Source organism: Ipomoea nil, unplaced genomic scaffold (genome assembly GCF_001879475.1).
Source record: "Ipomoea nil cultivar Tokyo-kokei standard unplaced genomic scaffold, Asagao_1.1 scaffold0804, whole genome shotgun sequence".
NCBI classification, from domain to species: domain Eukaryota; kingdom Viridiplantae; phylum Streptophyta; class Magnoliopsida; order Solanales; family Convolvulaceae; genus Ipomoea; species Ipomoea nil.
The window spans coordinates 2,970,319-3,114,497 of NW_017617232.1; the positions used below are offsets into that span (position 1 = coordinate 2,970,319).

Sequence of the window (144,179 nt, forward strand, 5' to 3'; positions counted from 1 at the left end):
ACCAAAGACAAAGGACCTCCGGTGGAATTAACTCATTTGTACAAAGTAGAAGCTAGAGATTGGAGAGGTAGAGGCAAATTGTGGCTACCAACAACCAATATATATACGATACAAACATCAATTATATTAAATTAACACCAATATTAGAAACCACATTATATTTTTCTCTATAACACATAATCACTTACTTTGTATATATAGTATTTGCTATTTTTGTATTATTTTCCTGGGTACAATTTTATGTGGTGGGGGGGGGGGGGTGGGGGATGAGGGGTTTGAGTTGAAATATTAATTCACATAAATGGATTCAATATTTGATATTGCATATTTAGTATGATATCTTTAAAAGAGGCTAGTGATTATAATATAAATTAATGTCCAACTTATGTAGGCTTCTGAAAGAACTCTGCATTGTGTCCAACATGGTGCGAAGAAGGTCTAGATTGTGCAACTTCTGAGGAGATGTAACTTCCATCATGTCCGGCGCCTCGTGGGGAAGGTCCAGATTGCGCCACTTCTATAAAAGTGTAACCTTGAACATGTCTAGTGTTATGCGAATAAGAAGGTCCAGATGATGCCGCCTTTATGAGAGTGTAACTTTGATCGTCATGTCCAGGACCACGTGGAGAAGGCCCATATTGTGCCACATTTGTGAAAGTGTAACCTTGATCATGTCCCGAGCCACGTGGAGAAGGCCCCGATTGCGCCACCTTAGCAAAAGTGTAACCTTGACCATGCCCAAGACCGCGTGGAGAAGGCCCAGATGATTGTGCCACCTTTACAAAAGAGTACTTCCATTCATTATTACGATGAGTTAACGACCCATAACTACTTCCAAAATTCTTCAACAATGGCCTAACAGCCCTAGCTTCTGTGGTGTTAAGCACAATAATAGAGCTCAAGAAAAGATGGAGAAAAGCAACAATAGCTAAATATTGATGAGCACCAATAATTGCCTTATTCACCACCATACTTGAGCTAGATTGAATTGTTTGAGAAGATGTATATATTATTTATGGAAGTATATATAACCAAGCTTAGGGGTTGTGAAGTTGATGCAATGAAAGGGTGCATGCACACATGCATTTATATAGAGTTTAAGGACATATGGTGCATGCATCCTTAACAAGTTTGAGTTGAAGGAGAATTACATTTGACTTTAATTTGGGAGGTCAGATTCTAGTACACACTCCACAATTAGATAAAGTGGGAGGATTGAACAGGTGGATTCGTTAATATAAGTCAACTAAGTGATCACTTGATCGAGTTTGACAATTTCTTTAACCTTTTTTTGTTTTGTTAATTTTGCATGCTAATAACTCATGACGGTATAGCAAAAATATAATGCACATGTAACCAGCTTGATTGGCGTGAGTGATCGTGCACTCTCATATCTTAAGAAAGTTCGGAAGTTTGAAATCTCTCTCGTATGAAAAAACCTGATGGGGGCCATCCTGGTGCGAATGGAGATTAATCCGAGTATAGTACATGCTTAAAGTGCCTGACACCCAGGGACGGAGCTAGGAATTCCGTTGAGGGGGGCGAAGAAGCACGGATGAATCCAGAAATTTTTTCCAGTGAAGGCGAAACGTTAAAACAAAAGAAATAATTTGAAAAAAAAAATATCTAAGAAATATAGGTATAAATATTGTTGGATATGATGATTGTGTTGAAGCAAAAAAAAAAAACTGTGAAAACATATTCATAACAAGATTTAAACCCATGACCTTCATTATACCCAAACACATGCTTTGCCAACTAATATAACTCACTTCTTGTTAATATTCATTTATTTTTTATACTAATACTAAAACTTGTACTATATATACATATATACATACAAAGGTTATATATGGGGTGGGGGCAGCTGCCCCTCCTTTGGATCCGTCCTTGCTGACACCTAAGTGAAATATGATTTATGAGCTATTTAAATAGGATGAGGGTTTATCAAGTATAAATTTTGAAATAGTGATTAACTGAGCTATTTAAATAGGATGAGGGTTTATCAAGTATAAATTTTGAAATAGTGATTAACTGATTATAGACCTTTTCATCAATCAAAAAAGTATATTGTGTGGGGTCTTATATATTATGGTTGGCTATGCAGTCAGGTTATTGTTAGTCATTTTCCTCCACTTATTCATTCCTTTTGTGTTTAGTTTATTGGAGAAGTTCCAAGTTCCAAACAATATGGGACTTCCAAGTTCGATGTTTTTGACAAGCTAAGGTTGCTACAAGTCATTGTCATTAAGGATAGTTTCTTTTAAGTAACAGCTTTAGATTGCACCTGCCCGCACTTTAAACAATTGCCATTTTATCTTCCACGTACAACAACGCCGTCCCAAAAAATAAAATAAAATCAAGAGTAGTGATTGAGTAGATAGAGCATGATTCTTATAACAAAATATCACAAGTTTAATTTTTGTTAACACTATTTCGGTTGAGCTCATCTCATGGGGTATCCTAGTATAATGTACTATACACACATTCGGATAATGACGACAAACTTCATTCTTCACTCAAAAAAAAAGGGCTCATTAATTTTTTTGTTAAAAAAATTATAATAAATGTTACTATGATATTCAAGAAATTTTGAAGGACTCAATAGTTCAGGAGACAAGGACAAATGTCGGTGCGCATAAGGGAAAATCTCCACACTACCATTGTCGAGGTTCAAACCTTGGTATTTTCTCTCAAATACTGTCTATATATTGAACCAATAAGCTAAGTCTGTGCGGACAGTTTTGAGTTATACTTGATATAAGGGACTTTGGTACCAGTCCGAATGCATATTACAATTATATTTTCCTAACATTCTATATTCAGTGGAGGCGTTATTGGTTTTTTGTGTTTCAGTAGGTTGAGAAAGTATATGAACAGATACTACAATGTAATAGAGCCAGTAACTTTCAAAAAAAAATATTTTGGTGCACCGTGCAAGTAATATTATTATTTCTTAAAAGTATTGATTGACTTCTCATTATTGTTTGGCAAATCTCCGTTTCATGTGGCTTACAAGCTAAGTGCACTAGTTTTCTCCAGAATCTTGTAATTAAGATTACGTTAGGCCTGTAGCCCTGTAGTAGTGTGGCCATGGCCATCCAGATTGGCTCCTCAGCAAAACCTTTGAATATTTGTATCACAATATTTATTTGTCTCCATCTTCAAAAAGGTTCCTCATAAGGTTGTATATATCGCGCATGTTATAATCACAAACAAGAATGATATATATATATATAGTAACAATAATAATAAATGTAGCGATGAGCTTTTCTTAATTAGCCAAAGATCGATGTCATGAATTGAATCTAAAAGCATGTTGTGGGAAGCCATATATAATTTGCAATGAAGATTTGTGAGGTGTTTGCTTTAAGTATGAGATCGAAGTTTGAACTTATGGGTATAGATAGAAACAGTGTTTTGAAAATGAACCTACCTTGTCTCGAGGCCTAGTTCAGTAGTTAAAAGATTGAGTGTGCCTGTAATTAATGACCTATATATCAAATATCCGGGTTGGAATCTTTAATGAAGGAGGATCTCAACCTTGAGAAATAAATTTGTTATGATTTTATGGGGAATTTGGGGCAACAAGAATGCAAAAATATGGCAAGGAGCACTGTTCGGTCGACAAAGTGTGGTTACACAAGCTCTTAATTTTTATGAGAATTGGAAGACTGTATGATGACACTGTGCATGCGCCTCATGTTGTCCAACAACAAAGGGAAAAGTGGTTTGCCCCTAATTGTGTTCGCCTTAAGCTTAATACAGATGCCTCGCTTGATCAACAACAAAATGTAATGGGTTTAGGGTGGGTGCTTCGTGATGATAATGGAAATTTTTTGGGTGCGAAAGGGATGTGCATTATTTGATATTATGGAATTAAAGAAGCTGAAGCTGTTTGCATACGTGAAGCTAGCTTTGAGTTGGTTTAAAGATACTGGAACGGGGGATGTTGATATTGAAACAGACCCCAGTTAGTTTTTCATGCTTTAAAATCTTTACAGTGCGTTTGGTTGGAGGGATTTTAAATTCCCTTCCCACTTAATTTCCACCTAATTCCAAAGACCATTAAATTCCGTAGTTTGGTTGGAGGGAATTCCTCCATTTTCATGGAATTAAAATCTCATGTCCCCCTGGGATTTTAATTCATAGGAAAAAAAGATAGTGATGAGTCAAAATTATCCCTTCATTTTTTAACCTAAAATTAATGTCTAACAACAATAATGGACTTTTTTGACTTTATACTACTTATTCCCTTTCAATTCCCATGTATACCAAACATTGGAATTGAAATTCCCAGTAATTCTATTCCTGTCAACCAAACACTGGAATTTAAATTCCCACTTTATTCCCAGTAATTCAACTCCCATGGAATTACAATTCCTTTCCCACATAATTCCTCCCCTCCAACCAAACGCCCTGTTATAGTTTAATTCTGTTTTTGGTTTTATACTAGTATTTGCGCCCGTGCGATGCACGGAATGAATTTGTTGTAATATATTAAGAATATTTGGATTGATATATAATTATTTAAATTAGCACATCAAATATTATATAGTGCAATTGAAGGTATGGTTTGGTTCGTTTATATGTTTTAATGTTATTAATTGCTCAAATTAATAGTTAATATGTAGATGTACGCATGCGGTGCTGTAACTTTAGAGATTTTATTGATCATTGTTCAGTATTTTCATAAATTAGGCAAATGTGCTCGTTCTCTAGCAATTCAGTTATAAAAATTAATTGATATCCTAATTTATTTTTATGGAAAATATATTTCTTGTCTAGATATATAGCAATTTTGCCATTTAAAAAAAACATAATATCACAGATTGTATTTTACACACTATTGAAACCTCTTTGTAGACAAATTGGTAGTAACAACACAATCTTGTTCATCTTCGTCTAGAGCTAACACCTTTAGTCCAAAAGGATGGGTGACTCGGGTGAAAATATATAATGGTAGAATTTCAGTCAATTAGTGCTCCGTTTTATTTTCAGTCAATTAGTAATTTCAGATTCATTATCAGCCAATTATTCTTTTTTATTTTCAGTCAATTATAATATTAGATGCATTGATATTTTTTCCTAATTTTCTTTCCATTTTTAATTGATGATTAGAATATTTTTATTGAAATATTTTCGTTATATTTTTAATTTACCTTTACTATCGTTTAAAATATGCATTTACTATTGATGATGTAGAATATTATTATTGAAATATTTGCGTCTAATTTTTAATTTCTGTCCTATTTTTTAATTAAAATGCAATGGTCTATCAATTTCTTTTTTCATTTTAGTCATTTTTTATTCGCAGTCAATTATTAATATTCATTTCCTTTTATAATTTCAGTCAATAGTAATATCAGATTCATTTTTAGACAATTATTCTTTTTTATTTTCAATCAATTAGAATATCAGATGCTGTGATATTTTTACCTATCCGAACCATTTTTAGTCAATTATGGATCATTTTTTATTTTCAACCAATTATTAATATTCATTTCCTTTTCTAATTAACGTAATTTCTGTTTCTTTTTTCATTTTTAATTTTCAGTCAGTTATTAATATTCATTTATTTTTAAATTTACCTAATTTGTATTTTATTTTTTAATTGATGATGATGTAGAGAATTATTGCGAAATATTTCTTTTCATTTTTTAATTTACCTTTACTATTTACTATTGTTTGAGCGAAAAATCAAGTAAATAGAATTTTGTTTTTAATTATACTATAGATTTACCAGCAATCCAAACACTCCCTTAGTATTCCATCAAAAAAGGGATAAAGAAAAGTCACTTCATTAAGTAAATTAAAACTAAGTAAAGTAATCTAATCATGTTATATTTATTTGTAACTGTATATTAATTTCATTTTGAAATCATTGGATCACATATTTAAATTATTTATTTTTTCTTTAATTATTATAAACAAAAATGATATTGTACACATAATTAAGTTGATTTATTCCTAATTGTATTTCATATATATTATAATTCTAAATATATAAATACTAACTAAGAGAATTGTACTTAGAAATCAATAAAAAAAATGTAAATTCTTTTGTATGAATAAATTTAAACTCTAATCGGACGCATTTCCTTATATGATTGTATAATACATTCTATATACACATAATATTTATTAATATGTATATAGAAAAATTCTATAATATAATTTTATTAATTATAATTTATATTGATATAATTATAATTAAAAAATTATAATTAGAAATTTAAAAAGTAGCATTTAAATATTGTATGATTATTATAGTGCATAAGTGTATGTATATTTTAAGAAAAAAATATAAATATTCATGTTTCGTTAATTTTATACTTTCATTTCTTTATTTATATTTCATATTTTATTAATTATAATTTAATAAAATTGTCACAAATATTTCTAAGGAAGAAATCTAATATTTCTCAGTTTCAATAATTATATTAATTATAATTACCAAATATTGTGGCAATTACCATAATAATTTCAATAATTATATTAATTATAGTATTTGTTCTCCTCTAATATTTAAATACATTAACATAAAATTACTATAATAATTACACGAAAGGAGGAAAGAAAAATTATAAGAATAATTACCATTAATAAAAATTAGAAAATCATATTAAAAATTAATTATATATTAAGTTAAATATAATTTATTTTATGCCAATAATATTTATACTAATAATATTATACATTAAGTATATATATATATATATATATATATATATATATATATATATATATATATATATATATATATATATATATATATATATATATATATAAAAGCATAGTATGTGTATATACTTTAAGAAAATATTCATTATTGAAAAGAGGATATAATTTTACTGATTATTATTAGTATTAATTAATTAGTGAATTCCGTTTTCTTTTCTATTTTTCGTATATTAATGATTTTTTTTTATTTTTCAAATTTTTTTGTAATGGTATTCTTATTATGATATTTTTAACAACTTTTCGTTTCCTTTTTCATTTTCATTGAATTAAAAATCCTTTTTTTATTTTCCAATTTTACTGATTATTATTAGTATTAATCAGTAAATTCCATTTATTTTTCCATTTTTAGTGAATTAATGATCCTTTTTTATTTTCATATTTTACTGCTAACTTTTTTACTGATTATTATTAGTATTAATTAATCAGAGAGTTGACTGAATTCCGTTTCTTTTTCTATTTCTCGTGAATTAAGAATTTTTATTTTATTTTTCTAATTTTTGGCAGAATTTTTTTTTTTGACTGTTATCCTTATTATGACTACTTTTTTTTCACAACCTTCTATTTTTTTTCATTTTCATTGAATCAAGACTCCTTTTCTTATTTTCCTATTTTACTGATTATTATTAGTAATAATTAGTAAGTTCTATTTATATTTTCATTTTTAGTGAATTAAGAATCTTTTTTTATTTTTCTATTTTACTACAAATTTTTTTTACTGATTATTGTTAGAATTAATTAATTAATGAATTTCGTTTCCTTTTCAATTTTTTGTGAATTAAGATTCTTTTTTCCTATTTTACTACGAACTTTTTTACTAATTATTATTAATATTATTAATTGGTTTTTTTCCCCATTTTTTATTGTTTGGGCGGGAAAGTAATAAATGATGATTTTATTTTTAATAATAGTATAGAGTATAGATTTTTAGTGAATTAAGGTTTTTTTTCTATTTTCCTATTTTATTGCTAACCTTTTTACTGATTATTATTAATATTAATTAATCAGTGAATTCCGTTTCCTTTTCTATTTTTGATGAATTAAGAATTTTTTTTTTCTAATTTTTGGTAGGATTTTTTTACTATTATCCTTTTTTTTTCAATCTTCTGTTTTTTTTTTTTCATTTTCATTGAATTAAGGCTCCTTTTTTATTTTCTTATTTTACTGATTATTATTATTAGTAATAATCAGTAAATTCCGTTTATATTTTTAGTTTTTAGTGAATTAAGTTTTTTTTTAATTTTCCTATTTTACTACAAACCTTTTTTTTTTACTGATTATTGTTAGTATTAATTAATTAGTGAATTTCGTTTCCTTTTCTACTTTTTTTAAATTAAAGATCTTTTTTTTTTCTATTTTACTACTAACGTTTTTACTAATTATTATTAGTATTATTAATTATTAATTATTAATTGGTAATATAATTTATTTTTTTCCCTTTTTTATTGTTTGGGCCGGAAAGTAAGAAAGGAGAATTTTATTTTTCGTAATAGTATAGATTTATATTGATAGATTTATACTTTAAAAATTACATTTAGAAATTTAAAAAGTAGCATTTAAAATTTGTATGATACATACATAAGTGTGTGTATGTATGTATGTATGTATGTATTTAAAAACAATTTATAAATATTTATATTTTGTTAATTTTATAATTTCATTTCCTTAATTATATTTCATATTTTATTAATTATAATTTAGTAAAATTGCCAGAAATATTTATACGGAAGAAATCTTATATTTCTCAATTTCATTAATTATAATTACCAAATATTGTGGCAATTACCATAATAATTTCATTAATTATATTAATTATAATACTTGTTCTCTTTCAATATTTAAATACATTACCGTAGTAATTACACCAAAGAAGGAATGAAAAATTATTAGAATAATTACAAATGTTTTATTTATAGGTAGAAAATATGAGAATTATAAACTTGTATAATTTTTCAAAAAGGAAAGGTGTAATTATGTAATATTATCAATTACTAAATTTTAATTAATTTTCATTTTACATTTGCTTACCAAATAAGTTTATTACAAATGTTTGAGCGGGAAAATTTGTTAGGAGGATTTTTCTTTTATATATATATATATATATATATATATATATATATATATATATATATATATATATATATATATATATATATATATATATATATATATATATAGATTACACTAAAAATTATTCAATTCATATTACTATACAGTTATTATTATTCATATGGTAATTAATAGGTTGTTTTTATATTTGGTAATTAAGTCAATAATTAGACAAATTACTATACATATATTACTATTTTTAACCTAGTATACGTCTATACATATGCATATAATACTAATTAAACCATTTTATAATCGTTTATTAGGCCGTCCACAAAAAAAAAAAATCTACATATTAATAAAATTATTGTGCTATAATAATATTATGAAATAAGATATTAAATAATTAATTGTAATTAATCAAATAGTGATCCAGACTTCAGATTAGTGTATACATAAAATTGTATTACGCCATGTCACATTTTTTAATAGACTGTTTTTATATGTGGTAATTAAGGCAATAATTAAACAAACTACTATAAATATATTACTAATAAAGTGATTTTATTACCTTTTATTAGGTTATCCACAAAATCAAAAAATCTACATATCAATATACAAAATTATTGTAATATAATAATTTTAAGAAATAAGATATTAAAGAATTAATTGTAATTAATCAAATAATTATCCAGACTTCATTTTAGTGTATGCAGAAAATATTAATACACCATTTCACACTTTTTAATAAGCTGGTTTTATATATAATAGTTAAGTCAATAATTAGACGGTAAATTACTATACATATATTACCAATTAAGTCATTTTCTCACATTTTAATAAGTTGTCCACGAAATCAAAAATTTATATATTAATATCTGAAATGATTGTACTATAATAATATTAAGAAATAAGGTATTAAGGAATTAATTTTAAGTAATCAAATAATATAATTATCTAGACTCTATATTAGTGTCTACAATAATTATTATTACATCATTAGGCTCTGCAATTACCTTGTTTTAATTTCCTGTTCTCGCACTACTTTTTGCAACAAAATAGTAGGCAGCCTTCCTTCGAATTACATGCTAAAGCTTAAGCTACACAAAATACACCTAGTAATGTTATTTTGTCACAGTTAGGAACTTATAATGCATGTTGTGAAATTGATCAGACCAAAGACATGAATTGATCTACGTGCGTACATTTAATATTTCTCATGAATATTGAATGTTATTTCCTACATACAAAAAATCATCTTAAACTGAGAAATTGAAAATTAAACTTTTACAACTTTAATATATCGTCATTAATCTCCCTTCCAAGGCTAGATTCTGGTGCTTCCTTAGGGCTCTCATAGCATCTAAGTGACTATAAAAAATCACTTCTGCAATGCCCTGCCACAATTACACGTACATATTCATCACAAACCAATTGAACAACTTAGCTTCAAATAACTGTTGGTCTGCAAATCGTGTCATAGTTGAGTGTGGACGAATTCAAAGAACAAATATATGTAAACACACAACCAAATTATCTATGTGTATGAATAAATTTGAAATAAAAATTGAAAAAATACACGAGAGAGAACTTACGAAGATATCGTTGTTCGAAACTCCATCTCCCAAGTTGAATACATAACGCTTTGTCCAACGTTATTGAACAGATTCTCTCTTGTGTGCAGTTTGGGAACAATGACGGTGATCTGCCATTCTTGAAAAAAAAAAAAAAACTTAGAGAGAGATTCTTAAATCTCTGACGAGTAGTGCACTGGGAGGAAGCAAGTCCTATCATTTTATAGCAATAAAAAGTGACCATACATAAAATTAATACTCAGTATAAATTGATTATTATTGGAAAGAATATTTTTATTATTACGTTACTATAAATTGATTACCAATTAGTACATTTACAATATCATACATAATATTCATCATGTGCAATCCGTGTTATTACCATGCATAATATTCATGGTTAAAATTATTATTATTATTATATGTATTAAATTCAATATTCAATATTAAATACTAATTGTATATAATAGATGATATTATAAAAACTAGTATTTGCGCCCGTGCGATGCACGTAATAGATTTGTTGTAATATATTAAGAATATTTGGATTGATATATAATTATTTAAATTAGAACATCAAATATTATATAGTTCAATTGGATATACGGGTTGGATCATTCGAATTTAAGCAAATAATTGCTCAAATTAATAGCTAATGTGTAGATGTATGCATGTAGTGTTATAACTTTGGAGATTTTATTTATCATTGTTTAGTATTTTTTTTTTTATAAATTAGATAAATATGTTCGTTCTCTAGCAACTCAGTTATATGAATGAATTGTTATCTTAATTCATTTGTATGGAGGATATTTTTTTTGTCTATACATATAGCAATTTTGTCATTTAAAAAACATAATATCAACGATTTTATTTACACATTGTTGAAACCTCTTTGTAGACGATATTAGTAGTAGCAACACAATCTTGTACATCATCGTCTAGAGCTAACCCCTTCAATTGATCAGGATGGGTGACTCGGTGAAAATATATAATGGTATAATATTAGTCAATTAGCGATCCTTTTATATTTTGAATAAATTAGTAATATCATGTTCATTTTCAGCCAATTATTCTTTTTTTTTTTTAGTCAATTAGAATATCATATGGAGTGATATTTTTACCTAATTTGTGTTCCATTTTTAATTGATGATGTATAATATTATTATTGAAATATTTCTGTTCCATTTGTAATTTACCTTTACTATTTTTAAAAATGTGCATTTACTATTTATGATGTAGAATATTATTATTGAAATACTAGTATTTGCGCTCGTGCGATGCACGGAATAGATTTGTTGTAATATATTAAGAATATTTGGATCGATATATAATTATTTAAATTAGAACATCAAATATTATATAGTTCAATTGAATATACGGGTTGGATCATTTATGTGTTTTTATATTATCATTGTATGAATTTAAGCAAATAATTGCTCAAATTAATAGCTAATGTGTAGATGTATGCATGTAGTGTTATAACTTTGAAGATTTTTTTGCATCATTGTTTAGTATTTTTTTTTTTATAAATTATACAAATGTGTTCGTTTTCTAGCAACTCAGTTATATGAATGAATTGTTATCTTAATTCATTTGTATGGAGGATATTTTTTTTGTCTATACATATAGCAATTTTGTCATTTAAAAAATATAATATCAACGATTTTATTTACACATTGTTGAAACCTCTTTGTAGACAACATTGGTAGTAGCAACACAATCTTGTCCATCATCGTCTAGAGCTAACACCTTCAATTGATCAGGATGGGTGACTCGGTGAAAATATATAATGGTATAATATTAGTCAATTAGCGATCGTTTTATATTTTAAATAAATTAGTAATATCATACTCATTTTCAGTCAATTATTCTTTTGTATTTTTAGTCCATTAGAATATTACATGGAGTGATATTTTTACCTAATTTGTGTTCTATTTTTAATTGATGATGTATAATATTATTATTGAAATATTTCTGTTCCATTTGTAATTTACCTTTACTATTGTTTAAAATATGAATTTACTATTTATGATGTAGAATATTATTATTGAAATATTGGCGTTCAATTTTAGTTTCCCTTCCATTTTAATTAAAATGCAATGGTCTAACCATTTATTTTTTTCATATTAGTCAATTATGAATAATTTTTTATTTGCAGTCAATTATTAATATTCATTTCCTTTTAAATTTGCAATCCATTAGTAATATCATATTTATTTTCATCCAATTACTTCTCTTTTATTTTTAGTCAATTAATCAATTAGCGAACTAAAATATCAAATGCAATGATATTTTTATCAAATTTTCGTTTCATTTTTAATTGATGATTTAGAATATTATTATTGAAATATTTCCATTTCATTTTTAATTTTCGCTACATTTTTAATTTACCTTTACTATTGTTTAAAATATGTCTTTAGTATTGATGATGTAGAATATTATTATTGAAGTATTTCCTTTTTATTTTTAATTTACCTTTACTTAATAGTGTAGAATATTATTATTGAAATATTTCTATTCTATTGTTTAAAATTGTGTAAAATTTATGACATACTTATGATTTGATGTATTATACTGTGTAATATTATTGTGAAAAATTAAAATGTAATGATCTGACCATTTTTTTTCTATTTTAGTAAATTATGAATCTTTTCTTATTTTCAAACAATTGTTAATATTCATTTCCTTTTTCAATTAATCTAATGTTTGTTGCCAAGCACCTTGTGCTTAGATGGCATGTAGTGACCTCTCTTATGTGGGAAGTCATGAGGTCGAGCCTTAGTGAAGGTGTTGGTTGAGAATTGGTTCAATAAATCATAAATATTACCAATTGTTTGGTAGAAAATAATCATTATCAAATTAAAATTGATTAATTTGACAAATTATACTTAAGATAAATATTGCAGATTATTTACTTATATAAAACTTTTATTGAATTATTATTTTATAATGAGTGAAAAATTATATATATATATATATATATATATATATATATATATATATATATATATATATATATTATTTAATAAATTAGAAATTATAAAAATAAAAAATGATTAAATTGTGTAAAGTATATCAGGGAATATTACGGATTATTTGCTTAGAGGAATTACTTACTGAAAAAAATGTAGTGAATTATTTTATTAAAAGTAGAAAAAAATTGTGTATATAAATTAATAAATTAGTTGTATAAATTAAAAATGAAAAAACAGGAAATACATACTTAAAATTAGATTTCTAACTTATTTAATTTTCAGAATTTCAGAATAAATTTGTAATTGTATATAGTAAGGTAAGAATAATTCTTATGCAATATACAATTTGACAACTCAATTAATATTAAGATTTCGTGCAATGAACATGTATATCATCTTGTGTACTCATTTGAACGGTAATTTATTTTTATACAGTAATTATGCATAATAAATTAATATTATGCTAATTAATAACTAATAAAATTTATTATTAATTTGACCATTAAAATTAGTCCGGATGATAAAAAACACATATGAATTGGTTCAATAAATCATAAATATTACCAATTGTTTGGTTAGAAAATAATCATTATCAAATTAAAATTGATTAATTTGACAAATTATACTTAAGATAAATATTACAGATTATTTACTTATATAAAACTTTTATTGAATTATTATTTTATAATGAGTGAAAAATTATATATATATATATATATATATATATATATACCATATTGGTTATTGGTTATATACCATATTATGGATTTACGTCCATATGAGAATATGAAAAGAATAAATGTACAACCTAATTAATACTAGGTATTACATAATATCATACCTAATATTACTATATATAATACCATACGTAATTATTATTTTTAATACCATGCATACAATTACCATACATACTTGAATTGGTTATCAATATAGATTTCTTAAATTGGTTATAAATCATATTATAGTATTACGTCCATATGAAATAATATTAACATACATAAAATTACCATACATACTTGTTAATATTTAGATTTATTAAATTGGTTACAATTCATATTATGGTAAAATAATTCTTTTGCAATATACAATTTGGAAACTCAATGAATATTAAGATTCCGTGCAATGAACATATATTCCATCATGTGTACTCATTTGACCAAAAATATGAAGGTTGGTTCAATAAATCGTAAATATTACTAATTGTTTGGTTAGAGAATAATCTTTATCAATAAAAATTAAAATAATTAAATCTCTATCATATTCATATGCTGTTGCTTTAGGCTTTTGTCAAGGAGCACTACTCACGATCCTCAACACATTGCCATGGCTCTAAATCCTTGTGTTACTCCTATTGGTGCTGGAAGGACCGTCACATCAGGAAAAAAAATATTAATAGTCCAAACTCATTCAATGATGTCCCCTCTCATGCAAATGACCTGCAGATCTAGTTGCTCAGAGTCCACTAATAATCAAATGGTCAATTTTTTTTCTATCACTATGAATAGTGCATTACTTAATCTTGCCCAGAGTCCAATAATAAACAACTTTTAATGGATTGAGATAAGGTATTAGAGAAATACCTTTTAATGGGTTGAGCAAACTCGTCCAGATTAATGATGAAGAAGATCAGATGATACATATGATCAATATAATCATAGTTTATATAATATATGTAGATAGATTTTAAATTTCACCAATGGTATATATGATTTTCTATTCTTTATTAAAAAAAAAAAAGAGTTGAAAAATGATACAAAGATTTACCAAATTTGTAGGTGTAGTGCAACAGCTCTTCTGGATACGCAGAGAATATGGGTCTTGTTCCTCCTCTTCTTGAAGGTCCCTGTTCTCTGCACCATTGCTATGCAGTTGCAGAGAATATTCCCTTAGGTTCTTCGTAACTTGGTACTGTTTGTATTGAAGAGAATGTGATGTATATATAAGTGTTTAGATATGATTAGGGTAACATTTATGATTTTTTATTATATTACCAATTACCAATTACCAATTAAAATTAGAGTTACAATTTTACATTTGCTTACCAAAAAATTATATATAGATACTTAATTTATATTTGAAGAATATATTTACCTAATTTACTTTATATACAGTAATAAGTATGTCTACACATAAATGAATAATATATAATATATAATTTCAATATTTTGATAATTAATTAAATTAGAAAATTAGGATATTATATAAATGCCGCTAAGTTTTGGGGGAAAATTTATATGGTTTTTATATTATTATTATTATTATTATTATTATTATTATTATTATTATTTTATTATGCTTACATTATTTCATAAGATTTTTATTATATTTGAACAATAATATTTTCAATTATATTATAGAATATAATATAATACCATACATAATATTACCAATTATGTAATATAACAATTAATAGATTTATTTAATTTCCATTTGACATTTACTTACCAAATAAACTTTACTACAAAAGTTTTTGGGGGAAAATTTGTTAGGAGGATTTTACTGTTATCCTTATTATGACTTTTTTTTTTTCACACCCTTACGTTTCTTTTTTCAATTTTCATTGAATTAAGACTCTTTTTTTTTTTTACCAATTATTATTAGTCATAATCAGTAAATTCCGTTTATATTTTCATTTTTAGTGAATTAAGGATCTTTTTTTTTACTGATTATTGTTAGTTTTAATTAATTAGTGAATCCCGTTTCCTTTTCTATTTTTTGTGAATTAAGGATCTTTTTTTCTATTTTACTACTAACTTTTTTACTAATTATTATTAGTATCATTAACTGGTAATTTTTTTTTATTGTTTGGGCGGGTAAGTAAGAAATGGGGGTTTAGTTTTTAAGAATAATAATGAATTTTTGTGAGTTAAGGATCCTTTTTATAAAATTCTCTTTCAATATTTAAATACATTAGCATAGTAATTACACCAAAGAAGGAAAGAAAAATTATTAGAATAATAGTATTTTCACCCGTTCGATGCACAGAATGGATTTGTTGTAATATATTAAGAATATTTGGATCAATATATAATTATTTAAATTAGAACATCAAATATTATATAGTGCAATTGAACATATGGTTTGGATTATCTATGTGTTTTGATGTTATCATTGCTTAAATTTGAGCAAATAATTGCTCAAATTAATAGCTAATGAAATTAATATAGACGTTTGATTTTGGTAACGTTGAAACAGACGTTGTGACACAAATATTTATAACGCAGTTTCGGGCAAGCAGCCCTAATCTGCGAGGCACTTCTCAAATTGAGAATTTGCCTAAATCCACTAAAAGCTCAATATTTAAAGTACACTTTGTTTAGGGAACGGGGATTACACAATATGATTTCCTATCAAGCTATTGAGACCTAAACACTTGTACTACTTTTCAAGGGAATTTGGGTATCTTTCTCAATGACTCTCGTGCTCACGATTAGGTGCTGAAAGCGTGAGTTCTTGTGATTGAGAGTGTCTTCTTTTTAGGAGTTTAATAACCTTAGTCTGTGTATGAGTGGGTTTTTTAATCCTAATCACAGTTGGATTATGACATCCTATTATGGTTGGGATATGGTTTTTGCATTTACCACTTTGACAATTCATTTTAGGTCAACACTCTCCCCCTTTGTCAAACTTTTGCAAAAACCTTGATCCTCAGAGATACTTGATTCTTGGCTTGTCTCCCCCTTGATTTGATCTCACTCTTGATGTGTCATCTTCTTAGATTTAGTACCCATAGTCTAATATCTTCAAGTGATTAATTATGCCAGGGATATTTGTTTAGATTGCTACAACGTGGAGACTAGATAGAGACTAGTCAGACAATCTTGGTATTTCTAAGTCTTCGAAGGATGATCACAAAATGAACAACCTGGCTGTCTGGACACTTCAGAGACTATCAACAATGTTATTAGAAAAAAGGACATTTTTGGTTAGATTGGCTAAGTTTCAAAAGAAACATAGATCATTTATCAGTTGAGAAATTTGTAAAAAGCTTCATGATCAAGTTGTCTGCTCCAGAATAGAATATTTCCAGAGACTTCACAGTAATCAAATTCCTGAATCAGAGGTCAATTCATGATTCTCAATCCAAAAAGATTTCCAGTTCCAGAATCATTTCAAAAAGTTTTCCAGTTGCAAGAAAAGTTTCAGATGTAACAATTTTCAGTTCCAGTTCCAGAATCACTGTTCATAATTCACAATCCAAAAAGATTTCCAGTTCCAGAATCATTTCAAAAGGTTTTCCAGTTGCAGGAAAAGTTCCAGAAGTAACAACAGTTTCTGAGTCACAACAGTTTTCAGCTCCAGTTCCAGACAACAGTTTTCAGCTCCAGTTCCGGAATCATTTTTTATTGTTTCTCCCCCTTTTTTGCTTAAAAGTTTGAAGCTGCTAGGTAGATTCTTCACCTTCATCTGCAGCACTGCCACTATCTTCAGATTCTTCACCTTCATCTGCAGCACTGCCTTCATCATCTTCCTGATTAGGTTCCTCTTCAGCCTCCTGTCCATCTTGATTACTAGTACTGTTTTCCTCTTCTTCTTCATTACTTTCATTGCCAGTTGCTTCTTCATTTTGCTGACTATCTTCTTTGTCATTGTTTGCTTTCAAAACTGCCAACCACTGGAGTATTTCTGCCTTTTCTTCTTTGACTTCAATGTGTTTTCTCAACAGTTGTTTTTCTAAAATATCCAATTCCCTTAGTCTTTTCTCAAAGTATCTGATCAAAGTTTGCTGATTAGTTGGGTCATCTGCTGGCACCGAATTCTTGAGATCATTTTGATGTGCTCCTTTCTTTAGCTTTATTGTTGTGTTTAGGGTTTTGACTTGCACTTTTGGCCCTTGTGACTTTAGTCCTTGTTTGGTTAGGATAGAGTAGATCAGATTCGGTAAGATCAAGTTGGCTTTTGTTTCTCGGTTTTCTGCAAAGTGTGTGATCTGTGAATGGATAATAACTCCAACATCGATTTTGATTCCCTTTCCTATTTTGTACAACAATTCTGCTAGGCTCCATTTGACTGTTGTCTCATGTAGTGATGGCATCCAATTGACAAGAGCAATTTTTTGGAGTATGGCATACTTGCTCGTTAGGGAAGCAGCCTTGATTTTGTTTGTATCAAAACTTACATTTCCAGCAGTCAGTTCATGAGCAACCTGCTCATTTTGTAGTTGAATTTCTTGTTCTCCTGTGGATTTGAATTTTCCACGTAGATATACCATTCCAAACATTGGGTTTTTAGGGTTGATGGTGGCTTTGGTGAGATTGCCATAGAACTCCCTAATGACCTGTTCCTCATAAGGATAGATGTTTGTGACTGTCCCTAGTAGGTTGTTTTTGGCTAGGGTTTCAGAAATCTGGGCATAATTTTCTAGTTTGTCAAGTATGAGGATTTTTTGGTTGATGATGTTTTTATCCACAAATTTGTTCCAATCTTTGGTTTTTTCTTTAGACAAAAACTTTGGACTATAGGGTTTTGGTAGCTTTGTCAAGTCAGCATCACTAACTTCCTTTTGTTTCACTTTATCCTTTGCAGGCAATGTCTTTTTCTTAGAATTACTAACAACTACCTTTTGTTTTCCTTTTTCCTTAGCTGTCAATTTCTTTCTCTTCTTTTCTGAGCCTTCTTCTTCACATTCATTATCCTCTCTTATCTCATCAGGTATCCAGTCTTGTTCTTCTTCTACATTTTCCCCTTTTTGTTTCTTGGTAATTCTCTGTCTTGGGGGAGGTATGTTGGGGGTTCTTCGGGGAGGTCTAGCAGATATTGGGAAATCATTGGGCCGTTTTGCTCTGGGGTCTGCCCCTTCGTAGGGGTCTGCCCTCTTTCGTTTTCTCTGTTCTCTGTTGGACAGAGAGGGCGGAGGTGAGGGTTCTACAACCGGGTGTTCTTCTTCATCGTGAGTGGGAGTAACATTACTCTCCCTTAATTCATCCTCGATGGATGGAGGAATCGTGAGGTCTCCATATAAATCAACAGTAAGATTACCTGGTCTAGGGTTTTGGACTTCTTCGAATGGAACCTGTGAGATGGGAACTGGGTCCATGACGATGGTGGTGGTGTCCTCTTCTTCGATGCATACCGGGTTTGATGGGATTCCGGTGCCGGCGTGCTGTGAGGCGGTTCCTTTCCGAGGTATTTTTCCTTGCCTTTGATTTCTTGTTCTCACCATAGTCGCTTTGTTGTAGTGAGTAGGAGATAACTGTGAGGGTGATTGTGGATGAGAAGATGCAATCGGGTGACCTCAAATGTGATCTTGAGTTTTGGGGATTTAGAAGTGGGCCGGGTATGGACCTTTCGGATGTGGGCTGGATGAGAGTCTCATGGAGATGGCGGTGTGGATCATGCTTATAGGTATAGTAAAACCTTTTTTTTTTTTTGAATATATATATAAATGTAAATAAAGTTAAAGGTAAAATGACTTGTGTATTTGTTTATAAAGTACACAGTCCTAATTCTGCTCTCAGTTTTGCATATCTATTTCCATCAAGTGCCTTTGTGAGTATATCTGCAAGTTGGTTATCTGTGTTGATATGTGTGAGATTGATAATTTTGTTTTCAACGAGTTCTCTTATAAAATGGTGTCTGATGTCGATGTGTTTTGTTCGAGAGTGTTGTACTGGATTCTTGGAGATGTCTATTGCACTTTTGTTGTCACAGTGTATGGTCATGGTTGTTTGATGTATTCCATAATCTTCTAGCATCTGTTTCATCCAAAGTAATTGAGTGCAACAGCTCCCGGCTGCAATGTATTCTGCCTCTGCTGTTGATAATGATATAGAGCTTTGTTTTTTGCTTATCCAAGATACGAGATTTGTTCCTAGGAAGAAACAACCTCCTGAGGTGCTTTTTCTGTCATCTATGTTTCCTGCCCAATCGGCATCACAATAAGCTGATAAGTGATTGTTGGTGTCGAAGGAATACCATAACCCTAATTCGGTGGTTCCTTTAACATATTTAATGACTCTTTTCACTGCCTTTAAATGTTGTTCAGTAGGATTTGCTTGATATCTTGCACATATTCCTACCCCGAAGCTTAGATCTGGTCTACTTGCAGTCAGATACAGTAGTCCTCCTATCATACTGCGATACAAAGTTTGCTCTACTTGTTTTCCTTCTGTATCTTTTGAGATTTTTTCTGTTGTTGGAACATGTGTTCTGATAACTTTGCTTTCATTAAGTCCGAATCTTTTGACTAGATTTTTTGCATATTTGCTTTGTGATATAAAGATCCCATTGTCTTGTTGTTTGATTTGCAGTCCTAGAAAGTAGGTTAGTTCTCCAACCATGCTCATCTCAAATTCTCCTTCCATGTTAGTGATGAATTGGTTTTTGTGGACCTCAAGTGTTGAGCCAAATACTATGTCATCAACATAGATTTGGGCAATGACTATGTCTTGACCATAATGTTTGACGAATAGAGTTTTGTCCACGCTGCCTCTTGTGTAGCCCTTTTTGACTAGGAATTCAGTGAGACGTTCGTACCAAGCCCGTGGTGCTTGTTTTAGACCATATAGTGCTTTGTTTAGTTTAAAAACACTTTGTGGAAAGTGGGGGTCTTCAAATCCTTTTGGTTGAGCAACATAGACTTCTTCTTTTAGATATCCATTTAGGAAAGCCGTTTTCACATCCATTTGGTAGAGTTTTATCTTGAGTATGCAAGCTACTGCTATGAGTAGCCGAATTGATTCAATTCTGGCCACTGGGGCAAACGTTTCCTCAAAATCTGTTCCTTCAACTTGAGTGTATCCTTGTGCTACTAATCGGGCTTTGTTTCTTATAATGTTCCCTTGTTCATCTGTTTTGTTTCTGTAGATCCATTTTGTTCCTATGATATTGGCATTCTCTGGCTTAGTGACTAATTACCAGACGTTGTTTCTTTCAAACTGTTGTAATTCCTCGTGCATGGCTCCCACCCAAAATTCATCTTTTAATGCTTCCGTGATGTTTTTGGGTTCAATTTTTGAGGTGTAGCAGTAGTCATAGTCTCCTTCTTCCATTTTTTGATAGTCTCGTTTCTTTCCTCTAGTTCTGATTCCTTCATTTAGTCCTCCTATAATGTTTTCTATTGGATGATTTTTCTGTAATCTGGTCTCATCAGTGATGAGGATTTCTTCTTTTTCTTCAGGGTCTACAGCTTCTTCTTTCTCTAATGTTTCTGATTCAGATTTCTGGTTATGCGATGTTGGAACTGGTGTTTCAACAACAGTTGTCTCTTCATCATTTGTGGAGGGATCTTCTGTTGTGTCATTGACCACAACGTTGATAGATTCCATGACAGTGTCTGTCCTAAGGTTATATACTCGGTATGCCCTGCTGTTTGAGGAGTATCCTAGGAAGATCCCCTTATCTCCTTTGATGTCAAATTTTCCCAATGGTTCCCTATCTTTTAGAATATAGCACTTACTTCCAAACACATGTGTGTGTTTCAAATTTGGTGTTCTTCCTTTCCAGATTTGGTATGGTGTCATGTTGGTTTCTTTTCGAATGAATACTTGATTTATCAAGTAGCATGCTGTGTTAACTGCTTCTGCCCAGAATTTTGATGGAAGTCTTTTGTGATTTAGGAGAACTCTTGCCATTTCTTGGATAGTTCGATTTTTTCGTTCGACTACTCCATTTTGTTGGGGTGTTTTTGGTGCGGAGAATTCATGATGAATCCCATTTTCTGTGCAGTATTCCTTGAATTTTGAGTTCTCGAACTCCCTTCCATGATTACTTCTTAGACGAATGATTTTTCCTATTCTTCCGTCTTTTTCATTCTGAATTTTGATAATGAGGGTTTTGAATATTGCGAATGCTTCAGATTTTTCTTTAAGGAAATTCACCCATGTGAATCGTGAAAAATCATCAACTGTTACATAGACATATCTCTTTCCTCCTATGCTTTCAGTCTGAGTTGGTCCAAACAAGTCCATGTGAAGTAGTTCTAGGATTCTAGAAGTGCGTATTCCTGAGGTCTTCTTATGGGCTGTTCGGGTTATTTTGTTTTCAAGGCATGCATCACATTTTTTGTTTTCATCTATGTCGAGTGTTGGAACTCCTCGATAGACTCCCTTCTTTAAACCCCTTTTCATGTCATGAAAATTTATGTGACTCATCCGTTGGTGCCATAATTGTGTTTGATTGATGGTTGTCTGTAGGCAAGATAGATCACCGTCCCATGTGTAGCATTTATTTGTGGATTTCCTTCCGATCATAACACATTCATGATTTTGATTGAGAACATTGCAACTATCTTTTGAGAATTCCACTTTAAGTTCATCTTCACAAAGTTGACTTATACTAATCAGGTTGGCTTTTAACCCTAGTACTAAGAAGACTTTTGACAATTTTGGAAGTCCATGTACATTCAGGGTTCCATTTGCAACAATTTTTCCTTTTCCTCCATCTCCAAAGGTAACATATCCTTCATCTTTATAGTGTATGTTCTCTAGATTTTCTAGATTTCCAGTCATATGCCTGGAACATCCGCTGTCAAAATACCATATATCTTGCTCTTTGTTTGTTTTGGAGGTGTATGCAACATTTTGATCTTTTCTTACCCAGACTTTCTTGCTATTATTTCTGTTGTGTGGTGGCTATACTCTGTTGTTTTGTCTGTAGTAATGATCATTTTGTCTTTTGTAGCAATGTGCTTTGATGTGTCCTAGTTTGTGACAATAGTAGCACCTTATTCTTCTTCGATGTCGGAAGTGCTGTTGCGACACTTCCTGTATTTCAGGTTGGTTATTCTCACTGGTGTCCGTGCTTGGAGTCCTGGGTCTTTCGGTAAGCTCCTTAATTTCTTGTAGCAGTCTGGTTTCTCTGTTCTTGAGGTCTAGTAGTTCGTTCTGGGCTTCTTTGTACTGTTTCTCTATTCGTTCTTTTTCATTCTTTAAATAGTGATTATCTTCCATGAGTTCCAAATTTTTCTTGATGATTTGCTCCCATTTGGCATTTAGTTGAGTGTATGCCTCTAGTAACTCTTGCATGTCATCACTATTGTTGTCTTCATGACTGGCAGTGAAGGCTACGAAGTTCGTGTTGTTATCATCTTCTTCACTATCTGAGTCATCGCTCAGAGTTGTTATATATGTTTTATTTTTCCTTTTCAAGTATGTGGCACATTCTGATTGAATGTGTCCAAAGCCTTTGCATTCATAGCATTGTATTCCTTCAGTAATTGTATTATCTCTTCTCTTTGGGTTGGATGGTTTTTGATTTGTAGAATTTACTTGGTTGTTTGAGGAATTTTTATTCCTGGACTTGTTAAACTTCTTGAGAACTCGGTTAAAATTCTTTGTTAGTAGTGCAATTGACTGTTCCATGGTTTCTGAATCAGTTTCTGAGTTCTCTTCTTGTTTGGATTGTAATGCTATTCCTTTACCATTGTTTTTCTGACCTTGTAGCATTTCGAGTTCATAGGTTTGAAGATTTCCTATTAGATCACTTAGTTTGTATGTATTCAGATCTTTATGTTCTTGGATAGCGGTGACTTTCATTTGGAATCTTCCGGGTAGTGAGCGTAGTACCTTTTTGACGATCCTATGTTCGGGTATAGGTTCGCCTAGGTTGAATGCATCTCCGGATATACTTAAAACTCTGGCACTGAATTGGGTGATGCTTTCTTCCTCTCCCATTTTCAGGTTTTCAAATTCAGTTTGTATCATCTGAAGCTTAGATTGTCTTACAGTTGTGTTTCCCTCATGATGATCGCACAATATACTCCATGCAATTTTGGCTATGCGAGTTGATGCAATTAGTTTAAAGGTGTCTTCGCTCACTGCTCCATATATTGCATTCATAGCTTTTGAGTTGAAGTCATATTCAGTTTTCTCTTCTTCGCTCCAATCAATTCTAGGTTTTGCATTCCCTTTATCATCAACTGGAGTTTTCCATTCGTTTTCTATTGCATTCCAGACGCCTTCTCCTTGTGCTAGAATGTATATCTGCATTCGAGCTTTCCAGTAGGAGAAGTTTGTGCCGAGTAGAGCCGGTGGTCTATTGTTTGAAAGACCTTCTCTTGGGAATTCCATTTGGATCCTGCTAGTAACTTGAGCAGACCCGCTCTGATACCAATTGAAATTAATATAGACGTTTGATTTTGGTAACGTTGAAACAGACGTTGTGACACAAATATTTATAACGCAGTTTCGGGCAAGCAGCCCTAATCTGCGAGGCACTTCTCAAATTGAGAATTTGCCTAAATCCACTAAAAGCTCAATATTTAAAGTACACTTTGTTTAGGGAACGGGGATTACACAATATGATTTCCTATCAAGCTATTGAGACCTTCTCTTGGGAATTCCATTTGGATCCTGCTAGTAACTTGAGCAGACCCGCTCTGATACCAATTGAAATTAATATAGACGTTTGATTTTGGTAACGTTGAAACAGACGTTGTGACACAAATATTTATAACGCAGTTTCGGGCAAGCAGCCCTAATCTGCGAGGCACTTCTCAAATTGAGAATTTGCCTAAATCCACTAAAAGCTCAATATTTAAAGTACACTTTGTTTAGGGAACGGGGATTACACAATATGATTTCCTATCAAGCTATTGAGACCTAAACACTTGTACTACTTTTCAAGGGAATTTGGGTATCTTTCTCAATGACTCTCGTGCTCACGATTAGGTGCTGAAAGCGTGAGTTCTTGTGATTGAGAGTGTCTTCTTTTATAGGAGTTTAATAACCTTAGTCTGTGTATGAGTGGGTTTTTTAATCCTAATCACAGTTGGATTATGACATCCTATTATGGTTGGGATATGGTTTTTGCATTTACCACTTTGACAATTCATTTTAGGTCAACAGCTAATGTGTAGATGTACGCATGCGGTGCTGTAATTTTGGAGATTTTACTTATCATTGTTTAGTTTTTTTTATTTTTATTTTTTATATAAATTAGTCAAATGTGCTCATTCTCAAGCAACTCAGTTATAGGAATGAATTACTATCTTAATTCATTTGTATGGAAGATATATATTTTTTTGTCTAGATATATAGCAAATTTGTCATTTAAAAAAATATCAACGATTGTATGTACACATTATTGAAACATCTTTCGACATTGGTAGTAGCAACACAATCTTGTCCATCATCGTCTATAGCTAACACCTTCAGTCCATCATGATGGGTGACTCGAGTGAAAATATATAATTGTAGAATATTAGTCAATTAGGGATTCTTTTATATTTTAAGTAAGTTTGTAATATCATATTCATTTTCAGCCAATTATTCTTTTTTTATTTTTAATCAATTAGTCAATTAGAATATCATATGTAATGATATTTTTACCTAATTTTCGTTTGAGTTTTAATTGATTATGTATAATATTATTATTGAAATATTTCCGTTGCATTTTTAATTTAACTTTATTATTGTTTAAAATATGCCTTTATTATCTATGATGTAGAATATTATTGTTGAAATATTCCGTCAAATTTTAGTTTCCATCAATTTTTAATTAAAATGCAATGATCTAACCATTTATTTTTTTCATATTAGTTAATTATAGATCATTTTTTATTTGCAGTCAACTATTAATATTCATTTCATTTTATATTTTCAGTTAATTAGTAATATCATATTCATTTTCAGCCAATTATTCTTTTTTATTTTCAGTCAATTGGTCAATTAGAATATCAGATGTAGTGATATTTTACCCAATTTTCGTTCCATTTTTATTTGATGATGTAGAATATTATTATTAAAATATTTTTGTTTCATTTTTAATTTTCATTGCATTTTTAATTTAACTTTATTATTGATTAGAATATGTCTTTATTATTGATGATGTAGAATATTGTTATTTAAATATTTCCTTTTCATTTTTAATTTACGTTTACTTGATGATGTAAAATATTATTATTGAAATATTTCGGTTCCATTTTTAAAATTGTGAAAGATTTATGACATAATTATGGTTTGATGTACTATATTGTGTAATATTATTGTAAAAAACTAGTATTTGCACCCGTGCGATGCACGGAATTGATTTGTTGTAATATATTAAGAATATATGAATCGATATATATGCATTCAAAAAAAAAATATGAATCGATATATAATTATTTAAATTAGAACATCAAATATTATATAGTGCAATTAAATATATGGTTTGGATCGTTTATATATTTTGATGGTATCATTGCTTGAATTTGTGCAAATAATTGCTCAAATTAATAGCTAATGTCTAGATGTACGCATACGGTGCTATAACATTGAAGATTTTATTTATCATTGTTTAGAATTTTCATAAATTAGTAAAATGTGCTCGTTCTCTAACAACTCAGTTATAGAAATGAACTGGTATCCTTATTCATTTGTATGGAAGATATATTTTTTTGTCCAGATATATAACAATTTTTTCATTTAAAAAAAACTTAATATCACCGATTATATTTACACATTATTGAAACCTCTTTGTAGACGACATTGGTAGTGACAACACAATCCTATTCATCTTCGTCTAGAGCTAACACCTTCAATCCATCATGACGGATTACTTGGATTAAAATATATAATGGTAGAATATTACTCGATTAGTTATCTTTTTATATTTTCAATCAATTAGTGATATCGGATTCATTTTCAACCAATTATTCTTTTTTATTTTCAGTCAATTAATCAATTAGAATATCAAATGTAGTGATATTTTTACCTAATTTTCGTTCCATTTTTAATTGATGATGTAGAATTGTAGATATTATTATTAAAATATTTCCGTTTCATTTTTAATTCACCTTTACTATTGTTTAAAATATGCATTTACTATTGATAATGTAGAATATTATTATTGAAATATTTTTCTCCAATTTTTAATTTTCATTCCATTTTTAATTAAAATGCAATGATCTGGTCATTTTTTTAGTCAATTATGGAGCATTTTTTTTATTTGCAGTCAATTATTAATATTCATTTCCTTTTAAAATTTTCAGTCAATTAGTAATATTAGATTTATTTTCAGTCAATTTTTTTTCTTTTTATTTTCAGTCAATTAGTCAATTAGAATATAGATGTATTAATATTTTTACCTAATTTCCGTTACATTTAAATTTGATGATGTAGAATATTATTAATGAAATATTTTCGTTCTATTTTTAATTTACATTTACTATTTGTAAAAATATGCATTTACTCCTTCATGATGTGAAATATTATTATTGAAATATTTTCTTTCTATTTTTAATATTCATTTACTTCTAAACAAAAAGGAAACAAAAAAAAAAAAAAAAAAAAAAAACTTTGGACTTCTCACTCCTTGCCCACATTGATGGCAAGCAATTATGTTTGTAAACATTTTCAAGAGCTCATTTTTCCAAACATTCTCAATGTGAGATTAAAATGATCCCACATCATTCTTCTTAATTTTTTTTCTAATTTTAATTTTATTTTGTATATCGTTTTGTTTGGATGATTATAATGATGATGATGATGATTATTATTATTATTATTATTATTATTATTATTATTATTATTATTATTATTATTATTATTATTGTTATTGACAATTTTAAAAAATTGAGATTGAAAAATTCACCAAAATTTTAACAAATTCGTCATTTTAACAATTTATCTTTAATCAAAACACCAAAAATATTATTTAATAACTTAATAATTTGCTCTAAACTGTTAAAAACTAAAACAATACATACATTTTGAGTTAATCTTTCCCAACCCACTAATAATTAATAAATAATAAATAATGAATAAATAAACAAAAACTAAAATAAGAAGACAAATCTAAGGTTTCTTAAATAAGAACCTTTTAACTTCTCAATACTTGCGACATTGATGGACAAACAATTATGTTTGTACCTCTTATATAGAGGAGTTCAAGAGCTTATCTTTTCAATCATTTTCAATGTGGGATCAAAATAATCTCATATCATTTACAAAGGGACGGGCTCCCCTTTGTCTTTTTCTTTTTTTTTTTCTTCGTTAATTTTAATTTTATTTGGATTATTATTATTATTATTATTATTGTTGTTGTTGTTGTTGTTGTTGTTGTTGTTGTCGTCGTCGTCGTGTTGTTGTAATTTGATTATTTGGCAAATTCGACAAAATTTTAACAAATTCAAATGTTTAACATTTTATATTTAATCAAAACACCAAACATATTATTTAATAACTTAGCAATTTGCTCCAAATTGCTAAAAACTAAACCAATACATCTACATTTTGGGTTAATCTTTCCCAAACCCCCTAATAAATTTTTTTTAAAAAAAAAAAACTAAAATAAGAAGCCACTAAGATAAGGTTTATTAAATAAGAGTCTTTTGACTCGTTGGGCTTCAATAGGCGAACATATATTATATGTAACAGGTCAATCGAATAGTTATGATGTGGAACCGTGTCCACCTTGCAATTCTATGTTAATAATTACTGAATTATATGTTCATAATTATAAAGCTATATATTCATAATCTTTGAACTTCATATTCATAATTATTGAACTCTATATTCACAATTACAAAACTATATGTTCATAATTACTTAATTATATGTTCATAATTATAAAGTTATATATTCATAATTTTTGAACTTCATATTCACAATTATTGAATCTCTATATTTATAATTACATAACTATATGTTCATAATTATAGAACTATATATTCATAATTATGAACAATTTTGGAACCGTGTCTACCATGCAAGGTGGACATAGTTTCACATCATAATTTGTCGAGTCAATAGTACTCAAAAATAAAACATGAGCATTTGGACTTCTCAATACTTGCCCACATTGATGGTCAAACAATTATGTTTGTAAGAGGAGCTCAAGAACTCCTCTTTCCAAACATTTTCAATGTGGGATGAGGAGCTCAAGAACTCCTCTTTCCAAACATTTTCAATGTGGGATCAAAATGATCAAGCATTATTTACAAATGGAGCCCGTGGATCCCTTTTGTCTTCTTCTTATTATTTTTAATTTTAAATTTAATTTTATTTTGTATATTGTTTTGTTTGGATTATTATTATTATTATTATTATTACTATTACTATTATTATTATTATTATTATTATTTGTAATTTGATTATTGATAAATTTGCCAAAATTATAATAAATTCATCATTTTAACATTTTAACTTTAATCAAAATATCAAAATCAAAATATATTATATAATAACTCAATAATTTGCTCCAAACAGCTAAAAACTAATACAATACATACATTTTGGGTTAATCTTCCACAACCCCTACTAATAATAAATAAATAAAAACTAAAATAAGAAGACAAAGTTAAAGCTTCTTAAATAAGAACCTTTTGACTTCTCAATACTTAACCACATTGATGGGCAAGCAATTATGTTTATAAGAGTCTCATTGCTCCTCTTATATAGATGAACTCTCTCTTTTCAAACATTTTAAATGTGGGATCAAAATGATCCCACATCATTTACAAAGGGTGCCGGTGGCTCGCCTTTGTCTCTTCTTTTTTTTTTTTTGGTTAATTTTAATTTTATTTTGTATATAGTTTTTTTTTGGATTATTATTATTATTATTGTTGTTGTTGTTGTAATCTGATTATTTGGCAAATTCGTCAAAATTTTAATAAATTCGTCTGTTTAACATTTTATATTTAATCAAAACACCAAAAATATTATTTAATAACTTAGCAATTTGCTCCAAATTGCTAAAAACTAAAACAACTCATATACATTTTGGTTAATCTTTCTCAAACCCCCTAATAAATTTTAAAAAAAAAATAAAAAAAAAACTAAAATAAGAAGCCATTAAGATAAGGTTTCTTAAATAAGAGCCTTTTGACACGTTGGGTTTCAATAGGTTGAGAAAGTTTACAATAGGTTGAGAAAGTTTACATGTTACAGGGTCAATCGAATAGTTATGTTGTGGAACCGTGTCCACCTTGCAAGGTGGACACAGTTCTATGTTTATAATTACTAAACTATATGTTCATTATTATAAAGCTATATATTCATAATTTTTGAACTTCATATTCATAAGTACGTATTGAACTCTATATTTATAATTACAGAACTCTAAATTCATAGTTACTGAACTATATGTTCATAATTATAAAGATATATATGCATAATTTTTAACTTCATATTCACAATTATTGAATCTCTATATTCATGATTACATAACTATATGTTCATAATTATGTTCACAACACTATGTTCATAATTATAGAACTATATGTTCATAATTTTTTGAATTATATATTAATAATTATGAACAATTTTTGAACTGTGTCTACATTGCAAGGTGGACACATATCCACAGCATAATTTGTCAGGTTAATAGTACTAAAATAAAAATAAAAAAAAATAAAAAAAAAAAATCTTTGGACTTCTCAATACTTGCCCATATTGATGGGCAAGCAATTATATGTTTGTAAATGCCCCTCTTATATAGAGGAGTTTAAGAGCTCATCTTTCCAAACATTTTCAATGTGGAATCAAAATGATCCCACATCATTTACAAAGGGAAGCCACCTTTGTCTTCTTCATTTTTTTTTTTTAATTTTAAATTTATTTTGTATATAGTTTTGTTTTGATTATTAAATTTGTTGTTATTGTTATTGTTATTATTATTATTGTTATTGTTATTGTTATTGTTATTATTTTAATTTTATTTTTATTTTTTTATTATTACATTATTACATAGGATTTTTATTATACTTGAACAATAATATTATCAATTATATTATTATATTATAGAATATAATACCATACATAATGTTACCAATTATGCAATATTACCAATTAATAGATTTTTTTTTTAATTTCCATTAGACATTTACTTACCAAATAAGCTTTACTACAAAAGTTTGGGCGGGAAAATGAAATTGGATGATTTTGTTGTTTTTTTTTTTTTTTGAAAAGGGATGATTTTGTTTTTATATAATAATAATAATAATAATAATAATAATAATATATAATATATAATATATATAGATTACTTATTACCCTAATACTTAATTTATAATTCTGATTTTAAAATTCTTATTATTATTATTAACATTAACATTTGATTAGTTTTATAAAAAAAAATGTAAATTCTAAAATTTGTATGAATAAATTTAAACTCTAATCCGACGCATTTTCTTATATGATTGTATAATTCATTTTATATACACATAATATTTATTAAAATGAAAATAGGAAAATTCTATAATATAATTTCATTAATTATAATTTATATTGATAGATTTATAATTAAAAAAATTACATTTAAAAATTTAAAAAGTTGCATTTAAATTTTGCATGATTATTATAGTGCATAAGTGTATGTATGATTAGAAATATTCATGTTTTGTTAATTTAATAATTTCATTTCTTTAATTATATTTCATATTTTATTAATTATAATTTAACTAAATTGTCACAAATATTTCTAGGGAAGAAATCTTATATTTCTCAATTTCTTTAATTATATTAATTATAATTACCAAATATTGTGACAATTACCATAATAATTTCATTAATTATATTACTTATATTAATTATAATATTTGTAATAATCTCTTCCAAAATTTAAATACATTACCATAATAATCACACAAAATAATGAAAGAAAAATTATCAAAATAATTATCTTTAATAAAAATAAGGAAATTATATTAAAAATTAATTATATATTAAGATAAGTATAATTTTTTTCATGCCAATATATTATACATTAAGTATAAAAATAAAAATATATATGTATATAAATTACCATAATAATTACACCGAAAAAGGTAACAATATATAATTATTAGGTAATAATATTAATAATTAATTATTAAGGTAAGTATAACTTATTTTGTACTAATAATATTATCCATTATATATATATATATATATATATATATATATATATATATATATATATATATATATATATATATATATATATATATATATATATATATATATATATACTTTTAATTTTATATTGATAACCATAGTCTATGTATATACTTTAAGAAAATATTCATTATTAAAGATTAAAGATGAGATATAATTTAAAAAGTAAGTTATTTATTAGATTACCTAATATAATTGTCTTACTAATTGATTCAATGCTACTATGTATAATTCTTTTTTTTTTTGAAAGTTACTGGCTCTATTACATTGTAGTATCTGTTCATATATATACTTTCTCAACCTACTGAAACACAAACAACCAATAACGCCTCCACTGAGGCTTGAACTCATAATCTTCCAAATGGAAGTCCAACCCGGGTACCATTGGACCACCTACTATGTATAATTCATATATTTGAAAACTTTTTAAATCGAAATATCCATTAATTGCCTTAATAATTAAAATAATTATTAGTCAATCAATATTCAATAGTACTAAAAGTATTATTTGAATTTTTATACATAAGATATAATATTATTAAATCGAAATAATTAAAAATAATGTGTCCATATTAAAAAAAATTTTATAATAGTAATTTTTATTGCATAATAGAATTTGGCAATTATTAAACATTGTTTATGGTAATTATTGTATGACTTTTAATACTAAAATTATTAGGTAGAATTTTTATAATTAAGGTATAATATTCTTAAGGTAAAATATTGCTTATATATGGTTTACCCGTATTAACCATCACTATATTAAATTAATAAATAATTCTTTTAATATAATATATTATTAAATCTAAACATATGATTAATATTTATTCAATATTATTACGGAAGTATTACAATTATAAATTTTACTCCGTATTAAATTTTAAATGGCTTAGCATATCGAAGCAAACATGGTAAGTCAATAACATTATTTTACATTAGTAAAGTGATTTTATATCAAGGAATGTCAGATGAAGAATAAAATCAAAATAATACTCTATTGAAAAAAAAAAGCCACAGTACTTAATCATTTTTTTCCTAAAAAAAAAAAAAAAATTAAATGGCAAGAAAAACGTCTTGAAGGGAAAGACAAACTACTCTCTTATTACAAAAAATGTACACTTTAAAAACGGAGAAATTGAATCGAAACAAAGTCCAATGCTTTGATATATTGACAACTAAAAAATGCTTTTAATTTCATTTTGGTTTTATTGTATTCTTAGTATGGGTCCCTCTATAAGTCTATATATATTTACATATACACATAATTCGTCCCTCAATCACAAAACTTTATCATCTTGATGAGCAAGGAACTGTTTTGCTTCCCGATCAATCTTTCTAGATCTGTATCTTCTCCACCAAAAAAAAAAAAAAAAAAAAAAAAAAAGACAAAAAAAAATATATATCAACATTTTTTCTTATGAACCACTTTTGTTGTTTAAAAACTAAAAAATACAAAAAAAATAAAAACAAAACAAAACCCAAAAAGAAGAAAAAATAAAAGAAACTAAGATAATGAAAACCCCACCAGTGCAAATCACGTATCAACCTCAACTGTGGAAGATCACAGGATGATTAGAAGTCTATTGCTTCCCGATCAATCTTTCTAGATCCGTATCTTCTCTACAAAAATAGACAAAAAAAAAAAAGAAAAGAATATATCAACATTTTTTCTTACGAACCACTTTTGTTGTTTAAAAATCAGAAAATACAAAAGAATAAAAACAAAACAAAACCCAAAAAGAAGAAAAAATTAAAGAAACTAAGATAATGAAAACCTCACCAGTGCAAATCACGTATCAACCTCAACTGTGGAAGATCACAGGGTGATTAGCAAAAATCAATAAAATAATTAACCTTAGTTGGGGTTGTGTATGGTCATATAAGGTGTATTTATACACAATGGATGAGATCAAAAGGGTTTAGTATTGAAATTATAAAATTGTAAGAGATCTCAAGAAAGGTAAAATCTTTAATATTATTAAAATGCCATATTTGTCTAAATATTTGATATTACAAAAATGCCTCTAAGTTTTGGGGGGAAAACTTGGCTAGGAGAATTTTACTTTTATATATATATATATATATATATATATATATATATATATATATATATATATATATATATATATATATATATATATATATATATATATAGATTAAAATGTAATAATTTGACCATTTCCCTTTTTCATTTTAGTCAATTATGGATCATTTTTTATTTTTAGTCAATTATAAATATTTATTTCCTTTTTCAATTAACCTAATTTATGTTCCCAACAAAAAAAAAAACCTAATTTATGTTCCTTTTTTTCATTTTTAATTTTCAGTCAATTATTAATATTCAGTTATTTTTTCAGTTTACCCAATTTTCATTCCATTTTTAACGGATGATGTAGAATATTATTGTGAAATATTTATGTTCTTTTTTCCATTCTTTTTTTAAAATTTACCTTTACTATTTACTATTGTTTGGGTGGAAAATCAAGTAAATAGGATTTTGTTTTTAATTATAGTATAGATTGACTCATTTACGAATTGGTTCAATAAATCGTAAATATTACCAATTGTTTGGTCACAAAATAAGCTTTATCTAATTATATCTATATTAAATTTTATATATATATATATATATATATATATATATATATATATATATATATTATTTAATAAATTAGAAATTATAAAATAAAAAATGATTAAATTGTGTAAAGTATATCAGGGAATATTACGGATTATTTGCTTAGAGGAATTACTTACTGAAAAAAATGTAGTGAATTATTTTATTAAAAGTAGAAAAAAATTGTGTATATAAATTAATAAATTAGTTGTATAAATTAAAAATGAAAAAACAGGAAATACATACTTAAAATTAGATTTCTAACTTATTTAATTTTCAAAATTTCGGAATAAATTTGTAATTGTATATAGTAAGGTAAGAATAATTCTTATGCAATATACAATTTGACAACTCAATTAATATTAAGATTTCGTGCAATGAACATGTATATCATCTTGTGTACTCATTTGAACGGTAATTTATTTTTATACAGTAATTATGCATAATAAATTAATATTATGCTAATTAATAACTAATAAAATTTATTATTAATTTGACCATTAAAATTAGTCCAGATGATAAAAAACACATATGAATTGGTTCAATAAATCATAAATATTACCAATTGTTTGGTTAGAAAATAATCATTATCAAATTAAAATTGATTAATTTGACAAATTATACTTAAGCTAAATATTACAGATTATTTACTTATATAAAACTTTTATTGAATTATTATTTTATAATGAGTGAAAAATTATATATATATATATATATATATATATATATATATATATATATACCATATTGGTTATTGGTTATATACCATATTATGGATTTACGTCCATATGAGAATATGAAAAGAATAAATGTACAACCTAATTAATACTAGGTATTACATAATATCATACCTAATATTACTATATATAATACCATACGTAATTATTATTTTTAATACCATGCATACAATTACCATACATACTTGAATTGGTTTAAATCATATTATAGTATTACGTCCATATGAAATAATATTAACATACATAAAATTACCATACATACTTGTTAATATTTAGATTTATTAAATTGGTTACAATTCATATTATGGTAAAATAATTCTTTTGCAATATACAATTTGGAAACTCAATGAATATTAAGATTCCGTGCAATGAACATATATTCCATCATGTGTACTCATTTGACCAAAAATATGAAGGTTGGTTCAATAAATCGTAAATATTACTAATTGTTTGGTTAGAGAATAATCTTTATCAATAAAAATTAAAATAATTAAATCTCTATCATATTCATATGCTGTTGCTTTAGGCTTTTGTCAAGGAGCACTACTCACGATCCTCAACACATTGCCATGGCTCTAAATCCTTGTGTTACTCCTATTGGTGCTGGAAGGACCGTCACATCAGGAAAAAAAATATTAATAGTCCAAACTCATTCAATGATGTCCCCTCTCATGCAAATGACCTGCAGATCTAGTTGCTCAGAGTCCACTAATAATCAAATGGTCAATTTTTTTTTCTATCACTATGAATAGTGCATTACTTAATCTTGCCCAAAGTCCAATAATAAACAACTTTTAATGGATTGAGATAAGGTATTAGAGAAATACCTTTTAATGGGTTGAGCAAACTCGTCCAGATTAATGATGAAGAAGATCAGATGATATATATGATCAATATAATCATAGTTTATATAATATATGTAGATAGATTTTAAATTTCACCAATGGTATATATGATTTTCTATTCTTTATTAAAAAAAAAAGAGTTGAAAAATGATACAAAGATTTACCAAATGTGTAGGTGTAGTGCAACAGCTCTTCTGGATACGCAGACAATATGGGTCTTGTTCCTCCTCTTCTTGAAGGTCCCTGTTCTCTACATCATTGCTATGCAGTTGCAGAGAATATTCCCTTAGGTTCTTTGTAACTTTGTACTATTTGTATTGAAGAGAATGTGATGTATATATAGGTGTTTAGATATGATTAAGGGTAACATTTATGGTTTTTATTATATTACCAATTACCAATTACCAATTAAAATTAGAGTTATAATTTTACATTTGCTTACCAAAAAATTATATATAGATACTTAATTTATATTTGAAGATATATTTACCTAATTTACTTTATATACAGTAATAAGTATGTCTACACATAAATGAATAATATATAATATATAATTTCAATATTTTGATAATTAATTAAATTAGAAAATTAGGATATTATATAAATGCCGCTAAGTTTTGGGGGGAAATTTATATGGTTTTTATATTATTATTATTATTTTATTATGCTTACATTATTTCATAAGATTTTTATTATATTTGAACAATAATATTTTCAATTATATTATAGAATATAATATAATACCATACATAATATTACCAATTATGTAATATAACAATTAATAGATTTATTTAATTTCCATTTGACATTTACTTACCAAATAAACTTTACTACAAAAGTTTTTGGGGGAAAATTTGTTAGGAGGATTTTACTTTTATATATATAATATATAGACTAATAATATGTAAAATATTTTTTATTTATAAAATATTATAGACGTGTTCATAAGCCATATGTAAAGTATTTTGTATTCATAGTATGTAAAGTATTTTTTTTTATAATATTATAGACATGTGTTCATAAATTTGTGAACTTTGTATGAATTTGTAATTTGTGCATAACACAATAATTTGCCAGGTTTTTTTTTTTTTTTTTTTTTTTTTTCTTATTGAATAGATTGATCCTTTTCAAGTTCTTGGATGTGGTAGGTATTTATTGCATTTTTTCTTTATTTCGGTGAAATTAGTGATTTAATAAAATGTAAATTTAAACAAATTTGTAAAGATTTAGTTTGTATGGCTTTGAATAAATAGTGATATAAGCTAATAATTAGTGATATAGCAAATTGATTTGTATATCTACGTGATTTCTTTCTTTAATAAATTGCTTTCTTTAACTAATAATTAATTACTTTCTTTAATTAATTGAATTTGGATATTACACAAATGTCCCTAAGTTTTGTGGGGAAAACTTGCTAGGAGGATTTTACTTTTATATATATATATATATATATAGATATAGATAGATATAGATATAGATAGATATAGAATAGATATAGATTGGCGTTCAATTTTAGTTTCCCTTCCATTTTTACTTAAAATGCAATGATCTAACCATTTATTTTTTTTTTTCATATTAGTCAATTATGGATAATTTTTTATTTGCAGTCAATTATTAATATTCATTTCCTTTTATATTTTCAATCCATTAGTAATATCATATTCATTTTCATCCAATTATTTCTTTTTTTATTTTTAGTCAATTAATCAATTAGCGAACTAAAATATCAAATGCAATGATATTTTTACCCAATTTTCGTTTCATTTTTAATTGCTGATTTAGAATATTATTATTGAAATATTTCCATTTCATTTTTAATTTTCGCTACATTTTTAATTTACCTTTACTAATGTTTAAAATATGTCTTTAGTATTGATGATATAGAATATTATTATTGAAGTATTTCCTTTTATTTTTAATTTACCTTTACTTGATAGTGTAGAATATTATTATTGAAATATTTCCATTCTATTGTTTAAAATTGTGAAAAATTTATGACATACTTGTGATTTGATGTATTATACTGTGTAATATTATTGTGAAAAATTAAAATGCAATGATCTGACCATTTTTTTTCTATTTTAGTCAATTATGAATCTTCTCTTATTTTCAAACAATTATTAGTATTAATTTCTTTCAATTAACCTAATGTTTGTTGCTAATCACCTTGTGCTCATATGGCATGTAGTGACCTCTCTCATGTGGGAAGTCATGAGATTGAGCCTCATTGAAGGCATTGGTTGAGAAAATATGTTTGAATAGATACTTATTTATTTTTTCAATTTACCTAATTTTCATTCCATTTTTAATTGATAATATAGAATATTTTTTGTAAATAGAATTTTGTTTTTAATTATATTATAGTTTTTTTTTCTTTTTCTATTGTTTGGGTGTGAAAGTAAGGAAGAAGGATTTTGTTTTTAATAATGGTATAGATTGAGAATCTTTTTATATTTTCCTATTTAACTGATTATTATTAGTATTAATCAGTGAATTTCGATTCTTTTTCTATTTTTAGTGAATTAAGGATCATTTTATATATTTTTATTTTTAATGCTAACTTTTAATTTTATTGATTATTATTAGTATTAATTATTCAGTGAATTCCATTTCCTTTTCTATTTTTCGTAAATTATGAATCTGTTTTTTTTTTTCAAATTTTTTTTGTAGGATTTTTTTTACTGTTATTTTTATTATGACCCCTTTTTTTTTAAAATGCTTTCATTTTCATTGAATTAAGAATCATTTTTTATTTTCAATTTTACTGATTATTATTAGTATTAATCAGTAAATTTCATTTTTAGTGAAGTAAGGATTTTTTTTCTTCAAATTTTACTGTTAATTTTCTTACTGATTATTATTATTATTATTATTATTAATTAATTAATCAGTGAATTTCGTTTCCTTTTCTATTTCTCGTGAATTAAGAAACTTTTTTTTATTATTCTAATTTTTGGTAGAATTTTCTTTTTTTACTGTTTTCCTTATTATGACCCTCTTTTTTTTTTTTCACACCCTTCCGTTTCTTTTTTCCATTTTCATTGAATTAAGACTCATTTTTTATTTTCCTATTTTACCAATTATTATTAGTCATAATCAGTAAATTCCGTTTATATTTTCATTTTTAGTGAATTAATGATCTTTTTTTACTGATTATTGTTAGTTTTAATTAATTAGTGAATTCCGTTTCCTTTTCTATTTTTTGTGAATTAAGGATCTTTTTTTCTATTCTACTACTAATTTTTTGACTAATTATTATTAGTATTATTAATTGGTAATTTTTTTTTTTTATAGTTTGTGCGGGAAAGTAAGAAATGGGGGTTTTGTTTTTAAGAATAACTAGTATTTTCACCCGTGCGATGCACGGAATGGAATTGTTGTAATATATTAAGAATATTTAAATCGATATATAATTATTTAAGAGTTAATTTCACCAGAGGTCGTTTATCTTTCCTGACAATTCCAAATTTAATCCTAGACTATAGTTATTAATTATTACAATTTATTCTATGTTACAACTCTTACGTTAATATTCTTACTATTATTATTAACACTTAATTACTTTTAGATATTATTATTACCACTTATATTATTATTATTATTATTATATTATTATTATTATTATTAGTTTCTTTTCAAGTACTGTTAGTATATAATGGTCGTGAGGCACAATAATAATATAACCATAATTAAATATTCTTGTATTGTATTCTGGAGTTAATGCCATTTTTTGTCCTAGACTTATTGAGGCATTGACACTTTTCATCCTCCATAATAAAAATTGCCACTTAGTAGACACTGTTATTGGTCGTTGGACAATTTTGATCCTCCGTCAATGAAGCCGTTTGTTGACCGTGAATTAGAAGGGTTTTTCTGTCTTTTTATGTCTTATTCTTCTAATATTGTTTAGACCAGCGCTGTTGTGACTCCTGTGAGGCGAGATGGCGAGACTTGGCGGCTAAGTAGTAACCGTCGGTAGTGAGTAGCAGCGAGGTTCTTCTCCGGCGAGTTGTGGGTACGGTGGCGAGCATACGAGGCAGTAACTCCTTCCGGCGATGGACCAGTAAGGCAGATCTGGCGGTGCAGCAACAGATCCGGCGAGGTTGGGGCCTTCATCGGTGGTTTTTGGTTCCGGCGAAGCAGAGAAGGCAGCAGGTCGGCGAACCCTCCTATGGTAAATAGCAGTTGTAGTTGTAGATGGTGTGATGTAGAATTTGCACATGCAAGTCCTCCCTTCCATATTGACCACAAATATCCTTCCCATCTCTCTGTCTCTCTGACCACAACTACTTGGTGCACAACCTCAAAAACTCTGTTATTCTACCTGAAATTCATTGAAGTTTTAAGCTGAAAATGTGGAATCCGCCGCTCCCCAAAAATTGCATTGTCTGATGTGTTGGAGTGGTCGGTGTTGACTTCCTGGCTGCTGTAGCTTCATTCCCCAACCCGGATGATAAAATTCGGAACACCAGCTTTGAGGTTCAAGGAGGTGGTAACACTGGCAATGCTTTGATAAAACCCGGATGATAAAATTCGTCTTGGTCTTAATTCAAGGATCATATCTAAGGTTGCTGATGACTCGCATGACGAAAGAATACTTGATGAGCTTGAAAGGGATGGTGTTATCTTTTATGGTGGTGTCCAAAGGAGGAAACTCACCATTCACATATGTCATTGTTGACAACCAAAAAAAAAAAAAAAACTCGCACGTGCATTTTCACTCCAGGATATCCACCCATGATATCTGAGGGTCTACATACCCAAATCAAAATTGTCTTCAGCGCTTGGAGTAAATATTGTCTACTTAGATGGAAGGCTGCATGAGACTGCATTGATTGTAGTGCAAGAGGCAAAGAGTAGGGGCATACCTATTATAGTTGATGCAGAAAGGTTAAGGGAGGGGTTGGGTGATATTCCTGACTTTGCTAGTTATGTTGTATGCTCGACAAAATTTCCACACTCATGGACTAACGCCCTTTCTATTCCAATTGCACTTGTTTCCATTATCTTGAGATTGATGTCAAATGTAAAATTCGTGATTGTTAGTTGGGTGAAGATGGTTTCTTAATGTTAGAAAGGACTGAAGTGGATAACCTCAGTTTGAAGAAATGGATGTAGCAGTGACCAATGGATGGAGAAATACAAGGATTAGAACATAAAAAGACAGAAAAACCCTTATAATTCACGGTTAACAAACGGCGTCATTGACCGAGGATCAAAACTGTCCAACGATCAATAACAGTGGCTACTAAGTGGCAATTTTTATTATGGAGGATGAAAAGTGTTAATGCCCCAATAAGTCTAGGACCAAAAATGACATTAACTCTTATATTCCGTGAGTCACAATAATAATATAACAATAATTAAATATTGTTCAATGGCATTACCATCATAATTTTGTTTTTATATATAGTATAGATTGTATTACACTATTTTATAATATTAGAATAGAATTTTAACACAGAATTATTGTACGAATGGGAAAGTAGAAATCAATATATTTTATTAGGAAGAGAGATTTTTTAGAAATTGGGCAGGAAGTTAAAATTTCAGGATTTTGTTTTTATATATAGTATAGATTGTATTACACTATTTTATAATATTAGAATAGAATTTTAGCGCAGAATTATTGTACGAATGGGAAAGTAGAAATCAATATATTTTATTAGAAAGAGAGATTTTTTAGGAATTGGGCGGGAAGTTAAAATTTCAGGATTTTGTTTTTATATATAGTATAGATTTTATGTTATAACTCTTACGTTAATATTCTTACTATTATTATTAACACTTAATTACTTTTAGATATTATTATTACCACTTATATTATTATTATTATACTATTATTATTATTAGTTTCTTTTCAAGTACTGTTAGTATATAATGGTCGTGAGACACAATAATAATATAACCATAATTAAATATTCTTGTATTGTATTACGGAGTTAATGCCATTTGCACCTGTAAGTCCTCCCTTCCATATTGACCACAAATATCCTTCTCATCTCTATCTCTCTCTGACCACAACTACTTGGTGCACAACCTCAAAAACTCTGTTATTCTACCTGAAATTCATTGAAGTTTCAAGCTGAAAATGTGGAATCCGCCGCTCCCCAAAAATCGCATTGTCTGAGGTGTTGGAATGGCCGGTGTTGACTTCCTGGCTGTTGTAGCTTCATTCCCCAACCCGGATGATAAAATTCAGAGCACCAGTTTTGAGGTTCAAGGAGGTGGTAACACTAGCAATGCTTTGATAAAACCTGGATGATAAAATTCGTCTTGGTCTTAATCCAAGGATCATATCTAAGGTTGCTGATGACTCGCATGGAGAAAGAATACTTGATGAGCTTGAAAGGGATGGTGTCGATACATCTTTTATGGTGGTGTCCAAAGGAGGAAACCCACCATTCACATATGTCATTGTTGACAACCAAAAAAAAAAAAAAAAAAAAAAAAAACTCGCACGTGCATTTTCACTCCAGGATATCCACCCATGATATCTGAGGGTCTACATACCCAAATCAAAATTGTCTTCAGCGCTTGGAGTAAATATTGTCTACTTAGATGGAAGGCTGCATGAGACTGCTTTGATTGTAGTGCAGGAGGCAAAGAGTAGGGGCATACCTATTATAGTTGATGCAGAAATGTTAAGGGAGGGGTTGGGTGATATTCCTGACTTTGCTAGTTATGTTGTATGCTCGACAAAATTTCCACACTCATGGACTAACGCCCTTTCTATTCCAATTGCACTTGTTTCCATTATCTTGAGATTGATATCAAATGTAAAATTCGTGATTGTTAGTTGGGTGAAGATGGTTTCTTAATGTTAGAAAGGACTGAAGCGGATAACCTCAGTTTGAAGAAATGGATGTAGCAGTGACCAATGGATGGAGAAATACAAGGATTAGAACATAAAAAGACAGAAAAACCCTTATAATTCACGGTCAACAAACGGCGTCATTGACGGAGGATCAAAATTGTCCAACGATCAATAACAGTGGCTACTAAGTGGCAATTTTTATTATGGAGGATGAAAAGTGTTAATGCCCCAATAAGTCTAGGACCAAAAATGGCATTAACTCTTGTATTTCGAGAGTCACAATAATAATATAACAATAATTAAATATTGTTCAATTCTATATTCTTCTAGGATTTCTATTACCATAATTAATTATTCCCAAATTTACCATAATTAAATAATTTGACCAATTATAAAGAAAGATTATTAAACAATGCACGGGACAATTGTTTAATTAAAAATTTTAAAAATTTATTAATAAAACATAAGGTTCTCATAGTTTTTTCTTAGAAACTCTTTAATAAAGTATTTTTTTTTTTAGAAATTGGTGGGCCAAACCGCCTACGGCTGTTTGCGGTGGATAGATCTCGAAAAAATACGCGATTTCAAAAAACATTTGTCCAAAACGGACAACGGAGTCAAAAGTTATGCCTTGCCAAACTTTTTGACACTTTACAACTTAAAAAAAAAATAAAAAATTAAAGGCCGATTCAGCCGGCGAGGCGGCCGCTGAGGAGGCCGATTCCGGCCTTCCTCGCCGTGGTCAGCGACACGATTTTTGCAACACTGATATATAAAATAGATATAGTGTAATACAATTTCTATTGTAATCTATCAATCAATACTATATATAATAACAAAATCCTGAACTTTTAACTTCCCGCCCAATTCCTAAAAAATCTCTCTTCCTAATAAAATATATTGATTTCTACTTTCCCATTCGTACAATAATTCTGGGTTAAAATTCTATTCTAATATTATAAAATAGTGTAATACAATCTATATCTATATTATATATAAAAACAAAATCCTGAAATTTTAACTTCCCGCCCAATTCCTAAAAAATCTCTCTTCCTAATAAAATATATTGATTTCTACTTTCCCATTCGTACAATAATTCTGGTTAAAATTCTATTCTAATACTATAATTTAGGAATTGGGCGGGAAGTTAAAATATCAGGATTTTGTTTTTATATATAGTATAGATTGTATTACACTATTTTATAATATTAGAATATAATTTTAACCAGAATTATTGTAAGAATGAGAAAATAGAAATCAATATATTTTATTAGGAAGAGAGATTTTTTAGGAATTGGGCGGAAAGTTAAAATTTCAGGATTTTGTTTTTATATATAATATAGATTGTATTACACTATTTTATAATATTAGAATAGAATTTTAACGCAGAACTATTGTACGAATGAGAAAGTAGAAATCAATATATTTTATTAGGAAGAGAGATTTTTTAGGAATTGGGCGGGAAGTTAAAATTTCATAATTTTGTTTTTATATATAGTATAGATAGTATAGATTGTATTACACTATTTTATGATATTAGAATAGAATTTTAACGCAGAATTATTGTACGAATGGAAAAGTAGAAATCAATATATTTTATTAGGAAGAGAGATTTTTTAGGAATTGGGCGGGAAGTTAAAATTTTAGGATTTTGTTTTTTATATATAGTATAGATATAGAATTTTAGTGAATTAAGGATCCTTTTTATAGAATTCTCTTTCAATATTTAAATACATTAGCATAGTAATTGCACGAAAGAATGAAAGAAAAATTATTAGAATAATATAATTTTCACCCGTTCGATGCACGGAATGAATTTGTTGTAATATATTATGAATATTTGGATCAATATATAATTATTTAAATTAGAACATCAAATATTATATAGTGCAATTGAACATATGGTTTGGATTATTTATGTGTTTTGATGTTATCAATGCTTAAATTTGAGCAAATGATTGCTCAAATTAATAGCTAATGTGTAGATGTACGCATCGGTGCTGTAATTTTGGAGATTTTATTTATCATTGTTTAGTATTTTTTTTTTTATATAAATTCGGCAAATGTGCTCATTCTCAAGCAACTCAGTTATAGAAATGAATTACTATCTTAATTCTTTTGTATGGAAGATATATATATTTTTGTCTAGATATATAACAAATTTGTCATTTAAAAAAAATATCAACGATTGTATGTACACATTATTGAAACCTCTTTCGACATTGGTAATAGCAACACAATCTTGTCCATCATCGTCTATAGCTAACACCTTCAGTCCACCATGATGGGTGACTCGAGTGAAAATATATAATGGTAGAATATTAGTCAATTAGAGATTTTTTTTTATATTTTAAGTCAGTTAGTAATATCATATTCATTTTCAGCCATTTTTTTTTAATCAATTAGTCAATTAGAATATCATATGCAATGATATTTTTACCTAATTTTTGTTCAAGTTTTAATTGATTATATATAATATTATTATTGAAATATTTCCGTTGCATTTTTAATTTAACTTTATTGCATTTTCAATAATATTATTATTGAAATATTTCCATTGCAATGATATGTCTTTATTATCTATGATATAGAATATTATTATTGAAAATTTCCGTCCAATTTTAGTTTCCATCAATATTTAATTAAAATGCAATGATCTAACCATATTTTTTTTCATATTAGTTAATTATAGATCATTTTTTATTTGTAGTCAACTATTAATATTCATTTAATTTTATATTTTCAGTTAATTAGTAATATCATATTCATTTTCAACCAATTATTCTTTTTTACTTTCAGTCAATTAGACGATTAGAATATCAGATGTAGTGATATTTTACCCAATTTTCGTTCCATTTTTAATTGATGATGTAGAATATTATTATTGAAATATTTTCGTTTCATTTTTAATTTTTGTTGCATTTTTAATTTAACTTTATTATTGTTTAGAATATTCATTTATTATTGATGATGTAGAATACTATTAATTAAATATTTACTTTTCATTTTTAATTTACGTTTACTTGATGATGTAAATATTATTATTAAATTATTTCCGTTCTATTTTTAAAATTGTGAAAGATTTATGACATAATTATGATTTGATGTACTATATTGTGTAATATTATTGTGAAAAATTAAAATGTAATCATCTGACCATTTCCCTTTTCCATTTTAGTTAATTATGGATCATTTTTTTTAGTCAATTATAAATATTCATTTCCTTTTTAAATTAGCCTAATTTATGTTCCTTTTTTCATTTTTAATTTTCAGTCAATTATTAATATTCAGTTATTTTTTCAGTTTACCTAATTTCCATTCCATTTTTAACTGATGATGTAGAATATTATTGTGAAATATGTATGTTCTTTTTGTTTTTATTTTTTTTATAAAAAAATTACCTTTACTATTTACTATTGTTTGGGTGAGAAATCAAGTAAATAGGTTTTGTTATTAATTATTGTATAGATTGACTCATTTACGAATTGGTTCAATAAATCGTAAATATTACTAATTGTTTGGTCACAAAATAAGCTTTATCTAATTATATATATATATATATATATATATATATATATATATATATATATATATATATATATATATATATATATATATATATTATTTAATAAATTTGAAATTATAAAAATAAAAAATGATTAAACTGTGTAAAGTATATCAGTGAATATTACGGATTATTTGCTTAGAGGAATTGCTTACTGAAAAAACGTTAGTGAATTATTTTATTATAAGCAGCAAAAAATTGTGTATATAAATTAATAAATTAGTTGTATAAATTAAAAATGAAAAAACCAGAAATACATACTTAAAATTAGATTTCTAACTTATTTAATTTTCAGAATTTCGGAATAAATTTGTAATTGTAAATAGTGAGGTAAGAATAATTCTTATGCAATATACAATTTGACAACTCAATTAATATTAAGATTCCGTGCAATGAACATGTATATCATCTTGTGTACTCATTTGAACGGTAATTTATTTTTATACAATAATTACGCATAATAAATTAATATTATGCTAATTAATAACTAATAAAATTTATTATTAATTTGAGCATTAAAATTAGTCTGGATGAAAAAAAAATGGATTGGTTCAATAAATTGTAAATATTACCAATTGTTTGGTTAGAAAATGATCATTATCAAATTAAAATTGATTAATTTGACAAATTATACTTAAGATAAATATTACGAATTATTTACTTATATAATACTTTTATTTATTGGTTATTGGTTATTGGTTATTGGTTATTGAATTATTATTGTATATATATTGGTTATTGGTTATATACCATATTATGGATTTATGTCCATATGGGAATATGAAAAGAATAAATGTACAACCTAATTAATACTACGTATTACATAATATCATACCTAATATTACTATACATGATACCATATGTAATTATTATTTTTAATACCATGCATACGATTACCATACATACTTGAATTGTTATCAATATAGATTTCTTAAATTGGTTATAAATCATATTATGGTATTACGTCCATATGAAATAATATTAACATACATAAAATTACCATACATATTTGTTAATATTTAGATTTATTAAATTGGTTACAATTCATATTATGGTAAAATAATTCTTTTGCAATATACGATTTGGAAACTCAATTAATATTAAGATTCCGTGCAATGAACATATATTCCATCATGTGTACTCATTTGACCAAAAATATGAAGGTTGGTTCAATAAAGCGTAACTATTACTAATTGTTTTAGTTAGAGAATAATTTGTATCAAATAAAAAATAATTAAATCTCTATCATATTCATATATGATGTTGCTTTAGGTTTTTGTCAAGGAGCACTACTCATGATCCTTAACACACTGTCATGGCTCCAAATCTTTGTTTTACTCCTATTGATGCTAGAAGGACCGTCACATTAGGAAAAAAATATTAATAGTCCAAACTCATTCAATGATGTCCCCTCTCATGCAAATGACCTGCAGATCTAGTTGCTCAGAATCCACTAATAATCAGATGGTCGGTTTTTTTTTTTTTTTTTCTATCATTATGAATAGTGCATTATTTAATCCTGCCCAGAGTCCAATAATAAATAACTTTTAACGGATTGAGATAAGGTATTAAAGAAATACCTTTTAATGGGTTGAGCAAACTCGTCCAGATTGATGATGAAGAAGATGAAGTGAAATGTTTAACGAAATATATATATATATATGATCAATATAATCATAGTTTATATAATATATGTAGATAGATTTTAAATTTCACCAATGGTATGATTTTCTATTCTTTATAAAAAAAAAAAAAGAAGTTGGAAAAGGATACATAGATTTACCAAATGTGCAGGTGTAGTGCAACAACTCTTCTGGATATGGAAGCTTCGGCGGCCACACCTCACGCAAAGAATATGGGTCTTGTTCCTCCTCTTCTTGAAGGTCCCTGTTCTCTACACCATTGCTATGCAGTTGCAGAGAATATTCCCTTTCGTTCTTTGTAACTTGGTACTGTTTGTATTGAAGAGAATGTGATGTATATATAGGTGTTTAGATATGATTAAGGGTAAGAGTTACGGTTTTTATTATATTACCAATTACCAATTAAAATTAGGGTTACCATTTTACATTTGCTTACCAAAAAATTATATATAGATACTTAATTTATATTTGAAGAATATATTTACCTAATTTACTTTATATACAGTATTAAGTATGTCTACACGTAAATGAATAATATATAATATATAATTTCTATATTTTGATAATTAATTAAATTAAAAAATTAGGATATTATATAAATGCCCCTAAGTTTGGGGGGGGGGGGGAGAATTTATATGGTTTTTATTATATTATATTATTATTATTATTATTATTATTATTATTATTATTATTGTTGTTGTTGTTGTTATTATTATTATTATTATTATTATTGTTATTCTATTGTTATTGTTATTATTTTTATTTTATTTTATTATGATTACATTATTTCATAATATTTTTATTATACTTGAACAATAATATTTTCAATAATATTATAGAATATAATACCATACATAATATTACCAATTATGTAATATAACAATTAATAGATTTTATTTAATTTCCATTTGAAATTTACTTACCAAATAAGCTTTACTACAAAAGTTTTGGGGGGAAAATTTGTTAGGAGGATTTTACTTTTATATATATATATATATATATAGATATATAGATATATAGATATATAGATATATAGATATAGATATAGATATAGATGTCCCTAAATTTTGGGGGGAAAACTTGGCTAGGAGAATTTTAGTTTTATAATAATAATAATAATAATAATAATAATAATAATAATAATAATAATAATAATAATAATATAATATAATATATAATATATAATATATAATATATATATATATATATATATATATATATATATATATATATATATATATATATATATATATATATATATATATATATATATATATATATATATATATATATATATATATATATATATATATATATATATATATAGGGGTGATCACATGTGGTCATGTTGTTAGGTGTGGTCATATGGTCAATTATAGGCCATTAGATTAGATAGATCCAATGAATCATATTAATCAAGATTTTTCCAGTATTTTCTCGCACATGCTCCTACCCAGTGAACTGCAAGGGTAAACTCGTCATAAAACACCGGAATAAGGAAAATCACATTGTTGTGTGTTTTATTACACTATTGGTGCATGTTGTCAACACTGTTGGTGTATTCTGGAACCCGACCACTATAAATGACCACTGTAATTGCCATAACATGGAAATACACCATTGGTGTGTTTCACCGTGGTGTGTTTTATTACACTATTGGTGTATGTTGTCAACACTGTTGGTGTATTCTGGAACCCGCCCGCTATAAAATGGCCACTGTAATTACCATAACACCCCCACTTACCAAAACGCGCGAAAATTTTCAGAATTACCACTGCCGTTAGATTAAACTGATTCAACGACACAGATACGACCACACGACCACACCTAATGACATGACCACATATGAGCGCTTTTCTATATATATATATATATATATATATATATATATATATATATATATATATATATATATATATATATATATATATATATATATAGATATATATATATATATATATATAGATATATAGATATATATAGATATATAGATTTTATTTTATACTTGAACAATAATATTATCAATTATATTATAGAATATAATACCATATATAATATTACCAATTAATAGATTTTATTTAATTTCCATTTGACATTTACTTACCAAATAAATTTTACTACAAAAGTTTTGGGGGGAAATTTGTTAGGAGGATTTTACTTTTATATATATATAGATATAGATTACACGATATTAAAGAAGTTGCATCTATGATTAATGGTGTAAACTTCTGTTTCGTTAGGCGATCTACGAATCATGCTGCCCACATTGTTGCTCGGGAAGCCATTTCTACGTCAGGTTGCGGAGAATGGTTTCCTTCATTTCTTGTTGATTGTATTTCCTCCGATTTAATGAATTAGTTGTTTCATTTAAGGGTGCGTTTGGAAACCCGGAAAATGACTTCCGAAAAATGTTTTCTGGAAAATGAGTCATTTTCCAGAAAACATTTTCCTTTTTGGTGTTTGGCTACACAACAGAAAACTGTCTTTGTGTGTTTGGTTCATTTTTTAGAAAATGAGTAGGAAAATGAAAAGAATTGAATACTTCAAAATTTTAATTATTTGATACTTTTTGATAAAATTCTTTTGTGAATAGCATTCTTTTGATATATATGTATGTTTCTACAGAGTAATATATATATATATATATATATATATATATATATATATATATATATATATATATATATATATATATATATATATATATATATATATATATATATATATATATATATGATATTAACATTTTAAAATAGGTAATTTTTTAAAAAATTTTAAATACAAAAAAATTAATATTATTTGTAGACTTTACTTATTTTTTTGAATTTTGAATTGAAAAAAAAAAAAAGTCTGCGGATCGGCCCGCGGGGCTCGTCAACCCGCATGGGGTGGGCTTTGGTATGATGAACCTTAGCCTGCGAGTTTGGTTGGCCGACTCGCAAAGCCAGCAAAAAATAAGGCTAAAAAATTTTTGCATGTGCATCCCTTGGAAAATGACTTCCCCCCAAAAAAAGGAGAAGTCATTTTCCCCCAAAACATACCCATTTTCCTTTGACTAATACATCATTTTCCATTGACCTCATTTTCCCCCTCTTGCCAAACACTAAACTCGGAAAACATTTTTCGGGTTTTCAAACGCACCCTAAAAAAAAAATTTAAGCTGTTTACGCGCCCCCCGCTTCTGTGCGTCTAAGCGCATCACTGTCATTGGTTTTTAATTTTGTAGATTTTAGTGGGGCTCACAAAAAACTAATGCTTGTAGGGAGATCTCAAATTTCTCTCTCTCACATCATGCTTGGCTCCACAAAAAAACACTAATGGAGATACTCTTACCAACAAATACAATTAAAAGTGGAGTTCTACTCTCTCAAATTCTACTTTCAACTTTTACTCATTTTTACAAAATCTTGATGTTGACATTTTTATTGGGATAAGATACCTATCATCAATTGCTACATAGGGAGTAAAAATAGACAGTACATGTAATAAAACTCTTTTAAATTATACTTTCTAGTTCTCACTTCCCTTCTCCCGGTCTTTGATTTCTATAATTAAATCAATAAAATTCATAAATAATACTTATCATGCTTTAGATATTTACAAGTGATTATTATTTTGTATAGGAAGACTTAACTCAATTTATATTGTGCTCATGTTAATAATAGAAATAAATATGTCGTGACCACCTCACAAGTATTGTTATACATGTCTTATTTACTGCAACTATTACCCTCCAAGCCTCCTCTTTCAATTAACATCGATCTATTACCGCCCCTAGTGACCAATCATGCATGATTGTTACCGTCGATTGCATTATCGTCACTTTTTTTAACCCAACTTTATTACTATCCTTCTAGATTCCTAACTGAATCGATTAACCATAAATTAAAAAACTCAAATATCCAACCCGACTTTAATGGTCTTTGAAATAGATAAATCCCGAAGTCCCGAAACCAATCTTATATAATTTCTCACAGCAAGCATCAAGGTTCCCGTAACCTTAATATAGTTTGTATGAGATTAACTTAATGCAAACATACCTAACAAATTTTTGTCATTATTTTCAAGTTAAATAACATATGTATTTAGTTCCTTCCTTGTTTGTTTACATAAGTCACTCCAAACTACACCTTGTGTATGAGCGATAGTTATAAACCCTAAGTTATTTAGCTCATGTAAAAACACATTTGTAACGAACATAATCATGATTAAGAATAAACAAAATCACATAGATCGAGGAATATGTCAAATAGAAAAAAAAATGAATGAAAAAGCCAAAAAAAAAAAAAATTGTCCTTTACCTATAGTGACATTTTAATTTGTTCAACTTTAATCTTTATTAAAAAAATAAAGTAAAATATTTTGAACTAAGAATGAACCTCTTTTAAAATTGAGTAATAAAAGTCAAATAAATCAAAATTAATAAATCTAAGTAAAATATAGGAAAAAAATTTGTTAGACTATCTCCCTAAATTCACTGAATTGTCCAATTGAGTTACTTAACTAAAATAAATTTCAATGAGATACCCTAAATCAATAAATAATATACTTAGACCATAATTACATATTCAATTGTTATTATTTATGTGACATTGATTAAATTAACATGTGACAATACTCACGTGAACCTTAAGTGTATATATTATTTTTATTTTTAAATTTGTTAAACAATTATTAGTCGACATTCAATAGTTGGTGGTTATTTATTTAAAAGACAATCATTGGTTGTCAATCAACCAAAATCGTCATCGACTATTGTTTGATGATTATTTTATAATTTTTTTAAAAGCACAATGCCACGTATTAGCCTAATTGATATTGAGTCAATGATAACCTACATAATATGTAATGATGTTATAATCTAATTGTATTATTTTTACCGATGTAAGATATTTTATTGAATTCTTTTCAATTAGATGATCAAATTGCATTATTAGTTAAACTTATGACAACTTTAACGTTACTTCTTTGAAGGAGTTTCGCCTTAAAATAAGGCGAAAGAAACAGCGTTGCGAAGAAAAGTGAAGTATTGAAGTCCATGAAAAGTCTCACGCACCAATAATGGGTGGCATGTACGTCACTGCGTCTGTTCAGGTGTGTTAGTGGGTCACAGGTGATTCCCACTAATATTTACAATGTAATTGTAATTATAATTTTAAAAATAAATTATAAATTATATATTACAAATAAATTTATCTTTTGCTTGCAAATTTTTGTGATATGTGTTACTATTAAGTTTAATTGATATGTATTTCTATTAAATTTATAATTAACATTTAAATTATATATCTATTTTATTTAAATTTGAATTTTAAAATTATAGTTTTTTTTTTGAAAAAAAAACTATAGTTAAATAGAAATTATAATAAATGAGATAAATAATTATTGATGGGAAAAAGAATTGAAAATAAAGAATATATTGAGTGTTGGGTCTATAAAACTTTGAGAATAAAGAGGAACCATTATAGATCTCATGAATTTAGGGGTGTTTGGTTCACATATGAGAATTGAAATTGGAATGAGAATCAAATAATTGGTAATAGTAATAAGATTTGGTGAAAGTATTTTGCATGTTTAGTAATTAATGGCAGAGTGGGATTGAAATGATTACAAATATTGACATTTGGTTATTTATGACCTTATAATAGGAATAAATAAATAAATAAATAAATAAATGTCAAAGGCCGTGTGACATAGCTGTGGCACCTCAAATGAGATGTCTCAAGTTTGAATTCCAGTGTAGGGACATTGAGTCATAGGATATGATATTTGTAATTGGAGGAATAATCAAATTTCATAGTTGTGGCCAAGCACCTTGTGCTCAGATGATCTATAGTGACTTCTCCCATGTGGGAGGTCATGAGCTTGAGTATTAGAGGATGTATTATGATTTTAATTCTTCAAACACAATCTTAATGTCCAATTTTATCTGTCCTACTTACTGTTCATTGGTCAAACCAACTATTTATTCTTTATTTATTTTCTTTAATATTCTTACTTATTTTTAATTTATTATTATTATTATTATTATTATTATTATTATTATTATTATTATTATTATTATTATTATTATTTTGTGTTCAATAGTAATTTTAGTGTAGTTTCTAAATATATAAATTGTGTATATTAATACTAAACTTAATATTATGAAAAATTGAATTAAAAATAACTTTAATCAAATTTCGTTAATCGAATCAGACACATAAAATGAGACAGAGGAAACCTCGCTAGCCAAATTAGACACATAAAATGCAGGGAGAACTTTTTTTTTTTCTCCCCAAGTAAAAATGTGACCAAAATGGAATAAAGTCGAGTAGGAATCAGAAGAAGACCCTCGTGGCCTGGTGGGCCACTCTCATACTATAAGCAGGTGACTTTATCTCTATAGGCCGACGTATTGCCCAACCGCCTTTCCAGTGCAACATCTGTTTTGATGATCGCTCGCTCTCACGCACGCACGCAGATACACGCACCGATCATCTTCCTCATCGCCGATTTGCCGGCGTCGTAGTCGTCTCGATCGAGCTAGGGTTTCTCTACTCCCTATCTCTGAGCCGGTCATTTCTCGGCGAAATGGAGTCCCTGTGCTTCCGCAATGGCAACATCACAGACTTCATCAATAGTCGCTCTCTTGACGTCCACCATGTATGTTGGATTTTCAGTTTTCATCTCCTCTTTGGTTTTAGTGAGTTAGACCATTATTTTTGTTTTCTATTGCATTTGAAAATTCCCGTTTGTGTTTGAGTTGGTGAGCTTTTTTGGTCCTGAAACTGTGATCCTTCTGTTCACATTTGCGGCACTGTAGCGGACTTTATGACGCAAAAGTCTGTTAGCTTTTCTAAACTGCGAAACTCGGTAGAAATGTTATGTTCTTTCTTTGAATTTGGATGTTGCTATGTTATGAAGTAAATTACTCAGCAAAAGGAAGTAGTATGTTTGATTTAGCTTAAATGCGTAATTGAAGTTTGGTGTTGTTGATTGAATCCTTAATCTCTGTGCACGCGTTTACACAAACACAGATATTGGTAGTTAACGTATTTAATCTAAAAGCATAATTTGCCTGCAGAAGGATTATTGCTGAAGTTGTTTCATCCATTTATTTATTGATTTTGTTCTATCTGTCTGTTACTTTCTGAAGTCTTGAAATTCCTCTTGCAAACAGGACATTGATCACAGATTACAAATGCACTCATCTTTGGTACAAAGGCTTTCTTTAGAAAGAGAACTAGAGGTGAGTAGCCTAACAAGACCTCAACCTGTAACTGGTGTTAAATCAAATTATATGATTCACTTTTTTATAGTTCATAATAGACTTGCATAGGCTGTCTTGAACCAGACAAGGAAAAAATCTTTAGATTCCAATGTAGGTTGAGGAGTAAAATTTATATCCATACTCATGGGCTCGTGGCTATTCCGAGATGCATCTACCTTCACTGGAACTCTAGACTAGGGGGGGGAAACAGAATGGTATTTTGATATTCAGGTTAATAGCTAGGATTTTGAGATGATAAATGTAGTTGAATCCATGGATTTTCAACCTAGTTTTTCATTTTCTAGCTAAGTTTTTTACCCACTTCTTCATTCTGAAGTACCTATGGGTTGTCCAAAATTTCCATCGGACTGTCAGGCTTCTCCAGACTCCAGCAATGTTTGAATATACCTGTTCCATTAATTTTTCGGAGAACAGTTCTGTCAACTTTACTGGAAGAATGCTCAAAAAGAATAAAGATTATATACATGAATGTATTTTAAAAAAATGTTTATAACTGGTACATTTTGGAACACATTGGTTGGTTTCACTTCTTAGATGATGATGATAATAATAATGATACAAGTATTGGGTTTCTGATGATCAGATTCTTCATGTGGTGAATACAGTTATTTGGTTTCTGATTTATGCATTTTCCGGTTTTCCCCAAATTACCTTGTTGGAATATTTAGAGTCATTTTGTTTCAAGCTGCTGTTTGATATCTTTCAGGATCATCAGGGTTGTGTGAATACTATTGCTTGGAATTCAAGAGGGTCACTTCTGATATCTGGATCTGATGATATGAGAGTATGATTATTTACTTGAATATATTGCAGACTCATATATCTTCTGTTGACGTACACCCTATCCTCCTAAAGATAAAGAATAAACAGGGCCATGCTGTGAGAAATATGACTTTGTTGATACTAGGAATGTTTTGTCTGCAATATTCAATTGGCTTGAGGACTTTGATCATGCTAGAAGTTAGTCTACACTCTACAATAGCAGTCTTTTGAATGCACTATGTGCTTGGTTTAAAGCAATTTGCCAGTGAAAGAATAGGCATACTGTGAGATTGTTAAAAAACATAACTGCATTGCTTGTTACCTTCTTATGTGATTTGTGATTTGTTTTGATTCTTTAGATTATAACATTCTGTAGAGGAAGCCTTCACTTTCAGCCTTTAATATGGCTTTTGTGCCCCCCACCCCCCCCCCCCCCACCCCCCCACCCCGGCGCAAACACACCCAACGCAACAACATTTACGATTTAGGGTATAGGTTAAATGCCTCCCTTTTTCAACACAAAGACAAATTTAGAATTGAAGGATGAAGCTAGAATTTTCTTATCTAGTGCTTGTTTGGCTGGGTTGGACTGTTGGACTTTTCTAGAAAGATCTACTTTGACAAAAGCAGTCTGGTGGAAGAACAGGTCAAGTAACCATGAACAGTTGAAGGGATAATTTTAGAACCTGGAGGGATAATTTTTTAAGTCTGATACTCTGATATTCTCATTAACATTGCCTTTTCCAGAGAGCTTTTTGGAAAAGCCTCTATTTGAGGCTTCAGAGGGACAAGCATAAAGTCCTCTTATCTACTTTAAAGTTTTTGTTTGTTTGTTTGTTTTTTTTTTTTTGTTTGTTTGTTTGTTTGTTTTTTTTTTTTGTTTTTTTTGTTTTGTTTTTTTTTTTTTTGTTTTGTTTTGAAAATAATAATAATAATAATAAACAAAGCAGATAAGCCCCAAAATACTCCTTTAGCTTTTGGTTGAAGAAAATATAGCTCAGAACTTTCCGATTTATTTGGTTAAAGCATCAATGTTCCTCTGGTATTTTTCACTTTGAGTTTGCATGGAGAAGCACCTTACTGTTGCTAATGTTATTATCCAATCTGAGATGAGTAGTTTGATTGATAGCCCTTATGGAAATGTATTTAATTTTTAATTTGCATGGCTTCTATTCTTGTTTGTATGATACGATATGGTGCTTTCTCTTAGCTTTTGAATAAACTGCATTTAAAAATTTGTTATGTTAGCTGACTTCATCATTTGCCACAGATGAATATATGGAGCTATTCAAACTGCAAATTACTTCACTCCATTGAGACAGGCCACACTGCAAATATATTCTGCACAAAATTTGTTCCTGAAACTTCAGATGAACTAGTTGTTTCTGGAGCGGGAGATGCTGAAGTAATTTCTTGATGGGTCAATCATACATGCATAGCAGCACATGCAGATATGACTGTGCTGTCAATGTCCAGTAACTGGTTCTGTAAACTCACACTCTCCGATGCTTTCTATGACAGGTTCGCGTTTTTCATTTGTCTCATTTGAGCGGAAGAGGACGGGATGTGAATGTTGTCAGCCCATCAGCACTGTTTCAATGCCATACCAGGAGGGTCAAAAAATTAGCTGTAAGATCTTATTAGTTACTCCGAATTACAATTCCATTACCATCAGTAAAATCAACTGATGTTCATTTGTTTGCTATACGGTGCTTACTCTTTTTAGGTAGAAGTTGGAAATCCAAATGTGGTATGGAGTGCAAGTGAGGATGGAACTTTGAGGCAACATGATTTTCGAGAGCGTGCTTCTTGCCCCCCAGCTGGTTCTTCTCATCAAGAATGCCGCAATATTCTTGTACATTCTTCTAAACCATTTTCTCCTTTGGATTCTGTTTGGGGTGTTGCTGAAATGTTAAAGAATCCCATATCTGTTTAGTTTGAAAAATCTGAGAGTATTGATTTTCATGTTGCATGTGATGATTGCTCTTTAACAATGATTTGTGTGCATTTTTATTTGCTTACTTGGTAAAACATGTTCTTAAGTGCTTGCTTTAAATTAATTCCCTTTATTTAGCTGGCTTTTTCTGATCCATTGGACTGTGTTTGTTTGTTTCATTGTTAACGTGGAACCTTTGTTAAATTGTCAAACTAAGGGTATAGGTGGTGAGGTGTTGGTACCCATTTGTGGAAGTAAAATTACTGACTGATATGTATGATAGCATCTTTTGAGGTGGGAAAGCTTTCTTTACAAAGAGCATAAAAAAATGCTCCTTTTTTATTTTTATTGTTTTGGGATCTTCTTCTACCCTTTGATCCTTGTGATTGTGCACGTTATGTTTGACAAATTAATAATGAACCTGCCAATAGAAAGGGCCACCAGGATGTTTGGACTTTAATCCACTATATGTTCTCTTAAATCAGATATTTGTGATTGAACACTATATCTCATAATTTGATTTAATTTGATGTAAGCTTGACTTGCGCTGTGGAGCTAAGAAGTCATTGGCAGATCCTCCTAAGCAGTTTTTTTCTCTGAAGTCATGTGATATCAGCTCAACGAGGCCCCATTTGCTACTTGTTGGAGGGAGGTATGTTTCAGTAGTTTCTTTCCTAGAAAAATGCTATTTATTTGTGTCAACATTCTGCTAATTTTAAATTAATCCTTGCAGTGATGCTTTTGCTCGTTTGTATGATAGACGAATGCTGCCACCATTATCTTCTAGTCAGAAAAAGTTTCCACCACCTCCTTGTGTCAATTATTTCTGCCCAATGCATCTCTCTGACCATGTTAGTTTCAAACATTCCTGCCTGCATTATTTGCTCTTGACCTTGCGAATTATATTGGTAGCGACATACTTCAGATTTCATACCTTACCCTCTTCAATTTGAAGTTGTGATCTTTTAAGGCTTCTATATCCATGGTTGGCTATCTTGCATGTTCCCGAGACCTGAACCATAAAATTGCTTACTCCCGTCTATAGATCTCTCTTTGCTCTCTTCTCTGTACTTCTTTGAGCACATATTTATGGGAAACTCTTGCAAACTTATGTACACTATTCATATATAATAGTGAGCATGTTTATTCGCTTTTATTGAATATTTGTATGATCCAAAGCAGAAAATATACCTTGGAGCTTGTCCACACACACATGTATGTATGTATCTATAATTCTAAAAAGTGGAGCAACCAATTCAGATTCTTTTTGTTTCCATCTCTTCAGAATCGTTCCAGTTTGCATCTTACTCATGTTGCATTCAGTCCCAATGGTGAAGAAGTTTTACTTAGCTACAGTGGGGAGCACGTTTATTTGATGGATGTGATCCCTGGTATGTTGCTTGGTTTGGAAGAAATATTAATTGTCCTGCAATATAAGCTATCTACTTAATTCTTGTTTTGCCTGGCCTTTCTGTGAGCTGATCTACTCAAAATAGCTCTATTTTACTCTTTCAAAGTTATTTAGAACTTGGGTTGCATGCCCTTGATGCTCTTTTAATACATTTATTTACTTATGAGAAGAAACATTTATTTTCAAAAGACTCATGTTTGAAATGGTTAATAGTATTCTAACTGTTTGATACACCTCTTGGTTCATTTTCATGTATAATGTATGTATATGTCGGTGCAGCACATGGAAGTTCTATTTGCTATTCCTATGAAGATGCTGCTAAGCTTTTGAACTTCAATCCTACAAACAGTGGAGTGGAATTGCAATCATCAGTTACTGGGGACTCCTTAAATGGATCATTAACAAGGCAATCTGCTGCCAAGGTGACTAAATTTTGGAGTCAATTACAAATTTTGATGACTGAAATTATCACTATTGTATTGGCTTGCATCAAACTAATTTCACGCTGCTTTTTACAGCTTGATTCGTGCAGAAAGTTAATTCAAGCGGCAGAAAAAATATTGAAAGAAGAAACAAGTTTTTATTATGGCATTGAAGCTTGTAATGAAGTCTTAGAGGGTTATGGGGATGAGATTGGACCTAAGCTAATTTTTGAGTGTTTATGTATTCGAGCAGCCTTATTGCTCAAGGTTTCTGCAGAATGCTTCTATTTTCATGGTTTCTAATTAGCTATTTGTTTGTGGAAGCTATACCAAAACGTTTTTCTCTAATGCAGAGGAGGTGGAAAAATGATGCACATATGGCTATACGAGACTGTCATAGAGCTCGAAAGATTAATCCAACTTCGTTTAGAGCACTGCTGTTGATAGCTGAAGCTTTGTCCCAGGTAAATAAATAATTGCAGTGCATTTCATGCTTAACAAGTTTTGGAAAAATTTAATTATAGATCTAATGATTGTGTACGGCATATACCTAACAAATTTATAGACATTCATAGATGCATATTTACTCTCGCAGAAACCTTGTTTTTTGAGATCTTAATACATTGACACTCGAGTTTTTGGCTGCAGTTAGGTAAGTATGAAAAAGCTCTGGAGTTTGCTATTGGTGCTCAATCCTTGGTTCCATATGAGACTGAAGTTGTAGATATGGTGGACAATTTAAGAAAACATATTGCCGCAGGTTAGTGTTCATACTGTTGAAGTGTTGATATAACCGTGTTGAGATTTATATTCCTGGTTTCTCTGGTGAACTTCATCCTTAATACACTGGTTCTTTCTTTCCTCCCTTCTTCAGAGCCAATGGCTATTTGTACTGCTGAAATCTTTTTGTTATTTTCATGTTTACTGTCGATTGTTTTTTTTCCTTACCTCTTGATTCACCAAGGTCATAAACACAAATAGAATTTTTTTCTTGATTTTATTCGTTGTAGAATTTATGCATTGAATTTTATTTCATTTGTCTGACAGCACAAAAGCTCTTTTCTATTAAAATCCTCTATCAAGGATTTTAATTCTCTATGCTGGATTATTATCTCATGAATTGATCTCATTGTTGATGCTTGGTTTCTTGGATGAGCAGCTGAAGCAGAGAAAACTAAGAAGGAAAATGGAGAATCTAAATCTGAACATCCGCAAGGACGGCTTGTGTCATTAAGTGACATTCTCTACCGTTCAGATGCAAATAGTGATGCATCACAGGATGGTCCAAGATCTGATAGAGGAGATTCTGATGATGAGGAGCTAGAATTGGCTTTTGAGACATTATCTGGGGACGAAGGGCGTGAAATTGGGCCTAATGTTTTTCATGGAAGTTTAAATTTAAGAATCCATCGGAGAGGTGATACAAATTCAACAGGAAGAGTGAATGGCACTTGCGGGTCACCAACATCATCATGCCAAGATGAGAAAGCATCTTATAAGGTTTTGCTTCTGATTGTTTAGTAAAAATTATTTCTTTGTATATCTTGTGGGTCTTCTGTAATGATCCAGGTGCTATTCTTTCAAAGAAAATGATGCTGCTCTAAGGTTTTGATCATACTATTTATTATTATTATTATTATTATTATTATTATTATTATTATTATTATTATTATTATTTATTTTTATTTTTATTTTTAAATTTTCTTGGTCATCTTCTACACAACTTGTTATGCTGGGACCTTTGTGTAGGATAAATATGTTCAGTTTTCTCCATAGAGGAATAATCAACAGCAAAAATGATTCTTTGCAGTTACGAATTGATTTGTAAAAGAATGTTGAATGCTATGACAAGCTAAGAAGTATTGTATCATACACTAGATAATTGTTACCATCCACCCTTGATTTCTTCTATAGCTGTGTGTTGAGAACTTACTGTTTTGATAGTGTCTTAAACAGTTGTCAAATTTTCATACTCTCAACATGTTCGTGTTCATCTTGCAGCCTGAGATGGCAGTAGATATGAAAAGGAGATATGTCGGCCACTGTAATATAGGCACTGATATAAAGCAAGCGAGTTTCCTAGGCCAAAGAGGTACTCCTTTTCCTCTTTGCTATGTTGTGCTCTTCTTCTAGTGTAAGTTGAAGCTCTTCTCAATATGTTTTATGCAGGTCAGTATATTGCTAGTGGGAGTGATGATGGTAGATGGTTTATCTGGGAAAAGAAGACTGGTAGATTAATAAAAATGCTTCATGGGGATGAATCTGGTAGTTAATTTATTTTCTTAGTTCTCTGTTATGACTCTCTTTCAGAAAACCTAAAAATTAGTGATTTCTACTACCAATTCCCTGGTTGTCTAACTTAGCTTTTCACCCTTGCTTCAGTTGTAAATTGTATACAGTCCCATCCATATGACTGTGTTGTAGCTACAAGTGGGATTGATAATACCATAAAGGTGAGAGACTGATAGTCAAATATTTTGATTTACTTTATAAGATGCACTTGTTATAAGAGGAACTCACATACTTATTTATGCTTCCAGATTTGGACCCCAAGTGGAGCAGCAGGACCTGAGACTTCAAAGGTTCTAGATGCTATGGAAAACAATCAGCGCAGAATGAGTCGTACTCGCGAAGCAATTTTGTAAGACCTATGATCCCACTCTCTTCACTGGACTATAGTATGCTTAAAATGTTTTCCATGCTAACTTAAATAATAAATACAGCCTCTATCATATATTTCTCTTCACCATCTGTTCTTTAATTTTGTTTTTTTTTCATAATTGAAGTCATAATCTTTTGTTTTCACAAGACTAGAACTTTTATTTCAATGGTAGGAGAGTGGCATTTAAAAATGTATTTTTCCCTTTCTAGTTTGTATGCTTATACAACATCTTATTGCTTTGCTTTTATTCTTTGTAGCACGTGAAAAATTATATTAATGCGATATTGTGCAGGCCTCTGGAGTTTCTGGAACAGTTTAGGTTGCACGAATTTGCAGAAGGCAGTATGCATCCTTTTGAGTGCACACAGAGTTAATCCGATCCGACTTGGCCATGCAAGGTGAACAGCATAATGCCTAATCCCCCTTACCGCCAAACGCAACGCTTAGCATATGCAGATGTGTCTAGTCGTCCTGCTGAATACACACCATACTGGTGAAAACTCAAGCGAATGCTCGCATTTTGATAAGAATTCCAGATCATCAATGCTTACTGCAGCTAGTTGTGCATTTGTGAAATGATGAGAGGAGTGAATGTATAGAATGTAAAGTAGAATTGAGTTGGATTTTATTGTGGCTGCTGAATTTTGAGGTCCTCAACTAAGCTTGGGTAAAGCTAATTGTACTTTAAAAAAAAAATTCAAGCAATTAATTGCACATTTGCACTCCGTAGCTTATGTTTATTGTATAATTTCTCCAGCGTTCCTCTTCAAAAGGTATCATTTCTTTTTCTTAATTAGGTTTTCTAAACCACCAGTTCCTGATATTGAAAGAAAATTGTTCTTCTAAAAGTTATCTTTCAGAAAAAGAAAATTTCAAAATCATCTAGGAAAATTTTAGCGCATCGGATATCACGAGTCTAAATTAACGAAGCAAACTTTTTGTATAAAAAATATTCTTATTTTTATGTCCTTAAATGTATTGGTTTAGTATATGTGAAGTTTTACTTAAAAATTTATTTTTGGTGATAGGAATTAGGAAATGTATTTAATTTTTGTTTGATCTCTTTGTGTGCGAGTTAAGTGTTAAGTTTTGAAATTAAATCTCAATTTATTCATCTCATAAAGTTAAAAATATAAGTTATCAAAAAAAAATTATTTTTATTATCCTAGAACCAAAAAAAAAAAAAAAACAGTTTGTTTTTAGTGAAAAAATAAAAGAAATTTTAAATTCGGTAATTGAAAGAGAAAGGAAGAATTTACAAGATCTTTTATTTTAGTATTATTATTTTTGTCAGGAAAAACATTATTTGCAAAAAAAAAAAAAAATTATACAAATGTTTTTAAAAACTTTGTATTCATAGAATATTGGTAAATTAACAAATTTTGTTATAAATAATTAAATGAAGTTCTATATTTAAAAAATACAAACTTTTGTGTGTGTGTTTATTTATTTTTTATTTTTTTAGTACTACTAACTCTTGAACCCACAACTTCCCATATGAAAGAGAAATTTGATGCCACTGCCCACTGCTGGACCACAATATCGTTGGCAACTTGTGTGTATTTAAAAGTGATCAAATTAAAAGATAAATTAAGTCGTTGTCAAGTGTCAGTTTGTCACCCACGGATTGCCTGAAAACGTTATAATCATCCCCGCAACTCAATGCACATATTAAAAAGAAAAATGTCTTGTATTTCTTTTTTCATATATATATATATATATATATATATATATATATATATATATATATATATATATATACACATAATCATTTCCTTGCGTGGCGTTCCATTTGTTTGGCAAGTTGGCAGTATAATATGAGCCGATTATCTATCTGGAGTATTCCTAACATAGAATTAAATTCATGAATGAATATCTTCAACAATATTATCACACAAACTTATGTAGAATCGTCGCACGTGTGGCGGATTGTCAATACACAATATATAATGAGTAATTATGTATGTAAACCAATTTCTTACTTTCATATGATATTGCATATTTTGATTACTTAATAAAAAATGGGTGAGTAATGATTTTTATTCATTCATTCTTTCTTTTGTCCAATAAATTTCTATATATTTAGTGGGCGTTATACTCTATAGAATACATCTACAATTTCATATATAATACTGTTTGTTGAAAATATAATACTATATTTTGTAGATTTGTATTTTTTAATTATAAATTTTATTCTTTTCATTTTTTTTTTGACTCTAATAAAATTTGAATATGTAGTTAGAGTTTTACTCTTTAAAGTACACTTGGTTTATACTATTCTTTGGTTTAGAAAAAAATCTGCAAAGCCGGTACTCAAAGGTACGTTCTAAGTGAAGCTCGTCTTTTAACCTTACTCAATAAAGGATCACAATAAAATAAATCAATCTAGATTATTGAACAATTCCTATAACAACTATGGCTGTTAAAATTTATAAAAGAAAAAAGTTAACTTTTTTGTTTAGTTTTAGGTAATCAAAGGACACACGGTATATACCCACCCAACCCTAGGGGTATGCGTCGGATAGATTCGGACGGTTCAGTTATGTAATGTTGAAAACCATTCGGTTTATGATTAATTTATTTAATATCCATATTGTTGTTTTTCCAAGTTCGGGTGTGGTTGATTATATCAGTTTTCAAAGTAATTTCAAAAATAAAAATAACACTCAAATAATCGATGAATAATAACTTACAAAAGTAGAGTTTACAGATTTAAAGTGCAAAATACAATGTTAATTGCTAAAGTGCTAAAGCTAAACTGGTTAACTGCACTGATCAAACAACTTAATAAGTGGCAAAATTACAATTGAAAATTTAAGCAAATATGCTATACTTATATGCTATATCTATACAAAATACAAATTTTGCTCTTGAAAACACACCGACCAAATTTAAAAATTACTTTGAAAATTTATGTAACACAAATAAACCGTGGAATTGGATTGAAAGTAATAAAATATATAAGAGAGTTTTGAGAAAACATGCTTAATTGAGGTTGACATACTAATTGAAGTTCTCTGTTGAGACTAGAAGAAGAAGACACGCTATGATCGGGGAGAGATGTCAGAAATCAATTTTAAGTTAAAGGAATAAGGGTCAAATAGGTCACTCAACTGCGCACTCAATTGCAATTAGGCCATCGAACTAAAAAAGAATGCAATTGGGTCCCTAAACAACGCAAACTCATGCAATTCAATCCAAAAATGACCTGTTTACCTGGAGAGACGGTTACATAATTTTAAAATATTTTTTAAATAATTTTAAATAAAAAACATTTAAAAAAAAAAAAAACTACGTCGTCTTCGCCGGAGACGAAGAAGTCTTCTTCGTCTCCACCGACGAAGAGATCTTCGTCTCAGGCCGTCTCCATGGCCAGGGAGACGGCTGAAGACGAAGCCGCCACTTCGTCTCCGCCGGAGACGAAGTGGCAGGCAACTCTCACGCCGTCTCCCACCTTCGTCTCAGGCCATCTCCATGGTTAGGGGGACGGCCCAAGATGAAGCCACCCCTTCGTCTCCGGGGTTTTTTTTTTTTTTTTTTTTTTTTTTTTTTAAATTTTAATTTAAAAATATTTTATAAAATTCGGTAACCACCTTTCCAGGTAAACAAGTCAATTTGGATGGAATTGCATGCATTTGCATTGTTCAGGGACCCAATTGCATTCTTTTTGAGTTCGATGACCCAATTGCAATTTGGTGGGCAGTTGAGTGGCAAATTATGCTCTGCATCCGTATGCACCATGCATGGTGCATACGGATGCAAAAACGACGTCGTTTTAATAAAACGCGCGTCTCCCCTTAAAAAAAAAAATCAGGTTCGATTCCCAACAACAACATATAAACTAAAATTCCATAATCGATGAACTATAATTCCATAATCTAATCTATGAACTAAAAATTCCAGAATGAATGAACTAAAATTCCATAATCTATAAACTAAAATTTTAGAATCGATGAACTACAATTTCATAATTGATGAACTATAATTCCATAATCAATGAACTATAATTCCATAATCTATGAACTAAAATTCCAGAATGAATGAACAATATAATGTTGTTGCTGGGAATCGAACCTGAATTTTTTCTAAAGGGGAGACGAGCGTTTTTTTAATAAAACGACGTCGTTTTGGCATCCGTATGCACCATGCATGGTGCATACGGATGCACAGCATAACGATTGCAGTTGAGTGGTCTATTTGACCCTTATTCCTAAGTTAAAAAAAAAATAAAATAATAATAATAATAATAATTTTGTCTCAAGGTTATCTTTTTCTTCCTAAAAACCATGGAATTGAAATACAAGGGAGGCATGAGATTCTAATTCCATGAAAATGAAGGAATTGCAATTCCCTCCAACTAAACGAACGAATTTGCTTGCCTTCGAAATTATGTGGGAATTAAGTGAAAAATTGGAAAAAGGAGCTAAAAGCAAAGACATTACAATGAGAAAATGTACAAAAAGGTATCCAACTTTACTCAATCAAACAATTGACAAAAGGGAAAAAAAAAAAAAAAAAAAAAAAAAAAAGAGGAATGGAGGGGGGAGAGCACTGGCATGATACAACAACAATGTTTGCCCAACAAAATCTCTTGTTAACATTAAACTCAAGAAATCAAATGCAACATCAAACAGTTGGTCACTAGACAAGCTCAATATAAGCCATTGGTGCATTGTCCCCTCGCCGAGGAAGCGTTCTTATTATCCGGGTGTACCCTCCATTTCTGTCGCCGTACCTCTCTGGGACCTCGGCGAATAAAGCGTGCACGATTTGCTTCTCGTAGATGAAGCCGAGGGCTTGCCTTCGCTTGTGAAGACTGCCCTCCTTGGCCAATGTGATCATTTTGTCAACAAACTTTCTCATTGCCCTTGCTCTCGCTCTAGTCGTCTTGATGCGTCCATACTTGAGAAGCTGAGTTGTGAGGCCTCGCAAGAGCGCCTTTCGCTGGTCGGGGGGTCTATTCAGTTTAGGTACCCTCCTGCCGTGTCTCATGGCAAAGAATCGGCAACCATTGCCAATCTTGGTGAAAGTGTGCTCGAAACTTGTAGAATCTGCAAGACGAGAAGATATTAAGATGGCTAGTCTATAAAGTGGCAACTTAATCTCGAACTGATACACACACATCTATCACGAAATTGTCGAAGCACAAAATGTTCTAAAAACCACATTTTCTCTATGCGTTTCCGGGGAAAAACTAAAAGAGCCAGGTTTGGGCTAGAGCCATGTATTCCGCCCCTTCCAAAATTTACACCAAAACTAATGAACGATAGCAAATTTCTCCAAAAATATCAATGAACTACTAGTAAACTCAAACCCCGGAGGCTTGATAACAAGTTAAAGAATTTCCAAAAACACTTATGCGAGTGAATGAATATATCCTAGTTCCATTGTCATTTCACAAACAATTTCCAAAAACAAATCTATAAGTGAAGATTATAAGTGCTATTGGGGATATGGGGGGATGAGAATCATGAGATAATACATAGTACCCCCACTCAATAAGCATGAATGAAAATTTTACTATACATATTCTCAACCAAAGATTACAAGCCAGAAAAACTAGAGCATCTAATCCAATTGACAAGACAATTATTCAGAACCCACTCACAACAAGTTCAAATGAAAATATACAAATTAATGAAATAACTCCAACTAAAAGATTCATCACCTTAAGTTAATATAGAAAAATCCTAATCCACACAAATCTGGAAGTGTATAGCACTAAGAACTACTGACAATTTGCACTCTTATTAGTTCACTGTGCCTTTAAGAATCAATTAGCAATAGCCCTAGCCCGCACGGGCAGCTGAGTTGGCTCCTGGCGGTAGATTGTGGGCAAACATGATCTAGCCCTAAAGTCGTGTGTAGGAAATACATCCAATATGGTGGGCACCAGCACGGGTCCTCCCACCTAATGAGCAGACATATGTGGTGTCGTGGGGAATTTCACCTTTTGTGGGCAAGAATCAATTACCAATAAATGGAACTAGAATAAGTTTTCTAATACCCCCAAAAAGGGGAAGATTCATGAAGATTTAGGCCCTGTTTGGTAAAATAGTTAGCCTATCAGCCAATTTTGACTTATTTAACCACTATTAAGTGTTTGACTTGATTAAAAAATCAATATAAGTGTTTGGTTAATTAGCTTTTTGTAACTCTAAAATACTAAAATTCAAAAAGCGGTTCAAAACAACTTTTTTAATTAGCTTTTTAAAAAAAATAAATTATACCAAACAGCTATTCTATAAGCTAATTTATCAAACACATTTATACAATCAGCTAATATTATAAAATACCATCTAATTAACCCAATCACTAACCCCTATCAGCTAATATAGCCATTTACCAAAGGGTCTTAATACACCAAGAAATTACTTCCAATAAGTAAAAAAGGAACTCCAGAATTGGACAATAAGCTGAACTTAGTGGCCTCGGAAGAATAAAGATAGCATCTTCAAACAAAAAATGTGAGCTTTAGAGCCATTAAAACCAAGTAACAATACAGAAAGCAATGTATATCTTAACTAATTCCTGTATCTACAATTGGGGATAATGTACCTGGAGAAAAATGAGAGAGGAGCGAATGGAAAGGGGCAAGGCCCACGAAGGCGCGGACAGTTCCTGGTTGAGACTTGGGGCGGGAAAGCCTGAGTGGAGAGGAAGAAGACCTAGATGAGAAACGAAGGGAAGAGGTGGAAGAGGCGTGAATACAAGGAAGCGCTGATCTTAGCGGAGCCATATTCCATGCTGCGGAGGCTGAAGTGCTCGCACACGCCGCCATTTTCGATTGCTCTCTCTGTCTCTGGTTATGGACGTATGAATTGGCGTTGATAAGGAAGATTGAACCAGGCTTACTTGAACGGATAATTCGAAATTGGCCCCAAACTTGTGTACAAATTTCACTCACCTCCCTGATAATTTTTTTTTTTTTTTTTTTTTTTTTTTTTTTTGCAATCGTTATACCCTGCACTAGGGGTGTAAATGAGCCGAGCGGCTCGTGAGCGGTTCGCGAGCTGCTCGGTCAAAGCTCGGTTCGAACTCGGTCAAAATCGAGCTCGAGCCGAACTCGAGCGGCTCGTTTAGTAAACGAGCCGAGCTCGAGCTCAAATATTCTAGGCTCGTGGCTCGTCGAGCCGCTCACGAGCAATAATTAAATAATAATTAAATAAATAGATAAATATTATATATATATATATATATATATATATAAATTACTTAAAACTCGCAAAGTAGGAAAATCTTAAATCTTGAAGTTTGGACTTTTAAATTTTTAAAGTTTTTATTATTTATGTATGGATAAAATAATATTTACTATTAATTAAAATATGAATTCAAATATATCAAACTCGAGATTAAAATCGAGCCTGAACTCGAGCTCGAATTCTTGAGCTTGAACAATCGAGCTACTCGAGCCGAGCTCGAGCGGCTCGAAAAATTGCCGAGCCGAGCTCGAGCATCATTTTTTGAGCTCGATCGAGCTCGAGCTCGAGCCAACCCATGCTCGAGCTCGGCTCGGCTCGTTTACACCCCTACCCTGCACCGTGCCTCCCAAAACGACGTCATTTTGTTAAGTTGTGTGCCACGCACCTCCCAAAATGACGTCGTTTTGTTAAGTTGTGTGAGGAGTCGACGACGACGTCGTTTTGTTAATTGTGTGAGGAGTCGACGAGGCAGAGTGTATGTGTATTATGTTATACAATTATGTATATTCGAACACACAATTTTTTAACGGTTAAAAGTTTGTGTGGATTCTTACAATGTAGTATTTGTTCCTCATTAGAGGAACGAACCCACAACCTTCCATATGAAAATGCAACTTTGGTGCCATTAGATTACAAGGTCTTCGAACCTCCTTGATAACTTTTAAACTTAAAACTAATTATAATTTTTAAACTAGCAAGGAAAATATCTATATAATTTAGGAAAAAAACGTCATATAGACCATCGAACTATTAGTGTTTGTGTAATTGGACCATTGAACAAAAAATGTGTGCAATTAAACCATTTAACTCTATAAATTTGTGTATATATTTAAATATTACATTCAAGAGTTCTAAGTTTAAAGATAAAAGAACAAGATTTCAAAATTGGAAAAAGAAGAACTCAAGAAATAGGATTTTTGTAAAGAGGTTTAGAATATTTATATTTCATGTTTGTGAGCTCAAATATTTTTGAACATATCTTCAATACATTTTAGTGAGCACAATTCATTTTTTAGCTGTGTATAGTCATTGTTCTCCCTATCCTATATATACCTCATCTCCGATGGCAAAATAAGTAAAAATGTCATCATTATTATACTTTAAACACTTGGGTGTGTGAAAGACGGTTTATCTCAACACTAAGTGTAGCTATGAGTTATAGCAACAACCTTGGCAACAAAAGGGTGAATTTGTTGTACCCTATGCTATGAAGGGGTGAAGGTCGTAGAAGTGTCTTCGTGAATGATGGTGCCCAAGAGACCCATAGCACAAGGGGTTCGTGTCTTGTCTCACATAAGCTACAAAGGGTTGTAGAAGTGCTATCAACGTTGTGGTTAGTGCAACAGTTGTGATGCCCACCAATGTTTTAAAGTGGTCAGGAGAGTAAAGTTGTAAATCTTAAGGGAGGTGCCCTTAGGTAGTGAAGTAGGTTTGGCCGGAACACTCTAAAGATTGATGTACTTCGTTTCTTACTTTTTACATTCTATGTCTATTCAATTATGACAAAAACTTGTGTAAGATCGTCTCACAGATCTCAATATGTGAGACGGGTCAGAATTTTAATTAATGAGGTCAAAGATCCGACCCATTAATAATAATAGAAAAAAATTGACCCATTAATCAAAGATCTTATCCATCTCAGAGATTAAGACCCATGAGACGGTCTCACATAGGTATTAGCCTTCAATTATTTATTTACTTAAACACATGATTAAATGAAATTGGATTAATTGTGTAAGCCACATAGTACGAAGAAGAACACCATCCTTGCTTGTGAAATTGCTAGATATATTCTGTAATCTATGATTTGCTCATATGATTAATTAATTGTATGCTAGTTGAATTTCCATACTCGGTACCCATAATGCATCCTATTGTGTTGCTTGACTTGATTGTTTATAAATTTGATTAAGTGTTATCAATTACTTATACATAATTGATATTAAAAATCTTTTATTTGATCACTTAGAATTGTACCAAATATGATTTAAAAATATAACCACTTAGGATAAATTGGTATAATTTTTTTTTTTTTTTTTTTTTTATATAGCCTAAACTCCCCATATTAGGCTAAATCAAGACTAGTTTTCTACTTCATATATCTTAAGCTAGCTAGTTTCTCTCTATTGCTCTTCTTAAAATTGTCTATTTTGTTAGATACGCTCTCTTGATTTTGACTTTAACTCCTTTTAAACTCTTCTCTTATAGTCATCACCTCTTTTGCTCTTCAAATTGGCATGACATCTTTTTTTTTTTTTTTTTTTTTTTTTTTTTTTTTTCATGTCCAAATTTGCTCTTCAAATTGGCATGTCATCTTTTTTTTTTTTTTTTTCCTCTCTTAGAGTGGGGGATTGTTGAAAACAAATAATAAAATGACTATTTTTGTGGTCAAGTTCTTTATAATGAGATAAAAAAATTGATATATTGTACACTCAAAATAAATAATGGGTGACTAGAAAATTGATTCTCAAAGTAAACCCATTTGAGTTGGAAAATGGATGTGGGAAGACTTGTAAATTTTTTTTGTCCCACATTGAAAATGGAAGTAGGTTTGCACTAGTATATATATAGGGCTCTTTTAAAGGAGTTTGGATTGTATAACTTAGAGACTCTGAATATATTTTAGTATTTAACTAGCTTGGTTGGCGTGAGTGGCTGTGCACTCTTGCCCCTTAAGAGATATCGGGAGTTCAAACCTTCTCTATCGATGGAAATGGTCATGCACTTTTGTCTTCTGGCCCATGCTCTGACTGAAAAAAATATAATAAATAACAAAAATAGATAACAATAAATTAAGTTAATCATGATAACTCATTAATACCCTAATTTCATGACTCCCCTCGGAATAGTTCTTTCGCTTACAAGGTGAATATATAATTCCTATGAATATTATTTTCGAAAATAAAATAACTTACCAAACGACATAATAAATCTATTCTCGAGAATGCTTGATATAAGAGGATAGTGTTCATTTTAAAAACGTTTTATCTTAAAAATTCTCTAAAACTCATTTTGAAAATGTTTTTTTTTTTTACCATATTTTAATTAATTAATCACAAGTTTCAAAATTGTTTTATAATTAATAAAAAAAATAAGAAACACATATTCACTTTTTCAACCCATTTTTTTTTTTTTTTTAATCTTCTAACTTGATTTTTTTTACATAGGTCAAAAGTTCAATATATATCTATAAAGTGAAATTAAAACCTAAATATTTTAATTTTCATTTTACCTTTTATGTAGAATCGTCAAAACGGGTTTAGCTCGTCCCATAAGATTAAAAAGGTGGGATCAACTCTATTTTTTGAGTCGGTATTATATAAGACATTTTAACTCGCACCTGCTGCTTATTAAAAAGAGTTCTACTACATAGACTCTCAGATCTTACTCTTTAAATTTTACTCCTTGATATGACGGACACTGATAAACTACTTTTTTCATATGAGTCTCAATACAAGTGTCTACATCAAAATTTTGTATATGAAAATAAAAGTTTGGAGTAAAAAATAAGAGTAAATATAATATTTTCCTATTAAAAAACACAATTGAAAGAGATATAGCTGTCAATAGGCATGACCACGGTTCGGTTCGAACCGAACTGTGCACTATTGAACCGGAATCGAAATCGAACTGTTTGTAAGATTTCGATTAAAGTTTTTGTAATAAAGGAGCCGCCGGTTCCGGTTCTAAATTGAAAAAAAATTAAAAATCATAACTTTTTTTTATAAATTCGGTTACAACCGACGATTTTGGTTGGAACCGCCAATTCATCAATCGAAATCTTATTATAAGGTTCCAGCTTCAATTTGGCCATTTGCAGAATCCAAATTGGAACCGCAGTCATTCCTTTGTCAAATACTCAAAGGCCTAATAAAGTAATAAGTAATAACCCTAATTCCTAAATCCTAATTTCTAATTCCCAACTACAGTCCGCAACCATCAGCTTTCAAGCCCTTCACTCTCGTCTTCGAGTCTTCTCCGGTTCCCCCAGCCGACTAAGCCACTCGCCGTCGTCGCCGAGAGCCCGCGACGCAGTCACTCCGCCGGCGGCGCTTCCTCCTTTCTCAATCTGTATGTATATGCGTATGTATGTGTGTGTTGTGTTGTGTGTTTTTTTTTTCTCAGTTGTTGTTTTTCGATTTCTTCGTTTTGAAGTGTAGTTGATCGGTGGGTGGGGTTTGTAGGTGTGCGAATTGAAAGAGGGATTGATGTACTTGCTTGCGAATCTTAACTACATACAACACCATGATCACATTAGAACTTAAAGGTACGTTCTTTGTTTTCGTTCTCGATTAAGGTTTGGATTGTAATTCGGATTTGATCGTGTTTGAATTTTATACGAGCTGCATTTTTTCGAATAAAGTTCCGATTAGATAAATTAGTGTGTTCAATTGTGAATTTGGATTCTGTGGTATTAATTAGGACACTTTCTGCCATTCCTAATTCTAAAATAATTACACATAAAATTGACTTAAAAAAAAAAAAAACTAATTCAGGTTTTTTTTTTTTTTTTTTTTTTTTTTTTTTTTTTGACAGATAATTCAAGTGCTTAATCTTCGTAAAATAATTACTTATTTACTCTGTAAAAACCACCAGGCATCGAATCTGAATCACCTTTCTTCTCTGAAACTCTAGAGACACTGTCTCACCCATCGACGAATTGATGTTGGCCGTCCGGTACTTTTCCCGTCGCTCACCTTTACACTTCTACCCCTGCAAACCGACCCATCCATCCTTCTTCTCCGTCTTCTTTTCTGGTCACGCTCACACCAAAGCCTTAGAAAACCCCATTCTGTATAACTACCTGATTGACAACTTTAACTACCCCAAATCCAAAGCCCTGACAATTTGCACTCGCATGCCGTGGATCAAAACCCTTGAAAAGCCCGAATCCGTCGTACATTTCTTTAAATCCATAGGATTCTCCGATGCCCATATCCAATCCTTAATCCGCGATGTGCCTCAGCTCCTTTCTGCTGATATTGAGAAGACGCTGAAACCCAAAATCAAGCTGTTCCAGGACCTTGGTCTATCCGGGCCCGATATGGGTAATTTCATGTGCAAGAAAGCCCATTTGTTAACCCGTAGTTTGGACAACGTAATTAGGCCGTGCATTGCTGTTCTTAAGGATATACTTAGAAACGATGTAGACAATCATCATCTGTTTTTGGTTATGCAAAGGTGTCTTTGGATCGTCATGAGAAGCCCCGAGGTGAGGTTACTTCCTAATGTTGAATATTTGAAAAGTTGTGGGATTGTGGGGACTCAACTTGCAACTCTTTTGAGGAGGCAGCCTAGACTCTTTATCACGCCTTTACCCAAGCTCAAAGACCTGGTTTCCAAGGTTTTGGATATGGGGTTTTTGACTGATTCAAAAATGTTGGCTCACGGGCTTCATTCTTTTAGTTGTGTTAGTGGTGGGACTTTTAGGAAGAAATTGGGAATTTTTAGGAGTTATGGCTTCTCGGAGAATGAGTGTATGGGAATGATTAGGAGGTCCCCGACACTGCTGAGGACTTCGGAGGAGAAGTTGAAGCTTGGGATTGAGTTTTTCTTGAACACAATCGAAGCAGAGAAATCTGTGTTGTTATGTCGGCCTTCGCTGTTGATGTTCAGCATGGAGGAGCGGGTGCTTCCGAGATACCAAGTTTTGAATCTTGTAAACTCCAAAATGCTTTTGAAGAAGGAACTGAGTTTTGTCCAGGCCTTGTTTTTATCAGAGGCTGACTTTTTGGAAAAATATATTGCAAGGTTCCCTGAGATAGCCGAGGAATTGTTGATGGCTTACAAGGGCCATCTTCTAGTTTCAAATGGGTAATATAGATTTTTGCTCACCTATTCAAATTTGGGCATGTTTAACTTCAAAGTTGTGTTATAAATTTGTAAGGACTACTTTTAACATCAACTCTTATACTCGGCTGGAATTTCAGGTGTGGTGTACATCCTCCAGTAATCATTTGATGCGTCGTTTAATTGGCTTGGCTTACTTTATGGGGAAGAAACAGTCAAGATTTCAGGGGTATATGACTTTGTAGAGCATTTCACCTGGTAACTATCATCTTCTTAAGTAGTAGAGCTTAATTTATTCGAGCTTTCAGAAATGTGTGCTTGATACTGAGAGGTTTACAAACCTCCCTCTAAAGTATCAAGAAATTATCAAGACTAGAAGAAGTAACAATCCAATCTCCCTAAAATAATTACTGAATTTACTCATTCATTCATTATATTCTCCCCATTTTATTTTTACAGGGTTGTTCCTGCATTCTTCTTGGTGAAAAAGAACACGTCTAGACTTGCTAAGTGGGCTCAAATGACACCTTTGTCAGGCTCTGTGACTCCCCTCGAGGGAAGGTCATAGAATCGAACCCCAATGGTGGGGTTTTGACTCTTTGAGCTACAATAGATAACTTCTCTGTGCCTCTATGACTATACGGTGGATAGCATTATTTTCCTCCACACAAACAATAATAGAAACTGCAAATCCTCCAATTCTTGAAATAAAGAAGCTTGCAATATGATGTGGCAAGATTAAAAATATATATATATTTGTCATGTCTTGCAACTTGCAAGTATGGAAAGACTTGAAAATTGAAATGCTTGCAAACCTGACAATGTAAAGTACACATTCTTTCTCTTGATTTTTGACTTAAAATTAATTTAAATATTATTATTGTATTGTATTAAATTTCGAAAGTGAGGTAGAATTGTGTCAAACTACCTATAAGGTCTATGCATTATACATCGCAAGATTTTATTCAATTTAGTCTTTGTGCTCTAAAAGAATAGTATAATTGAAGACAATTATTAACACTGTTAACATTTTAATGTTAACCTTGATTAAGTGGCATTAATATCATCATTGTCACATCATATTATGATGTGTTATATCAAACTCATATTTTATTTTAAAAATAATTAATTTTATTTTATTTTAAAAACAATTAATTTAATTAAGCCAATGTATTAATAATTATTAATAAATAATTAATTGTAACTATATAGTGTGATGAAATATCTGTTACCATTCTAAATGGGTGGTTACAACTTACAAGATAGAACTTTGAAAATTTGAGAAAGTATAAAACAAATGTTACTTTGTAATTAGTATTTCAAAAAAAAAATTAGTATTTTTTTTGTCAGACCACGAGATGCCAGCAGTCCCTAACTGTAGGAGGCACCTTTAAGTTTGTACCATACTCAGATTAATCTCATTAAGGGGTAAAATGCTGGCCAGTTGATTGAACCCTTGACCTCGAATTACAATTAACTATGCTAAGTAATAAACTTGATATTATTGTATGAAATTTAATCAAATACCATAGTAAGATGGAACTTGTAGAGAATTTTATTTTTTAAAAATTTTGTTAGTGTTCAATTTGTTATATTTAAATAAACTAAGCTACATGTGTTTTAAAACAAAATTTAAGTTTGTTAATTATTAAAAATTTACAAATAAAATTAGATTGAATTTTAAAATTTTAGTTGTCATTATTAATTTTTTTGTTTCTATCCATATGAATCGATGTTTTAAAACTTTATGTTTATTTTAATTTATATGAACCCTTTACTTAAAATACAAATAAAAATTGTTACAACTCCCATCTTATTCTACTTAAATTACGGGGTAATATTTTCACAATGATGATAATGCAAGTTGATTACTTGTTGGGGTGGGAGTAATTCAGGTTATAACTAACATCCGAAATTCGAATCGTATTTTAAATTTTGAGTGAACCCTAATAGTTATTGGTTTGAATATTTTTAATTATGATATATCCGAAGAGTAAATACCCAAAATGGTCCCTCGACTATAGCTAAATTCACAAATTGATCCTCGACTTTCAATTTCAACCAATTAAGTCCTTAACTTTGTAATTTTAACACGATTTGATTCTCCGTTTATTTGACCGTTTGTTGACCATGATCTCTGAGGATATATATGTAATTTCATGGTCCATCGTCGGTTCTTTAAGGTTCCGGTTACATTTCCAGACCGCACTGTTACATTTGAATCCGCTGCCGAAAGCGATATGCCAAATCCTGTCGCCTTTCTTCATCCTCCCTTTGGATTCAATGTAGTTGAGTTCGTACCAGACCGAAGAAGACGACGTGTTTTCGAACCACAGTCTGCCAAGTCCACGTGCTCCGAAGAGAGTTGTAGGTTCTTCTGGAGATTGTCGATGACGGCGCGGCCACCGACGTTGATGCAGAAGTGTTCGAAGGCTTGTTTGAAGTCTGGAAAGTAGGGTTTCCATTTGGGATTGAAGATTTTCCGGTCAACGATGGACCATGAAATTACATATATATCCTCAAAGATCACGATCAACAAACGGTTAAATAGACGGAGGACTAAATCGTGTTAAAATTGTAAAGTTAAGGACTTAATTGGTTGAGAAATTAAAAATCGAGGATCAATTTGTGAATTTAACTATAGTCGAGGGACCATTTTGAGTTTTTACTCTATATCCGAATATAAGTTCGGTTCGGATATTAGGTGTTAAAATTTTATCTATATCCGACCCGAAATCGAAATAACCAAAATTTTATTATAAATATAATAATATAAATTATACATTTAATTTTAAATATATTTCGTTGTTAATAATATATTAATTTTCAAAAGTCTCTTAGTTAATTATTAGTATTTTGTCTTATTTTTAGTTTGATAGTATATGAAAAATATAAATACACAAATAATACAATCATAAAACACTCAAAATTGATAAAAATAAAATTTTGGTTATATCCAAACTAACCTCAAGTAAATTCGAAATAATTTCACTCAAACCGAGCATATCCAAATTAAATTTGGTTTAGATATTAGGTGTAAAAAATATCACCCAAAATTTTCAGATATCTAAAATAAAATTTAAGTATCACCTCGAACCGAACGAATGCTCACCCCTAACTATTTAATATAGTGGAATGAAATGCCAATAATTTCATGGGTGGTTAAGTGTTCAAAACTTGTTGGGAGTGTATGAGTTAATAGTTATTAATTAATCCTCTATAATATAGTTGGCATGACACCATATTATGATGATGTCAAAGTCACATCCACATCCCAATAAGCTTATACACTTTCACGTCAATAATAGATGTTACATCCCAATAAATTTGCATGTCACGATATATAATTTAATTTGAAATTATTGAAATAATTTAGAATTATAACAAATGAATAAAGTACTAGGTAGCAAATATATTTCATCAAAAGCTTCATCCTAATATCCCTAACTCCAAATTTTGGCACTTGAAAACAATTACAAAATATTTAGGGAGATTATGGAATTTCATATTACTATTGGCTAGGTTTTAAGATTAAGTTCTTACCATTAGTCCACTATGTCAAAAGTTATACCTCAAAGTGAAAGTGCAATTGTATTTCGTTTGCCGACCACCATCATATTTTTGAGAGACATGGTACTGGATTTAGCCCTTCACCGGCATCTGCCCAACAATCCCTCTAATCACGAATTGAATTGCTGGACTTGACCCTTTATTAGCTTCCACCCAACACTAAGTTATATTACCTTGATATATTTCATTAATACATTTTTTTTTTTGAGAAAGTGTACAATATTTGTTTGATTGTTTCAGTAATATATTATTGAAATATTTGGTTAATGGATATCTTTTATGCTAATTTAAGTATTTTGCTTTACTATGCCCAATCATTTAAGTTAGATCCTAAACCATTGTTCAATGTTCAATGATATACTCCAATCGGTACTTTGCTATTGCTTGAAAACACTTTTATTTAATGATTCATGATTTTTTTTTTTTCAATTTATTGACACACTATGCATCAAAAGATGTCTTAATAAATTGCTTCATGAGAAAATATTTCACTACATTTTAAAATCATATTTTATAACACAAGTACAATTATAAATAATAATAATAATTAAATAAATAACTAAATAATTTTTTTATTAAAAAAAAAAAAGCATGATGTGAAAGGCATTTTAACATTTTCAATGGATAATATATAACAAGAACCAAGTATAGAAATAGTATTCCCGAGCCCATATTACCTTGCTAATACGAAATACTTTGAGCCTAATATCCCCTTAGGAGTTCATTTGAAAATTCAAAAAATAACTTCTGAAAGTTTTTTTTTAAAAATTTTTTTTAGTGTTTGTTTGTTAAAAGAAAATAAAGTCAACAGAAAATATCTATTCTATTCAAAAGAAAAATGATGATCCACTTTTGTGAAAAATGTATTTTAATACTTGTACTCTAAACACATTTTCCAAATTCCTTTTTCACACTTTGTTCTCTCTATCTTCCTTTTTTCTGAGTGGTATTCAATGAATGGCCTGCTCATCATCTTCTCGGATACCATTTGAATTTATTGAGCAACTCTAGTTAAATTTTATGTTAGATCAAGTTGAGCCAAACAATAAAAAAGTTTGACCCAACCTAACCTATAACACAAAAGCACACTACTGGAAATTATAGAATTTCCGACCACCTGAAAGTGATCTTAAATCAAGTCGAAAGTCTTGTTCCGACCACTTTTGGTATCCGAAAAAACCTTTATTGCTATTTCCAACCACTTTTTGCTTTCGATTTGATTTATAATCACTTTTAGGTGGTTGGAAATTCTATAATTTCCAGTAGTGACACTTTAAAACAAATCTTTAGTTTCTTTAGTTTATAGTTATTAAATTTATAAATTTTTGCACTTATATAATGAATTACTAGTTAAAAATTATTTATTCACATCTTTTAATTATAGTTATTCTCAATCTTTACAATTATTTAACTATATAAATTTAATTTATCTTTACTTTAATATAAATAAAATCATAATATAAGTACATGGCACAAAATTTAAACTTTTACAAATTATTATTATCATTATTAAAAAAATTGATATTTTGTAAGTCTTTTTTTTTTTTTTTTTTTTTGAAAAATGAACAAAACAAAAAAAAAATGTTATTTTTCAGAAATCATTTTACAAAAGACACTTTTCTTGTTTTCAAATGGCCTTAAAAAGTTTAAAATAACACTTCTTACTCGAAATTTATCATTAATATATACACTATATACTCTCTTTGAAGTTGTCTTCTTGTATGGTAGAATTTCTCATGGATATTTAAGTTGGTGAGTTGTGTTTATAATTGTTTTGGCATCTAGTGGTTGAATCCCTTAAGGGACCAAAGGACCAAAACGGTGATCTTCATATATTTAAAATTTTGTCAATTTAATCCCTAAAAGAATTTAATTGACGAACTTTTAAACAATTCGATAATCAAATTGGTTAAAATTAAAAATCAGAAATTACATTAACAGTTAAGACATAATTGAGGGACTAAAATGGCGATTTCTCTTCGTATTTACTTATCAATTCATTCATTACTATGACTATATTTATTACTATATATCTTTCTTACTTTTACTACTATTTTTTTTAGATTTGCACTCTCATCTTGCACAATATTGTATGTAATTATTTATATACCACTATGACTTCATTCATTACTATCTTTTCATACTTTACCACCATCATCTATCTTTTTTTACTCTTCATTTACTTATCCGTTATCCGGCCTAATATAATTTACTATAAATCATTATTCATATTATTCGAATTAGAACTCAAAATCTAAATTGTTTTTTTTTTTTTTTTTTGGAGATAAATCTAAATTGGTTTTTAGATTTTGAGTGAGTACAATAGGTTATTTGTTTGAACACTACAAGAAAATTCACGAATCGCGACGGAAAGTAATCCGTCGCAATCTAGCGATGGAATAGTTTCCGTTGCAATTTCATGATGGAAACGGCGACAGAAATTAATTCTGTCGCGATTTTTGGCTCAAAGAGAAAATAATACCCGCAAAATCTTAGCGGCAAAATATTCACGACGAAATTTGTGACGGGTTTAAATTACATCGTCCATCTAGAGACGGATATTGCGACAGAATAGTCTCCGTTGTAATTTCACAACGGAAACGGCAAGGAAAATTAATCCCATAGAGTTCACTCCATTCCTCTTCCAGTCTTCCTCTCTGCTAGTTTGCCTCCATCACCATTTAAATATGTGAATAATTTTATGCTATAGTTCTGAACAATTGAATTTGAAATGAATGTGAAAAATGAGTGTCACTAAACGCGTTTTCTAAACTAGAAGACAACAAATAAAGAATGAAATACTAGAAAATTGAGGTAAATGCGGAATGAAACTCTAGAAAAAGGGGCACCCAAAACTTCTTACACGATTTATTGTTTTGAATATTTGTTTGAAAAACGAAACAATTTGTTAAAAGAAAAAAAAAAAAAAAAATTCTAAGTGCTAACTGGTTTGTATTATATGTGCTTTTAGTCTGCGGTTGAAAGTGAAGTTTGCTGAAGCTCAATGTTTGTCTTGTAGGAAACTATTCAATCCCACTCTGTCCCTTTCCAGAGATCTTGATATAACACTATAACAGCATCTCTCTTTTTACAATGTGTGCAGAGATTCCAAAAGCTGAATTTGTTGGTGGTGATGGTGAATAAGTTGATACACAAAATAAATTTTAATAAAATTAATTTCAACTAAAATTTTGGTACGAAACCAAAATAATAATGAATTTAATTTATAAAAATTAATCCCATCAAACTTGGTATGAAACCAAGAAATATTTATATAAAATATAGGGAAAATAACACTTTTTTTTTTCTGAGTTATATGATTATAACATTTTTTCCACATGAGTTATTCATGTACTTAGTATTTATATTTACCCCCTTAGTTATTTTAAAAGTGACAGTTTTCCCCCCTTTATTGTTAAATGAACAATTTTACCTTTAGAAATAAGTATTTCATTTATATTTTTCTCCAACAAATTTTTGCTTATATGTAAGGATGAGTAGGGTACGATTCGATCCTAATCGGACACTATAACAATCGAACCGAAATAGTATGGACGAATTTGGTTATGATTTAGAACCAAAATAAAATAAAATAAAATAATTATTGAATATAGACTATTTTAAAAATAAGAAATAGAATTTACAAAAATAAATAAATAAATTTTAAATCGGTGGTTCAAAATCGAAATTAGAACCAAACCGAAACCGATTTATCATTTACCTATAGTGTTTGATCATTTTTAATTTTATTCTAATTCCACGTATAAGTAGATATGACTGTTGTTGGGTTTCGATTCATAGTTCTGGGAAATGATAAATCGTAACTGGAACCTTTTGGAAAGGTTCCAATTTAGATTTGAACTGCCAGTTCACGGTTCTTGAAAATGATAAATTGGAACTGGAACCTTTGGTAGGTTCCAGTTTCGGTTTGAACCACCAGTTCAAAATTTATTTATTTATTTTTTATAAATTCTATTTTTTTTTATTTTTAAATAGTCTAAATTCAACAATTACTTTATTTTATTTTTTCCGGTTCTGAATTGTAACTATAATTGTCCCTACTGTTTCGATTCAGTTGCTACAGCGTACAATTAGGTTCGAACCGAACCGTGGTCACCCATACATATAAGCAATAATTTTCTGGAGAAGAAAAATAAATGAAATACTTATTTTTAAGGGTAAAAATATACATCTAACATAAAAGGGAAAAACCATCACTTTTAACATGAGTAGGGGGCAAATGTGGATACATGAATAACTTTGGGAAAAATTTATTTTCCTAAAATATATATAAAGACAAAAGAGGGTTTTCAAAGAAGGAAAGATTCAAGTCATGTGTAAAACACACTTTTCTTAAAATCGATTCGATACCTCCCGAGGGTGCTAGGAGTGTTGTAACGTCAGTCTCCTAAGATAAAATGAATCATGGCCTTAAGTTTGAGCACTCAAACAAAAGGTCCGGCGGGCACTTCGTACAGTTTACGGAAATGTTTTGGCAAAATTTTCTTTGTAAGAAAAGAATTGAGAGAAGAAGAGAGAAAATAGAGATTTTGAGAGTTCAACATCCCACATCTAAAGCACTTCTGCCCAACACCAAGTATTTATAGGAGAATGAGGAGTTAATAGCACTAATAATTTTATAACTATTTAATGAATTCTTACATTAATAACTCCACCACTATTATTATACACCTACATGTCTACATCTACCATATATTTTTCATATTCCTTAATTATCATTTTATTAAAATCATAATATAACAATTAGTTTATTTATGATTTTATAACAATTATTTATGATGTTGATGATGTTAAAGAAGTTGCTTCCGCTATATATGGAGTAGACTCTATTTGTTAAGCGATCTGCGAATTGTGCTGCCCACATTGTTGCTAGGGAAGCCGTTTCTGTGTCAGGTTGCGGGAAGTGGTTTGATGATCCTCCTCATTATCTTGTTGATTGTCTTTTTTCTGATTTAATGAATTAATTTCTTATTCTAGAAAAAAAAACAATTAGTTTAGTTATAGAATTAGTTTATTTATAGATTATATTTTAATTAAATATCTATAAATGGTAAATCATATATGTGTGAGTATAATACATATATTATTTGTGTATATATTTCAATATATATGAGAGTTAAATCAGTATTATATATATTATTATATTTTCTTTTTCATTTTTTTTTGTAAATATAGAAGTTATGAAAATTGTTTACATTATTATTTTAAAAAATAAAAATTATTTATTTTTCTCTACATTTTATAAATATGTTGATTATAATTTACCATACGAAATATAATTTGAAATAAAAATTTAATTAATTTTATTTATCAGTATTTTAATATTAAGCATGAACTTTTTGTATGTACAAAATGCTAATAATAATAATAATAATAATAATAATAATAATAATAATAATAATAATAATAATAAAATTCCAAATCTGCAACATACCATTAGGTCCCAATGCCCCATTCATCTTGCACAGTGTACTAATTAATTAATTAATTACGCTCAACTCGATCATGATTTCATGACTAAGATTTTTGGCAAATTATGCTGTGCATCCGTATGCACCATGCATGGTGCATACGGATGCAAAAACGACGTCGTTTTAATAAAACGCGCGTCTCCCTTAAAAAAAAAAAATCAGGTTCGATTCCCAGCAACAATATATGAATTAAAATTTCATAATCGATGAACTATAATTCCATAATCGATGAACTATAATTCCATAATCTAATCTATGAACTAAAAATTCCAGAATGAATGAACTAAAATTTCATAATCTATAAACTAAAATTTCAGAATCGATGAACTACAATTCCATAATCGATGAACTATAATTCCATAATCAATGAACTATAATTCCATAATCTATGAACTAAAATTCCAGAATGAATGAACAATATAATGTTGTTGCTGGGAATCGAACCTGAATTTTTTTTAAAGGGGAAACGCGCATTTTTTAATAAAACGACGTCGTTTTGGCATCCGTATGCACCATGCATGGTGCATACGGATGCACAGCATAACGATTGAAGATTTTTGTATTGGATCAATGAAAGTATTAGGTTATTGATGATTAGTTAGACTAAACTCCTCCGGTCTTTTTGGCCCGGTTACTGAATTAATATATTTACCATGTTACTTTCACAGATAAAAAAAAAAAAAAAAGAGAGTTAGAATAAACTATTCAAATTTTAATATTTAATTTATTTTTAGTTCAATTGTAAAGTTTAAGAAATTCAAATATTAAAACATAAGTTAATCTTTTTTTTTTAATGCTATTAGCTCTATTACATTGTAGTATCTGTTCATATACTTTCTCAACCTACTGAACTGAGGCTCAAACTCACAACCTTCCAAATGAAAGTCCAACCTGGGTACCATTAGACCACATAGCCCTGGTAAACATAAGTTAATCTAGTTGTTTACCAAAACCATAACAATATACATTAAATTGGGATAGATGAAGTATGAGAAATTGATTTTTTTTTTTAAAAAAAAAAACAAAAATAAAAGTGAGATAGAGGAAGTATTTAAAAACAATGATCAGTTCGTTCTTGCTTCTTTTTTTTTTTTTTTTTTTTTTTTTATTGAATACAAAAGAAGTGGAAGACATTGAGAAGCCAAAGGCTTTAGTCTAATATGGTTCTCAATCAAATCTAACTAGTCTCATTAACTTCTCCCGAAGAATTCTATTTAAAATATTTGGTAGATTATTCAACTACATCAACCCTTTATCTTGTAGAATAACGACCTTAGTCAACTAGTCAATCATTCTGTTCGGTTCTTTGTTCACGGACCTCCCAAAGCATAACTTTTGTGGTTTTAGATGAATTTGAAATCAGTTGAAAACCAACAGCAAAAAAAAAAAAAAAAAAAAAAAAGACTTGGATGATGTTTTAATTTGCTCAAATAAATTGTAAGTTATGTTTGGCAACTTATAATATAATAGGCTAATAGCTCCAAATACAAGTTATTTGGATAGGTTAATCTATTTTGATTCACTATTAAAAATTTACCATTTTAAAAGGGAAAATAGCACTTTTTTCCCTTGAATTATATACTTATAGTACTTTTCTCCTTGAATTATTCAAGTGATTGTTTTTTTTCCTGAAATGTTAAATGGACACATTTACCCTTAAAACAAATATTTCATTTATTTTTCTTCTCCAACAAATTATGACCACGATTTGATTCAAACCAAACATACATTATAGCAACCAAACCGAAATATTCCAATTACATTTTAGAAGCTAAACCCGATAATTAGAGTTTATTAAAATCGCAAACCGGAACGGCCGGTTCATGTTCCGAACTGAAAAAAATAAAATACATTTATTGTTCAATTTAAACTATTTTAAAATAAAAATAAACTTTTAAAATAAAGACGGTTCAAAATCGTGAACCGGATTTGAAATTACCGATTTACGGTTCAGGATCCAATTTTTTCGATTCATAATTTCAATAAACTGAAATACAAATATTGGGTTATGATCTGAATCATAATCGAAAATTTTCAATTCGATTGTTATAGTGTCCAGTTCAGTTCGAACAGAACCGTGGTCATCCCTACGTATACGCAATAATTTGTTGAAGAAGAAAGATAAATAAAATGTTTACTTTAAGGGTAGAAATGTCAATTTAATATATCAAGGGGAAAACTGTCACTTTTAGAATAATTGAGGGGGCTAATGTGCTTACATGAATAAATCAAGGGGAAAAAGTGTTATAAGTATATAACTCAGGGGGGAAAAAGGTGTCATTTTCCCATTTTAAAATTTATATTAAATATTTTGAAAGGGAAAAATCAATTCATTAAATCATTGGCCAAAGTATCAACAATGAATAAATGCGGTGTATGTAGCCACTCACCACAACCTGACTCAAAAATGGCTCTCCTAGCAACAGTATGGGTAGCACAATTCACAGATCATTTAACAAATTGAAAACAGATATCACTAAAAGTACTAGCTATTTCCTTCACATCATCAATAATCAAACTAACCTAAATAACATTTAATCCTAATTGTTGATTGTTTTCTGTTCCTTCATGTATTGAACAGCTGATTTAATAATACGATTATCTTTGGTTTAAAAAAAAATAATAACTTAAAAGAAGAATGAAAAGATGTAGTATTTAAATCGAAAAAAAAAACTTATTGAGCATCAATTTCAACATCAAGATAATCAAAATTTAAACCTTTTAACTAACTCAGCGCTTCATGAATACTGAGGGCCTCGGCTTCTTTAACGGGCTGTTTGGTTGGAGGTAGTTTAAGTGTAGTTGAATTGCAATTCCGCGTAGACCACAATTACGCCGTTTGGTTGGAGTGAATTCCGTATTGCAATTCCCTCCAAATGTTGAATTACAATTCCGGACTCCTCCCTATGAATTGTAATTCAGTGTTGAATTGGAGATTGGAAAGACATTTTTGTCCCTAACATCTATTATTATTATTAGTACATGAGGGCATTTCAGTCATTGTATTACTTATTCCCTTTCAATTCCTTGTAATTTTTTTTTGCATACCAAACACTGTAATTTAAATTCCTACTTTATTTCTACCTTATTCTTCTCCCACCGAATTACAATTCCTTTCCACCCTAATTCCTTCATTTCAACCAAATCGCCAGTAAACGTGTAGATACCTTCCCATCGCATCCCCTTAGCAACATAAAATTCTTGATTAGAGTTTCTATGCAAGTGTTGTAAATAATATAGATATTTTAATTTGAATAAAAATATTAATATTGAATGAATTAAATTTTATGTAGCCATATACCCAAAAAAAAAAAAAGAAAAATGTAGCCATAGTTGATCCACTTTCAATGCGGTTTTTTTTTTTTTTTTTTTTAAAATTTAACTTTAAAAATGAGTTAAAGATATTTTTTTAAAATTACATGTAACAAAAAAATTGAAAAACTAAATAGTTTAAACAAATTGAAATATATATAGTACCTAACTTTTTTTTTTTTTTTAATATTACTGACTCTGTTATTTGTTTATAACTATTATCTCAACCTATGAAGTACAAAAAAGAGTCAATATCAATTCCCATTGAGGTTACTAAAATACAAAGAATCAATATTGCCCCCAAGGCTCGAATTTATGACCTTCCAAAAAAAGGTACACATTACTAAATGATGTTAAAAGTTTTAAGGGAGGATTTAACATTAATAAATGGTTGTATATAACAATCGCCAATACATATTAGTTTGGTTGTATATAACAATCGCCAATACATATTAGTTTGGTTGAATAAGAAAACTATTTTGAATGAGTTCTACTTTATTTTCATTATAAGCTCTCAATGTAGATATAATGATTGATCACTTCTAACTTAAATGTATTGATTTATCATTAAAACGGCAGCATGTATTTTCCCCCTCCTTTTTGTTCCTCATGATGTAGTTATGTATTGTTTTTTTAGTATATCCATGGTTTTCACTGTCAAACAGTGACTAATCCTCATCAATTAATTGATAAGTAACTGTATTATTGTCCGTATAAACAGTTCAATTGGTCATATAGGTGAAATTTAGGAAGTATTAAAAAATGTGAGCATATCCTTTTAAGAGTATAAATAATAATATTTGGATGGGTAACAATTTCCAATATGATCCTTCTCCATATGTGTATGCAAAGCTAACTCAGCGATCCAAAAACTTTGTTTGGTTGTTTTTGGCCTTTTTCCCTCCTGGCTTTGGCGTGCCAGACTGCCAGCCAACAATCTATTTTCTTGGCTAATTTCAATTTCATTATTTTGATTTTTCAAGATTTGAAGAACCCATCAACCTCCTCTATAAATCAATCCATATCCATTAATCCTAATCCTCCTCAAACACTTCGATCTCCTCCGATCCTCCGCCGTCGCCGCCGCCGCCGCCGCCATCAATGCTGCTGCCGTGAAAGGAAAAAAAAATGAAGGAGTTTTGGACGACACTGGCTTCAGTAATGGGTGTTTGGGCTTTCTGCCAGAGCCTTCTGCACACGGTGTTTCCGCCGGAGCTCCGTTTCGCGACCGTGAAATTCTTACACCGCCTCTGCAGCTGGTTCTCCGCCTACTGCTACTACGACATAACGGAGATCGACGGCGTGAACACCAACGAGCTGTACAACGCCGTGCAGCTCTACCTGAGCAGCTCCGCCGCCGGCGCCAGCGCCGGGAACCGGCTGAGCCTCACCCGCGGCCTCAACTCCACCACCATCACCTTCGGGCTCAGCAACAACGACTCCCTGGCGGACACCTTCAACGGGGTGAGCGTGGTGTGGGAGCACGTGGTCACCCCCCGCCAGTCCACCGCCTTCACGTGGCGACCCCTCCCGGAGGAGAAGCGCGGGTTCCTCCTCCGCGCGAAGAAGAAGGACAAGGCCACCGTCCTCGGCGCCTACCTCGACTTCGTAATGGAAAAGGCCAACGAGATACGCCGCAAAAACCAAGATCGGTTGCTCTACACCAACTCCCGCGGCGGATCTCTGGACTCCCGCGGCCACCCCTGGGAGTCCGTCCCGTTCAAGCACCCCAGCACGTTCGACACGCTCGCCATGGACCCGAAAAGAAAAGAGGAAATCATGGCGGATCTTAAGGATTTCGCGAACGGGGAAGCGTTTTATCAGAGAACCGGGCGAGCTTGGAAAAGAGGGTACCTTCTCTACGGCCCTCCCGGCACCGGAAAGTCCAGTATGATCGCCGCCATGGCCAATTTCTTGGGCTACGACATCTACGACCTGGAACTCACCGAAGTCCACACAAATTCCGAGCTCCGAAAGCTTCTTATGAAGACAAGCTCCAAATCCATCATAGTAATCGAGGACATTGATTGCTCTATCAATCTCGCCAACAGAAAAAAACCCGCCGCCAATAATTACGCCCGGAAGGACACCCGTTTCTCCGCCGCCGCCGCCGCCTGCGGCGGCGGCAATAACACCGCCGGAGACGACGGAGCCACCAACACCATCACCCTCTCCGGCCTCCTCAACTTCACAGACGGATTATGGTCCTGCTGCGGCAGCGAGAGGATCTTCGTCTTCACCACCAACCACGTCGAGAAACTCGACCCCGCATTGCTCCGGAGCGGCAGAATGGACATGCACATCCACATGAGCTACTGCACTTTTCCGGCCCTGAAAATTCTCCTCAAGAACTACCTCGGGTACCAGGACCCCAGCCTCTCCGGCGAGCTGGAGGACGTGATTGAGGCGGCGGAGATGACGCCGGCGGACATCAGTGAGGTGCTGATAAAGAACCGGAGAAACAAGAAGGCGGCGGTGGGGGAATTGGCGCAGGTTTTGAGAGCGAGAGCAGAGGTGAACAGGGGAAAGTCCGGGGAGAGGAGCAGCGATCATGAAGAAGAGCAAGAGAAGAGGGCACTTGAGAGCCCCAAAGAAAATGGCGAATTCACAGAGATTTGCAACAATAAATGCAGTACTGGGGTTGAAGAAGATGGCGAAATGGAAATGGAAGAAGAAGAAGAAGAAAATGATGAAAAGGAGTTGGTTTGATAGATGATGATGATTCTTTTTGATTTGGGGCTCAAAAATTAAAGCTTTTGTTTCTTTTTGGCCAGGGGACAAGAAGATCAGATGGAGAAGACAAACAGGTTGCTGTTTGATTCTTCTTGAACAAGAGGAATATAAATTATTATTATTGTTGTTATTATTATTGTTACTATTTACTCTTTGAAGATGAATTTTGTGGATGGGCTTTTCTCAACTAGTGTGGCCATATTCTTAAGATGAAACAACACTATATAATTCCTCTGCATCATCATTATCTCTTTTGACTAAACCATGCATTCATTCCCAAATAATGCAAAATTCTTTCTTTTCTCTTCTCCTCCTCTCCTCTCATGTATATCTAGCAAGGGATTGATGAACTCAAGTAGGGGCTAAATTCAAAATAATGATATTCATGTTGTTTAAAAGTGGATGGGGTCTTGTTAAAGATGAAATAAGTATGCTCAATATAGGATATGGGCAACCTTAATTAAGTTGTTTAGACCGTTAACTTAGTAGCTACAATGTTACAAGTTTGACTCTCAACAAAAGCGGGCGGTCTTGATTTGGGCCGATCAGCTAGTGACACACTCGAGTAGTATTGCGGGTTCTCTTGTAACCCAAAATTTGTTTAGGGTCTACATTAAGAATTGCATAAACGTAAATAGTTGTTAGCTGATTGGGTTAATGAGTTTGACTAGTTGATAGCATTAGCTGATTGTAAAAGGATGTTTGGTAAATTAGTTGTTAGCTGATAGCTGATTACATACAAAATAACTTTATCAAAAAGCTTATCCAAAAAAAACTGATTTGAGTAGCTTTTTGAATTTTAACTTTTTAGAGCAATAAGTTGTTACAAAAAACTAATTAATCAAACATATATATTAACTATTTAACCAAGTAAAACAGCTAATAGGGGTCAAACAAATTAAAATTAACTGATAAGCTCACTTATGTTTCCAAGCATGGCAAATATCTTGCGTAGTGACCTTGGAGACCAATATTGTAGGAAACCGAATTGCTCTTAAGTTTGTGAGTACATATAGGTCATCAAACATGCATGTGGGGTTGTTCTTTAGGCTCAGCATAACTAAGATTTTTTAAAAAACAAAATCTTATTTTAAAACATAATTCTTGTTGAGACAACTAAGACTCTTTTTATGAGAGTAATGAGACCAGAACGGTAGGATTAGAGTGGTCCAATCTTATCACATTGTCAAAATTTTATAAATAAAACGGCGAGTCTCTTTTTTTTTTTTTTTTTTTTAAATCAACTAATGCGGTTGTATTTATAGATAAACTGAAATAGAGTCAGGCGGACGTCGTCCCAGTACATAGCCACAGTAGAATTAAAAGTTGTAGTAGCTAAAGTATGGGCTAGTAAATTTTGTAATCTAGGAATAAAAGTAACTGAGCAAGAACCAAAAGCAGACATGTAAATTCTGCAACTATCAATAGCATACCCAATGTATGATCGAGACGGGGTGTCTGGTGCGGATAGGTAACACTGTAACGTTTGGCAATCTGTGTGTAGCTGTATAGACTCTTCTCCACGCGCCCTTAGCCATGACAAGGCCTCTTTGCATGCAAACGCTTCGGCTATAAGAGGGGAGAAGCAACTTAGTAGGGGGGCGCTGAAGGCCGAAATGTAGCGCTTGTCGGCATCGAGGAGGACTGCTCCGACCGTAGCCGAATTCGTCCCATGATGATGATAACCTGCATCTATATAACATTTTCTTGGCCTTGTTGGCACTTCGTGGGGCTGTCCAGGTTGCAGCAATGGTGGAGGCGGTGGCTGCTGGCAGCATAGGCAGTGGCGTGGGCATTGTGTTCGGCCCGCAGTGGCAATTCGGCAGTAGGGGCAGTGTTGGTTGCGGCGATAGTGTGTTCGGCTGGCGCTAGGGTAGCTGCTCGGTGGTGGACACTCCGCCATGCTTGCATGGTGGCAGTAGCAGTCGCAAGTAACTTCTTTGGCATCGGTAGACAGACATCCCAAACAGCTCCATTTCGCATAAAACAGCGAGTCTAATTGTTCATGTGAACATATAGGCCTGATTTAGTAAAATAGTTAGTTTATCAGTTAATTTTGACTTATTTGACCATTATTAACTGTTTAACTTAGTTAAAAATCAATATAAGTTTTTAGTTAATCAGCTTTTTGTTACTCTAAAATACTAAAATTAAAAAAGCTACTCAAAATAACTTTTGTTAATTAACTTTTTGAAAAAAGAAATTATACCAAAAAGCTATCAGCTAACAGCTAATTTACTAAACATATTTTCTACAATTAGCTAATGTTATCAACTAGTCATACCCTCCAACCAATCAGCTAACAGCTATTCGCTAACAGCCATTTACCAAACAAAGCCTATTAAGACATAAATACATAGTCTAACAATTAATTTATTCTTTTAACTGAGACAGAAGACATCCTTCAAATGTTACATTTTAACTTCAGTTCATACAAAAAAAAGTCTCAAAAAAAAAGATTATTAAATTGATGGGTCACTACTCCAACCGTTCTCCCAAACACAGATTCTGACTGGGCTTGGGGAGTTCATGTAAGCTGTCAATTTCGCCATGTGAAGTGTTTGGCCATATCAGTTGAGGATCGTCTTACTCCACTGGCTTCACACACTGGCTCTGCATATGATGAGATATCTGGTTCACATGCCACTGTTACCCAATTATATAGTACCCTTTCATGGGTGGTCTAGCGGAGCTCATGAAGTTCATCATCCCTATGATTAACCTTTTGTTAGCTGGCTGGGATGTGAACCCTTCAATCACGTGGGCTGATTCACTTTCTGATTGCTCATGTTGGGAATTTAGGGCACTACAATTTGCCAAACCTCTATTTGCTATTATTTTGAAAACAACATTCTCTTGACATTTAGCGTTGAATGCAGGGCTCGATTCTTACTTAAAACAGAAGAAAGAGGTGTATATGTAACAACTTTGTTGTAAGGATTAGAACCAATATTATTGATTAACCAAAACGTGACCAGGATACAATGCAGAGTTAATAGTACAACTAGAATTACAAGTGTCTGAGAGTCCGGCCGGAAGGAGAAGCATCGACGGCGGTGGACAAGGAATGGAACCATCCATGTAGCCCAATAAATTTTGCCCACCTAAAAAAAAGAACAAGTTGAGTTCGTCAAAACAAAAAATTCCGATTCGTCAGTTTGATACTCAAAATGATGAACAGTAGTAGACAAGGAATTTGTAGCCAATAACAAAGAAACAGCAGCCGCATCAGAAATGGTCCGCACGGAAGAAACACTGGCAGAGTCGTAGAGGTAGCCATAAAGAAGAAAATCTAGGCGACTAATACCCGATTAGAACCGGTATTATTGATTAACCTAAAAATGTGACCAGGATACAATGATATACATAATGCAAAGTTATACTACAAGTTTATGTAATTGTTTTTTGTATGTAACTTAGAGTTTTTATCTTCTGACACAGTGACTAATTTCATTGTAGGCATCTCTAAAAATGTGATAACTGATCTAGAGATTTAAGGCTGCTTTATGTCTCCATACCCAAAATCAATTATCGAACCGCTAAAGTTTGGTTAAGAATGATGATGTTATCGTTTGAAAAGGATATATATTCTCTTGACAGTTTCTCTCTATTAAATTAAACTAAATAATTAATTGTTTTTTAAAACATTTTATATGTGCTGAATTTGCGGTCTGATTTGGATACTGGGATGGAGTTGCTGAGTTTAATTGGGTGGTGACACTAGGATTTGCATTGCCCAATTTGTAGCCTTTTACCTAATACTAATAGTATATGAGATTAGTGTCACATTATATTAATTAGTGTCTGTTAAAGTCAGATTTGGAATTTTCTTTGATTGAGTTGCCTATCAACAAAATCAATGCCTTCCAACTTGCTGCTTTGACTCTACTAGGCTTAACATTTTTTGACTACTTTAGCTACCAACAACTTGATCTAAATAGTCAATTTGCTTTCAACTTGTATTCATATAATCATTTTGTCTCTCATTTTTTTAACATATGTAAATTTGTGCGATGTTCTTTGTCAATTGGAATTATAATTTGCATATATGCTTAATTTGTATCACTAGTTTTTATTAACTTAAAGTCTAATCCAGAGGGCTCTCGTTACTTTTTTAAATGCGCACGCACTCGTTCTGTCAATCGGGAGTTTAAATGCTTGTGCACTCGTTTTTAACTTGAATAAATTGAAGAGATTCTCTTAGACCCAACACTAGTATTTGATTGGCAATAGTTCTTCTTATTATTTTTTTTTATCTTTATGTTTTGTAATTTTTGAGTGGAATAGTGAAATGTAATCCACTATACATTAGGACTTGGGGGCCTCATTTGGGATTATATTCCACTGAGGCTCGAACCCCATGACCTTTCATTTGGGAGAGTCACTCCATACCGCTTGACCACAGAGATTGAAAATTGCCAAGATCTTTGTGGTTTAATGGCACCCGGGTTGCACTCCTATTATGGAAGGGAGTAAGTTCAAACCTAAGTGGAGTCAATATTGACTCTTTGTGTTGTGCTTCAATTGATTGAGAAAATAGTTTATGAACATATACTACAAAAAAGTATAATATTTACCTTGTTATTTATTTTATTTTTTTGAAAACATAATATTTACCTTGTTAATTATGAGTACTCCACTATTTTTTAGAGAATGAACAATGGAGATTTTCGAAATTATGGTGTAATTTTTTTTATTATAAATTAATGTATATTAAGTGCATGCTTTTTGTGAAAATTATGAAAGTGGTTGTATCTTCTTCAATTCACTGAACAAAAAATTAAAATAATTTATGGAACTATTTCATTGGATAATCAAGGTCAAAATTGACAATAATAACAATGGGGAAACATGAAAACAAATCCCAAGATTTTCATGTTTGGAAAAAGCAAAATTGAGGAGAAAACAAAAAGGGCAGCTGTAAAAGTTGTGTTTACTTTTTAACTGAGCTGGAAAGGCATACTGCCATTTTTTTTCTAAACTTAATACAATTTTGATCACTCAATTATTTTCCAATTGTTAATATAATCTATAATTTTTAATTTCAATTAATTTGATCTTTAAATTGTTTAAAATTTGGTCAAATAAATCTTTTCAAGAACCAATACAATTTTTTTGAATACTATTGACTCTATTACAAGGTAGTATATGTTCTATACTTTCTCTATCTATTGCAACTTAAAGAGTCAAGACCCTACCACCGAGGTTCGATCCTGTGACTTTCCCTCAAGGAGAGTCACAGATGTGCCATCTGACACAAGGTGCTTGGCAGGGACCAATATGATTATTTCAACATTTTTAAAATTTTCTATTTGATCCCTGAAAAGGTTTAATTGATAAATTTTTAAACAACTCGATGATCAAATTGGTTGAAAGTGAACACTAGAAACTACATTAATAATTAGAAAAGAAAAAAATGGTAAAATATACGCTTAAACTTTACTCAAAAGTACAATTAGGTCCTTGAACTTTAAAAAAGTGCAATTGAACACTCGAACTTGTTATTTGAAGCGTTTAAACCCAGTAGCTGGATATTCACCTGGAATAACTGGTCATTTAAGATTCCGGTGAATATAAATTAAAAAATAAATAAATAAACTGGTCTTCTCAATCGGAGGAGACGATCAACCAGTCGTCTTCTTCGGTGCTAATGGTCACTAGAATTTTATTTTTTTTTTTGGTTTTGTTTTTAGGCGGTCAACGGTGGTCAACGTCGATAATTTAACCGGTTATCTGTTGGTTACGGATAAATTAGACTTATTTGACAAGTTCAAATGTTTAGTTATATATTTTCTTTAAAATTCAAAAGTCTAATGCACTTTTGAATAAAGTTTAAGAATCTATTTAATTATTTTTATTAAAAAATAATTGAGAGAATAAAATATTGGTTTCTTTTTTTCTATTTTCAACTGAGGCCCCGTGGGCGTCTGGCAGCATCCTCAGCGGAGCCCCACAAAGCCAAATATTCCTTTTCTTTCACGTTTTCTTGAAAAGTTTGAAACCATAAATCCTTTGGTATTGCTTTCAAAAAAAAATCCTTTGGTATTATTTTTTTTTCTTCCAAAGTGTGTTGAAATTTGAACATGGACCCACTATTTTTTCAGTATTTCTGTCCAACTTTATATTTGTAGATATCCGACTTTGTCTCACCTGTCAACTGTGGATCTATTAGACTAATGAACAGTGACAAATTATATTGCAGACGATGGGAACTACGGATAAATATTTATTTCTAATGTTTTATAAGTTTATTTTTTTAATTGTATATTACAAATAAATCATTAATATATTAAAAATAAAATTTTAACATATTAAAAGGTAAAATTACACTTTTAACAAGTTATTACATGTATGTAGGGATGACCATGATTTTATTTGAACCGAACTGAGACTATAGCAACTGAATTGAAACAGTAGGAATGGTTCTTGTTACAATTCAAAACTGGAAAAAAAAATTATTGAATTTAGACTATTTTAAAATAGAAAATAAAATTTACAAAAATAAATAAATAAACAAATAAATTTTTTAAACTGGAATAAGAATAAATGCGAAACGAAAATGAACAGATTTATCATTTACAAAAGGTGTTTACAAATATGTTCGGTTCCAGTTCGCAGTTTAAACCGCCGGTTCAAAAATTATTTATTTATTTATTTATTTTTGTAATTCTATTTTTTATTTTTAAAATAGTCTAAATTCAATAATTATTAAAAAAAAAAATTCGGTTCTGAATCGTAACAAGAACAATCCCTACTATTTCAGTTCAGTTGCTATAGTGTTCGATTTGGTTCAAATCCAACCGTAATCATCCCTACATATAAGTAATAATTGGTTGGAGAAAAAAAAATAAATGGAATAATTATTTTAAGGGTAAAAATATTCATTTGATGTCAAATGAGAAAAAACGATCACTTTTAAAATAATTGAAGGGACAAATATGGATACATGAATAATTAAGGAAAAAGAGTACTATAAATTTATAATTTATGAGATAAAAGTATCACTTTCCCTATTAAAAATTAATATATATGTCTGTGATCCAAAGTATAATGATTGTTGAATGGTGGACTATAGACTCACCTCATTTATCCAACAATTTTATTCCTTGGTAAAATGGAACACAAAAACCAGTGAAAGAGTATGTTATGTGTGAATAATTTCAAATACAAAATATTTTTTTAATAAAAATGTAATAGTTTTTAATGAAGTAATCAAAGGAAAAATATTCTTGCAAATGCATAGATGAAGTAATTTGCATTCAGAATCTCTACCCCTTTACACAAATTATTGTGTAGGCCATGATCCACATAATATTGTGTGAAACATAACAAAAAATATATTTTTGATATACTAAATGTACTTTATCCGTGTACTAAATATATATTATACAAAATAATGTATTTTCAGTACTCAAATAATGTATTTTTCATTAATATACGGAGTAATATACATTGTTTGATAGTATGATCCACACGGCTGTGTAAACCATTGATTGATGAATTTAATTACCATATTTATAATAGTAAAACCATCGAACTAAATTGTTAATCCACCTCTACATAACAACTTTCCTAAATTCTTTTCTTTTTTTTGAATGCTACTGGCTCTATTACATTGTAGTATCTGTTCATATACTTTTTCATACAAAGAACCAATAACGCCTCCACTAAGGCTCGAACTCACAACCTTCCAAATGAAAGTCCAACCCGGGTACCATTAGACCACATAGTCCTGGTACAGCTCCCTAAATTCTAATTAACTTGCTCACACCAAGATCATCATCACTCATCACTTCCTTCAATACAAGGGATTCATCTTCCTACTCAACCAGAGGCAAAACACTTTAAAACGGTTCAATTTTTTAAAGTTGGCAACCAAACCCTTCAAAGTAAAATCCATCATCTTCAAATAAAACCTTTTAAATTGTTGGATATTTTTGCTATTGTATGAACAATAATTAAAGAAGATAAACTTGGATAACCCTTCAAGACATGGACTTGGTTCACTTTTATGAAAGTGTCTTATTAATCATTTATCAAAGCAACATAATAACTAGATAATAACGATAGACATTGAAAATTTGACAACACTAAATGTGTTAATAATATTTGACTGAATTTTAATTGAGTTATTTGAGTTTGTACATTAATTAATTAAATTACTTTGGGTTATGTTATTTGCCTAGACACAATTCTGCAGTAGCATGGTTCGTTTTGGATAATTGTTAGTATTTATCCTAAACGTGTATTTATTGATTTTGGATAAATACCAAAGAGTTTGAAACTGCCTCATAACTTTATGTTTTTCCTCATTGGCACGAGTTGAAACTGCCTCATAACCTCAAGACCCCTTGGCACGAGTTGAAATAATCTTATATCTTTAAGTGTGATTGCCATATGAGCTGCAGTGATATGAGTTGTAGTGTCGATACTTCCTTGCACTACTATACATACTTTCGAGTGACATATACTCTCAAGTGGCGTGTATAAGCAAGTCTTGAGGGGGCATTTGTAGACACTAAAAATTTGGAATTTGAACACATTTTGAATAATATTGATATTATCTAATTTCTTTAATTAGATAATATCAAAAGACTTTGAACATATAACTCACTTACAACTATAAATATGAGCTCCATTTTTAGGGGATATCTTGAAAAGATTCTGGAAAGTTTTGAAGTTTATTTAGAAATGATCTTGAAAATAAAATGCTTTTTGATTCATTGACGGGTTTTTGAGTTTTTGGCTCGAACCCAAAACCTCTCATATGAGAGAGCAATTTGGTGCCACTAGGACACAAGGTCTTTGACAAATTTCTTATTTATTTAAATAATATATTCTTATTGTTTGGATTTTTTTTTAAAGCTTCAATTAAATTAACCAGCTTTGAATAACCTTCACAAGACTCATTCATGGCCTTGTGGAAACCAATTCAATTCATGCCCTAATATGTTAAGAGTACTTTTTAACATCTTAGCACGAGCTAAGGTTATAGGATCGTCCACAATCTCCAAGAAATTCTTTGAATTTTTTTTTTATTCCACCTAGTTTGACCTTTGATGACCTCACATTGGACACTTATGTAGGCAATATTAAAGCAATTTTAATGGTGGCTTTTATTTATTTATTTTTATTTTTATAGCATTTTGGTGTCAAGTAGATCTTAAAAAAGGATAGTAATTGCCAATTAATGATCACTTTCATGTGCCTAATGAGTGTGTGCAAAGCAAACGCTTGTTAAGCATGCAAGTGTCTCAAACACATGCCTCCCTACTTCCTTTTTTGACAAAGATCCTGAACATTACATATAAATTCAAACATTCTTTCTTCTTTAAATTAGTCAAAAAGGCAAAAACTTCGATCCCTAAAAATCATCACGATAGATGCCCTTGGGGAATGGGGATAAGTAGACAAATAATTGTGGGTGGAAGAAATTGATAATTTTAATCGAGATAGTGGCGGTGGTTGTTGTAAGAAACACTGAACGAGTGTGTAGACTAGGTGAAAGTGAGCATGGACGGAGCTACTATGGGGGCAGCTGCCCCCACTCCCCCACCCCACCCCACCCCAGGGGTGGGGGGAGTGGGGGCAGCTGTCCCCACTGTCCCCATAGTAGCTCCGTCCATGCTTACTTTCACCTAGCATTAAATGTTATATAAAATTTATATAAAGTCCTGATTAAGACCATTTTAATTAACAATTGCATAGTTGAGGAATGAAATTGAGCAAGTTTGAAAATCAAGTATCAAAGTGGTGAAATCTTAATAGTCGAGGAACCAAATCGGGTAATAACTCATCTATGCCTAATCTCTCCCTAAGAAAAGCTACTTGAATGATTTAATGACTTGACATATGAAAAGGATAATATATTGCTCATGGTATGTTTTTGTTTGCAACATTATGCATGTAACTATCTGCTTGGAATGTTTTCTTTGATTTATGGTCTGCATTATGGGTATAATAGTGATTATATCTGACTATTATTTGTTTTTTTGTTCATTATGGCTCCTGCTAGGCAGTACTGAATTTGTAAGTTGTTTTATGTCTTTTAACTCCAGAATATATGTTGTTAGCACGCAATGCATCTTTATAAACTACACTTTTATTAAATTATTTTATTTTATAATATTTGATTCAGTTGAGAAATGTTGAATTCCATACTTTTTAGATTATGTTATTATGTAGCTCTTCTTTTTAAAACTAATTACTCCGTATTTTAATACCTCTTTGGTTTGTTAAATCAAGCCATCTTTGTGTGTGTGTTTTAAATATTTTTGTATAATTTTAAAATTTGAGTTTCTTTTTTCTTTTTTTTTTTTACAACAAATACTAAACTATTGTTAATTTGTAGATGCGAGTAACGAACGAATACAATCGGGAGGTTCAGAATCCTAAAACCGAGAAAATGTTATAAAGTTAAATATTAAAAAGGGAAAATAAACATTTTAGTCCCTCAATTATTTTCTAATTGTTAATGTAGTCTCTACTTTTCAATTTCAACCAATTTGATTCCCGAATTGTTTAAATTTTTATCAATTAAACCCTTTCAGAGACAAAATTGACGAAATTTTAAAAATGTAAAAATCACCATTTTGGTCCCTGAAAGGGTTTAATTGACAAAATTTTAAACAATTCGTGGATCAAATTGGTTGAAATTGAAAACTATAGACATTGATAGTTGAGAAACAATTGAAAGACCAAAATGTTGATTAACTATATTAAAATATTAAATTATAAATAACTTGAATCAATTTTGATAAAACAAAAACAAAATGATACTGACTTTGCCCAATTTTACCTGCCATATTTATTACGGAATATTTATTAGCCAAATCAACTCATTTTAATTACTTATTTTTTTAGTATTTTTAATTTAATTTTTGTGTTTAATAATAATTTTAATATAATTTTTAAATATATAAACCTTATAATAATACTAAACTTAACATTACCTTGTTAACCGAACCAAACACTTGAAATAAGACAATAGTCCTATAGTATTAAATGTCTTGAATTTTATGTTTTTGTTGACTTCATACTATAGTAATTAATGAGCAATGTGAATCTGATGTACTTTTATGTAATTAATTTGTGATAAAATAGGTCAATTCATGAGCAAATTATGAATATAAAAAATTAACACTTATCAAACCGCACATCTATTGGTAAAAATTTTAACAAACAAAACTTCCCAATGGTATAAATTTTGCCAATAAAAACTTCAACAGCAGAGTACTCTAAAACCCTCACAAAAAAAACAAATAAAAAAGTTAGAGGATTGACTAACTGGAAAATAAAATCAAGATTCAAGAATAGAACTAGCCTGATACAGAGTACTGCTACTTCTCAAGCTCATTTGGCCACATCAATCTTGTGACATACATTTCTGTAGTTCACATTCTAACAATTCACAGCCGCCTTTACACGAGTTTACAATGGAGGAGACAATTCTTCGATGTAGGTTCTTAAATTCAACAGCAAGCTTTACGTCCCACCTCACGTTATCCCTGTCAAAGTAGAAATGTTTGTTTAGGTCAATCGCGTTCGTATCTCTTATGAAGTGAGACCATTCACAAATGCTGCTATTTACTTACTGGTCATCGGTTTCTGCATCCCCGAGTGATTCCATCATTGCTTCAAAGGTTGAGCAGAGATCTCCGAGTATTTCCAGTTCAATCTCCAAGTTTTCTTGCGTCTATAACCAATATAGCATGTTAATGTAATCAAGTAAATTTTTGTGAAACTAGATCATTTTTCTGACTAACTGTAGCATAAGTCGAGGGATCTCCAAGAGAATTCATAAATTGAAGGGGAAAAAAGGTGGCAGAAAAATCACCAGGGCTATTGTTTTTAACGAAGGATTCCGGGCTCTGCGCATATGATCCAGTAAAGGAAATGGCAACCTGTAGTGGAAGACTCCAGGGTTTTTTGAAAACCATGTACCCCTTACCATATGTGATGTCCAGTCGGGTGCAAGTTCAGCATCCTCGAAACCCTCATCCATGGCAGTATCTATATCTGCAATATAAGACACTTGGTACATGGTAAAGCACTTAAGACATTATTTCAAGCGTACAGGTATGAAGAATAGCAAAACTTACCAAGTGGAATAACATCATAGGGATTTTCTAGCCGTGGCAAGAAACCGTAGAAAGTAAGCAGATGAGAACTGGAGAAGTTCCCATAGCTTAAAAAACATTGTTCTCCTGTACTGCATGGTCTTGATAAAGGAAACCTAATGGTATTTGTGGTAGAATCTACTTTGCCATAGTGCAGGATGTGTGGAGATGTCTATTCAAAGAAAAATTATGGAAATGAGCTAACGAGTTCTTTAACATAGGTACTAATTAGCTACATAAGGTAACACCAAACAATAAAATACTGACATAACCCACCCACCCACATAAAAATTCGACTGTTGACTTGTAACCACAAGGTTCTAAGTTCGACTCCCAACAAGAGTGGCCTACTGACCTTCTTGGTTTGAGCTGATCAGCTATGGGCAACCTAGGCTGGTTTACCTCCTTGTGGTCCTTTGCCGGCTAGGGTCACAAGGCAGGGTTTACCCAGTGCACACCAACCACATAAAAATTTGGACAACCCCAGCCAAGTTGGTCAAGCTATTGACTTGTAACCACAAGGTTCCAAGTTCGACTCCCAGCGGGAGTGGCCTATTGGCCTTCTTGGTTTGAGCCGGTCAGCTATGGACAACCTAGGCTGGTTTACCTCCTTGTGGTCCTTTGCCTACTAGGGTCACAAGGCAGGCCCCGAGTAGTGACTGCGAGTTTCCCTCGTCACCCAAAACAAATTAAAAAAAAAAAAGAAAAGGAAAATAAACTTTTTAATGGTAGGTGTCTAAAATACAATTGCATGAGATTCTCGAAATTAGAGGATTAAATTGTGCCACAAATTTGATTGTGTTATTAGATAGATGAAAGAGGCAATTTAATGTAGGTAGGGAAGTAAATGTGCTGACCGAATGATTAAGAAATCCAGCAATAGGAATCAAGCATGTCCTTAGCTTTCGATCGCTAAACATAATCTTCATGCTATTAGAGTACCAAAGTTCACAAGCCCATAAGAACTGCTCCCAGGTGTAAAGCTCAGGAGGAAAGGTATCAGGATGATCATTACAAAGTGCAGGAAACAACTCATCATACTGTAACCTCAAGTGCTGCACAGTGTATAATCATACAATACTGAGATTATGTCACAACAAGATGTTCAAAAAGAAAGCATTTAGTCCTAATGTTAAAACCTCAAGACAAACAAATAATGATTATGTAGTTTCTTTATTCTAATAACAAATATAGAACAGAAAATGAGAAATACCTCCCCCCTCTCAACCAGTTTTAAATGAAAAAGGTAGATATATGAGATAAAAATAAACAACATAATAAATTCCACCCACCAACTCATGAAAAAAACCCACTCCCTGGGGAATTTCACTCTAAGCCCCCAATGTGGAAGTAGTTCCAAATGTCCTTTTCAATATTAATTTTTATTAATATCCTAATTTCAGTTAACAACAACAACAACAATAATAATAATAAGGCCAGTTCATGAAAACAAAGACAGTTTGACCATATCTCTGGTTCAGTACGGATCTAGGTTGATAATGGGCAAAGCTCAACAAAAACAATGAATATCAACGTTCATACCCCTTTAGAATAAATGAAATAAGTTTTTCCATGTAAGTCAATAAGTATAAAGCATAAGAACAAAATATAGGAGACATTTTTGTGTAAAGATAGAGACCTCTTTTGCTTGCACTATCTCCTCTAAGAGCAATGTACCATCTAATGTCATGATAGCTTCAACACCAAAACTCAAACCTGTCATACAAATGTGAAGCTTAAGTATTCTAGCAAATCACATAGGAAAAGAAAAAAAAAAGGATCACATTATTGTGCCCTCAAATTATCAGCATTATTTCAAATGTTTGCTAGAAGGCATCTTGACTAAAATAAAAATTGAGCAGCTCATAGTGGTAAAATGCCAATCCATCATTAGAATATGCATTCAATTATTTAATTTGGTTTAAAATGTTGAACTTAGTTCTGTATTTCTTCAGGCATTTACAATTAAATAACAGTTTCTTTATGTTCTTCTGTGGAGGAGTGTATGTTGGTGGACAACAAATGAAAGCTTGAATTACATTTATATTCAGAACTGCAAACAAAAAGTAATATGGAACAGAAAGCAAAGATTTCTATTTCTATCTAGAATAATTTTGAGTCAAGAGGTGTTTTAGTAATAGGTCAAAATGGAAATATTTATATATTATACACACTAAAAGTAGAAAAGAAAAAGTGAAATTGATTACAGAAGGAAGCACAAGAAACTAATTAAAATTTTGAGTTTAAGGGATTTGCAAATTAGCAAAGGCAAACCTGTATTGAATGCTTCAGGCAGTGTATCAAAATATAACTTAAATTTTGAATGACGGTTGTGCTTCTCCTTCATGCTCCACAACAACAACATTGTTTCTGAAGACATCCCATCAACTACTTTCAAAATAGAATACTGCCCTAGAAGAAGAAGAGGCTGTTAAAGTAGCGCTACTTACCAAAATTGTGGGACAGTACGGTATCATCAAGAATTTCAAGAACTCATCATTCCACACACAGTATGTGCTTAGAGGAGATTGAAGGAGTTAAATAATATACTATTGATTCACAAACATGACACTGTAAAGGAAACTGCACAGCTCTGCAAAAAACCAGTTATTGAACAATCATCTTAGTAGTCATCATAAGGCTGTAGACTGTTTCCTACAATGTTTAACTTGAACTATGAAAGTGAAATGATGTGTTTGAACCATTCCATTCCGACTTCACTGAGTGCATGAAATCATTTATTTGTCCAGGAGATCTAATAATTGTTCACTCCAAAGAAGAAAATCAAACTTCACACCAAGTGGCCAAGGTACTTAAATATCAATGTCTCTAGAGTGTTTGAAAATCCAAGCACCAGGGCTAGTGCCTGCAGTTAAAAGTAATCAACAAATTTGTCCTTTTCTTTTTTTAATAATGCAATATGAAGTCCCTGGAATCCAGGGTCAACTTTCCCCTAGTTAACAGCCTATATTTTAGGAAATCGAAATATACATGTTTAACATAAATAAAACAGAAAACAGGCAAATATGCTTAACAAGAAAAACAGTGGAAAATAAGGGAAAATACCATGTCAGATTCCTGTACAAGGTTCTCAGAAATGATAACAGATATAGGGACCTCCAGTGCAATGTCTCCAACTTTCAGATCTTGTGTTGCTATGGCCCCTCTTCCAGCTCCTTCAACATCTGCAGATTAAAGTTTGCAAGTACATCAGAACATTTTGAAATAGCTTCCTCAATCCTCACTATTACGCTCTGGAGGAGAAGTAGAGAGTTTATTCTAAAATATAATACATGGAAGTGCTTGTGTTTGCCTTCAAATAAGGGGAATGTGCAGTTGGATATTCCATTCTCTTTTACTTGCCTAACTATTCCAACATAATACAATGCAACTATCTACATATCAAACAGTCTCCTAGTTTTTCAGACAGCTTTCTAAATGCTCAGCAAGATATATGAATCACTTGTATGAGATTAATCTTCTATTGAAATACATTTTGACTGACTAAAAACTTACAAGCTATCCTCAACTTTGACTTCACACCATTGCTTTCAGCCCACTGTAACAAAGAGTTTTCCTTTTCAATTGTACACTCTGCACAAATTTTAGTGTCCTCTTTGATTCTATTGGAGAATTCGCTGATCAAATCAACAGTTTTTTGGCGTAGATCTTGCAATGCAACCACATTAGCATCTTTACTGCTGGGAAATGCCTGATCAATGGCTGCAAGGACTGAATGAAGAGCTTCTAGCTCATTCCTTGGACTATTGAAACCAACCAGATTATTGGCATCATCACCACCAAAATAAAGCTCTAGCTACACCAGAATTACTCTATGATCAGTGTAATACATTGAATTGTCAAAATATAAAGTTGACACTTAGTTATGGCTTCATTCAAGGATAATAATAACAATAACAAAAATAGTAACAAAAACAGTAACAGTAATAACAACGCTAACTACAACAACAACAAAAACAACAATAATAATAAAGAAGCAACTACAAGAGATAAGAGTTGTAAGTTTTAAGCAGAAACTATTCCTATATAATAAGGCTATATGCTTATAGAAAGAGGAACTAGGTGCATATTTGCAGCTTCTATGGAAAAAGCAGTTCAACTCCAACTAATGCTATTAAAAAGTGTGTAAATTCTACAAGTTTAAATAAGTAGAAAAGATAACATTGCTCTACCCCCACCTTTCACCATTTTACTTCAGTAACTGCATCAACACCACAGAAAATATTTTAAATCCACCTCTGCCTAACAATAAGCATACAACACTACAATAAGGAAGCTATTAATTCACTATACTTTAGTTATTTCAACTTTAGAGGTGTCCAAATAGCACAAAGATTATAGAAAAAGTGGGGGAGGGGGAGGTTTACCTCATCTAAGTTTATGATTCTAGCTTGTTGAAGTATTAAAGTGAATGCTGTTTTTAGCTGATCAGCAGTAGCAAAACTTTGTACGTGCAAAGGTCCCAATGGATTAGAACCCATGTCCTCCAGTAGTTTCTAAGAATGAAAAATAATCATAAACAGAAAAAGGAAATGTTAAAGCAAACTACGGACAAATAAAGGACTGTGTGGTATAAGAGTAACAGAAAGAATAATAGAATGCTTTAGAAACTCCAACCTTCTTTTTCTTGAACCAGAGGTCATTTGTTGGAAGCTCCAGATTCAATGAAACATCACCATCATCAGATGAACACTGCACCAATAAATAAAAGAAAATTTCATCAATTGAATATTAACAAAAAAAAAAAATTGAAACTATGTTGTATTCATGATTTCATGTGTACTGAATTAGCATATTATTGCAGAGGGGAATATATGCAATTAACTGAACGCAAGGAGGAAGTCAGGTGCTTTTATGATTATGAAGCCACATCTTTCATTACCCATTAGTCCATTACTACATAGACATGGAAATTCCGGTTGGAAGTTGTCTCCAGAAGCTTAACCATAGGGTTATTTATTAATTTTTCATAAGAACAATCAGGATTTTAACATTGCAAAGTGAAAACCTGAAAATTTCCTCTGAAAAAGGCCTAAGTTGTAAATCTGTTTCACACTTTATAGACCACATTATCTGTGCCTTAGCCAAACAAAATTTAAAATCAACCCATATAACCACCCAACAAACTGAACAAACTCAAACGTACACTGTTCTTTTCAACTGAGCAGAATACAGCTGAAAATGTCTCACAGTTCTATTTCGAAAAGCATGTCCTCGGTGTTCTTAGTCTTATGGCACTATATTTATTTATTGTACTATATACAATCACTGCATGTGCTTGCTAAGTTTATTCTACTCTCTCCATCTGCTTCCAGTGGTCCATTTTCTATTTTTGGATCCCCATAATTTGTGTCCAGTCTGTCCACCTTCCCTATATGGTAGAGATTACAATCTTCAAAACTTCAAATTATTTTGAAAACAATAACATTGTTTTTATGCTACTAGCGTTTAAAACCAATTGATTAATAGATTATTCACTTTTAAATAGTAGATTATAGCTCCGTTTACTTCAATTATCCAATTTTTCATCTCCATTCTCAAATTTTCAAGTTGGAGAAATGTTCAAATAAAAAAAATTTCTGTTTTTCTTTCCCCAAAAAAAGGGGAGATTTTCACTGATTAGTAAACACAACCTATGAATCCCTATAGGTAATTAGAAGAGACAAGGAAGGCGATAATCATCTACAAATGGACTAAGGCTCTATGCTTTGTGAAATAGCTATATATTTCCACGCAACTTATTTCAAAAATCAAACATTAAACTTGTTTTGCAGATAAGTTAAATCTACTATTTTCATTGTAAAAAGCCAAGACATCTAATTGAATACTATCACATTTTTAAGCCTATGAAATCCAGCTCTACAATAAGGAAATCAGGGGGAGGAATTAACACAGGGCATCCTCCAATCCATTTCGCTTAAAATTACTTAAATTTTCTTGATAATATAATATCACATTCATCTTCTTCACCAATAATAATGTCAACGTTCCTCCAGTAGCTTTTGCACACACGGCGAAACGTGGAAAAGGGTTTTAGATTCTCGAGTTCTCCATATAAAACACGAAAAAATAGTAGCATAAACCCCTCGTCAAAACAAAAATAGTTGTGCGCAGGGAAGAATTGAAGAAAGTGTATGAAGCTTTACCTTGTGAATTTCCATTGACAGAAGAAAGAAAGGAAGAGCTCTGTGAACTGTGAAGTTTACTTACTTCAGAAGCAGCCGCCGCCACAGAGAGCAAGTGCGGCGTCTGTCGTGTTTAATTAACCTGCACGTCCCTCACTTTTGTTAATTACACCTACAGCCCTTACAACTCCTGAACTCCGTAATTGCTACAAAGAGTAAATACGGTTCTCTCAAATTATTAATAGCTGGTTTGGTTCGCTGAAAAATATTTGAAGAGAAATGGAATTGAAATTCCATGGAAAATAAATTTCAGGAAAATAAATTTAATTGTTTGGTTGGTGGAAATGAAATTACTGAGAATATGAATTTCATTGTTTGGTTGAGTTTAGAAAGATAAGGAATAATGAATATAAAGACCAATAGCCCTTAAAAAGATAAATGAATAAATAGGTGTCTATGTAATTAAGAAATTTTCATAAGGGTAAAATGGTACACTCATGTTATTTTTCTTCCCAATCTTTGTGAAAAACAAAATCTCACCCCTTTGCAAAGAATTCATTTTCCTCAACTTTGAGGAATTCATTTTCCAATGGAAAATGTTTTCCATCCAACCAAACAACATAAACTAACATTTTCCTTCACTTTGAAGAAAACATTTTCCATGGAAAATGTTTACCAGTTGTGGCCATTCATGTTTTTAAAAATAATCACTTGCGGTCTTAATTTTTTAAATAACTCGAGTTTAAAATAACTACGAGACGTTTTAAAAGCATCATGAGTGGTTATTTTTTAGGCCTATGAAATATAATCATGGGTATATATATAGGAAATGGTTCAGGTGCGGGTATAACTTTCCATGCGGTTGTGCGGTTGACAAACTTTAAGCATTAAAATGACACATCTTGAGTACACAAACCACACACCTTAAGTTTCAACAACTAGTCACCTTAAACACAACTCACGCACCTTAAGTACAAAAACCACGCACCTTAAGCACAAAAACCACACACATTAAGTACAAAAATCACGCACCTTGAAGGAAAACCACGCACCTAAGGTTTTAAAATGATGCACCTTAATTTCCAACAATTCACGCACCGAGTTCTACTACATAGACTCCCAAAATTCTACTCCCTCATTTATACTCCCTGAGGTGGCAAACCAGGATTGGTTATTTTCTATCATGTGGGTCCATAGAAAAATGTCTACATCAAGAGCATGTGAGAGGGAGTACAAGTTGGGAGTTTAAAATGGGAGTACACCAAGTATTTTCCTCACGCACCTTAAGAAGAAAAACAACGCACCTTAAGAAGGAAAAATCACGCACCTTAAGTTTCAACAAATACTCACCTTAAGCACACAAACCATGCACCTTAAACACAAAAACCACGCACCTTAAGCACAAAAATCACGCACATTAAACACAAAAATCACGCACCTTAAGCTTCAACAACTACTCACCTTAAGCATACAACCCACGCACCTTAAGAAGGAAAACCACACACCTGAAGAAGGAAAACCACACACCTTAAATTTGACCTAGATGCAAAAATTACCAAATTATCATTGTGTGTGTTTTTTTTTTTTTTTTTTTTTTTAAATTTGGTAATCCTATACGTTGATTTAAACAAGATCAATTGTCATATTTAATTGTACAACCGCACGGGAGATACCCAACCGCACGAGAACTGATATATATATATATATATATATATATATATATATATATATATATATATATATATATATATATATATTTATTTATTTATTTATTTATTTATTTATTTATTTATTTATTTATTTATTTATGATCTGGCTCATATGAGAATCACTCTCCAAATGAAAACTGGTGCTCTAATGTGGGCTCTTCATTTGCCAATATCTTATTGATATGATTTAATAGGTATTTTGAACCTTTTTTTAATTTTTTATGTTAGGGGAATTTAGGTATTTTTCCACCTAGTTTCCTTGGAGGCGATTTCCTTATAGATTATGCTGCGTGATTTTAGCAATTTTTTTGATCATTTTCCTTCATTATTCTTTTGTTTTTTTCGGTGCTGATTGTGACTACTCGGCATGACTTCATGTTTGTCCTCATTTTTTTTTGGAGTATGTTTTTTATTAGGTATGTTGATGAATCGATGATTTTAGGAGGATGGTGCATCGTAGGCTGTTGAGCTATGCATTGGGCGCTAGATGTGGTGCAACGTAGGACTATGGATTGTGCATTGGTTGGAGGGCATCGGGTATCATTGTTGGTGTGAGGTTATGCATTTGGAGATTTTTTAGTCACTGGGATATTTGTTTGGGGATGTGCATTGGTGCGCTTAGTACAGTGTATCATATGATGTTGGGATGTGCATTGGTTATCCACCGTGTGGTCAATTTTGTTGGTTTTAGGGGTTAAGGGTTAGGGATTAGGGGTTTAAGGTGTGCACTTACAAAATGTTGTACATCTTTGTAAAAAATGATTACTTAGAGTACAAGATGATTACTTAGACCTTAAGCTTGTAATTGGTTCAAACAGAACTTTTACGATATATTTTGGAAATTGGAAAAATATTTTCCGGAAAATAACTTTTAGTGGTATAACTTTTAGTCTTAAATAGGTACAACAAATCCTAGATTTTTCGACAGTTTTGACCATTTCAGGTATGTGAATTCATTTAGTTTGAGGAAGAATGGGTTTCTCATCATTGTTCATATATGTTTTAAGTAATTGTACTCTATTTCACTTGTATTATTTTTAGTCTTGCACATGTTAAAAAAGCAAACACTAGATCTATAAGCAATTTCTACTATTTTAGGTAACTGAATTCATTTCCACCCAGAAAGACTATAAGAGCTAGAGTCGTCAAACTGGGCCCAATCCCTTTTTCTACGGGCTGGGTAGACATTTTTTCAACGCAACCCATTTTAGGCCCGACCTGTCTAACTTGTGGTGGAAGGCGGTTATACGGTTTGGCCCGTATACGAAAGTCATTTTTTTTGGATTTTCAAATGGACCATTAATTGCCCATGTTGCTCCATTCACTGTTATAGGGCCTCGTATATTACAATGTGGTTTCCCCCTTGCTCATTTTCTTTCATTTTTGCGTAGATATGCAACACAATCAATATCGTCGTCATAGTTATTCTCTGACTCGCTTCTCACCATATTCTTCCATTTTTCCAAAGAACTCGAATCGATCTCGTCATCATTCACCTTCATTTGGGTAATTTTATCTATTTTAGTGGTATAAGTTTTAGTCTTAAATAGGTACAACAAATGCTAGATTTTTCGACGGTTTCGACCATTTCAGGTATGTGAATTCATTTAGTTTGAGGAAGAATGGATTTCTCATCATTGTTCATATATGTTTTAAGAAATTGTACTCTATTTCACTTGTATTATTTTTAGTCTTGCACATGTGAAAAAAGCAAACCCAAGATCTGTAATCAATTTCTACTATTTTAGGTAAGTGAATTCATTTCCACCAAGGAAGACTATAAGAGCTAGAGCCATCAAAACGGGTCCGTTTTACGGGTCAGGTATATATTTTTTCAACACAACCCATTTTGGGCCCGACCTGTCTAACCCATGGTGGGAGGCGGGTTATACGGGTTGGCACGTGCAACCCACGGGACAATCCATATAACCCACTTTTCACCCCACCCCAAATATATTTAAATATATTTTGTGTATTTGAGGTTTGAATTAGTGTTTAAAATTAATGTTTACTACAAGAATAGAACCCCAAATCTAGAAAATGACTTTCGAAAGTTATTTTTTGGGTTTTCAAATGGACCATTAATTGCTAATGTTGCTCCATTCACTGTTATAGAGCCTCATCTATTATAAAATGGTTTCGCCTTTGCTCATTTTCTTTCATTTTTGCGTAGATATACAACACAATCAATCTCGTCGTCGTAGTTCATATCTGATTCGCTTCTCACCATATTCTTTTATTTTAGCAAAGAACTCGAATCGATCCCGTCATCAATCACCTTACTTTTGGGTAATTTTATCTATTTTAGTGGTATAAGTTTTAGTCTTAAACAGGTACAACAAACCCTAGATTTTCAGGCGATTTCTACCATTTTAGGTATGTGAATTCATTTACTTTGAGGAATAATGGATTTCTCATCATTTTTCATATATGTTTTAAGTAATTGTACTCTATTTAACTTGTATTATTGTTAGTCTTACACATGTGAAAAAAGCAAACCCTAGATCTATAAGCGATTTCTACGGGTTAGGCCCGTGCAACCCACGGGCCAACCCGTATAACTCACTTTTCACCCCACCCCAAATTTATTTAATTATATTTTGTGTATTTGAATTTTGAATTAGTGTTTAAAATTAATGTTTACTATAAGAATCGAACCCCAAATCTAGAAAATGACTTTCGAAAGTCATTTTTTTGAGTTTTCAAATGGGCCATTAATTGCTCATGTTGCTCCATTCACTGTTATAGAGCCTCGTCTATTACAAATGTGGTTTCACCCTTGCTCATTTTCTACCATTTTTGTGTAGATATACAACACAATCAATCTCATTGTCGTAGTTCATCTCTAACTCGTTTCTCACCATATTCTTCCATTTTTGCAAAGAACTCGAATCGATGTCGTCATCATATACCTTCCTTTTTGGGTAATTTTATCTATTTTAGTGGTATAAGTTTTAGTTTTAAATAGGTACAACAAACCCTAGATTTTACGACGATTTCGACCATTTCAGGTATGTGAATTCATTTATATTGAGGAAGAATGGATTTCTCAACATTGTTCATATAAGTTGTAAGTAATTGTAATCTATTTCACTTGTATTATTTTTAGTATTGTACATGTGAAAAAAGTAAACCCTAGATCTATAAGCGATTTCTACGGGTTAGGCCCGTGGGTTGCACGGGCCAATCTGTATAACTCACTTTTCATCCCACCCCAAATTTATTTAATTATATTTTGAAATATTTGATGTTTAAATTAGTGTTTAAAATTAATGTTTACTACAAGAATCAAACCACAAATCTGACAATTATTCTAACATTATAGAAACCAACTATTCTAATAACGCTTTATAAATATTTTTGTGTTATTATTCATTATTCAAGTCATGCATTCATTCGTGTGTGTGTGTGTAACTTAGTTATATTATGTTATTAGAGTTATTAATTAATATGATTAATTGTAACTTTATATAAATATTAATATATTTATATAGAAAATATAAAGTTTATTTATTACATAAACTATATAAAGTCATAAAAATTTTATAAACTTTATAACTTAATAATATTGTAATTGTAAAATAAAATATAACATATAAATTATATTAGTGTTAAATGTAATTAAATTAAATAAATTATTAAACTCAAAAAAAAAAATTAAATAAATTATTGTTATATTACAAATTAAAATCTAATTATCTAAACATAAATTAAAATTTAATTATCTAAACATATATTATATATTAGTACACATGACATTTGATTTGTTCCAGAATTTCTTTGTGTATAGTTGGTAAATATTCTAGTTCTTCACAAATAGGCTTAGGGTTTGAGTTTTAGTATATATGAATATTTAGATATTTTAAAAATAATATAATTAAAAAAAGGGATGTTGAATTGGCCCGTTTAGCTCGCCAGCCTGTGCTTAGTCGGGTAGGGCCAAAAAATTTCAACCCGGATTCGAAACGTGTTGGGTCGATCCTGGCCCAGTTTCTTTCCCAACTCATGACATGCCAACTCGTTTTGACGAGATTAAGAGCTAATCAACTCGGTCTTATACTTCAATCACTTCCTTCTCAGGGATGTGAAATATACTTCAACACAATCAATCTCGTCGTCGTAGACTCGTAGTTCATCTCTGGCCCGCTTCTCACCATATTCTTCCATTTTTGCAAAGTAGAACTCGGATCGATCCCGTCATCATTCACCTTCCTTTTGGGTAATTTTATCTATTTTAGTGGTATAAGTTTTAGTCTTAAACAGGTACAACAAACCCTAGATTTTTCGACGATTTCGACCATTTCTGGTAAGTGAATTCATTTACATTGAGGAATAATGGATTTCTCATCATTTTTCATATATGTTTCAAGTAATTGTACTCTATTTAACTTGTATTATTGTTAGTCTTGCACATGTGAAAAAAGCAAACCCTAGATCTATAAGAGATTTCTACGGGTTTGGCCCGTGCAACCCACGGGCCAACCCGTATAACTCACTTTTCACCCCACCACAAATTTATTTAATGTTAATGATTTTCACCAACTTTCACACAAAGTCCGATCCAGCCCATGGCATCTCCCTTCTCTTTCTTCTCACTTGGATTACTGGGTATGTACTTCTTTCTTCACCTTGCGTTTCGATCGTTACGTTACGATATCTATGTATGTTTTTTTTTGTTCTTTAGTTTGTTGTTTTTTATTTTCTGATGCTATGCAGAGACATATTCAATCTTGTTGGTTGCTTGCTTGAGACAACCTGATGTATTATCATTTGAAGGACTTGAGTTAGGAATTGGGCATAGCTCAATAACAACACAACCTTAATGTGCGTTTCAATCTTGTTGGTTGCTTGCTTGAGCCTGCAACAACCTGATGTATTATCATTTGAAGGACTTGAGTTAGGAATTGGCCATAGCTCAATAACAACACAACCTTAATGTGCGTGAGTTTTGTGCTTAATGTGCGTGAGTCTTATGCTTAAGGTGCGTAAGTTTTGTACTTAATGTGCGTGAGTGTGTAGTGCTTAATGTGCCCGACTTTTGTACTTAAAGTGCGTGAGTTGTGTGCTTGATGTGCGTGAGTTGTGTACTTAATATGCGTGAGTGTGTACTTTAACCTCTCACTGTTTTGTTTCTTCTTAGCCACAGTTTACTCATTCTTAACCACATTTCTTTGTACGCAAGTGAAGTTGTGCAGATAATCTAACTTAACCTTTACTGTTTTGTTTCTTCTTAGCCACTGTTTACTCATTCTTAAACACAGACAAGTTTCGGAGTCTCTGTGCTTCCAACCGCACAACCGCACGGGAAGCCTCAAATGCATCTGATCCATTCCCTATATATATATATATATATATATATATATATATATATATATATATATATACACGCACGACGCGTGCACGAACCAACGCATATGCTTGGTTGATCACGAACCAACGCATATGCTTGGTTGATCACTCCAATTTTTTATATTAATTTTTAAAATTTCATTTTATTTATAAAACTTGGGCCAATTTTTAATTTTATTTTTTAATTTTATTTTATTTGTAAGACTTGGGCCCCACACACAAAAAAAAAAAAAAAAAAAATCTTAACAAGAATACTTTGAAATCTTATTTTTCAAATAGAAATATTTTTAAACTTATTTCTCGAATAAACACCCTACACGCACTACAACTGCCCGACAAGCTTTTGGGATTCCCTTTGGATCTAATACCTATGGATAAAATCACTATAAATTTCTAGTAATTATTTGTACATTGACCTCGTAGGTGAACTTGTTTCAATTCCTTTGAGAAAAATCAATTCAAATTTCTCATCATCAAACAACATGGTAAGGTTATGTTTCTTAGACCATATTGCGGATTTGGAGGGTGCTAGTAAATATAGTTGGGGCAGTGCTGTTCTTGCCTACTTGTATCGGAGCATGTGTAAGGCAACAACGAAAAGTGCAAGTATAATTGGTGGAGCCCTCATTCTTCTTCAACTTTGGGTTTGGGAGCATATAGCATTATTCTCCCCAAAAATGTTATCATTTCCTGTAGACTTACCAGATCAACCTAGGAGTGCCAGGTGCATAATCTAATATATCACTTTTTATATTAATTTCTTTCAACATTATTCCAATACTACATGACTTTATTCAAGAAGCCATTAGCTAACCCAAGCTATAAATATAGTACTTAACACATTATATATGTTTATTATAGGTGGTCTACTAGTGAACGATGCTTTGATGATGTAGCCAATCATGTCTTGAAAGCATACAGAGATCAACTTGACCACATGACCTGCGATCAGGTATGTATTAAGATTGTCTGCATGAGCTTAACTCAATGGTTCAGTAGGTAATATTTGAAAAAAGAGACTAAGATTTGAACATCGATGTAATATGAAAATTATGTCCAAAGTGGACAGATCTATTTGGCCCTGTCCAGGGGCGGAGCTACACAGTGGGCAGCTACCCCTCCCCCACCCCACCCCACCCCATATATAACCCTAGTAATTATATGTATATATATATAGTACATGCATGTTTAGGTATAAGTATAAAATACACATAGTAAAAAAAAATGAGTTGATCAAGTTAGTAAGGCATGTGTGCAATTTATGAAAGGTCCTGAGTTTGAATTTTACTATGATTTCTAAAAATGATAATTTACTTCATTCCAAATGTCCTCTCGGATTAGAGATTAAACGTTTTTGAGAGATAAATCTATACACAACATGAACTTGCAAACTACTTAATTGTGCGTTTTGAGTGCAGTTTGAGTGGAGACCCTACGGGGACAACTTGGATGAAGAGGTCGCCTCTAATCACTGCAATGGTGGATAGGTGGCGACCTGAAACCCATTGTTTCCAGCTCCCTTTTGGGGAAGTCACAATCACATTGCAGGATGTTGAGATGCTCTTAGGACTACGAGTTGATGGCTTGGCCGTGACGGGCAGTTTCCCCCAACGAACTAGTGAAGAGTGGTGTGTCACATGCCATGATCTCCTCGGTGTTAGACCGGAAAAAGAATCGATTCCTGTGGCCTCTCGTTTGGTCATTACTTGTTTGCAGAACCCGATATCGCTGACTGAGCATTCCATAGAAGAAGATGTACAGCGCATGGCCCGACTGCGTATCATGCAATTACTAGGTGGAATGTTGTTCCCCACCACATCAAACAACATGGTAAGGTTATGTTTCTTAGACCATATTGCCGATTTGGAGGGTGCTAGTGAATACAGTTAGGGCAGTGCTGTTCTTGCTTACTTGTATCGAAGTATGTGTAAGGCAACAACGAAGAGTGCAAGTATAATTGGTGGAGCTCTCATTCTTCTTCAACTTTGGGTTTGGGAGCATATTGCATTATTCTCCCCAAAAATGTTATCATTTCCTGTAGACTTACCAGATCGACTTAGGGGTGCCAGGTATATAACCTAATATATCAATTTTTATATTAATTTCTTTCAACATTATTCCAATACTACATGACTTTATTCGAGAAGCCACTAGCTAACCCAAGCTATAAATATAGTACTTAATACATTATATATGTTTATTATAGGTGGTCTTGTGAACGATGCTTTGAAGATGTAGCCAATCATGTCTTGAAAGCATATAGAGATCAACTTGACCACATGACCTGCGATCAGGTACGTATTAAAATTGTCGAACTTAACAGTATTTGAAAGAAGATATCAATGTTCGAATTTTGGTGGCTACAGGTGTAGGGATTATATATATGTTCAAAGTGGTCAAATTTCTTGTACGCACTAAAATTAGGCCTGTTTACCTCCTTCCAAATGCTCTGTTGAGCCTTAGGATTGTGATTCAACCTTTTTGCTAGAAGTATGTACTAAGGGTGTGTTTGGAAACCTGGAAAATGAGTTCTGGAAATCATTTTCCAAGTTTTCAGTGTTTGGATGTGCCTGGAAAATCAAGTCAACGGAAATCATTTTCCGTTGACTTTGGAAAATAGGCTTGTTTTGGAGGAAAATGACTTCCCCTTTTTTGGGGGGGAAGTCATTTTCCAACTTTTACACCAACATCACACCACCACCAACATCATCAACACCATACCACCATCACCACCACTATTGCCGCCGCCACCACCACTATACCCCGCCACCATCACACCACCACCACAACCACCACCAACACTGCAACCACTACCACCACCACCACCATACCACCGCCACCATCGCCGCCGCCACCACCACCACATACCACCGCCACCACACCACCACCTTCACACCACCGCCGCCGCCACCACCACCACCATACCACCGCAACCACTGTCGCCGCCACCACTACCACCGCCACCCCCATCACCATCATACCACCGCAACCACTGCCACCACCGCCACCATACCACCGCAACCACCATCGCCGCCACCACCACCACTACCACCATACCACTACAACCACCGTCGTCGCTACCACCGCCACCACCACCATACCACCACAACCACCATCACCGCCATCACCACCATACCACCGCCACCACCACCACACCACCTCCACCACACCACCACCACACCACCACCTTCACACCACCGCTGCCGCCACCACCACCACCATACCACCGCAACCACCGTCGCCGCCACCACTACCACCATACCACTGCCGCCGCCATCACCACCATACCACCGCCACCATACCACCGCAACCACCGTCGCCGCCACCACCACCACCATACCACTGCAACCACCGTCGCCGCTACCACCGCCACCACCACCATACCACCACAACCACCATCGCCGCCACCACTACCACCATACCACCGCCACCGCCATCACCACCATACCACCGCCACCACCACCACACCACCGCCATCACACCGCCGCCGCCACCACCACCATACCACCGCAACCACCGCCGCCGCCATCACCACCATACCACCGCCACCACCACCACACCACCACCTTCACACCACCGTCGCCGCCACCACCACCACCATACCACCGCAACCACCGTCGCCACCACACCACCACCGTCATACCACCACCAATTATTATTATTATTATTATTATTATTATTATTATTATTATTATTATTATTATTATTATTATTATTATTATTATATAACGAATAACACCACTACCACTACACCACCACCACCACCACCATAATATTTTTGATATATTATTAATTTTTTTTTTGAAAAACTTAGCTATTTTTTATTATATTTAAAATTAATATTATATTATTATATATTATTATACATGTTGTAATATTCTAAATAAAATAATTAAAATGTTTAATTATACAATTCTACTCATTTTCCAGAAAATGAACCAAACACAGAAAAACAGTTTTCCATAATGCAACCAAACAGTGGAAAGGAAAATGTTTTCCGGAAAATGACTCATTTTCCAGAAAACATTTTCCAGAAGTCATTTTCCTGCTTTCCAAACGGACCCTAAGATAAATCTATACACAACATGAACTTGCAAACTTACTTAATTGTGCGTTTTGAGTGCAGTTTGAGTGGAGACCCTAAGGGGACAACTTGGATGAGTACCCAGATTACTGCAAAGCCGGGGAGGGCATTTGGATGACGAGGTCGCCTCTGATAATGTATGAGGTTGTAGAGTGGCACCTGCCGGACCGAGTTCTCCGTCAGTTCGGAAAGTTCAAGCAGCAGCCACCGGCGAACTTCGACACAGAACCAAAACTGCACAAGATCGACGGGAGAGGGAAAGGGTGCGCAGATTGGAGCCTCCGACACGACAAATACGTGAGAGAATGGGAAAAGCGCCAAGAAAATGTCGTGCGTGCAGTGGGTGATGATGACGACGATAGAAGCTGGGAAGGCGAGTATGATAAATAGTTTGAATTGATCGGACGTCGCATCATCACCAACCCCATCCACCGTCCTGCTCGCGGATTCATGCCCTTAGCATCAAAACTAGAACACCTGGTAAGTTAAAAGTTACTTTCTGATTACTATGGGGTTGAAGTGTGAATGATTATTGTGTTTTGATTTCTTTTGTGTATGTAGTGATTGGAGTTGGTTTCAATTTTTTATTTATTGTTTCAATAGTGCAGATTAAGTGCGGATGAAGTGCAGAAAAGGGAAAACAACTTTCTGTTGTAGTTTCACCGAAGGGGTTTTTTTTTTTTTTTTTTTTTTTTTTTTTGCTATTGAAAACTCTGTTCCAATGTAATATCTGTTCATATGTACGAGGTTGTAGAGTGGTACTTGTCGGACCGGGTTCTGTATCAGTTTAGAAAGTTCAAGCAGCCAACGCTGGTGAACTTCGACACTAAAGTAAAATTGCACAAGATCGACGGGAGAGGGAAAGTCGTAGCTGATTGGAGCATTAGACAAAGCAAATACGGGAAAGAATGGGAAAAACGTGAACAAAATGTTGTGTGTATTAGGGCTCTATGTATTTGAGATGAATTAGATTATGATTTTCTCTTCCTGAGACTTCCTCCTTATATATATCTGTAATCTGTACCATTGTAATTACATTATTTAATATAATTCATTATGTTCTCATCTGGTATCAATTAACTAGGATTCATGATAATTATTATTGCCATGAATAATTGCAAAGTAAATTAGAGAATGAAATAACAACTTACGTAATCACCATGCAGTTAGCTATGTTTGCTAATTAAGGTTGGGCGGTGCTGCAACTCTTCTTCGGCAAACAATTTGAAGCAGAATCAACAGAATCAGAATCACCCGTTCGCCGATAATAACATTGCAAAGGCACATACGGACAAATCTTTCACGCATGGGTCGTGGCAGACAGACGTAGCTTTAATATTCCGTGTTAAATTTGTAATGGTCTCGGTCACATGGGAGCCAATTATTTTGGCGCTATAATGATTCGGGTCAAATTTGTAATGGTTTCAGTCACACGGGAACTAATTGTTTTTGGCGCTATGATAATCTGTGTCAAATTTGTAAAGGTTTCGGTCACACGGGAGCCCATTGTTTTCAGCGTTATTCAGGGGCTCTGGGTTCTCAGGCTAATTTAGAGTTTCAGGATGGTTTGAGAACTAAAATCTCGTCAAATTCTCATACTTGGGTTCCGGACACTGGAGCCACAAATCATGCAACTCCAGACGTAGCTGCCCTTTCTACCTCGGAGAAGTACACTGGTAATGACACTTTACGTGTCGGTGATAGTATGGGCCTTTCTATTAGTCATGTTGGTCATGCTACTTTTGATACCCCTTCTAGGTCTTTTACGATGTCTGATATATTGCATGTTCCTGGTCTGTCTACCTCTTTATTATCTGTTCAACGTTTTGCTACAGATAACAATGTGTTCTTTGAGTTTCATCCTTCTTTTTTTCTTGTGAAAGATATCACCACCAAGGAAATCTTCCTACGGGGCAGTAGTTCCGGTGACCTATACACTTTGCATGTTTCAAGTTCGTCTCCTTCCGTGTTTCTCTCTGCTCGTGCTTCCGCTTCGGTTTGGCATGATCATTTGGGTCATCCTCATCAGCGTGTCCTTAGTCAAATTCTTCAGTCTTGTGCGATTAGTGGCTCTAGTCGTACTATTCGTTGTAATTCTAGTCTATGTTCAGCGTGTCAATTGGGAAAATCTGCACGTTTCCCTTTAGCACGTGTTGAGTCTAATAATTCCGATGTTCTTGATTTGATATACACTGATATTTGGGGACCAGCGCAGCTCCTTTGCTATCCTCCAATGGTTATCGTTATTTTGTCATCTTTGTTGATGATTATTCTCGTTACACCTGGTTTTTTTTCCTATGAAGCAGAAATTTGATCTTTATGTCATATTTTATAAGTTTCGTGCTATGGTTGAGCGATCCTTCAATCGTAAGATTAAATCCATACAGTCTTATCTAGGAGCTGAATACAAAAAGTTACATTCCACCTTGGCTGAACTAGGCATTATTCATAGACAATCTTGTGCATACACTCATGAACAAAATGGTCGTGTTGAAAGAAAGCATAGACATATTGTTGAAACAGGTTTAGCTCTCTTGAGTTGTGCTTCTGTTCCCTCTAAGTTTCGGTATTATGCATTTGAGACTACGGTTTATTTAATTAACAGGATGTCATCTACTGTATTAAATAAATCAAATCCTCATCTCATGTTGCATAAATTCCCTCCGTCATACTCTTTTCTTCGTGTCTTTAATTGTCTATGTTATCCGTACCTACATCCCTATAATCGTCACAAAATATCTTCCAGATCTTCTCCTTGTGTCTTTCTTGGTTATCCTGAGTCATTTAGGGGGTATAGGTGCATGGACCTTCAAACTAATAAGATATATATATATATATATATATATATATATATATATATATATATATATATATATATATATATATATATATATATATATATATATATATATATATGCAAGCATGTTCGGTTTGATGAAGGTGTATTTCCTTTCACTTAGACAGTTTTGCAGGCACCACCCGTTCAGGCAACTCAACCATGGGATGAATCCGTTCTCATTCCGGCTTCATCCTCCATTCCGGTTCGACCCACTCCACCTGAACCGGTTCCATCCAGCAACGATCTCAGCCAGCCAGACCAGGTCTAAGATGAGCCCTCGGCGCACAACGAAGCAGCCCCTACCCAGAGTCGTCATGGCCGGCCGAGAGGGCGATCATCACGGCCCACGGTCCGAACCCACTCCATGGCCACTCGGAGTCATGGTGAAGGTCCCCTTTTGGCTCTATCTACTCAGGTTTGCCAAACTGAACCTACTTGTTATACACAGGCTGTCAACCATGATGAGTGGCGCAAGGCAATGGATGAAGAGTTTAATGCGCTTCTTCAGAATGAAACTTGGTATCTTGTTCCATCACAGTCTGATATGAATATTATTTGGTGCAAATGGGTTTTTCGCACCAAAAGGAAAGCTGATGGGTCAATCGAATGCTACAAAGCAAGGTTAGTAGCTAAAGGATTTAATCAAGTACCTGGTAAGGATTTTTTTGACACCTTCAGTCCAGTGGTCAAACCCACTACTATCAGGTTAGAGTTAATACCATCTGAGGTCATCTGAGTATAGTGGTTTTGTCACGTTTAGTCCTAAACTTTCAAATTGACCATCTGTGGTCCTTCGACTTTCAAATTTAACCATTCGTGGTCCTAGTTAACCACCCATGGTCCTTCAAGTTTCGAAATTTAACCAATTGTGGTCCTCTTGAAAGGACCATGGTTGGTTAAAATTTAATAATTGAAGGACCATGTGTGGTTAACTTAGACCACGAATGGTTAAATTTGAAAGTCGAAGGACTATGAATGATCAATTTGAAAGTTTAGGACTAAACGTGACAAAATCACTATACTCGGAGGACCTCGGATGGTATTAACTCTATCAGGTTACTTCTATCTTTGGCTATATCTTCTGGTGGGATTATTAAGCAGTTTGATGTGCACAATGCTTTTTTGAATGGGAAGTTATCTGAGACTGCTTATATGAAGCAACCACCGGGATATATTGATAAACAGTTTCCTAATCATGTTTGTCTATTAAAAGGTTCTCTATACGGATTAAAACAGGCTCATAGAGCTTGGTTTAATCGTTTAATTACATACCTTTTCGATGACAACAAGCTTTAAAGCTTCAAAAACAGATGTATCATTGTTTTACTACTCACAAGGTTCAGGTTCATTTATGTTCTTGTCTATGTTGATGACATTCTTGTAATGGGCAATGATCACAGTCACATCAGTACTCTTCTAACTGCACTGTCATCTACATTCAAGATTAGGGATCTTGGTGAACCTGGTTTCTTTCTTTGGATTGAAACCATTAAATGTAAGGATGGAATTTCGCTCTCTCAACAAAGATACATGACAGATATCTTAAAACAGGCTGGCATGACAGACTGTAAACCTTTAGCCACCCCCATATCTGTTTCAAAACCCACTGTCTTCAATAATGATTTATATGATGATGCCACACAGTATAGGAGTTTTGGCTGGTGCTTTACAATATCTTACAGTTACTCACCCAGATATGTCCTTTGCAGTAAACCAATTATGTCAGCACATGCATGCGCCTATAATCTCTCATTGGAAGCAGTTGAAACGCATCCTAAGGTATGTAAAGGGAACTATCACCTCTGGTCTGCGAATTAGGCAATCAGTATCCAGAGAATTACATGCTTTCTCATATTCTGATTGGGCTGGCTGTCTTGATGATCGTAAGTCAACCAGTGGGTATGCTGATTTTCTTGGTTCTAATCTTATATCATGGGTCTGCAAGAAACAACGAACTATTGCTAGATCATCTACTGAAGCCGAATATAAAGCTTTAGCAGATGTCTGTGCTGAGGTAATTCGGACTCTCTCGCTCCTACGAGAAATCGGTATAACTAACGTGCTCACTCCCAAGCGGTGAGATAATCTTGGAGCTACATATATGTGTGCAAATCCTATTTTTCATGCTCGAACCAAGCATATAGAAATTGATTATCATTTTGTTAGAGACATAGTTGCGAATGGAGATATACAAGTTAACTTTATTTCAACCAATGATCAATTGACAGATATCTTTACAAAGGCTTTACATGGTCCTCGGTTTTCTTTTCTTAGGGACAAGCTACAAGTCACCAGTGTACCTTGTGTTTGAGGTGGAGTATTAGGACTCTATGTATTTGAGTTAGATTATGATTCCCTATCCAGTCTCCTTGAGACTTACATGTAATCTATACAATTGTAATTACATTATTCAATACAATCCATTCCGTTCTCATCGTGAGTGTGCAGTGGTTGATGATGATGGTGACTATCATTTTCAAATTTTTTTATTTTTTATATGAATAGTTCTTTGTTTGTATTAGGATGAGACCAATGCAATATGTATAAATGTTTCAACATATACAAGTTTAATTGAAAAATTGAGATACTTGATTGTTATATATAAATGCAATTCAATATTGCAGAATGCCTTAGACTAATCGGGTATTCTGGGAATGCCTAGCACTTAAGGTGCCTAGGTGGCCAACTAATTTTATTTTTTAAAAAAATATCATTGAAACTCTAGCAGTAGTGTAATACTAAGGCAAATTAAAGTTAATATGCTACTAATGAACTTAGTACCCGTTGGTGTCACCGGCGACTGGCAATCAACGACGATGAGAACATAGAGAAGACGTACAGGCAGCGTAACGGTGCAGAGTAAGTGGAGGACGAGCATATGACAGCTGGTTTGGCTGGAGAAAGAGCATGCGGCACCGGCAAATGACGAGAGATAGGAGGAGCGGAGCTTTGTGTTTGTTGGAGAAAGGCTAGTGATTCTTGGTTAATTTAGGAAATTAGGTTTTTTTTTTTTTTTTTTTTTGGCTCAAAACGACGTCATTTTGAGTGAAAAATAAAAACAATTTAAAAAAAAAAACGCACACACACGTGCAAGGACCAACGCATATGCTTGATCACTCTAATTTTTTAATTACATTTTTTTGTAAGACCTGGGCCACCCAAAAAAAAGGTTTTCCCTAACAAAAATACTTTGAAATAGATCACTCCAATTTTTAAAATTATTTTTTTAATTTGATTTTATTTGTAAGACTTGGGCAAAAAAAAAAAAAAAAAAAAAAAAAAAAAAAAAGAATCCCTAACTAGAATACTTTGAAATCTTAATTTTCAAATAGAGAAATTTTTAAAAGAGCCAATAGTCCGCCTCCACTGAAACTCAAACCCACAACCTCCCATATATGAGAGCAACTTGGTGCTAGTGGATCACAAGGTCCTTGGCAAATTTTTAAACTTGTTTCTCAAATAATCACCATACGCACACGGCGCATGCAAATTATGCCGTGCAACCATGGTGCACACGGTTGCAAAACGGCGTTGTTTTGATTAAAAACGACGCATCCGACTTAAAAAAAAAAAAATCAGTTTCGATTGCCGTTAAAGGCGTTATGTTGTGCATAATTTGAACTATATATCACGAATTAATGAACTATATATCCAGAATGAATGAACTATATATCCAGAATGAATGAACTATATATCCAGAATGAATGAAATATAAATCCAAAATGAATGAACTATATATCCAAAATGAATGAACTATATATCCAGAATGAATGAACTATATATATCCAGAATGAATGAACTATATAGTTCAAATTATGCAAAACATAACGTCGTTAACGACAATCAAAACTGATTTTTTTTTAGTCGGAGGTCAAAACGACGTCGTTTTTGCAACCGTGTGCACCATGCATGGTGCACACGGCTGCACAGCATAACGCTCCGACAATTAACAGGCAAACTTTTATTGATGGATTCTATTAATTATTAATTAGCATAATATTAATTTATGATAATGTTGTAGAAGAAAAAATATATTAATTATTTATGATAATGTTGTAGAAGAAAAAATATATTAATTATGCTCACATCAGCGTTGCACAGTTTAACTAATAGTATATTTTATTTATATAATTGCTTAATATGAATAGTCAAATTAATAATAAATTTTATTTAAGTATTAATTAGTTAATTATGCTTCGTGACATACTATAGAAAATTGGAGGAGCGTAATAGTACATGTCTATATTAATTGAATAAAAATTATTTTAAATATGGCAGAATATAAACTAATTAATTATGGAAATATTACACGGAATTGGTTGAACTATATCATAAATAAGTCAATTGAATAAAAAATATTTTAAATATGACAAAATATAAACAAATTAATCATGAAAATATTATTATGGTCATATTACACGGAATCGGAATTGGTTGAACCAATTTATAACTGAGTGATGGCAGAACGGCTAAGTTATGTAACTGAAAGTAATGATATGGAAATATTAGTAACGTGTACATGTTTTGAATTAGGAAATAATTAATGTGTATTCCTAATATGGTATTATGTTTTATATATATATATATATATATATATATATATATATATATATATATATATATATATATATATATATATATATATAATAACCAAAAATTAATTAATATTACAAGGAATATTATGAATATAGACTAATTAATTATGGAAATATTATTAACGTGTACATTTTTTGAATTAGGGAATAATTAACGTGTTTTCTTTATATGGTATTATATAATATATATAACCAAAAATTAATTAACATTACACGGAATATTATGAATATAGATTAATTAATGAATTAGGTATTAATGTTTACCTTTTTTGAATTAACGTGTATTCCTTATATATATATATATATATATATATATATATATATATATATATATATATATATATATATATATATTATTTCCCCATGAAATTACAATTAATTTTCGCGTAATTCTCTCCTCCCAACTCAACGCCCTATTAATCTTCTAAGGGGGTGTTTGGTTATTGACTGATCAACCAAAAATTGGCTGATTTGATCAAAATTAGCTAATTGATCGGTCAATAAGCTGTTTAAAAGTGTTTAGTAACTTGGCTTTGGGTGATTGGGCTAATCAGCCAAAAATTGAAACACTAGGGTGGGCAGCATTTTTGAGCAACTGATGGGGTATATTTATTAAATGACAATTTTAACTTTGTAATCTCTAATCCCTAACCTTTTTGTTGCTTCACCATTTCTAGATTTGTATTTTACACAAACGAATGGAGCAGCATTTGTAAAGGATTATTGCACCCTCCTTTTGGGTAATTTTATCTATTTTAGTTGTATAACTTTTAGTCTTAAACATGTACAACAAACCCTAGATTTTCCGACAGTTTCGACCACTTCAGGTATGTGAGTTCATTTAGTTTGAGGAATAATGGGTTTCTCATCATTGTTCATATATGTTTTAAGTAATTGTACTCTATTTAACTTGTATTATTTTTAGTCTTACACATATGAAAAAAAGCAAAGACTAGATTTGTAACGGATTTCTGCTATTTTAGGTAAGTGAATTCATTTCCACCAAGGAAGACTATAAGAGCTAGAGCCATCAAACTGGGCCCAACCCCTTTTTTTTACGGGACTGGTAGACATTTTTTCGACGCAACCCATTTTGGGCCCGGCTTATCTAACTCGTGGTGGGAGGCGGGTTATAAGGGTTGGCCCGTGCAACCCACGGGTGAACCCGTATAACACACTTGTCAGTAAAGAGATATAGAATTAATGACATTTTATAATAAATGTCTCTAAATGTTTTATTTTAAAAATCAATTTTAACATAAAACATCGGGAAATGTGAAAATATTTTGGCGGAAAATTATTATCAATTGGCGCCATTAAAACACACTTTCTTCAGCAATAAAAAAGTGTCTAAAATATTTCTTCCCAAAGCAGCAGTACGATACGTCAATACCATAGCAGCAGACCAGCAGTACTTCACTTCTCACTACAAACCAGAGCAGCAGTATTCCTCATCTTCAACGATTACTTCACATAGTAGCAATTCGGTAGTACCGTCGTCGGCACTGCTCCGGGCACCACCGTAGGACCGTCGTCGACACTGCACCTTCGTCGGCACTCTGTGTCTCTGGTTTTCCCCTCATCTCACTACACTACAATAGAATTTTCTCTACTTCTAATCTTACTATTTCATCATATATAATACCTAACCTTCATCTCTGTAGAACCCAGTGGAAGTCTTCCAAAGAATCGAACCCAAGCTTACAAGAGAAGATTCATGTTCAGGTAAATTCCTACCCTAATCATACCCTTATTGAGCCTCGTCTATTACAATGTGGCTTCACCCCCGCTCATTTTCTTCCATTATTGCGTAGATATACAACATAATCAATCTCCTCGTCGTAGTTCATCTCTGACTCGCTTCTCACCATATTCTTCCATTTTTTCAAAGAACTCGAATCGATCCTGTCATCATTCACCTTCCTTTTTGGTAATTCTTTCTATTTTAGTGGTATAACTTTTAGTCTTAAACAGGAACAACAAACCCTAGATTTTCCGACGATTTCGACTATTTCAGGTATGTGAATTCATTTACTTGGAGGAAGAATAGATTTCTCACCGTTGTTCATATATGTTTTAAGTAATTGTACTCTATTGTACTTGTATTATTTTTTGTCTTGCACATGTGAAAAAAGCAAATCCTAAATCTGTAAGCGATTTCTACGGGTTTGGCCCGTGCAACTCTCGGGCCAACCCGTATAACTCACTTTTCATAAACTATATAAAGTTATAAAAAATTTTATAAAGTTTATAACTTAATAGTATTGTAATTATAAAATAAAATATAACATATAAATTATATTAGTGTTAAATGTAAATTTAAAAAAATACGCACGGCACGTGCACGGACTAACGCATATGCTTGATATGCTAGTTTGATGAGATCGTGAGACTACATCTTGTTCATTTATTTTTAGTTATTAACGGTTCAGATTATTTGTATTTGAATCTCATGTGCTGATGAATTTATATGTAGCTAGGGTCATTGTGGTCGTTTGTCACTGTCTTTATTTCTTTCCCTTAATTATTATCGCGCGTGTGTAGAGGGTTGTAGCGTTATTATTGGGATCAAATCAATTTCAATATTTTTCTCTCACTGCCGTGGCTCTTCAGTTCGCGTCTGCCTCTTCAGTTCCTCTCCTGTCAGAGTTTTCTCCATCGCTGCGACGCAAGGGTTAGGCGGACTCCTCCGTTTTTTGTGAGTTCTTCTATCAGGCATTGAAAGCGTCGGGAGGGCAGTTCTTTCGGTGCCTCTAAAGGTATTTCGAGTGCAGTTTGAGTGGAGACCCTAAGATGAGTACCCAGATTACTGCAAAGCCGGGGAGGGCATTTGGATGACGAGGTCGCCTCTGATAATGTACGAGGTTGTAGAGTGGCACCTGCCGGACCGAGTTCTCCGTCAGTTCGGAAAGTTCAAGCAGCAGCCGCTGGCGAACTTCGACACAGAACCAAAACTGCACAAGATCGACGGGAGAGGGAAAGGGTGCGCAGATTGGAGCCTCGGACACGACAAAAACGTGAGAGAATGGGAAAAGCGCGAAGAAAATGTTGTGCGCGCAGTGGTTAATGACGACGATAGAAGCTGGGAAGGCGAGTATGATAAATGGTTTGAATTGATCGGACGTCGCATCATCACCAACCCCGTCCACCGTCCTGCTCGAGGATTCATGCCTTTAGCATCAAAACTAGAACACCTGGTAAGTTAGAAACTCTAATTCATTCCATTCATTCCGTAGGTAGGACGGAGATCCATGAAGGGTCAAGTCCAGCAATGGGTGATTAGGGAATTATTAGGCAGAGATGGTGAAGGGTCAAACCACAGGAGTAAAAACTGAGTAGTTAAGATTGGTTGAGGCTGTAAAAGGCAAGCCAGCCTAGCACCCTGCCTCTCGAAAATGTGACAGTAAGTTCTTGATCCTAACGTATTCATTCAAAATTTGACTCATTTTTTGCCATTTATATTGGAATGCTGCAGACGAGGGTGATTCATGGCATAAGCTGGATGGCAAGGGATGAATTGGAGAAAAGTACAGATATAACTGAGGGGCATCAAGGATACTTTGCCATTAATGAAACATGTGTTGAAGCTTTGAAGCTTATTGGTGAAGAGAAGAGGCTTGAAAGTCGTCCTGATCTCCCCATCCCGCCAAGTGATGATGCTCCGGGAGCTGATGATGATGGTGTTGCTCTTCCACCAGCATGTGACAGGCGTAGAGACCCCGCCGATGGGCCGCAGCCTAGAAGGGGAGGGAGGAGGAAGAAGATAAGGGTGGTTGAAGGTGGTGGCACTCAGTAATTATGAACATAGAACCTTGTTCACCTTCTTATGTTCTTTATATGTATGTATTTGGTGGTTTAATGTTGGAACTGAATATGAAGGGGTTTTAAATTTTAATGTTTTGGTTTGTTGGAACTTGCATAGTTACTTTCTAATTATTGTGGGTTTGAAGTGTGAATGATTATTGTGTTTTGATTTCTTTTGTGTATGTAGTGATTGGAGTTGGTTTCAGTTTTTTATTTTTTTAGTTATTGTTTCAATACTGCCCGCAGATTATGTGCAGAAAAGGGGAAACAACTTTCTAGCTATTATATTGTAGCTGATGATGATGACTATCATTTTCAAATTTTTTATTTTTTATTTGAATAGTTCTTTGTTTTTATTAGGATGACACCAAGGCAATATGTATAAATGTTTCAACATGCATATACAAGTTTAATTGAGAAATTGAGTTACTTAATTCTTATATATAAGTGCAATCCAATGTTGCAGAATGCCTTAGACCCTAATTTGGAAGGCAGCAAAACCTAATAACGGGATGAATTCCACAAACATAAAGTAAAAAAAAAAAAAAAAAAAAAAAAAAGCCCGACCAAAAGCAATGCCACCCAACAGGCATAGTGCCCCGATACTTATACTGTTAACTTTCGCTATGTTGGGTATTAATGATAGATTCGCCTTTATTTCATAAGTTTTAAATGTTTTAAAAAATTATGGGTGTTACAGTTGGTATCAGAGCTACAGGCATAGATCGCATGATTACCGTGCTATAAGCCGGATCATGTGTTGTTTGACATTGCGAGTGCTTGATCGTGGTCCGGTATTATGGTAGTGCCTAGCACTTAAGGTGCCTAGGTGGCCAACTATTTTTTTTTAATAAAAAAAAAATCATTGAAACTCTAGCAGTAGTGCAATACTAAGGCAAATTAAAGTTAATATGAAATCTTAGGACGATATTTCCGGTGTGCCTAGATGGTGGGAGGTTTATAACTATAGCTAATTGTTATACTACAACTCGGGTTTCCCCCTTCCAGTTTTATATTAAAAAAAAAAAAAGAAGTTAATATGCCACTAATGAACTTAGTACCAGTCGATGTCAACGGCAACAACGAAAACTTAGAGAAGACGTACAGCCGGCACAATGGTGCAGAGTAACCGGAGGATGAGTAGACGACGACTGGTCTAGCTGGAGAAGGAGCAGGCGACACCGGCAAACGGCAAGAGATTAGAGAAGGAGAGTAGCTTTGCGTTTGTTGGAGAAGGGATAGGGATTCTTGGTTAATTTGGGAAATCATGTTTTTTTTTTTTTTTTTTTCATTCAAAACGACGTTATTTTAAGGGAAAAAAAATCCAATTAAAAAAAAATATGCACGGCACGTGCACGGACTAATGCATATGCTTGTTCGCTCCAATTTTTTAAAGCGTCATAGATCACAAAGTGTGTTCACCCTAATTCACCATTTCTTGCATTTTTTCTTAGATCCCCAACTCAATAGATTAGTTCACCCTCGAATCGTTTCTCACCAAATTCTTCCATTTTTGCAAACAACTCGACTCGATCTCATTATCATTCACCATTCTATTTTGTAATTCTACTCTATTTCACTTGTAAGCATAGATCAGTTGACAATTTCTACCATTTCTGGTAGGTGAACTTGTTTCAATTCCTTTCAGAAAAATCAAATTTCTCATCATCGATCATCTTTATTTTAGGTAATTATACTCTATTTCACTTACAAGGGAAGAGGGCGTACCCTAGATCTATAACTAATTTCTACCATTTTAGATAAGTAAACTCATTTCACCATGTAACACGGGTTAATTGGCAAAGGCAATAGTGCAATACTAAGGCAAATTTAATATGCCATTAATGAACTTAGTACCAGTTGATGTCGCCAGTGACCGGCGACGACGAGAACTCATCAAAGACGTGCAGGCAACGCAGAGCAAGTAGAGGACGAGCAGAAGACGGTTGGTCCGGTTGGAGAAGGACCAGGTGACACCAGCAAACATCGGGAGATTACAGAAGGAGCGAAGCTTTGCATTTGTTAGAGAAGGAGCGGACCATTGCATTTGTTGGGGAAGGAGCGAGTTGCGAAAGATAAAGGCTAGGGATTGTTAGTTAATTTTGGAATATATATATATATATATATATACACACACACACACACACGCACGGCGCGTGCACGAACCAACGCATATGCTTGGTTGATCACTCCAATTTTTTATATTAATTTTTAAAATTTCATTTTATTTATAAGACTTGGACCACTTTTTAATTTTATTTTTAAATTTGATTTTATTTGTAAGACTTGGCCCCACACAAAAAAATAAATAAATAAAAATAAAAAATCCTCACAAGAATACTTTGAAATCTTAGTTTTCAAATAGAAATATTTTTAAACTTATTTCTCGAATAAACACCCTACATGCACGACAGCTGCCCGACAAGCTTTTGGGATTCCCTTTGGATCTAATACCTATGGATAAAACCACTATAAATTTCTAGTAATTATTTGTACATTGACCTCGTAGGTGATCAATCCTATTGAAGCGCTTTTCCTTCCGATGCTTCTTTCTTCATATTTTTTCTTCCATTAACGCCTCTTATTCAAATTGTTAGAATTGTGGCTCAAATTCTTTGGCAAGACTACACACTTGGCGCCATTCTCCATGTTTCACGTTCTGCATGCGCACGTCCTCCATTCTCCACACATCCTATATATTTTATATTTTCCCAATTCATCAATTTCCTAATTTTGTCATTTTATATTTTCCCTATTATTTAACTTCTATAATTCTCAATTTTCGATTCTTCGCTTCCGCATTATTCCGCTATATTCCTAACAAGTGGTATCAGAGCGATTTAATTGAGAGTTATTTTCAAAGATGTCGACTGTTACTAAGTTCGATATCGAGAAGTTAGACGGGAAAATTAGCTTCTCTATCTGGAAGGTTCAAATGGAAGCCGTTCTAACCCAGAACGGTTTGAAGAAAGCACTAGCTGGGAAGAAGAAGAAACCGGCTGCAATGACAGAAGAAACTTGGGAAGATTTGGATGACAAGGCACATTCAACCATTCTTTTGTGCCTATCTAAAGAGGTTCTACGTGAGGTAGTAAGTGAAACGGCAGCGTCAGATTTATGGTCCAAGCTGGATACGCTTTACATGGCCAAAACTCTAGCGAACACACTGCGCCTGAAGGAGCGTCTGTACACAATCCGTATGACGGAAGATACTTCTATTAAATCTCACTTGGATAAATTCAAATCTATTTTATTGGACTTGGAAAATATTGATGTCATAATTGACGATGAGGATCGTGCTGTTTTATTTCTTGTCTCTCTCCCTAAATCATACAAGCATTTCAAAGAAATTATGATGTATGGTAATAGTAGTGATACCCTTACTTTCGAAAATGTTAAGTCAAACCTATTGTCCAAAGAAAAGTTTGACTTTGAAATTAAGTCTGAGGACAAAGGTGAAGGCTTGACTGTAAGGGGTCGTTCACTTGAATCAGGGAGTAGCAATAAAAATTCTAGATCCAAGTCCAAAGGACGTAAGTCCAACAAATCCTGCAAGTACTGCAAGAAGCATGGTCATGATGTGACTGAATGCTTTAAGTTGAAAAACAAGCAAGAGAGAGAAAAGTCCGCTGAAGCTAGTGTTGTTGAAAGTGATTTAGAAGGCGATGTTATGTTATCTGTTAGCTCCGGTGACAAATGGAGCAAGACTGAGTGAATTCTGGACTCTGGTTGTACATTCCACATGTGTCCTCACAAAGACTGGTTCGTCTCTCTGGAACCGATTGATGGTGGAGTTGTCTTGCTGGGTAATGATACCCAATGCAAGGTTAGTGGAATTGGAAGTGTGCAGATTAAAACTCATGATAACGTTATTAGGACTCTTACCAATGTTCGGTATATTCCTGATGTGAAACGCAATCTGATATCCTTGGGCACCTTGGAATCTCTGGGGTGCAAGTACATAGCTGAAGGTGGAGTTCTGAAAGTCATAAAAGACTCTCTTATTCTCATGAAAGCTTCTCGTTCTGGAAACTTGTACATCTTGCACGGCAGTACTGTAACAGGTTCAGTAGCGGTATCCTCATCGGTGTCTGATGCGGATCTCACTCAATTATGGCATATGCGTCTGGGGCATATGAGTGAGAAAGGCATGCATCTCCTGAGCAAGAAAGGTTTCCTTGGTGGTTCAGGTACGGGTAAATTACAATTTTGTGAGCATTGTATTTTTGGGAAACAAAAGAGGGTTAGTTTCTCTACTGCTACACACCGTACCAAAGATGTATTGGAATATATACATTCCGATTTATGGGGACCGACTAAATTCCAGTCTATGGGAGGGTGTAGATATTTTATGTCTATTATTGATGACTTTTCTCGTAAAGTCTGGGTCTATTTCCTGAAACATAAAAATCAGGCATTTTCAATTTTCAAGACGTGGAAAATACTTGTTGAGACTCAGACAGGTAAAAAAGTTAAGAAGCTCAGGACAGACAATGGCTTGGAGTTCTGTGAGTCAGATTTCAATGATTTTTGTGCGGCAAATGGAATCGCCAGGCACAAGACCTTGCCTGGTAAACCCCAGCAGAATGGTGTTGTCGAACGTATGAACAGCACTCTATTGGAAAGAGCTCGTTGTATGCTCTCTAATGCTGGGTTATGGAAACGGCCGGCGTGATTTTTGGGCCGAGGCCGTTTCTACTGCTTGCTATTTGGTAAATAGATCTCCACATTCATCCCTTGATTTCAAAATTCCAGAGGAAGTTTGGTCAGGTAATCCTATTGATTACTCTATCTTAAGAGTTTTTAGATGTCCTGCTTATGCTCATTCCAGTACGGGTAAATTAAACCCGAGAGCTGTCAAATGCATTTTCCTTGGTTATGCTTCTGAATCAAAAGGGTATCGTCTATGGTCTCCTGATTCTCAGAAAATCATTCTGAGTCGAGATATCACTTTTGATGAAAATGCACTACTTTCTTCTGGAAAAGTTCTCAGTACAAGTGAGACGCAGAGTACTGGTGAGAAGGTGGAGTTTGAGTTCAGGCCTATTGATAGTGTTACTACTGCTGATGGTAATACTAAAGATGATGCATCGACTAGCACCGCACCTCTCGTCGAGCCACAACGAGAGTATTCCATTGCTATGGATCGTCCCAGGAGGACAATTAAAAAACCTGCTAGGTATGCAAGTGATGATGAAACCAACTTGGTTGCTTATGCTCTTTCAATCGCATAGGAAGTTGATGGTGATCTATCCTGTTATTCTGAGGTTCTTCCTATTGCTAAGTTCAAGCAGTGATTGAGTTTAGTTGGCTGTTCCAATTATTAATTTCCACGATAAATTTGATCCAAGGTGGAGATTGTTAGAATTGTGGCTCAAATTCTTTGGCAAGACTACACACTTGGCGCCATTCTCCATGTTTCACGTTCTGCATGCACACGTCCTCCATTCTCCACACATCCTCAATGTTAATGCCACTTATTTCTCCTTTTTTTGAATGTATAAATACGCTAAGCTCTTGTCTTGTAATATCATCAATTCATTGAATTCATTCATTCCTTTTTCTTCTTTCTATTAAGTAGAGTATATATATATATATATATATATATATATATATATATATATATATATATATATATATATATATAGACTTGCACTCGGGTGCGAACGACTCGCCCAGGCACGAAATAGGAATGGATTCTGTTCGTCCACGTGTCCAGATCTAATGGATGAGAAACACTGATTTTTTAAAAAAATGCGGTGGCATTTTCGTAAATAATTGAACATCGAGGTGCAAGTAAAATGTATTACAAGTGCATTTTTCAATTTCATCAATTTCCTAATTTTGTCATTTTATATTTTCCCTATTATTTAACTTCTATAATTCTCAATTTTCAATTCTTCGCTTCCGCTATATTCCTAACACAAATTTTATTATTATTTATTATTATTATTGTTGTTGTTATTGTTATTATTATTATTATTATTGTTATTGTTATTGTTATTATTATTATTATTATTATTATTATTATTATTATTATTATTATTATTATTATTAAAATCATATTATTATTATTACTGCAATTGTTATTGTTAATGTTATTAAACTATTATTATTATTATTATTATTATTATTATTATTATTATTATTATTATTATTATTATTATTATTATTGTTTTTATTGTAATAATAATAATTATTATTATTATTACTATTACTATTATTATTATTATTATTATTATTATTATGTTTTTCTTCTTATTATTATTATTAGTATTATTATTTTTATTGTTTTTACTTTTTATTTAATTATTATTATTATCTTTTTTCGTTTTTCCACCTCTTTATCTACACAGATTTGTTGTTGTTGTTGTTATTATTATTATTATTATTATTATTATTATTATTATTATTATTATTATTATTATTATCATTATTATTATTATTATTATTATTATTACTATATAAATGTACAAATGCTGTGTAGGATGATTGTATTTAATAAAATCAAAAAATTAGAGAAATGAAAAACTTAAAGAATGGAGAAATGGAGAAATGGAAAACTGAAAGAATGGAGAAGGAAAACTGGAGAAATGGAGAAATGAAAAACTGAAAATAGAAAAACAGAAAAATAAAGTAATGACACTGTACTTTCTATATTGAGACAAAAAGCAATACAACTATTGTTACTCTCTTATAGCATTATTATATTATTATTACCGGTAACGTTATTACCGTCATAGCCAATCATGTCTTGAAAGCATACAGAGATCAACTTGACCACATGACCTGCCATCAGGTATGTATTAAGATTGTCCGCACGAGCTTAACTCAATGATTCAGTAGGTAATATTTGAGAAAAGAGATTAAGATTCGAACATCGATGCTATATGAGAATTATGTCCAAAGTGGACATATCTATTTAGCCCTGTCCAGGGGCAGAGCTACACTGTGGGCAGCTACCCCTCCCCCACCCCACCCCACCCCACCCCATCCCATCCCATATATAACCCTAGTAATTTTATATATATATATATATATATATATATATATATATATATATATATATATATATATTACATGTTTATTTAGGTATAAATATAAATTACACATAGTAAAAAAAAAAAAAATGAGTTGATCAAGTTAGTAAGGCATGTGTTCAATTTATGAAAGGTCCTGAGTTTGAATTTTACTATAATTTCTAAAAATGATAATTTACATCATTCCAAATATCCTCTCCGATTAGAGATTAAACATTTTTGAGAGATAAATCTATACACAACATGAACTTGCAAACTACTTAATTGTGCGTTTTGAGTGCAGTTTGAGTGGAGACCCTACGGGGACAACTTGGTTGACGAGGTCGCCTCTGATAATGTACGAGGTTGTAGAGTGGCACCTGCCGGACCGAGTTCTCCGTCAGTTCGGAAAGTTCAAGCAGCCACCGGCGAACTTCGACACAGAACCAAAACTGCACAAGATCGACGGGAGAGGGAAAGGGTGCGCAGATTGGAGAAAAATACAGATATATCTGAGGGGCATCATGGATACATTGCCATTAATGAAACATGTGTTAAAGCTTTGAAGCTTATAGGTGAAGAGAAGAGGCTTGAAAGTCGTCCTGATCTCCCCATCCCGCCAAGTGATGATGCTCCGGGAGCTGATGATGATGGTGTTGCTCCTCCACCGGCACGTGACCGGCGTAGAGACCCGTCCGATGGGCCGCAGCCTAGAAGGGGAGGGAGGAGGAAGAAGATAAGGGTGGTTGAAGGTGCTGGCGCTCAGAACTGAATACATGTAGTGATTGGAGTTGGTTTCAGTTTTTTATTTATTGTTTCAATAGTGCAGATTAAGTGCAGAAAAGGGGAAACAACTTTCTATTGTAGCTTCACCAAAGGGTTTTTTTTTTTTTTTTTTTTTTTTTTGCTATTGAAAACTATGTTATAATGTAATATATGTTCATATGTACGAGATTGTAGAGTGGTACTTGCCAGACCGAGTTCTCTATCAGTTTGGAAAGTTCAAGCAGCCAACGCCGGTGAACTTCGACACTAAAGTAAAATTGCACAAGATCGACGGGCAATCAAGGACGACGAGAACTCAAAGAAGACGTACAGGCAGCGCAACGGTGCAGAGTAAGTGGAGGACGAGCATGCATATGACGGCTGGTTTGGCTGGAAAAGGAGCATGCGACACCGGCAAATGACGAGAGATAGGAGGAGCGGAGCTTTGTGTTTGCTGGAGAAAGGCTAGTGATTCTTGGTTAATTTAGGAAATTAGGTTCTTTTTTTTTTCTCAAAACCATATCATTTTGAGCGAAAAATAAAAAATGATTAAAAAAAATGCACTGACACGTGCACGGACCAACGCATATGTTTGATCACTCTAATTTTTTAATTACATTTTATTTGTAAGACTTGGCCCACCCAAAAAAAAAAAAAAAAAAAAAAAAAAAAAAAAGGAATCCCTAACTAGAATACTTCGAAATCTTAATTTTCAAATAGAGAAATTTTTAAAAGAGCCAATAGTCCGCTGTGGCTCAAACCCACAACCTCCTATATAGGGGAGCAACTTGGTGTCAGTGGACCACAAGGTCCTTGGCAAATTTTTAAACTTATTTCTCAAATAATCACCATACGCACACGGTGCATGACAATTAACAGGCAAGCTTTTATTGATGGATTCTTCAACCTACACCTTTACTTGGGCTTTCATTTGGATCCAATACCTATGGATAAAACCACTATAAGTTTCTCATAATTATTTGTACATTGACCTTATAGTTGGCTTAATCGACACTTTTAATAGCTCATGCTTGTCCCCCACATCACTATAGAGCGGCTGTTAACGAACCGAACATAAACGAACGGAGGTTGTTCGTGTTCGTTTGTTAAGGTTTTTTGGAGTGTTCGTGTTCGTGTTCGTTTGTTAATGTTTTTGAAAATCTTGTTCGTGTTCGTTTGTTAAGCGTTCATTAGTGTTTGTTAACGTTCGCAAACACGTTCACGAACATGTTTATTAATATTTGCAAACACATGTAATTTTGCATATTCTCTTAATCTAAGATATTTGATTTACTTTCTTGCCAACTGGATAGAAAACTGATTGACTCAGGCTTATGATCAGACAATCATTCAGATAGATAAACAGATATAGCGTAAAGCGGAAGATTAAAGCAGAAAGTAAATCAACACATAGGTTTGTTTACCCAGTTCGATACATTGTGTATCTACATCTGGGGGACGATCGTCATTGCTTCCAATCCACTAACTCAGAATCCAATGTACAAAGGTAGAGAGGAATGATCTCACCCAAGTGCCCCACACAAGGTATGTACCCAGTCTACAAAGGTTTAGTGGATTGTTGAAGTCGGAGAGCCGTGCATTCAGAAGTCCAATGAAATCCCTTCAATGGAGAGCTAACTCTGATGCAGTCGGCTTCACTGACGCAGTCCTATGTTGTTCCCACAACTGAGTGATCTTCACGTCCACAGGTTAAGCAATGTTGATTCTAATCAAGTTCATCTTCGTAAGCATCATGAACTTTAGGTCTTCAGAAGAGACATAAAACCAGAGATGTGTATCTTTTAGTATAAGAGCTGCGGCTTCAATCAATGCAACCCTAACTTCTGAAAGTATATGTGTATATATACTTCTTGACTTGACCTCTCTCCATATATAACTCTGGTTGTAAAAGGTATGACTTGTAGAAGAATAATCTTGAATATTTAAGGAGATTTCGTCTATACCTAAGGAGATGATCCGCTGATATTCTTTCCAGAATAGACTCCTCAAAAACGCGCCCGCCAGCTTATAGTAACTTTCCTTTAACAGATCTTTGACGGCTTGACCTAGAGACGCTTCTGTTGTCTGTACTGATCAATCAGTCTTCTTGAGTCTTCAAAGACGGTCAAACATCAAGCTAAACCCTATCTTAATTTGTCATAATAATATTCACAATTATATGTTGGGGTTTTCCTCAAAAATAAAACACTAACAACGTTCGTTCACGTTCGTGAATGCTTAATAACCAAACATATGAACATGTTCATTATCACAATTCGTTCATGAACAAGAAATAATCTATATTCACGAAAAATAACCAAACAAGTAACACAACTACAAAGAGAATACAAACAAATATTAAACGAACACAAACGAGCTTGTTCGCGAACATTATTAAACGAACATTAAACGAGCTTGTTCGTGAACATTATTAAACGAACACAAACGAACTTGTTCACGATCTCTTAGCAAACGAGCTTACAACTGTTCAGACTATGTTCGTTTATAAACCGATCTCTAAATTTGTTTTGTTATTGTTCGTTTACCTTAATAAACGAACGCTTACCGAACACGAACACGAGTAGTTTACCGAAAGCTCTGTTCGCTAACACCCATAGTCATAGATCACAAAGTGTGTTCACCCTAGTTCAACATTTCTTCCATTTTTTTCTAAGATCCCCAACTCAATAAATCTTATCATAATTAACCTTCGAATCGCTTATCACCAAATTCTTCCATTTTTGCAAACAACTCGACTCGATCTCATCATCATTCACCATCAGGGGCGGGGCCAGAACTTAATAGTGCGGGGGCCAACTACGGTTGAGGTACTAAATCAAATATATTGATATCCAGTTAACATATTTCAAAATCATTATTACATTACAAATTTAATAAAGTTTAAAACAAATCATTTATAATTGAATCTATATTAAATTATTTTGCAGTACTAGTATTTTCACCCGTGCGATGCACGGGATGCATTTGTTGTAATATATTAAGAATATTTGAATCGATATATATATATATTTATTTAAATTAGAACATCAAATATTATATAGTGCAATTAAAGATATGGTTTAGATCGTTTATGTATTTTGATGTTATCATTGCTCGATTTTATGCAAATAATTGCTCAAATTATAACAAAGGGAGACTAGCATGCAGGGTGGTGATCGAAGCTGCTACGTAATAAAGGGTAGTGTGGTCTTTGCTTCAAGAGGTGGTTACAACCGTTTTTCCCGCCTCCCTCCTTTGTTATATAAGAGCTAGTCGTCTTCTTCTTTCTGCATTAGATTAGACTAGACACACAGTGTAAACATCACCCCAAATAATGAAAACATATTTCTCCATTCTTCACATAGCTTTGTGACCACTCCGATCATGGTATCAGAGCTACGGTTCCGATCGTACGCCGCCGCTACTTCCGGCATAGGCAAGACTCAGACGCCGAATGCCGCTTCTCCGATCAATGAATCACAACCTCCTGCTGTTCTAGGAGCTATTTCGCAGGAGAATCAACAGAGTCATTCACAGAGAAACTTCACCGTTGATGATCAACGACAATCCTTCAGTCGTCCTCGTCAATCCGCCGCTATTAGGGAGCTCCAACTACAGTAGTTGGTGTATCTCTATGAGAATCGCTCTAGAAGTCAAAAACAAATGGGGATTAATCGACGGTAGTATCGCACCTCTGTCCAGAGAGCATCCACAACATTCTGTTTGGCGCAGATGCAATCTCCTAGTCTGTTCATGGTTGTTCAAGTCCGTACATCCTCAAATCGCTCAAAGCATAATGCATTTTGAGAAGGGAAGAGATATCTGGGAAGATCTGAGAAGGAGATTCTCCCAGCATGATGCTCAACGCATCTCCATTCTACATAGCGAGATCTATAATATGAAGCAAGGATCTCTGAGTATGAGCGACTACTACACCAAAAGTCGAACTCTATGGGAAGAAATGAACAACCTAAGGCCTCTTCCAGTTTGCAAGTGCGATCCGCGATGTGGCTGTGATCTTGTTGACGAAATTCGGAAAGAAAGGGATGTTGATCAGGTAATTCGATTCTTACAGGGACTACATGATGACTATAATTCTCTGAAATCTCATATACTTTTCCTTGATCCTTTACCTGAAGTTTATAAGGTATTTGTTATGGCTGAGAAGTTAGAAAGGCAAATAAATTTAGCTAACCTGAACCTGGGAAATCTAGATGTTGTTCATTCTAATGCAGTATGTGACAATCAAGAGTCTGAAACTGGAGATCATGTAGCGGCAGCTTTGAACAATTTTAATGGAAAAAGGACTAATACTTCTAAACCTAAGTGCACTTTCTGTGGCATGTTAGGACACACTGTGGATAAGTGTTATAAAAAACACGGATATCCCCCGGGGTGGATCCCGGGATATAAGTCCAAAGGTAGACATGTTACAGCTACTGATAAGTGCGTTTTTGTCTATATTTTTACCCCTTCTTGAACCCATTTTATTTGTGAATTACTTAAAAACTTGTGTGAATTGTGACTAAGTTATGTTGGTTTTATTTCAAGGTGCAATCATTCACAACAAGTGAGAAATTCAATGATTTTTGGAAAGATCCTAACAATTCTTGGACCAAGAGATCAATCAAAGAGTTTGGAATGCATTTAGGAATTTCAAGAGTACCGTACTGCCTCCCGTACGCCCATCCATCAGCCCATCCAAGATCTTAAAAAAGAAGCAGGTGGCGTACGCCCTGCCGTACGCCCGTACGCATGCCAGTACGACCATTCCAGTGTTCACTGGAAATGCACCCAAAATGGTACTGCCTGGCATACGCCCATC

General features: G+C 32.0%; 5 protein-coding genes across 5 annotated transcripts; 3 read left to right on the forward strand and 2 right to left on the reverse strand.

Annotated features, from left to right (window-relative positions):
* The first annotated feature begins 54,710 nt into the window (after positions 1 to 54,710).
* Positions 54,711 to 63,555, forward strand: LOC109177334 (WD and tetratricopeptide repeats protein 1-like). Its single transcript, XM_019326659.1, has 19 exons — positions 54,711 to 55,005; positions 55,523 to 55,591; positions 56,340 to 56,417; positions 57,666 to 57,800; positions 57,917 to 58,024; positions 58,122 to 58,250; positions 58,868 to 58,983; positions 59,065 to 59,182; positions 59,617 to 59,722; positions 60,022 to 60,164; positions 60,261 to 60,431; positions 60,518 to 60,628; positions 60,813 to 60,924; positions 61,324 to 61,664; positions 62,166 to 62,256; positions 62,334 to 62,429; positions 62,547 to 62,617; positions 62,705 to 62,805; positions 63,119 to 63,555. Exons 1-19 carry the CDS (start codon positions 54,934 to 54,936, stop codon positions 63,198 to 63,200), a joined length of 2,250 nt encoding a protein of 749 aa, XP_019182204.1. The 5' UTR covers positions 54,711 to 54,933; the 3' UTR covers positions 63,201 to 63,555.
* A 3,687-nt stretch (positions 63,556 to 67,242) lies between these two features.
* On the reverse strand, positions 67,243 to 69,649 carry LOC109177338 (50S ribosomal protein L17, chloroplastic). The gene is made up of 2 exons (XM_019326663.1): positions 69,385 to 69,649; positions 67,243 to 67,877 (listed from the first exon to the last, which is right to left on the reverse strand). The coding sequence occupies exons 1-2, from the start codon at positions 69,605 to 69,607 to the stop codon at positions 67,468 to 67,470; spliced, it is 633 nt and encodes a 210-aa protein (XP_019182208.1). The 5' UTR covers positions 69,608 to 69,649; the 3' UTR covers positions 67,243 to 67,467.
* A 4,269-nt stretch (positions 69,650 to 73,918) lies between these two features.
* LOC109177337 (transcription termination factor MTERF5, chloroplastic-like) lies at positions 73,919 to 76,666 on the forward strand. Its single transcript, XM_019326662.1, has 5 exons — positions 73,919 to 74,099; positions 74,213 to 74,295; positions 74,565 to 75,842; positions 75,959 to 76,076; positions 76,278 to 76,666. The coding sequence occupies exons 3-4, from the start codon at positions 74,692 to 74,694 to the stop codon at positions 75,987 to 75,989; spliced, it is 1,182 nt and encodes a 393-aa protein (XP_019182207.1). The 5' UTR covers positions 73,919 to 74,099; positions 74,213 to 74,295; positions 74,565 to 74,691; the 3' UTR covers positions 75,990 to 76,076; positions 76,278 to 76,666.
* A 12,347-nt stretch (positions 76,667 to 89,013) lies between these two features.
* On the forward strand, positions 89,014 to 91,163 carry LOC109177336 (AAA-ATPase At5g57480-like). Its single transcript, XM_019326661.1, has one exon. The coding sequence runs from the start codon at positions 89,321 to 89,323 to the stop codon at positions 90,899 to 90,901; it is 1,581 nt and encodes a 526-aa protein (XP_019182206.1). The 5' UTR covers positions 89,014 to 89,320; the 3' UTR covers positions 90,902 to 91,163.
* A 10,934-nt stretch (positions 91,164 to 102,097) lies between these two features.
* Positions 102,098 to 109,317, reverse strand: LOC109177335. Its single transcript, XM_019326660.1, has 12 exons — positions 109,212 to 109,317; positions 107,683 to 107,757; positions 107,433 to 107,561; positions 106,561 to 106,861; positions 106,111 to 106,229; positions 105,319 to 105,451; positions 104,684 to 104,760; positions 103,902 to 104,099; positions 103,027 to 103,216; positions 102,762 to 102,943; positions 102,520 to 102,620; positions 102,098 to 102,432 (listed from the first exon to the last, which is right to left on the reverse strand). Exons 1-12 carry the CDS (start codon positions 109,224 to 109,226, stop codon positions 102,291 to 102,293), a joined length of 1,662 nt encoding a protein of 553 aa, XP_019182205.1. The 5' UTR covers positions 109,227 to 109,317; the 3' UTR covers positions 102,098 to 102,290.
* Positions 109,318 to 144,179: the final 34,862 nt, after the last annotated feature.

What these genes read in the sequence shown, in the direction of transcription:
- LOC109177334 (XM_019326659.1), top strand. Translation starts at nt 54,934, where the DNA reads ATGGAGTCCCTGTGCTTCCGCAATGGCAACATCACAGACTTCATCAAT. An exon ending in CAAGGCAATCTGCTGCCAAG is followed by an intron (nt 60,165 to 60,260) that starts GTGACTAAATTT and finishes TGCTTTTTACAG; the next exon opens with CTTGATTCGTGCAGAAAGTT. An exon ending in TAGCTGAAGCTTTGTCCCAG is followed by an intron (nt 60,629 to 60,812) that starts GTAAATAAATAA and finishes TTTTGGCTGCAG; the next exon opens with TTAGGTAAGTATGAAAAAGC.
- LOC109177338 (XM_019326663.1), bottom strand. Translation starts at nt 69,607, where the DNA reads ATGGCGGCGTGTGCGAGCACTTCAGCCTCCGCAGCATGGAATATGGCT. An exon ending in CCTCTCTCATTTTTCTCCAG is followed by an intron (nt 67,878 to 69,384) that starts GTACATTATCCC and finishes CTCGTCTTGCAG; the next exon opens with ATTCTACAAGTTTCGAGCAC.
- LOC109177337 (XM_019326662.1), top strand. Translation starts at nt 74,692, where the DNA reads ATGTTGGCCGTCCGGTACTTTTCCCGTCGCTCACCTTTACACTTCTAC. An exon ending in CATCTTCTAGTTTCAAATGG is followed by an intron (nt 75,843 to 75,958) that starts GTAATATAGATT and finishes CTGGAATTTCAG; the next exon opens with GTGTGGTGTACATCCTCCAG.
- LOC109177336 (XM_019326661.1), top strand. Translation starts at nt 89,321, where the DNA reads ATGAAGGAGTTTTGGACGACACTGGCTTCAGTAATGGGTGTTTGGGCT.
- LOC109177335 (XM_019326660.1), bottom strand. An exon ending in TCTGGTTCAAGAAAAAGAAG is followed by an intron (nt 107,562 to 107,682) that starts GTTGGAGTTTCT and finishes TTTCATTCTTAG; the next exon opens with AAACTACTGGAGGACATGGG. An exon ending in CTGGATTTCTTAATCATTCG is followed by an intron (nt 103,217 to 103,901) that starts GTCAGCACATTT and finishes TTCTTTGAATAG; the next exon opens with ACATCTCCACACATCCTGCA.